This window comes from Tursiops truncatus, chromosome 10, assembly GCF_011762595.2.
Source record: "Tursiops truncatus isolate mTurTru1 chromosome 10, mTurTru1.mat.Y, whole genome shotgun sequence".
NCBI classification, from domain to species: Eukaryota; Metazoa; Chordata; class Mammalia; order Artiodactyla; family Delphinidae; genus Tursiops; species Tursiops truncatus.
Window position 1 is genome coordinate 39,040,509 of NC_047043.1, and position 126,466 is coordinate 39,166,974.

The window sequence follows — 126,466 nt, forward strand, 5'->3', positions numbered from 1 at the left end:
GCTTTCTTTCTTTTTTTTAAATTAGAGACATATGGCAGAGAAGGCTAGAAAGACAAGCAAAATGACCAAGATTTTTGGAATTCTGTCGCATGAAGATTGACTAAAACTAACTGAAATTCCATATCTTATGTGTCAAGGGCTTAGTGAAATGTCAATAACATTACAGGCATACCTTGAAGATATTGCTGGTTCAGTTCCAGACCATGCAATAAAGCAAATATTGCAATAAAGCAGGTCACAGGAATTTTTGGTTTCCTATGGCATGTGTTTATACTATACTGTAATCTATTAAGTGTGCGATAGCATTATGTCTAAAAAAAATGTATATATCAATTTTAAAATACTTCATTACTAAAAAATGCTAACCATCTTCTGAGCCTTCAGCAAGTTGTGGTAGTAACTTCAAAGATCACTGCTCATAGGATAATGAAAAAGTTTGAAATATTTCAAGAATTACCAAAATGTGACACAGAGACAAGAAGTGAGCAAATACTGTTGGAAAAATTGCAATTGGATAAAAGTTGCTCAGTGCAGGGTTGCCACAGACCGTCAATTTGTAAAAAACAAAGCAAAGCACAATAAATTGAGGTATGCTTTTAGTTACAATGTATCGAGTGAGTACTATGTGCCAGGTGCAAAGTGAGTTTATTATCTCTATTTTACAGGGGTAAATAAATTATGTAAATGAGATTCCAACCTAGGTTTGTTTGGTTTCAAATCCTGATCTTTTCTGACTATGCTAAATATAAGCAAATTCAAAAAAGGATAATAAGCAATTCACAGACAAATCCTGCACTTGATTTTCAGCATGTCCAGGACATCGGCATGGTACTAGGTTTGGTCTGGGCTGCTGAGAACTTTCACAAGTCATACTCCCTTTTCCTTGCTGGAGGGCATCTGGCTGTATATCCTTCCCTGGAGAATCTGTTTGACACCACAATATATCCTCCTCCTTTACTGCCCAAAATGATGATGCCTTATGATTTGCATTGTGTGTACACACACATACTCTCTCACTCTTTTCTGGCCCTCCTGTATACCTAAAGAGGAAGCATTTGCTTTTTTGCACCAATAAAGGAATGCAGGATAAACATCTGTTCTTTCAATGTACAACATGCCCCAGCCCATAAGACGTCCAGAGCTTCTGGATGTCAATGCACACACACACACACCCCCGCCCCGTTTCCCTGCAGTGCTTAATCCAGGCATCTCAGGTTGCGCTCTCCGTTGCGTTTAACTGCATCCCACCTTTACCTCTAGACCTTCCCCCTCACCCGCTCCCAAATGGATGGGCAAAGCCAAGGCCCGGGCGCCGTGACCCTGGGCAAATCCTCGCTTCCCCCTCCTCAGCGGAGCTGGGCGGCCCTGTACCCACATCCCTTTTCCCCCGGCTGTCTTCAAGCGCGCCTCACCGTCCCCACCTCTACGCTATTGGCGTAAAAGCCACCTCCAATCGCGCGGCCCCCTCATTCCATACGCTCGTTTACGCTGCGCGGAATGGGAGGGCGCGATTCCCGAACGCGGCCTGCGCTGCGAGCGCGCGGCCGTCCGGCAGGGCGGCGCGGCTTTACGCCCCTGACGTAGCGCGCCCAAGATGGCGACGCAGTCGTCGTCCGGGGTGGCGGCGGCAGAGGGGGCGGCGGCCGTGGCGGCAACGGCGACGGCAGCCGTGACAGCGGCTACGGCGCGGGGCCTGGGCTGGGGGAAATGAGGCGGCTGCGGCGGGCCAGCGGCGGAGCCGTGTAGCTGAGAAGCGGCACCCCTTCCCTGCTTCCCTTGGCCGAGCCGGGGGCGCGCGCGCGCGCGGCCGTCTGGAGCGGACTCCCCACCCTCGACTCCAGCGACCCGCACCTCACCCCCACCGGGCCCGGAGGATGATGAAGCTCAAGTCGAACCAGACCCGCACCTATGACGGCGACGGCTACAAGAAGCGGGCCGCGTGCCTATGTTTCCGTAGCGAGAGTGAGGAGGAGGTGAGGCGCCGGGCCGGGCGGGCCTGGGGTCCCCGGGGTCGGTGGCCGCCCCGGGCCGAGGCGCGGGGGGCGCGGCCGCTGGAGAGGGTTTGCCCGGGCCCCGGGTTGGGCCGCTCCTCTCGGCCCCAATGAAGTTCCGACGGAATTTCCTGAGGCGAGGAAGAGGAAGAAGGAAAGAGGACGGTGGGCGGAGGGGAAGTGTGTCTGATCGTGGCCATGCGGCACGGGCCGGGCGGGCGGGCGGCTGGGGCACTTCGGAGCGGGCCGCCTGTCACTGGGGAGAGTGGCGGCGGGTAGAAGGCAGTGGGTGGGAAGAGCGTGTGGCTTTCGGTCCAGGCCTGCAGCTTTGGATCCAGAAAGGGCAGCTCCGCACTTGTCAGACCAGCACATGTGTGTAGAGGCCTCCGTGCACGAGGCGCGGGCCGGCCCTTTGTGACAGAGAAAGAGTCCACTTCATTGGCAGGTTGGGGGTTTGCCGAGGGATTATGTGCGTCTGTGAGCCGGAGTGGGGGGTGTCTTAGGATTTAGGGCGTTGTGCAAAAGCCAAAGCCAGTTGTTTATTTTACACTGCTCTGGGTAGCCCTTAGGGTGTAGCCTGAGAAGAAAGGACATTTGATTAGATAATCTTTGTGTGTTGAAAATTTTTCATTTTAATTGGGAAGGCCAAAAGCGGTATTTAAGATCTTTGCCCTGACATTCCTCCACTGCCCTATAGGAAGGCCTTTAGGATTAAATTTGCTTGCAGAAGAGAAATGCTTAAAATCAGTTTCTTTTTGCATAGGGTACTTAAAAAAATCTCAGCTCCTCACAGCCGTTTCTGTGGTGATAAAGGGAATTCAGAGAAGGCAAATGTTTTGTAAATCCTCACAGAATAGCTGCTTCGGAAATTCATAAGATGCCTGTGGGAACGCGTTTCTCTCGTGTGTATGGTGGTAAAATGGCAGTTAAACTGGAAACAATAAAGGACAGTGAAATTCAATATGCTGTATTCCGGCATTCAGCAGTGGGCTATCGTGGCAGGGCTGCAAGTACAGTACATCGTGTTGAAATGGGGAGAAAAGAACTTGACCCGTTAGTTATGAAAAGAAGTTGTGATGAAAGACACAGATGGGTTGCCAGAAGTTGCTGTCCAAAGATATTTAGGAGGAAGTGGGAATTTATTGCCTGAAAAAAAAAACTTAAAAGCACTGTAATTGTGCTGTTGAGAGATTTTGTGTGTTCCCTTTCAGCAAAACAGTAGGAAACTGCATTTGGAAATGTATACTTGTGTCCTAGAATATATTGTAAAAGTCCTCAAAACAGATGCATTGTAATAGCCTGTTAAGCAGGGCCTTGCTGTAAATTATGTACTTGTTTTGGAATATATGCTTGAGTTAAGTAGAATTATTGGCGATGTTTACTGCTCCAGAGGCTTTGTTCTCTTCATTGTCATATCATATTATGGGAAATCAGATGAGATGACAGGCTGTTAACTAGAGGGAAAACTAATTAGCATAATAGCATGTCTTACTATAACACTATGGTTAAATCTGTGAGCACCCCAATTATAGGTAGAAGGGTGTATAATTTACTTGTATGAATGATGCAAGACTTTGTTAAAAAATCATACTAGAAATTGAGAACACATGAGTATTTTGGGTAAGTTGGAAACCCTTTATAGATCATAAGCAAAGTAATGAAGACTTGATTTTCCATTTTCTGTTAAAGTTTTATGTACTGGTACAAGCAGCATCATTGTTAAAACACTTGACTGATCATGGAGTTTGCTGAATTTCTTTTTGAACATTGGTTAATGAGCAGAAGATTGATGCAGATCTTTCATTCAAATTCAGTAGATGTTACAGCTAAAGCCTAGGAAGAATAAGAAAATAATGAAATGGAACCTATTTTAGATTTGTTCAGTTAAGCAAATATGTATTAAGAGCCTACTGTACAGGCTCGTTTGTGTGTTCCTATACAGAATGCTGTATAGGTGCAGCATTCTGTAATGTGGGATTTAAAGATTTACATCCCTCCCTGCCCCCAAAAGTTGAGTAGTTATCGATTGGAACCCTTAATTGGGAGGGATTTTGGACCACAAAATAATCTCTAGGGTGCCATTCAACTCTCAGATTATATAATTGTGTTGGAAGGGAAGTAATTTGTTAGTTCCCGGAGAACTTTTATGTTCTCAATAGTAGTGCTAGAAACTGGAAGTATTAGCTGCCACACATTGTGGGAATGTGAAATTCAAACTCAATAGGACATTCAACCCAATTTTATTTTTTAATGAGCACTAATGGCTTTAATCAAGATAGAATAGGTTACAGAATACTATTAGCATTAATACAACAATAATGTAAGTATGAATAGGACCCTGATTTATAAATTTAGTTAACCAATGTCAGGAAACGTACTTACAATGTAAAGAAAAAGAGATGGAAAGTATTAGCAGATAACAGACCATGAGTCAAACCTTCTAACATTCCATTTTTCCAGCCCCAGAAAATTTTATTTATAGGCCAGCAGTGATAGCAGCTATAATACTGATCCAGGTTAGGGTGTGTGAACATATCCAGCAAGTTTACTGAGCAAGTTTATTGAGCACTCACCAAGTGTCAGGTTCTGTGATACAGTTAAAAGGAGACAGACAGTGAGGGAGCTTAGAGGCTAGTGGGACAGACTAAACAACATGATGAAAATGAGTTCCCTTTCCTTCAAACCTCTGGCTGCTTTTCCTGTTGATAAGCAAGCATCAACTGCAGGAAAATCCCCCTCCTTAGACGTTTTACTAATTATGGTGACACATTTTGATAAATTAATATCTTTAGGTTGGGGCAATCCTGATAACATTTCTTTTTTTTGTTGTTAAATAAGTTTATTTATTTATTTATGGCTGTGTTGGGTCTTTGTTGCACGGGCTTTCTCTAGTTGTGGCGAGTGGGGGCTACTCTTCGTTGTGGTACATGGGCTTCTCATTGCGGTGGCTTCTCTTGTTGCGGAGCACGGGCTCTAGGCGCGCACGCTTCAGTAGTTGTGGCTCGCGGGCTCTAGAGCGCAGGCTCAGTAGTTGTGGTGCACGGGCTTAGTTGCTCCGCAGCGTGTGGGATCTTCCTGGGCCAGGGCTCGAACCCGTGTCCCCTGCATTGGCAGGTGGGTTCTTAACCACTACGCCACCAGGGAAGTCCAACTAACATTTCTTACAGTGCTTTGAACCTGATGTACTGTGGACAGTCTCTTGCCCAGCCTCTGTTTTAACCACTTGGTGCCCTGAACACTTGCTTTTACTCTGTAAGCTGCTGGGCCTGACAGGCCCCGGAGCATGTGGCCTGCCAGCCAATCATGTGCTTACAAAGACTCAGTTATATTTATCCCTATATCTGTTTATGTTCGTTGTACTTGTTATTGTAGTTATGCAGTGTAATTAAATATGACGTCAGCTGGTGAAATTTGAGTTCAAAAAGAATGGTTTTGTGAGAAGTGTTTCAAATGCTTTGGAATGGTTTTGTGAAAAGTATTTCAAATGTTTTGGAATAATTTCAAGTCACTAAAAAAATTGCTGCTCAATTAATATGGATTAGTATACTGAAAAAGATGGAGAGGGAAGGAGTCTTAAAAGTCTAGAAGGACTCTGCACATAGATAACTTCATGAATGTTTTCAGGTTTTTCTTTTTTAAAAAATATTTATTTATTTATTTGGTTGCGTTGGGTCTTAGTTGCGGCACGTGGGCTCCTTAGTTGTGGCATGTGAATTCTTAGTCGTGGCATGCATGTGGGATGCAGTTCCTGGACCAGGGATTGAACCTGGGTCCCCTGCATTGGGAGCGCGGAGTCTTAACCACTGTACCACGAGGGAAGTCCCAGGTTTTTTTTTTTCTTCATAGAAACTAAGTTGGGTGATACGACATTCATCTTTGTCATGTTATTCACCTTGGGCCTTCCTAAAGCACTTCCAGTGAAATTTTCCCTCTTCCTCCATTCCTTTCCTTTGGAGCCTCCGTGCTTACAGAAAGTGAGAGATACTAGGGGTGGGATTGCTTGTACTCTGTGTGCCCTCCCTGGACTGGGGGTAGGGGAGGTAACACAGGCATTTTTGACAGTTGGAGTATCTAGCAATGTGCAGTACTCTTAGAAAGTCTGGTGGTACTGACTGTACATTGGATGGCATCACAGTGCCTGGGAAAGTTGAAGTTGCTCCTAAGGGGTCTGTGTTTACTGAGGGAGAAAAGTGAGTACTGATAGGATCATCTCAGTTAGATTTCCCTGTGCATTACAACTGTTTCTAAAAGGAGAGGACAAGTGTCCTTAAAGGTCTTAGTTTTGCTTGTTGAGCTTTTCCATCAGGAGCCCTGCATCTCTTGGCATGGGGCTCCTGGTTCTCATTTTCTCAGATCCTTGAGCTCACTAGGTTGGATGAGAAGATGATTGACATTGAAGATCCTCAGTGAGTGGAGTCTCTAGTGGCCTGAGTGTCAGTAAAAATGCCCAGAGGAGCAGGTGGAAGGACGTCTCTGCTGAGTATACCTTCCCCTGGGCTCTAGAGTGGGGAGTAAGGCTCAGGTGGCAATCCCAGGGGCGAAAACCATGACGAAGGGCTTCTAGTGGATCCCAGGCTGGTTGGGGAGTCATTTTTCAGCATATCTTGGTCGTGTACAGTATTACATTGTTCTAGGATCACCATGTGTGCATGGATCCAGTCATCTGACTGGACACTTCTGATCCTCATTTCTTTAAATCTTTTCTGAGGCTTTGTGTGCGTGCGTGCACACGCGTGCACACACACACACGCCCTTTCCCTTGTGTCTGCCTAATAAATATGGGTTAGTCAGATGTTTTTCCCATTACCTCCTTTTCTACCTACTTCCCAAGATGTGAATTCTGGTCTGAAATTGTACTGCAGTCTTCATTCTTCTTTTCCACTCCTTGCCCCAATCTTTTGCTTTTGGGTGATTCTCATTTCTCAATAAACAGAGTGTTATGTATATACTGGGTGTGAAGCAGTCTATATTCTTTTTCATAAAATAGTACAAAAAGGAAGGGCTCTTGTTCAAGAATGCATTTGTTTATTCATTCCTTCAGCACACTTTTTTTTCTTTTTTGGCTGCACAGCTTCCGGGGTCTTAGTTCCCCAACCAGCGATGGAACTCGTGCCGCCTGCAGTGGAAGCGTGGCGTCCTAACCACTGGACTGCCAGGGAAGTCCCTCCACTGTACTATTTTAGCCTAACCCATTATTGCCTCTTTCCTGGATTATTGCTTTATCTTCCTAACTTGTCTCCCTGCTTCTGCCCTTACCCCTCTAGTCTTCACTACTACAGCTGGTGGAGTGATTCTTCTGACACAGAAGTCAGGTCATGTCACTCCTCTGCTCCAGTGGTGTTCTGTCTCAGTAAATCCAAAGTCTTAACCATGATCTTCAGCACTCTGGATGGTCTGGTCCCCTGCCATAGCTCTGACCTCATCTCTCACCACTCTCCCTCTTACTCATCCTTCTCTTCCAGCCCACTGGCTTCTGTGCTGTTTCTCCCCCATATTATCTGCATGGCTCGCTCCTTCACTTTAGGTCTTTGTTTAATTTTCATCTTATCAGACAGGTCTTTAATGATCACCACATATAAGATAACACCAGTCCACTGTGCATCTCTTATGCTTTTTTTCTTGGCATCACATGTCACCATCAAGACATGCTATGTATTCAGCTATATATTGTCTGTTTCCTTTCAAGTGAATGCAAGCTAGTCCCTGAGGATAGGAATTTTTGTCTCTTTTGTCTGTTTTATTCACTTCCGTGTCCTCAGTGGTTAGAACAGTAGTAGATGCTCAATATTATTTGTTGACTGTGTGAATGAATGAATGAACACATAGTCCCTACTTTGAAGAAGCTTGCAGTCTAGTGGAGGAACTGAAAATAACCAAAATATACCGAATGCTAGTGTCTACCAATAATGTGTTGGTATGTAGGTTTCAGAGAAGTCTCCCAGTTCTTTTCTTATTTCCAGTCTTAGTGACAGGGTGTCTGATAATCTTGAGTATCAGCGCATCGAACGTATGTGTGTATTTGGTTGTAAATACTTTCAGAATCTTATTGGATCATCCCATCATAGGGCATTTAGGATTTCTTTCAGATGCTGAACTTGAGAGTCTGTGCCATCTCACAGGATTTGTGTTGGCTAACTGATATAATGTGCTGATCCCCAGCCCTAGTGGTGCAGTACCTGAGGGAAAAGGATTTTCATTTTGCTCATAGCCTGGAACCCTTTATTAATAAGTAAATAAATGCACCAACAGACTACAATCAAGTAGTGGATACTGTTTTAATGACTTGTTGGTAGTGGTTCATAGTCAACAATGTATGTCAAATCGGTATTCTAAAGTTTAGTTAATATTAACGTAATTAATTTGAAGATGAAGGTTGATAGGGATGCCCATTAAATTTTCCTGTCATTATTGCTTTGTTCTTTATGTAGGTCAGAGTAAGAGAAACACAATGTAAAGTTTATGGGTGCTGAGTCTAAAGCATTTGATTGATGGTGGTTAACGTGAAACAGAACAAAGAAACCATCATAGGCAAAAAAGATAATAAGATGTTATGCGGTTAAAAGAAGAATAAAGAATTGAATTTGGAAATAAGGTTCAAACTTAAAATTTAGTAATAAAACATATGCACCTGAGTTTCTGAGTAAAATCCTCGTAACACCCAAGAAAACTTCTTGAATCCAGTTTGAGAATTTCTGCCTTAAAGTAACATGGGTGCTCGAGTGTTCACAATGTTTTTCCAAGCCTTCTTGAAGCCTTTGCTTCCTCACCCTTTGAATAGGGAAAAGTGTTTATTCTTATATTCATTCATTCATTTACTCATTTGTTCTACAGACTTTTACTGAGTGCCTACTTCCAGGTTTGACACTGTTCTGGGGACACAGTGATGAACAAGGTGGAATGGAAGTCATTGCTTTTGTGAAGCATCTGATATAAATGCCAGGAGACAGTAAATGAGCAAAAATATCAGTGAACTTGATGATTTTAGGCAGTGGCGGGTGCTGAGCAGAAAGTAAGTGTAGGATGTGGCTGAGATTGGTGTGTGTGGGGGGGAATTGGCAAATTTTGATAGGGTGGTCCCTGAAAGGCAAGGTAGATGGAAGAGCAATTACAGAGGCCCCAAGTGGAGAATGAGCTTGGGAAGGAGGAAGAACTGGAAGCCAGCCAGTATAGCTGGAGATGTTAGAGAGGTGGGAGAGAACCAGATCCTGTGGGGCCTTTGTCACCTTTCCACTTTTCCTGGCTCTCCTTTACCCCGTTCTGCAAAGCCAGCCAGCAAACAAACCAGTAACATCCCGTGAAACCACCTTCCTTCCTTTGAATATGAGGTGTAAAGTGAATAGCATGGTAAAAGAGTTTATGAGAAAAAGCTGTATTTAAGTAATATCCAGGTGGAGATAAAATAAAGTACTGTAATCTTTTCAAGAGATAAGTCTGAAAGGACACGAAGTAGAGACCCTAAAGTTTCTTTACACTCTTTTCAGGGTAGTTTACTCAGAAAGACTATCTTGAATAGGTAATATATATGCACACACTACAAAATTCAGAAGGTACAAAGGATATGGAGTGAAAGGTAAATCTTCCCACCCGTCTTCTCTAGCCACACCGTTTCTCACCCTCAGTTCTTCTTTCAGAGGTTGTGTGTGTGTGTGTGTGTAGTAGGCAGTTGCACACAAGTCAGGTAGTTAGCTTATAAAAGTTAGTACTGCAATGCATTGCTAATAAAAGGTTGGAGGACATTTTTTGTTTAATAGAACAAAGGCTTGCCAGTTTTTCCTAGAAATGTATTTGAACCCAGGCCACTCGAGTATGTATGACTTTTCAACACTTACCTAGTCTTATTGAGGGTTTGGTTACCTTAAGTGCCAGGGATTCTTCTAGAGTGGGGAACTGCTGGGAATGGAGTGGTGTGTGTGTGTGTGTGTGTGTGTGTGTGTGTGTGTGTGTGTGTGTGTGTGTGTGTGTGTGTGTAGGTTCAGTTCTTGCGAGGCTGGGGATGTGTTTACTGATTTCTGAACTCTCATCGTTTAGACTACTCAGAGTTGATTAAGCCATAGTACCTTCCTTCTCAAGGTAATGTATGAGCCTAAATATAGGGTGCTGTTCGCTTTAGCCATGTGCCTTTGTCCCCAACTGTGGAATGGGGAGCAAGTAGAATTCTGAATGGAATTGTGGCTTTTCAGCTCTTCTTGAGACAGGCTGTGAGATAACAGAAAATATATATTGATCTCTGTCCCCGGTTCCTGGCATAGAGCTCCTTAAACCCTTGTAATTTCCTAAGTGACAAGAACAGTTAGGAGTGTCTCTTAATCTAATATTAGTCTTTGACCTCTGTTCCTGACACAGGGCTCCTGAAACTCTTGTAATTTCCTGGGTGATAGGAGTGTCTTTTGTTCTGACGAGGCAACTCTGGGTGGGCACCTGGATGGCTCCTGGATGAGGACTGGTCACTGGAAAGACCAAGCCATGATTAGAAGCTTGGAATTTTCAGCCCTACCCCCCATTCTCTTGAGAAGGGAGATAAGCTGAAAATGGAGTTAATGATTGATCATGCCTATGTAATGAAGCCTCTGTGGGGTTCGGTGAACTTCCAGTGGGCAAACACATCCACACTGGGAGGGTGGTGTACCCAAACTCCATGGGAACAGAAGCTCCTGCACTTCAGGGTCCTTCCTGACCTCACCCTATGTATCTCTTCATCTAGCTGTTCATCTGTATCCTTTAATAAACTGGTAAATGTAAGCAAGTGTTCCCTGAGTTCTGTGAGCCGCTCTGGCAAATTAATGGAACCCAAGGAGTGGGGGTGATTGGAACTTTCGAGCTATAGCTGGTTGGTCAGAAGCACCTGGGCTTGTGACTGGCGTCTGAAGGGGGAGAGGGACAGTCCTGTAGGACTGAGCCCTTAATCTGTGGGATCTTCAGGTAGACACTTCCTCTGGGTAGATAGTGACAAAATTGAGTTAAATTGTAGGACACCCAGCTGGTGTTGCAGAGACTTGCTTGGTGTGGAAAACCCCACACGTATTTGGTAATCAGAAGTCTTAGAAGTCAAGCATTCTTTTTTTTTTTTTTTTGGCTGTGTTGGGTCTTTGTTGCTGCGCGCGGGCTTTCTTTAGTTGCCGCGAGCAGGGGCTACTCTTCACTGTGGTGCACAGGCTTCTCATTGCAGTGGCTTCTCTTGTTGTGGAGCGCGGGCTGAGCAGTTCTGGCTCGTGGGCTCTAGAGCACAGGCTCAGTAGTTGTGGCTCATGGGCTTAATTGCTCCGCGGCATGTGGGATCTTCCTGGACCAGGGCTTGAACCCATGTCCCCTGCATTGGCAGGCGGATTCTTAACCTCTGTGCCACCAAGGAAGTCCCAGAAGTGAAGCATTCTGTGTGAGTAGTAAAGGAGACTCACAGGGAAGAAATACACAGCAGGGAAGAACTAGGTTCTTCCCTACTCAAGAAGGAAGAAAACTGGATTTTTTTCCTTCTCATAGACCATGCCTTAAACTTCTTTTCTCTCTCTTCCTAACACTCCCCACAAAGTGCCAACCCAGAGCTGGGTATGGGAGGACTTGACAGAAAAAGGTCATCACAGTGCAACCTCCTGATTTAATTGGAAGTAAAAACAAATTACTGAATGATACACCTATATTCAAATGTAAGCACCAAAAGTATTTCAGAGCAAACATGAGTGGGTTTTTTCCTTTTTTTTTTTGGACATCTTATCGTTTATTTATTTTATTATTTTTTAAAATTTATATTTTTGTTTATTTTTTTTTTTTGGCTGTGTTGGGTCTTCGTGTTGCACGCAGGCTTTCTCTAGTTGCAGAGAGCGGGGACCACTCTTTGTTGCAGTGCACAGGCTGCTCATAGCGGTGGCTTCTCTTGTTGCGGAGCACGGGCTGTAGGCGTGCAGACTTCAGTAGTTGTGGCTTACTGGCTCTAGAGCGCAGGCTCAGTAGTTGTGGCGCATGGGCTTAGCTGCTCTGCGGCATGTGGGATCTTCCCGGACCAGGGCTCATACCGGTGTCCCCTGCATTGGCAGGCGGATTCTTAACCACTGCGCCACCAGGGAAGCCCTGACATCTTATTTTTAAATTGTGTTCTGCTGCTGCTTTCTTAGTGTAACCAGATTCGTAGAAACAGTCCACTTTTGGTTAGGTATCTGAGGCAGGGTAAGAGCATGGTTTTTGTGTGCTTTGTCCAAATATACTTTAAAAAATTGGTAAGCAGTGTAGGATGCTTTTTAACTCCTTTTAAAGTGGAAAATTAGTAACTCAAGTGTCATAAAGCATTATCTTATGGGGAGGGTGGGAGGAAGGGTGATGCAGGAGGGAGGAGATGTGGGGACATATGTATATGTATAACTGATTCACTTTGTTGTAAAGCAGAAACTGACACACCATTGTAAAGCAATTATACTCTAATAAAGATGTTAAAGAAAGCATTATCTTATGTTGTGGTAAGTATTTTGTGAGCACTTCCAAAAGGAGATAAAGACAGTGAATTTCTACTCCATATTAAAAAATTATTACAAAAAGAATAAAAATTTAAAGCAAGTAGAAACAAAATGTTATAAAGAGAAGAAGAGTAACATAAACAAAAAAGAAATGATCCCTTAGGTAGACTTTCTTTGTATACAGTTAGTTGATGTCTTTGTTCATAAAAGGGTAAAGTCCTTTTAAAGAACTGCCTGGAGGGCTTCCCTGGTGGTGCAGTGGTTGAGAGTCCGCCTGCCAGTGCAGGGGACACGGGTTCGTGCCCTGGTCCAGGAAGATCCTACATGCCGCGGAGCGGCTGGGCCCGTGAGCCATGGCCGCTGAGCCTGCGCGTCCGGAGCCTGCGCTGCGCAATGGGAGAGGCCACAACAGTGAGAGGCCCGTGTACCGCAAAAAAAAAAAAAAAAGAACTGCCTGGAAAATCTTTTTTGAGTCTGTTATTTAACACTTCTCTCATTTGCTTTATGAGAGCAGCTTAGCAATGATGAACAGAAATGGATGTGAACTTAGACATACAGTGCTTCTACTTCTATAAGAAGGAGGAAGGATGGTGATGTTTCTTTGAATATTTAAGAATCCTAGTAAAATATGCTAAAAGAAAAGTTATATGCTTTTATAAAACACTTTTTATAGTGAGTAGTATGAACTAATATATTTTAAGTAATGGGAACTTTTGATTATTTAATTTTTCATTTTCTTCTTTGCAGAAATGACTCATTTACTAGACTTATATTCAGTCATCATTTACTGAGTGTGTGGAGCCCTGACTCAGGGTTTTTATACCTATCACTGCAATGCTTATTTCTTCCCAGTAGGTTTTGTAGTTTGAGTAGACTGCCTTTAATAATTATAAGACGAGGGACTTCCCTGGTGGTCCAGTGGCTAAGACTCCATGCTCCCAATGCAGGGGGCACGGGTTTGATCCTTGGTCAGGAAGTTAGATCCCGAATGCCACAACGAAGATCCCGAGTGCTGCAATTAAGAGCCGGCGCAGCCAATCAATCAATCAATAAATAAAATTAAATAAATAAATAAAATAATAAGACGGAACCTTTATATATATATATTTTTTATTTTTATTTTTTTTGCGGTATGCAGGCCTCTCACTGTTGTGGCCTCTCCCGTTGCGGAGCAACAGGCTCCGGATGCGCAGCCTCAGCGGCCATGGCTCACAGGCCCAGCCGCTCCGCGGCATGTGGGATCTTCCCTGACCAGGGCGCAAACCTGTGTCCCCTGCATCGGCAGGCGGACTCTCAACCACTGTGCCACCAGGGAAGCCCAAGACGGAACCTTTAGATTTCATTGGTAAAATGAGTTAGGAGGTCTCTGTATGTAATAACTATATTTCTGTGGTATTGTCATGGTGTTGACACTGTTTAATAAGGAGCAAGCTTAGTATCATCCTTCAGCCAGGCACTCTGAGTGACTTTTTCTTTCAAAAAGGAATTTTTTTGTTTAGTACAAAAGTAATTGTATCTATAAAGAATACTTCAAACTGAGGGGTTTAAGATGTGTAGAATACAGAATCCGAGCTCTTGAGGAGCTTTAAACTTTTGCAAGATGCAGTTTAGATTATAAAATGTAAAATACAAAAGTGATGGAGAGGAATTTGAAGGAGTCTGTGAAGATGAGATGGAATATTAGGGACAATTTTATGGGGTGTGTGGCACCACACCTAAATGTCTTGGTTGGATTTGAGTAGCTGACAAAGAATATTCCAGGTGGGAGACATGGGGCCAGGTAGGCCATGGAAAGTCAGAGGCCTGGATATATAGCCCTTGAAAGCCTGTTTGTCCTAAAGTGTTGTGAGGACCACAGATTGTTGGCTTGTGGCTGTGTTTGGGCTGCAAGATGATTAAAGAATTTTTTTTTTTTTTTTTGGCAGTACACGGGCCTCTCACTGTTGTGGCCTCTCCCGTTGCGGAGCACAGGCTCCGGACGCGCAGCCTCGGCGGCCATGGCTCACGGGCCCAGCCGCTCCGCGGCATGTGGGATCCTCCTGGACCAGGGCACGAACCCGTGTCCCCTGCATCGGCAGGCATACTCTCAACCACTGCGCCACCAGGGAAGCCCAAGAATTTTAAAAAATTAGTAGCCAACGTACTAATATTGAAAAATTTCAAATAAGAAATCTGGTCTTTAGGGTTTTCTTGAAAAATCAGAAGATCCAGCAGCACTGGGCTAGCATTCCTATGTGAGGACTATGGCCAGAGCTGAGTGGTGGCTGCTCTTTGGACTCTCCGCCCCCTTCAGTTGGCCAACAGCCCTTATCCCATTCCCTGTGGTCTCTGTGATACCAGGGCCCAGGGTCAGCTGCCATTTATTGTGGTGGCTGAGATGTTCTTGCCTTCTGAAGGTAGAGTTCAGAGGAAGGTCAAATATTTCTCGTACCCTTGTAAATTTCTCTCAAAAGTGGGAAGATGGAAGATAAAAAAGGCTACATGTTTCAAGAAAAATGGGAGAGTGCTGATTTCTTTGTGGAGGTGAAAATATTCTTCTTACCTCTTTACTTTGGAAACATGATGTGTCTCTGTCAGAATAATCTGATGGACTTCACACACTTATACCCTGCCCAGGCCCCATATGGTGGCATTTGAGTTTTGGTGTCTGTGGTGGTGAAGAGCTTGGGCCCTGGAGTCAGTCAGGGAGGGAGCCCTGGCTCTTACACTCACTAGTCTGTGATCTTGAGCCAATTACTTTACATCTCTACATGTCATTTCCTCCCGTGTAATAATAGTACCTTCCTATTTCATTGTAGTGTGGGAAAATGAAGTGAAATTATTTATTATATAGAACACTTAGTCCAGGGGCTGGCACAAGTTAATATTCAGTGTTAGCTATGTAAATATAAAACCAAGAAAAAGGCAATTTCTACTTCTAACTTGGGGTTGTAGTAAATTGTGATAAGAAAATGGTTTGGGGAGTTTCTGAACCTCAGTTGTTTGTATTTGTTTGTTAATTTAGCTAGTGCTTCTTGAGCTGTAGGCACTGTTCTGTGTTCAGTGAACAAGGCCCCAACCTTCACATTGTTTACAATCTGACAGTGGAGATAGATAAGCCAGCAATCGCAATATAGTGCGGTATTTGGAGTAGAAGATCTTACAGTAAGTTCAGTGATCCTCTGGTTTCATCTTTTGTGGCAATTTTAGTGTTAGAAAAGGTACCAGACAGGGCAGACAGAGTACTTGGTGATGGTGAGCCCTGTTCATAGGAGCATGGCACTGCAAGTGGTCCACCATCTTTCCTTCTTCACTTAGATCATCATTTATGGAGCAGCTACCATTGATAAGGCAGAAAAAAGGGAAAGAGAGCCTTTCTCTGGATAAAGAAAGCTCTTATCCTCTGCCTGCCTCCCTGCTCTACCCCCAGTCTGTGCTGGGAGAGAGAGAAGTTAAGAGGGACCAACCCAACCAATATCTGGGGTGGGGGGAAAGATACTTTTCCTCCTCATCCCCACGGACTTGAAAACAAAAAGCTCAGCAGAGAACCCTACCAGTTTTGAACTTTGGAGCCGCTGCTGGAACCAGGAAAATCTTTCAAAATTTAACTTATTTTTATTTCATGATGTTAATACGATGTACCATTAAAAATTAGTACTTTGTTGCATGTCTAAGAAATAATTTTAAATGCATGAAAGAAAACCAATGTGACAACTTATATTTATTTAAAATAATTCCTGTGGATTGCTTTGCTTTTATAATTAAACTTTTTTTTTTTTTAAGTAGAAATACAGTGCTGTGGGAGAAAGAAGAAGGGAGATGAATTCTTCTTGGGTTTGAGAAGGTGTGTGGCTTGGAAGGACTTGGCAGAGAACTTGATCAGGAGACTTGGGGGAGAGTATGCTGTGGTCAGACTGAGCAGAAGAGGCCAAGGGCAGTTGAGGCAATGGCATACACTGGAGAGCCTCTGGAGAAGAGTTTGGGGCTATGGTGCAGGGATTTGGAGTGTACTGAATGATTGATTTTTCTGGCAGAAAATCAGAGAGCATAGAATAATGTTTCTGGAGTCGTTCTGTGAATAACTTTGGAAGTGGGTGCGTCTCTGGAGAGAGGGGTAAGTGTTTATTATTTCTAGGGTCTCTGGCCCACTCTTCCTTCCTCAGAGCATTCTCTGCTTTTTGGAGAAAGCCCCTCTTGGAGAGGAAGAAGAGCCCACTTACCACCCCAGAAACCAAATGGGCCGGTGTGCTAGCTCCCTTCTCTGATGGGCCTGTGTGGGTATAGGATTCAGGCTCCACTAGTTGGCTGCTCAGTGCTTGGAGGCTGGGTTCTGAGGAGGCTACTGGAGGGCGAGTGGAGGGCAATGGCTGTATGCTGACCAGATGTCTGTGTTGTAGACCCAGGCTGTGCCTCTTGCTGCCAGCCCTGGAGTGCCCGTGGTATGGGCCCATCTTCCAAACCTGGCCCTATAGTCCCTGCCACTCCAGTTTTCTGAGCCTTTGATGTTTCTTCCACTACATTCCTTTTGGCTACAGACAGCCAGACTTGGTTTCTGTTCTAGCAACCCAAGAACCCTGTCTAATATACCCCCTGGGTCGTTTTTTAAGGTAACCTCCTTACTAATCCAGTGTACCAGACAGATGTCTGTGTCTTGAGTCAGAATTTTCATTTATTTATTTTTCTGGGAGAGCTTTTCCGTTTTATTTATGGAGCAGACTTTAACATCCCCCCTCCCTTTTTTGTGGTAAAAATTTTTTCATGCTAAAGTTTGTAAAATTTAAATGGCCAAAAAATAATCCAGTCAAATTAGAGCAAATGTAACTAACACTGACCTGAACTGATATTTTTATGAAACGCTTACCAGCATCATACCCTCCTACCCTTGATGCTTATGGTTTCTCTTTTTAGAGTTGACCTATAGAATATTCGGGAATGTGTGATTTTTTTTTTTTTTTTTTTGCGGTACGCGGGCCTCTCACTGTTGTGGCCTCTCCCGCTGCAGAGCACAGGCTCCAGACGCGCAGACTCAGTGGCCATGGCTCACGGGCCCAGCCGCTCCGCGGCATGTGGGATCTTCCCGGACCGGGGCACAAACCCGTGTCCAGTCGGCAGGCAGACTCTCAACCACTGTGCCACCAGGGAAGCCCCATGAGAATGTGTGAATTTTTAATATTTTAAAACTTATGGGTGTCAAGGTTCAGATAAAAAATGAATTTTAAAAATGCAAGCTTATGAAAACTGTAGGATGCTTCTTTTTTATTTTTTAATAAATTTATTTATTTGCAGCTGCGTTGGGTCTTCATTGCTGCGCACGGGCTTTCTCTAGCTGCAGTGAGCTGGGGCTATTCTTTGTTGTGGTATGCGGGCTTCTCATTGCCATGGCTTCTCTTGTGGAGCACGGGCTCTAGGGCGCGTGGGCTTCAGTAGTTGTGGGTCGTGGGCTCTAGAGTGCAGGCTCAGTAGTTGTGGCACACGGGTCCAGTTGCTTTGCAGCATGTGGGATCTTCCCAGACCAGGGCTCAAACCTGTGTCCCCTGCATTGGCAGGAGGATTCTTAACCACTGCGCCACCAGGGAAGCCCTGTAGGATGCTTCTTAAAATGCACATCGTAACCAAGTTCTATATTGGTTAACAAGAATTTATTGAGTCCTTACTTTATACAAAGCACTATTCTAGGTGCAGTGATGATTTTTAAAACTGTGGACATGTTCCCTAGTCTCCAGGAAGATACTTTTCTAAACTGATGAATTAAATTTCCTTTAGCCATTTCAGTACAGTTGAACATGTGGCTACTGTGGGTCTTGTGTGGGGTCAGATAGAAAAATTGAAAAGGCAAAACTTAACAGTACTTGGAGCAAATAGAAAAATATGTAGGAAATTCCCTGGTGGTCTAGTGGTTAGGACTTGGCGCTTTCACTGCTGGGGCCCAGGTTCAATCCCTGGTTGGGGAACTAAGATCCCACAAGCTGCGAGGTACCTCCAAAAAAAAAAAGAGCTGTGTTTTGGAGGTACATCAGGTTGGAGGCAAAATACTGAAAGAGTCAATCTTGGGCTTTAAGAAATGGATGGAATTTAGATAGATAGGAAGGAGGGGAAAGGGTATGTTAGGAGAAGGGGGCTCACTATGATTGGGGTTGGGAATGAGCTTGTTGCATGCTCGAGACTGAGCTCCTGAGCCTGGGGTGGGGCTAGTGGTGTGGCAGGGTGAAGGGGGAGGTTTATGGTGTAGAACCTTGATTTCAGAGGATGAGGACTTTGGTTTGATCCCACAGTGGGGAACCATAATTGTCCTTCAAAGGGTTGTTGTGGAAAGGCTTGAGATTGGAATGTAGGATAAACGCTGGGCTTTTCACCACAAGGAACTGTTGGGAGAATGCTACTCTGTGCTAGAATTGAGAGCCATAGCAGCAGGGGAATGAAGTGAAGGACTGAAGTAGGAGGAGTTGCAATCAAAGGAATGGACAGATTTAGTGAAGGATGGTATGTTAAAGATGAAGGGGGGTTTGTTTTTGTTTTTAATATTTATTTATTATTGGCTGTGTCAGGTCCTAGCTGCGGCATGCGGGATCCTTCGCTGTGGTGTGCGGGCTCCAGAGCGTACAGGCTCTCTGGTTGTGGCGCACGGTCTTAGTAGTTGAGGCAAGTGGGCTTAGTTGCCCCGTGGCATGTGGGATCCTAGTTCCCCGATCAGGGATCGAACCTGTGTGCCCTGCATTGGAAGGCAGATTCTCAACCACTGGGCCACCAGGGAAATCCCTGAAGGGGGTTTTGGTTAAAGATGACTTTAAAATTTTGATCCTGGGTGACAGGAAAAATGGAAATTTAGAAGAGAGGTTGGTTTTGGAGAGAAGATGAGACTTTGGTTTTTGTCATGTCAAATTGGAAGTAATGCAGTGAACTGATGTTGTGGGATTAGAGGAGTGAGAAGTCAAGACTATGGGTAGAGAGTTGAGTGTCAGGGACTTAGGTGGGGAGAATGGAGAGTTAACATAAGAGAAAATGCACAAGGAGAAAAGCTGAGGGCAGGGCCTGAGCTTGGGGCCCCATAGCAGCCAGAGAGGGAGGAGAACATTTCAGAAGGGAATGGTGGACGATAGTGTCAGACCTAGAGCAGTCAAATAGTGTGAACGTGAGATGGAGTAATGGAATGAACGATGGCTCTCGAAAGCTGTTCCAGTAAAATGGTAAGATGGACTCATAGATTTGGGTTGATTAGGACAGGTTTTAGGAAAGAAATGCACTTTCTACTGAGACTGGAGGGTGGATAAAAGAAAAAAAACCTAGGGACCTCCCTGGTGGTCCAGTGGCTAAGACTCTGGACTCCCAATGCAGGGGGCCTGGGCTTGATCCCTGGTCAGGGAACTAGATCCCGCGTGCTGCAATTAAGAGTTTGCATGCTGCAAGTAAAGATCCCGCATGCCGCAGCTAAAGATCCTCCACTCAGCAACAAAGATCCCATGTGCCTCAACTAAAAAGACCCAGTGCGGCCAAATAAATAAAGGAAAAGAAAAAGAAAAGAAAAAAGGAAACAAACCTAGAGCCTGAATTATACTGATGCGAATTTGAGAAAACTCCTTCCAGATGACCCCATCCTTCTGAGAAAGAGAAGTGAAGTATATTTACTGGAAGTGGTCTGGTGATAGGAATTTGAGAGGCAAGAAGTCTGGCAGAGTTGCAGTGGTTTGGTTGGGATTGAAATGATAGTTTCTAAGGTTGGGGGTTGAATGGTATGTATCCTTAGAAACAGTTGTGGGCCTACTGTGTATAGAGCACCATGGAGGGTAAACTATGAGCAGGAGAGACACTTGTAGAACTCTGGTAACTTATAATCTATTGGGCTCAAAAGAGGATAGAGTTGATGGTGTTTAACTTTTGTATGTTTCCTTATCCCTTTTCACATAGGAGCTGGAGAGGGGAAGGGGAACAGTGGAGATGTTCCAAGGTCTGGGACTGATTTGGGAGTATCGTGTAAGATCAGAAGAGTGGGAGGCTTAGAGTCAGTTTTTTCATCTGTGAAATGGGAATAAGTCGTGCCTAATTCCTATAGTTGCTATGAAACCCGAGTGAAGAAAGATAGATAAAGTGCCTCCCGGTCCATCTTGAGCACTCAGGAATTGTTAGCCATTGTTACTAAGGCCTGAATCACAATGGTCAACAGATAGTTGTAAGTATTGTAAGAAAACCCTTTCCCGAAGGCTTTAGGCTACAGAGGAGTGACTAGTGCTGAATTGGGAAGTTGGAAACAGCGGGAAAGAAGTAAATCTGGGTATTGAAGGGTGAGTAGAATTTTGTTGTCATTACATTAATGCAAATTGTGCAGGCATAAAAAAAGTCAGATCCTGATCATGACAGCCTAACACAGCTGCACAAAGATAGACTTCGGTGTGGACTGTGATCCAAACATATAGGAACTGGGAAAGAAAGGACTTAATGCATAAATGGAGCTGTGTGGGTTTACTTTGAAAGGGCTTTATATGGAAGGAGGTAGGACCTAAGTTTATAGAATCTTTAAATTTGTAGAAGTAAACTAAGACATGGTCTTTCTAGTCACTTCAGGGAGATAAGGGACCTGAAACCAGAAGGGTGTTCATACCCGTCTACTGTGATATTTCTGGTAAAATAATGTACAGAGGTAGAAAGAATATAAATTTCTTTTGACAGATCCACAAAAGGAGTTAAATGAGTGGAATGGAGAAATTTGAATAAAGATATGTTTCTAAAACTGACTCCCCACACTAGCATTCAAAACAAAACACAACAAAGCAGGTGGAATGAGAGGCTGTGATACAATTATAGGAGCATAATCTGTACCAACTTCAGCAGCATCTGTTGCTCATTGTCACCCTTAGCTGCAGCTGATCATGCATCCAGAGGTAGCATGTGTGTATTGTGGGAAGAAGTTGAATTTATCAGAAACATGGATTTTTTGGGCATATTTTGAATACTAAAGCGAAATATTTTTGAAGGCAGTTTTATTAGTTTTCTTCCATTATAAAGATATTTCACACTCACTGTAGCAAATGTGGGAAAAACACCCCCTCTTTTGAGCCCACTAGATTATAAATTACCAGAGTTCTAATGTGTCTCTCATAGTTTATTCTCCATGGTGCTCTTCACATAGTAGGCCCACAGTTGTTGTGCGGATAAATACCATTCAACCTCCAAATAATTTCTTCTAAAACATAAGGAGGAAATTCTTTTCTTTAATCATTATGGTTTTTTAGTTTTTATAACTTTGTGATTTATTTAAATACAATTTTATAATCTGTTTTTTCCTGTATAATAAACATTTTTTATAATCTGAACTCTGCATACACATTTTAATGTTTATGTACCCATTGAGTGGATGAAAAATTTACTTAAATGTTCCACTCTTGTTGTAAATGACATTGTTAAATCACAAAAGAAGATAATATTTGGCAACTTTAATAATTATTGGCTTATCTTTCTCCAGTCTCATGAAGTACACATTTTTTTGGAATATGGCAACCAACCATCTTAAAGAATTACCACCCTCCGTTTACCACCCTCTTCCCCTAGTGCTCATTAATAAGAAGCAAATGTGAGATTAGTGAAAAGAGTGGTGGTATTTTACAGGTTTTACAAATCTCTTTAATGTCTGAATTAATTGAAGATAGCTGGGTTTTCATTACTGCATTCAGAATCTTTCAATATAAGTATCTGAAGAAAATTGAGTCTCACACAGAGTATGTAGTGAGTTATTTTGCAGAATGTTCCTTAACTTGTGTCTAATGGTGGTTTCTCATGATTAGATTGAGGTCATGCATTTTTGGCAATAATATCACAGAAGTGATGTGCCCTTGTCATTGCATCATATCAAAGGGTACATGATGGGGACTTCCCTGATGGCACAGTGGTTAAGAATCCACCTGCCAATGCGGGGGACATGGGTTCGATCCCTGGTCTGGGAAGATCCCACATGCTGCAGAGCAACTAAGCCAGTGTGCCACAACTACTGAGCCCACAGGCCACAACTACTGAAGCCCGCGCGCCTAGAGCCCATGCTCTGCAACAAGAGAGGCCACTGCAAGGAAAAGCCCGTGCACCGCAGCGAAGAGTAGCCCCCGCTCGCTGCAACTAGAGAAAGTCTGTGCGCAGCAATGAAGACCCAACACAGCCAAAAATAAATAAATAAATAAAAATAAATCAATAAAAGACAAAACCACCATAAAAAAAAAGGGTACATGATGTCAGTGTGTCTTACTACTGGTGATATTAACCTTGATTGCTTGGTTAAGGTGAAGTCTTTCTGGTTTCTGCACTGTAACATGTTTTTTCTTGTGATGAGCACTTTTAAGATTTACTCTCTTAGAAACTTTCAAATATATAATACAATATTGTTAACTGTAGTCACCATCCTGTACATTACATCCCTAGAACTTATTGATATTTCTCTTAAAACTGAAAGTTTGGGGAGTTCCCTGTTGCCTACTGGTTAGCCACGTAGTTCCCTGGTAGCTTTCACTGCTGTGGTCTGGGTTCAATCCCTGGTCGGTGAACCGAGATCCCACAAGCCATGCAGCGTGGCAAAAAAAACCCCCCAAAATCCGAAAGTTTGTACCTTTTGACCATGGGCACACCACCCCACCCCCACCTTTGTCAGCCACCAATCTGTTCTCTGTTTTTATGAGTTCAGTTTTTTTAGATTTCACCTATAATCGAGATCATACAGTATTTGTCTCTCTCTGTCTTATTTCACAAAGCATAATTCCCTGAGGTTCCATCAGTGTTACAAAGAGCAGGGTTTCCTTTTAATGGCTGAATAATATTGCATTGTGTGTGGGGGTGTGTATCACATTTTTTTTTCTCGTTCATCCATTCATGGACTCTTAGTTTGTTTCTATGTCTTGGCCATTGTAAATAATGCTGCATTGAACACGGGTGTGCAGGTATCTCTCAAGATAGTGATTTTGTTTGCGTGGGAGATATACCCAGAAATGGGATTGTTGGGTCATATGGTAGTTCTATCTTTAATTTTTTGAGGAACCTCCATACTGTTTTCCATAGTGGTTAAACCAATTTACATTCCCACCAGCAGTGCACAAAGTTCCCTTTTCTCCATATCCAGTACTTGTTATCTCTTGTCTTTTTAATGACAGCCATTCTGACAGGTCTGAACTGATATCTCATTGTGGTTTTGACTTGCATTTCCCTGATAATTAGTGATTAGTGATGTTTTCTTGATGATTAGCACCTTTTCACGTACCTGTTGGCCATTTGGATGTCACCTTGAAAAAAATGTTTATTTAGTTCCTCTTCTTGTTTTTAAAATCAGATCTTTTATTGCTGTTGAGTTGTATGACTTCTTTATATATTTTGGATATTACCCCTTATCAGATATATGATTTTTTAAAAATATTTATTTGGCTGCACTGGGTCTTAGTTGTAGCATGGGGGACCTAGTTCCCTGACCAGGGATTGAACCTGGGCCCGCTGCATTGGGAGCGTGGAGTCTTAACCATTGGACCACCAGGGAAGTCCCCAGATACATGATTTACAAGTATTTTCTCCCATTGAATAGATCACCTTTTCATTTTGTTGATGATTTCTTTTGCTGTGCAGAAGCTTTTTAGTTTGATATAGTCCCATTTGTTTATTTTTGCATTTGTTGCCTTTATTTTTGGTATCTAATCTAAAAAATCATCACTAAGATTGATGCGAAGGAGCTACCCCCTATGTTTTCTTCTAGGAGTTTTATGGTTTCAGATCTTATGTTCAAATCTTTAATCCATTTTGAGTTGATTTTTGTGTATGGGGTAAGATGGTAGCCCAGTTTTATTCTTTTGCATGTGGCTGTCCAGTTTTCTCAACACCATTTATTGAAGAGACTATCCTTACCCCATTGTATATTCTTGGCTCCTTTGTCATTAATTGGCCATAAATGCAGGGGTTTATTTCTGTACTTTGTATTCTTTCCTGTTGATCTGTGTCTGTTTTGATGCCAGTACCATATTCTTTTGATTACTATAGCTTTGTAATATAGTTTGAAACTGGAAGCATGATGCCTCCAGCTTTGTTCTTCTTTCTCAAGATTGCTTTGGCTATTTGGAGTCTTTTGTGGTTTCATACACATTTTAGGATTGTTGTTTTCTATTGCTGTGAAAAGTGCCATTGGAATTTTAATAGGCATTGCATTGAATCTGTAGATTGCTTTGGGTAATATGGACATTTTAACAATATTCTTCTAATCCTTGAGCATGGAATAACTGTCCATTTATTTGGGTCTTCTTCAGTTTCTTTCTTTTTTTTTTTTTGGCTGCATTGGTTCTTCATTGCTGCACTCAGGCTTTCTCTAGTTGTGGTGAATGGGGGCTAGTCTTTATTGTGGTGTACAGCCTTCTCATTGCAGTGGCTTCTCTTGTTGCAGAGCATGGGTTCTAGGTGTGTGGGCTTCAGTAGTTGTGGCACACAGACTCAGTAGTTGTGGCTCACAGGCTCTAGAGCGCAGGTTCAGTAGTTGTGCACAGGCTTAGTTGCTCCGTGGCATGTGGGATCTTCCTGGACTAGGGCTTGAACCCATATTCCCTGCATCAGCAGGCGGATTCTTAACCACTGTGCCACCAGAGAAGCCCTTCTTCAGTTTCTTATAGTTTTTATCTCCTTAGTTAAATTATTCCTAGGTATTTTATTCTTTTTGATGCAGTCATAAATGGGATTTTTTTCTTAATTTCTCTTTCTGATAGTTCATTGTTAGTGTATAGAAATGCAACTGATTTTTATATATTGATTTTGGACCCTACAACTTTACTGAATTTGTTTAACTTTGGTGGATAGAGTGTTCTGTAAGGTCATGTCATCTGCAAATAGTGACAGTTTTTCTTCTTCCTTTCCGACTTGGATGCTTTTTATTTCTTTTTCTTGCCTAATTGCTCTGGCTAGGATTCCCAGTACTATGTTGAAAATAAGTGGTGAGAGTAGGCATCCTTGTCTTGTTTCTGATCTTAAAATAAAAGCTTTCAGTTTTTTGGCCTTCAGTATGATGTTACCTGTGAGTTTGTCATATGTGTCCTTTATTATGTTGAGGTATGTTTCCTCTATACCCACTAAGTTGAGCTTTTTTTTTTTTTTTTTTTTTTTTGCGGTATGCAGGCCTCTCACTGTTGTGGCCTCTCACGTTGCAGAGCACAGGCTCCGGATGCACAGGCTCAGCAGCCATGGCTCACGGGCCCAGCTGCTCCACGGCACGTGGAATCTTCCCGGACCGGGGCACGAAGCTGTGTCCCCTGCCTCAGCAGGTGGACTCTCAACCACTGCGCCACCAGGGAAGCCCCTCATTGAGCGTTTTTATCATAAATGATGTTGAATTTTGTCAGAAGCTTTTTCTGCATCTATTGAGATGATTATATAAATTTTTATCCTTCATTTTGTTAATGTGATGTATTGCATTTATCGATATGCAGACGTTGAACTATCCTTGCATCCTTGGAATAAATCCTGCTTAATCACTGTGTATAAAATATTATTTTTTAAAAAACTTTGAGGGACTTCCCTGGCAGTCCAGTGGTTAAGACTCTGCCTTCCAGTGTAGGGGGTGCAGGTTCAATCCCTGGTCAGAGAGCTAAGGTCCCACATGCCTTGGGGCCAAAAAACCAAAAAACATAAAACAGTAGCAATATTGTAACAAATTCAATAAAGACTTTTAAAGTGGTCCACATCAAAAAATCTAAAATAAATAAATAGCAGTAAAACAAACAAACAAAACAAAAAAAACTTTGAAATGATTAGCCTCAGAATGGTACCTCAGTAATAATATTAGAAAATGTCATTGCGTAAGACACAATAAGGTAAATAATTAACATCATCAAGCCATCATATTTTTGTTTCTTATTTCAGTTTCATCCAGTTTTCTTGGCATAGACTCCTCTTTCATGAATCAGACAACTCCCTGCTATGGTCAGTTTCATCTTTTTCATCATCTTTTGACGTGGATGGTACAGCTGTGGTTTGAGAAATCATGTCTTCTAACCTTCCTTTTTTAAGGAAACAATTCATTTTTAAATCTAAAAAAGTTATTATAGACACATTTTCTTTTATTTGGGAATAAAATGTTGTTACAGGCATAAAATGTTAAAATAGCAGTTTTAGATAAAATTTTAAAATTTAGAAAAGTTTAAAAAATTTAAAAACATTGCAAAATAAAACAAAATGTACTGCTTGTGTTTTTGTGTAGGCATAAGCAAAGCTTCAGAATTGAAGTTATCGATATGTATATTAGACAATATTCAGTTTATAGGAATAGCATGTGTAAGTGATGATAGCTGGTAAGAGTGCAGAACTGAGATGAAACTGAGTTAATCTCTGAAAAACGTATTTGTACCCTAAACCTGTTATCTTAGAAAATTCCAGATAACACAAGACTATACAAGCACACATTCCATTAGTTGTCAGAGTGATGGCATGTAGCCTCTGGAAAACTCCACTGTATACACCTGAGAGAATAAGAGTGGAAAAGGCAGATAACATCTTAGTATTAATATGAAAATAGTACCGGCCCCTCAGAGGCCTGTGGCCCTTCAGGAGTCTTTGAGAACTGCTGCACTAAGTGACTATAACTGCAGCCGGATGTGAAACTCTGATGGGAGGAAGGGCATTGTTATTAGTCAAGTGCTTTTTTGCCTGGTACTGTGTTAGGAGCTTTACAAGATATAATCTCATTTAATCAGAGTCTTTGTAAGGACTTTGGCAGTGAAATATGAGGATGTGGATCTGGAGTGAGATGGGGAGTCATTAGAGGGTTTTGAGCAGAAGAAGGATATGATCTGAGTTTTTTTTTTTTTTTTTTTTTTTTTTGTGGTACACGGGCCTCTCACTGTTGTGGCCTCTCCCGTCGCGGAGCACAGGCTTCGGACACGCAGGCTCAGCGGCCATGGCTCACGGGCCCAGCCGCTCCGCGGCATGTGGGATCTTCCCGGACCGGGGCACGAACCCGTGTCCCCTGCATCGGCAGGCGGACTCTCAACCACTGCGCCACCAGGGAAGCCCATGATCTGAGTTTAAAAGGGGTTTCCCTTCTTTCTGTGTTGAGAATAGCCTATGTCAGCAAAGGGGCAATGATGGGAGCAGAGAGACCAGTTAGGGAGCTGCTACTTTAATCAAAGTAAGAGCTAAGGATTGCTTAGATCAGGATGCTGGCAGAGGAGGTGGTATGAGGTCACAATTGGATTATATTTGAAGGTGAGATTTTGTTAATTGGTTGAGTGTGAAATGGGAGTTGGGTCAAGGATGGCCCTAAGGTTTTTGACCAAAGTAACTGGAAGGGTGGAGCTGCCATTTCCTGGGATGGAGAAGACTACTGAAGGAGCAGGTTTGGGATGGGGAGAAATAGCTGTACATAGAAATTGGTGTTCAGGGGAGAAGTATGGGTTAGAGATATAAATTTGGAAGTTGTCAGCCTGTCAGTGGTATTTTAAGTCACAAGCCTGGACAAGATCACAAAGAGAGTGTAGGTATAGAAGAGAAGACAACTTGAGGACCAAGTCCCTCAGCACTGCATGATTTAGAGGCAAGGAGTTAAAGAAAGAGTAGCACGCAAGGGGGCAACAAAACCAGAAGAGTATGTGTCTTGGAAGCCAAGGAAAGATTGATTCAACGCAGAGTGAATGTCACCATGACAAGGCTACTGATGCGTCAAGTGGGATGAAGATTGAGAGTTGACCATTGGAGGTCATTAATTGGTGACCTTGATAAGGGAATGAAATTCTGTTTGTGGTGGGTTCAGGAGAGAATGGGTAAAGGAGAATATACATCGGTTATTGTAGACAATTTTATTGAATAACTTTGCTATAAAGAGGAGCAGTAGATAGACGGGGGATGTAGAGTCGAGAGGGTTTTGTTTTTTCTTAAGGGAGAAATTAAAGCATGTTTTATGATGATGGAAATGATTTGATCTGGGAGAAAGGTAAAATGTTATGGTGCAGAAGAGGGGGGGAGAATTGTTGGAGCAATGTCCTTAAGTAGGGCAGAGAGAAGATCTAATGCACAGGTGGAGGGTTTGATTTTCACCTGGAGCACAGATAGTGCCTCTGTAGTACCAGAAGGAGAGGCAGGGTATGTGGGCGTGGATGTAGGTGGGTAGGTGAATGTAGAGATGGAAACATGTGGGTGTTCTATATTCTCAGCAAAACAAAAACCAAGAGATTGAGGGTGGGGCAATTAAGGGTAATACACAATGTCAAATACAGCTGTGAAAATGGCAAAGAAGCTGCAAAAGGACAGTCTGGGGTAATGTAATATAGCAACAAATTAGCCTACTTGTGAGTTTCACATCTGGTTATCTCAAGTGAATTCTAGGATTAACCATTACAGAACTTCCCATTTTGGTTCAAGGTTCTCACTAAATGAGGTATACTTAAATTTATTTTTTTTTTAATTTATTTTATTTTTGGCTGCGTTGGGTCTTCATCGTGGTGCGCAGGCTTCTCATTGCAGTGGCTTCTCTTGTTGCGGAGCACAGGCTCTAGGCGCACAGGCTTCAGTAGTTGTGGCTCGCGGGCTCTAGATTGCAGGCTCAATAGTTGTGGCTCTCAGGCTCTAGAGTGCAGGCTCAGTAGTTGTGGTGCACGGGGCTTAGTTGCTCCGCAGCATGTGGGATCTTTCCGGACCAGGGCTTGAACCCATGTCCCCTGCATTGGCAGGCGGATTCTTATCCACTGTGCTACATGGGAAGCCCTTAAATTTCTTTAAGTTTATTTAAATTTATAACATCTTATCCTCCGTGTCAAGGAATATTTTTAAGTGTACTGTCTGATTAGGGTGCAATGTTTTATATGTGCTCCAATGATTAGCTTTCACAGTCAGGTTTTACCCTAGAATTATCCTTGTTTTAATGGTCATATTATAACTTACAGGTTTTTTTATAGGTAATGTATAAAAATGTTAGAAAAATTTATTAATAGGAAATCAAAAGGGTAAAAACAGTTGATTAATCAGGTCTGTTTTATATGCTAATAACAGTAATGAACACAACCATCAGTTATATAAAATATGTTTATTAACTTTTTAAAAAATATTTAAATATGTATTTGGCTGCGCTGGGTCTTAGTTGCTGCTTGCAGGATCTTCGTTGCTGTGTGCAAGATCTTCGTTGGTGGCACGCGGGATCTTTAGTTGCAGGATGCAGGATCTAGTTCCCTGACCAGGGATGGAACCCGGGCTCCCGGTGCACGGAGTCTTAATCACTGGACCACCAGGGAAGTCCATAAATGTGTTTATTAACTTTGATATAAAACGCAGATCTGTAAAACCAGTGGCCAAATGATTTCTTTTTTTTTTTTTTGGCCATGCCCCGCAGTTTGTGGGATCTCAGTTCCTGACCAGGGATCGAACCCAGGACACGGCAGTGAAAGCGCCGAATACTAACCACTAGACCACCGGGAACTCCCCCAAATGATTCCTAATGAAGGAAGAAATGCAAACAGATTCATAACTCACATTTTTGTCAAGTCATCCATTCCTAGAACTGTTTAAGGACTTCGCCTAATCAATGATTTTTTATGCATTTGAAAGTATGTTGCTTAATATTTACTCTTTTGAATGAAATCCAAATTTAGGTTCATTATTAAAGTGTATAATCAAAGTCAAAGCCTTTAAACAGTTAACTTTAGGAGAAGCAGCAAAATAAACAAAAACCAGTGCTGCCTCTTCCATGCTTTTGCAGTTCTTTCTTTGCTCTTGATCCTTAGCATGTCATATATTTCACGGTTTTTTTGTGTTTAAAAATGATGTTGTAGACTGGTGTTATTTCATATGTAAGTTTGAAAAGACAATACATAGATGATTACCCCTTTTTTCTTTTTTTTTTTTTTTTTTTTTTGCGGTACGCGGACCTCTCACTCCTGTGGCCTCTCCCGTTGCAAGCACAGGCTCCGGATGCGCAGGCTCAGCGGCCATGGCTCACGGGCCGAGCCGCTCCGCGGCATGTGGGATCTTCCCGGACCGGGGCACGAACCCGTGTCCCCTGTATCGGCAGGCGGACTCTCAACCACTGCGCCACCAGGGAAGCCCCCTTTTTTCTTATTTGGAGAGAATTTTACTGTCTGGCTGAGACCAGGATTTATGGATCTCGTCTTGGTTGGTGTCACCTCTTAAAGGTAGCACAGTGACCATGCTAGGAAAGAGCTGGCTATCCCTGCTGAAGTGATCAGGCTGATCAGCTTACTGTTGCAGTTGTTTCCCTGCCTGCCCCAGCTGTTACATTGTTGTAGGTTGAGTTCTAGTGTCCTTATTAACCTGTTTCTTTTGCATTCTGGATTGATGATCTAGGAGCTTCTTGATAATGATAATTGTCTTGGTTGTGCTCAGGAAGATCACAGCCCTTTCTGCAGAATTGGCACTATATTTTGGACTGAGTAATTCTGAAGCTGGCTGGGGTTAAAGCTCAGACTTCACAGAAAGAGAAAAACAAATATTGTATATTAACGCATATATGTGGAATCTGAAAAAATTGGTGTAGACGATCTTATTTACAAAGCAGAAATAGAGACACAGACCTAGACGCAGACGTACTAGGTATAAAATAGATAACTAATGAGAACTACTGTATACCACAGGGAAGTCTACTCAGTGCTCTGTAGTGAACTAAATGAGAGGGAAATCCAAAAAAGAGGGGATATAGGGACTTCTCTGGTGGTGCAGTGGTTAAGAATCCACCTGCCAATGCAGGGGTCATGGGTTCGAGCCCTGGTCCAGGAAGATCCCACATGCCGCGGAGCAACTAAGCCCATGCGCCACAACTACTGACCCTGTGCGCTAGAGCCCGTGAGCCACAACTACTGAAGCCCACGTGCCTAGAGCCTGTGCTCTGCAACAAGAGAAGCCACTGCAATGAGAAGCCCGTGTACTGTAACAAAGAGTAGCCCCTGCTCACCGCAACTAGAGAAAGCCCGCATGCAGCAACAAAGACCCAACGCAGCCAAAAATAAATAAAATAAAATAATTTAAAAAAACAAGAGGGGATATATGTATACGTATAGCTGATTCACTTTGCTGTACAGTGTAAACTAACACAATATTGTAAAGCAACTATACTCCAATAAAAAAAAAAAAGCTCAAACTTTACCAGAAGAATCATGTGTACAGGCAAAGCTTTTCCCTGGTTCCCTGGGAGTTCAGAACTGGAAGCTGTCATCTAATTCCACCCATAGGCATTATGCTGACAGACAAAGAAATAGAAGACTGATTAAAAAAAAATGTCTATACACATTTTAAGATATGGCAGGCAAATTGTATTGATACAATGAATTTGACACCAAGTTCTCTACTAAAGAAGTTAGCTCTGTGGAGTGATAGACATGAACAGCCTTCTCAAGGGCTCTGATACTTGAGGCTGGTGTAGACACACTGAATGGCTTACTTAAACATTTGGTCAGTGCCACCATGCATACAATTAATTGGCAGTACAGGATACCTAAGTCTTCTAGTAACTACCAGAGGAAGAGCCACAGAAGAGGGATTACTTAATAAGTGGTCTGGTATATGTAAGCAGGTTACTCAACATCCAGTAAACACCAGAATGGGACTAATGATAGCAGGGGGAGTTAGTTAAATACAAGGGCAAACATCTGACACCAGTGACAATCAGCAAATAAACACTGTAATAGGCTATTAAGTCTTTCCTTAAAGATGGGCTCCATCTGTCTAAAATTGAAATGCAGCCTTACCTGCAGGAAGAGAATGATCTAGTTTTCAGAAGGTTTCTCCTCTAGCACTGGTTTTATAATTAGCAAATGATAAAGCAGTCTTAACTCTCCTTTCTAGATAAACAGATAATTTCTGTTAAACTTTTTTTATTTACTGAACTTGGCAAAAAAGTTTTTAAAAATGCATGAAGGTCTTTAAGTACCCTTATTCAGCTTTTGAGTAGACAGTCTTATTCTTATAATTTTAGTAATTATTTATTTAGCTGTGCCGTGCAGCATGCAGGATCTTAGTCCCCTGACCAGGGATTGAACCCATGCCCCCTGTAGTGGAAGCGCGGAGTCTTAACCACTGGACCTCCAGGGATGTCCTGGTAATTACTTAATTTATGAAGAATGGTTGCCTCAAAGAAATTCCTTAAGAGGAATTCTAAAATTTGCTTACTTTCCTGCTCTGGTGTTAGAAGCCAATTTTGTGTTCAAAAATATGATTTAAAAGTATAATGGGACCTCTTTTTTTTTTTTTAAAGAACCTTCTTAATTCAGATTTATCTACCAGTAATAATGCCAGTTAGCAGTTTGAACAACATATTGTGGAGCTTTCTTGATTCACAGATACATATTTACATAGCATTAGAGTGTTCCCTGTCAGCGGGGTGGGAGGGGGGGTCCTCCCTGTTTAGCCTTACCTGACAAGAGTGATTTGTAGTTAACACGGATTATTTTCATATGAACAAGTACTTGAGGATGTTCACATTTTTTTTTTTGACTCTACTGTTGATTTACTTCATAGGTCATAGATAGACTAAAGTTAAATTTTTACTTGGTTCCTCAATTATAAATTTGGATTAATGATGTCTGAATTAATTCATGAAGCCTGTGCCAGATGCTTCATGTGCTTTTTTGTCTAGAAGATATTTTGATAAATTTAGTCTCCTTGCTGGCCATTTATTTCTTAGGGTCTTAATGGCCCTGTAGTTCTAAGAAATATTGAATTAATGTTCAGGATGTCACTCTCTAGTTACATGAATTGTTACACTGAATGTTAACATGATAAAATAAAATCATTTAAATCAGATTTAGTTTCTAGCTTCTGTTTTATGCCTGTCTCCTAGAAGTTTTGATAAAATGAAAAGATAAGCCCTTTTAATGTCAATTTACCACATGATACAAAGTAAATGGCCCTGTGATGATGCCTGGAATATATTGCAGAAGGAGTGTTAGTGGTAATCACAAGGGAAGCAGAACGGAGCGAAGTCCTGGGGCCTCTGCTGAAGCATCCCTAAGGGATATCTGCTTGCCAGCCATCTGGAGCAGGAACTGAAAGGAAGTTTCTGGGGTCTGTTAGGGAATTTATCTGCAAGTGTCTTCTAGTCCTTTGATGTTGATTTGGGTGAGGGAGGAGGAGAAGCAACTATGAAGAAGAGTGAGACAAGACCAGGGTGTGGATTTGTGTGGTTATTTTTGGTTGGTAATCATGATACTTCCATCACAGGAATGTTGAGTACTCCAATATCTCAAAGGAAAGACTCTCCAAAGGGAATAAATAAGAACGATTTCTCTGTAGCAACTTGAGGGAAACTGAGACCAAAATAACAAATAATTTTTTATAAATTTAGAATGTGTTTTGTTATAAAAATTTGAAAGCGATTCCCTTGGTAGTCTTAGATAGTAATCATTCAACAACCACTTTTAAAGTGCTGGCTCTCTTCCAGGTCCTGTGCTAAATGCTTAGTATTCACTGATAAGCAAAAATACAGACTCTGCTCTTATGAAGTTTACAGTTAACCACATTCAGAAATATTTGCTCACAAACTGAGGTGACATTGTCTAGGAAAAAGGAACATCAATTAATAGCACCATTTGACAAAAGACCTTGATATGGACATAGTGGGCAGGGGTGTCTCAGGGAGGCTGCCCTGATCTCTGAGTAGGAGTTAATGAAAGCGTTCCAGATAGAGGGAACAGCATGTGCAAACACTCTGTAGTAAGAAGGAGCTTAGAGCAGTTGAAGAATGAAATTAGGCCAGTGCTGCAGAGGTGCAGAGTACAAGCATGAAGTGAGGTAGGTGGGACCAGACCATGGAATCCTTGTCAGCCATGGTCTTTCTTTGTTTTTTTGGTTGTTCATTATTTTTAAACTTTTTATTGTGGAAAATTTCAAACATACACAGAAGAGAGACACTCAGCGTACTTATCATCTAGCTTTCATCAGTACTTGGTCAATCTTGTTTCATCTGATTATAGTTGTGATTTTAAAAGTAATGGAAGGCATTTGAAGGGTTTTAATAAGAGCAGGAGTAGGTGGGAAACTTGATTTTTGTTTTGAAAGATAATTTGGACTGCAGAGAGTGAGTAGACTGGAGCGGGGAGAGTACATATATTGGGAGACGAGTTAGGCAGTCACTATAGTAATTCTGTTCAGGTAAATGCCTTGAATCAGGTTAGTGGCAGAGGAGCTGAGAGAAGTGGACAGATTTCAGAGATGTAGAGAGGAAGATCCCAGAATTGGTAACAGGTCGGATATGAGAGGTCAAGGAGAGGGAGAAGTTGACTCTGGTGACTCCTAGGTTTCTGACTTGAATCTAGGATGGCTGAAGGATCCTGAACTTGAAGGATGGTTGGTGGTATCACAGTGTGAAGACCAAGCACAGGAAGAAGGAAGGCAGCCAGTTTCACCATCTTACCAACTCCTTAAACTTCAAATTCTGTACCTTTCTCCAGGTTACGTGACAGCATGGTTTCTCACACTGAGGCCAAAGAACTAAGCTGAATTGGAACTGTGCTCTCTTAACCCTCTTCAGAGCAAAGGATATGGTCATGTTTGGGTTCAGAGAACATCCCGAAGATGTCTTGTAGAATGGGGCCAGGAAGGCAGCAAAGCAAAGTCTGTCCTTATGGACAGGTGCAAGTAGTCAGAAACATTTTCTTTGGACTTTGAGTAACACTTGCCATGTTCTTTGAGGAGTCATCAATTCTTTAAAATAAACCAGAAAAAAATGTAACACTTTCTAAATATTGTTTCAGGGTCTTATTCAACAATTTCCTTTCTTTTTAATCTTTCAGGTAATAGACTTATAATAAACTGCCTCTAGGAAATCTTGGCTTTGTCTCCAAGATTATGAGTATTACATGTCTTAGCAGAGGCACTTGTGTTAGTCCTTTTAGGGAGAAGTCAGGATTAGTCTCCTGTCTCTGGAGTCTCTACCAGCTAGCTGCTTGTGCTGCTTACGGTTCCTGAGAAGACCCTCTTGGCCCCTGCTCAGCTCATGGCTAGCTGTAATCGTCTGTAGAAATTTTTAAAAAATCTCTTCACCATCCTGGGGTGGCATGTGATAAACAAATGATTTTAAGTAAAAGATGAATCACTTTAGATCAATTTATTGGTTTTTCTCAGAGAGGTCTTCCCTGGCTCTCTTTAACATAGCTCTCCAAGTCACACACTGTCACATCATGCTCTTTCATCTTCTTCCTAGCACCTATCACTGTCTAATATTACCATATTTCCCCTTTACATGGCTCCCTCCCTTAACACTGAGTCCGCGACAGCAGCAGTCTCCTCTGTCTTGCTTACCAGTGTAGCCCAGTGCCTAGACAAGACAAATACACATTCCCAAGAGATAGTTTTTGAATGAATCAGTGAATGTCAATATATATTTCTACCTTTCTCATTCACATAGTTTAAAATAATCACATAAGAGAAGTGATTTGTCAACAGGTAAATTGTTTAGTACTTAATGCATATTAAAACGCACAGTGAGATGTAGCTGTGCATTATGGTTTACAAAACAGACAAAAGTTGCTAACATGAAGTTTGGAATTTTTACCATTAAATTAAACTACTAGTTTATTTCATTATTTTAGAATAATTTTATTTCTAACTGATGAAAAATGAGAGATTTCAGGATGCTTTTTGCAAGTACAGTATCTTTCAGTATATAACATTGAAGGTGTGAGTAACCTTTAATTCCCACTAGTAAAAAGTCAAGATGGAGATATTACTCATCATTATATTTTTTCTTTTGCTATTAGCTTTTGAAGTATGGGGACATATTCATGTCACATACAGATTTTGATCCGTTGAATGCAACTTACAGATCTCGTAGAAATAATTTTGAAAGAAATTTACATAAATATATTTATGTTCCTTGTAAACTTACATTTTTATACTAGTGTTTCTTCTCTATCCTGTATTCAACTATAATAGATTCAATGATCTATTATAGGTTGTGACATGATAATCATTTGTTTTGATAGTATCTCAAAGGATGGGTAGGATTTACATATTGATTTTTTTGTTGTTTAGATTTAGGTGCTGTCATCAATTTCAAAATTGTTGTTAGTAAAAATACATATTTAAAAATATAAGCATTTTTAAAAAAGCTTCTCCAGAAGGGAAACAACAGGTTAAACTCTTGTTGGAAACATTGAAAATGATGCAGGAGTCTTTTCAGTGCTAGAGAACAAAAGGCTTGAGCTTCTATGTGAGAGCAAAACCTTAGTTCATTTAAATTTAGTTATATTTGCAGTGACTGACAATAAGGACAACTTAAGAGCTATTACAATTTCCTATGCCAGTCTTGTTTTCTGACTTTTTACAATCATCTAAACATGTTTCTTGATGTCCAACAGAGGTAGATAAAAACAGTCTTCGTAATATTGTAATTTGACAGCAGTAGAAAATACCAGCAGAGAAATTTGTGACCTGAAACAAAGTGTGGTCAAGTTTGAGAACTTAACTCAATCTGGTTAGTTAGCAAATGGATTCCTTGTGTAGCTTCCCAAGGATGAAGCTGGGAACAGATATTGGGAGACAACCAGGAGTCTCTGCCACATTTATCTTCTTCCTGCTTTCCCTAGGCTGCCACACCATCACCCCCACCCACAAATCAAGCATGGAGGGTAGAGGAAGTTCCTTTTGACTGGAGGCAGGGGTGCAGGGTGAGTAAAGGTGAATGGTGGGAGTGACAGTTGTAACTGTCAAGATGGGTTACAAGGTTCCATCCAGCGCAGCGGCAGAATCAGTGCTGGGCTTTGACTACATGATTTTTTCCTTTGTGAGGATGCCTGTGGAGTAGGAATCATTTTTCTGGCATTTCAAGAGACTGATAGCTAGACTAATTTTGAACTGGACATGTGAAAGTTATACATGTGCAATTACTAAAAATATGTGCTGATCGGAACTCTCACCTAGTGGTGTTTAATACGTCTATTTTGGGCCCACTTCCCACTGCCAAGACTCCCTAATCTCCCACAGCTGCTGAGTTTGCTACCTACCCTTAAATGAGAAGCCTGCTTCCCTCCCTCCTTTTAATGGGCTAGGATAAAAATTCAGTTATTTATCAATGCTGCAGGTGAATGAGGAGTTAAGTCTGCCCTTTGTGTTTTTATTTCCCTTGTTTGTCACTTCTGCTAATATATTTTGCATAGCTACCTTCCTCTAGTGGAAGTGACTAAAAGCCAGTACTTGTTAACTTGCAAAGGGACCTAAGTAACCCCTTATCCTTCTTGAGGTGAGTGTGTGAATCTGGAGGACTCCCAAGCTCTGCTGGCTTGGAACCGAAGGAACCTTGGCACGCCTGCTAGTGTATAATACAGCCTCACAGATCATAAACCAGTTATAAACATCTGTTGGCTTTTGGTTACCCAGAAAAGTGGAGAGGAAGATGATATTCTTGCTAGCTTTGAGTGTTGTGATTGTTACTGTATATGCTGAGCATGTTTTGCAAATTTAAACCACTTGCTGTAGAACTGAAGCTGCAACAAGTGTTATTTGCCCTTTATTCAGCTGCAGACTCCCAGGACTCTCACGAGTGTTAGCTAATGGATAGTGCTACAGCCGTCAAATGGAGTCGGGTGTGGAGGAAAGAACATGTTTTTTGTTTGTTTTTTTAATTTTTAATTTTTTTAATTGGAGTAAAATTGCTTTACAATGTTGTGTTAGTTTCTGCTGTACAATGAAGTGAATCAGCTATATGTATACCTATATCCCCTCCCTCTTGGACCTCCCCCGCTCCGCCGCCATCTAGGTCATAACATAGCACTGAGCTGAGCTCCCTGTGCTATACAGCAGGTTCCCACTAGCTATGTATTTTACACATGGCAGTGTATTTATGTCAAACCTAATCTCCCAATTCGGCCCACCCTCCCCTTCCCCCGCCGTGTCCACATGTCTGTTCTCTACGTCTGCGTTTCTATTCCTGCCCCACAAATAGGTTCATCTGTACCATTTTTCTAGATTCCACATATATGAGTTAATAGACGATATTTGCTTTTCTCTTTCTGGCTTACTTCACTCTGTATGACAGACTCTGGGTCCATCCACATCTCTACAAATGACCCAATTTCGTTCCTTTTTATGGCTGAGTAATATTCCATTGTATATATGTATCACATCTTCTTTATCCATTCATCTGTCATTGGACATTTAAGTTGTTTCCATGTCCTGACTATTGTGAATAGTGCTGCAATGAACACTGGGGTACGTGTCCTTTTTTTTTTTTTTTGGCCGTATGCGGGCCTCTTACTGCTGTGGCCTCTCCCGTTGCGGAGCACAGGCTCCGGACACACAGGCTCAGCGGCCATGGCTCACGGGCCCAGCCGCTCCGCGGCATGTGGGATCTTCCCGGACCGGGGTACAAACCCATGTCCCCTGCATCAGCAGGCGGACTCTCAACCACTGTGCCACCAGGGAAGCCCACATGTGTCCTTTTGAATTATGGTTTTCTCAGGGTATATGCCCAGTTGTGGCATATACTATGGTCATATGGTAGTTCTATTTTTAGTTTATTAAGGAACCCCCATAGTGGCTGTATCAATTTACATTCCCACTAACAGTGCAGAAGGGTTCCCTTTTCTCCACACCCTCTCCAGCACTTATTGTTTGTAGATTTTTTGATGATGGCCATTCTGCCCTGTATGAGGTGATACCTCATTGTAGTTTTGATTTGCATTTCTCTAATAATTAGTGATGTTGAGCATCTTTTCATGTGCCTCTTGACCATCTGTATATCTTCTTTGGTGAAATGTCTATTTAGTTCTTCCGCCCATTTTTTAGTTGAATTGTTTGTTTTTTTGATGTTGAGCTCCATGAGCTGTTTGTATATTTTGGAGTTTTATCCTTTGTCAGTTGCTTCATTTGCAAATATTTTCTCCCATTCTGAGGGCTGTCTTTTCATCCTGTTTATGGTTTTCTTTGCTGTGCAAAAGCTTGTAAGTTTCATTAGGTCCCATTTGTTTATTTTTGGTTTTATTTTCATTACTCTAGGAGGTGGGTCAAAAAAGATCTTGCTGTAGTTTGTGTCAAAGAGTGTTTTTCCTCTAAGAGTTCTATAGTATCTGGTCTTACATTTAGGTCTTTAATCCATCTGGAGTTTATTTTTGTGTATGGTGTTAGATAGTGTTCTGATTTCATTCTTTTACATGTAGCTGTCCAGTTTTCCCAGCACCATTTATTGAAGAGGCTTCCTTTTCTCCATTGTATATTCTTGCCTCCTTTGTCAAAGGTAAGGTGACCATATATTCGTGGGTTTATCTCTGGGCTTTCTATCCTGTTACATTGATCTGTATTTCTGTTTTTGTGCCAGTACCACACCGTCTTGATTACTGTAGTCATGTGTGTACTTCAGGTTTGTACCCTCTTGAAACCACAGTTTCTTCAAGTGTAAAATAGAAATATGTCCACTAACATCATCTCATTCCTAGGGTCATTGTGAGAATTAAGTTAGATTATATTTACATGCATAGCACTTGGGACATTCTAAATTGCTATAAAAATGTTAGTTACAACTGTTACTAATAATCCTGTGAGTTCAGATTGAGCCTTTACTAGTCCTTTAAAGGAATCCAGCAATAACTTTTAAAAATATATTCAATACCTTTAAAAAAAATATTTTAATACTTTTTTTTTTTTGGCCACACCGCACAGCATGTGGGGTCTTGGTTCCCCAACCAGGGATCACACCCGTGCCCCCTGCAGTGGAAGCACAGAGTCTTAACCACTGGACCACCAGGGAAGTCCCTAATACTTTTTTTTTTAATAGACTTTATTTTCTAGAGCAATTTTAGGTTCACAGCAAAACTGAGTGGAAAGTACAGAGTACTCATATATGTCCTCTGCCCCCACGCACTTATAACCTTCCCCACTATCAACATCACCCACCAGAGTGATGCGTGTGTTATGATCAGTGATTCCACATTGATATGTCATTATCACCCAAAGTTCATAGTTTATATTAGGATTCACTTTTGGTGTTGTATGTACATCCTGTGGATTTTGACAAATGTGTAATGACATGTGTCTGTCATTAGAGTATCATACAGAATAGTTTCACTGCCCTAAAAATGTTCCATGCTCTGCCTATTCATCTCTCCCTTCCTGTAGTCCCTGGTAGCCACTGATCTTTTTTACCGTCTCCATAGTTTTGCCTTTTCTAAAATGTCATAGTTGGAATCATACAGTATGTAGCTTTTTCAGATTGGCTTCTTTCCTTTAGTAGTATGCATTTAAGGTTCCTCCATGTCTTTTCATGGCTTAATAGTTAGCGCTGAATAATATTCCGTTGTCTGGATATTTATCCATTAACCTGCTGAAGGACACCTGGTTGCTTCCAAGTTTTGGTAATCATGAATAAAGCTGCTATAAATGTTTGTGTATAGGTTTTTGTATGGACACAAGTTTTCAACTCCTTTGGGTAAACACAAAGGAGCATGATTGCTGAACCCTTTGGTAAGAGTATGTTTAGTTTTGTAAGAAACCACCAAACTGTCTTCCAAAGTAGCTGTACAATTTACATTCCCACCAGCAGTGAATGAGAATTCCTGTTGCTCTGCATTCTTACCAGCCTTTGGTGTTTTCGTGTTCTGGATTTTGGCCATTCTAATAGGTGTGTAACGGTATCGCCTTTTTTTTTTTTTTTTTTTTTTAATTTGCAATTCCCTAATGCCAAATGAGGTTGAGCATCTTTTCATATGTTTATTTACCATCTGTATATCTTCTTTGGTGAGGTGACTGTTCAGGTCTTTTACCTGTTTTTTAATTAGGTTGGTCATTTTCTTATTGTGAGGTTTTTTGGTTTTTGGTGTTTTTTTTTTGCTGTACGTGGGCCTCTCACTGTTGTGACCTCTCCCGTTGCGGAGCACAGGCTCCCGACGCGCAGGCTCAGCGGCCACGGCTCACGGGCCCAGCCGCTCCGCTGCATGTGGGATCTTCCCCGACCAGGGCATTCGCGCATCCCCTGCATCGGCAGGCGGACTCTCAACCACTGCGCCACCAGGGAAGACCTCTTATTGTGAGTTTTAAGAGTTCTTTGTATATTTTGGATAAGTTCTTTATTGGATATGTCTTTTGCAAGTGTTATCTCCCAGTCTGTGCCTTGTCTTCTCATTCTCCTGATATCCGGTAAATTTTTACTTTCTGGGAGAAAGAGTCTAGTTAGTTGAGGTTTTTCTTGGGGTTAAGGGGGGAATAAGAGTTTACTATTTACCATTCTTACTGGTCAGGCATTCTACCTTCCTTCAGAAGTTAAGTAATTATTAGGACATTCTTTTTTTTTTTTTTTTTTTTTTGCGGTAGGCGGGCCTCTCACTGTTGTGGCCTCTCCCGTTGCGGAGCACAGGCTCCGGACGCACAGGCTCAGCGGCCATGGCTCATGGGCCCAGCCGCTCTGCGGTATGTGGGATCTTCCCGGACCGGGACACGAACCTGTGTCCCCTGCATCAGCAGGCGGACTCTCAACCACTGCGCCACCAGGGAAGCCCTAGGACATTCTTAAAACTAATTTTACCACCTCACACCCACTTTAAGAAAGTGGAAAATAACAAGTCTTAGGATGTGGAGAAATTGGATACCTGTATGCTGTTGATGTGAAAGTAAAACGGTTCAGTCGCTATGGAAATAGTTTGGTGGTTCTTGAAAGTTAAACAGAATTATGTTTGATCCTGCAATTCCACTCCTGGATATATATGGAAAACAATTGAAAACAGGTATTCAAATATTTGTATACAGTGTTCAACACTATTCATGATAGCCAAAGGTAGAAACAACCAAATGTCCATCAATAAATGAATAGATAAAACAATTGTAATATATGCATAAAATGGACTGTTATTAGCCATAAAAAGGAATGAAGTACTGATACATGCTACATTGTGGATGAACCTCAGAAACATGCTGAGTAAATGAAGCCAGACCCTTTGATCACATGTTGTATGATTCCATTTATATGAAATATGCAAAATAGGCAAATCCATACGTGCAGAAAACAGATTGATGGTTACCAGGGGCTGGAGGTCTGGGGTCTGGAATGAGGAGTAACTAACTGTTTAATGGTTATGAGGTTTTATTTTGGGGTGACAAGAGTGTTTTGGAGCTAGAGGTGGTGGTTTCACAGCATTGTAAATGTACTAAATTCCACCTAATTATTCACTTTAAAATGGTTAATTTTGTTATATGTACTTCACCTCAATTTTTTTAAAAAGCTGTTTTTTTAAAAGCAATTTTTTTAAGACTGTAGTAACTTAAAAGTATTCTCTTAAAAATTTTCCTTTTAGAGTGGTCTGTTTTAAATAACAGTTTATAATTCATTATAATTTCATGGGTAAAAAGGCTTTGTTTTCTGCATACTTCATTGGGTGGGTGTTGTGAGGCCATTTCATTCTCCAAATGCTTTGAAGTATAATTGAGAGACGAATTTAGCATCAAATTGTTAAAGTTTTAGAGGCACTGCAAAAATATGTTCAGAAGTGATGCTTTTCCAGAGTAGGGTAGAGTAATTATTGACTTGGCCTTTTGGTGGTTGAAAAAAAGACTGTCAAGGTTAATTTATTTATTTATTTATTTTTTATTTTTTTGTGGTATGTGGGCCTCTCACTGTTGTGGCCTCTCCCGTTGCGGAGCCCAGGCTCCGGATGCGCAGGCTCAGCAGCCATGGCTCCCGGGCCCAGCCTCTCCGCGGCATGTGGAATCTTCCTGGACCAGGGCACGAACCCGTGTCCCCTGCATCGGCAGGTGGACTCTCAACCACTGCGCCACCAGGGAAGCCCTAATTTATAATTTTGATATTCTTTACTTTAAGAAAAAGATTTGAGAGAGCTTGCATTAAAAATATATGAAACAGGGACTTCCCCGGCAGTCCAGCGGTTAAGACTCTGCGCTTCCGCTGCAGAGGGCGTGGGTTTGATCCCTGGTTGGGGAACTAAGATCCTGCATGCCCTGTGGTGTGGCCAAAAAAATTAAAAAAATAATAAATAAAAAATATATGAAACAGATCAGCTAAAAATTAAGAAAGATCTGTGGAAGAGATGTTCCAAGAATGAACAGTTGTCTGCTAAATCTAGTTCTCCCATGCATTAGCTAAAAAGAAAGAAGAAAAGATGATAGGAGTAATGGCTTTTTAATGTCTGATAAAAGAACACATACAAGTTAATATAGAAATAGACTTTTCCTGACATTACATTTTAAGATGCATTATAGAGCAAATTATCATATGTAGGGAATTTGAACATATGATAATGCCTTTAAATGTGGTTTGTACCACAATGAGGTATCACCTCACACCAGTCAGAATGGCCATCATCAAAAAATCTACAAACAATAAATGCTGGAGAGGGTTGTGGAGGAAAGGGAACCCTCCTGCACTGTTGGTGGGAATGTAAATTGATACAGCCACTATGGAGAACAGTATGGACGTTCCTTAAAAAACTAAAAATAGAGCTACCATATGACCCAGCAATCCCACTACTGGGCGTATACCCTGAGAAAACCATAATTCAAAAAGAATCATGTACCACAGTGTTCACTGCAGCACTATTTACAATAGCCAGGACATGGAAGCAACCCAAATGTCTATCAACAGATGAATGGATAAAGAAGATGTGGTACCTATATACAATGGAATATTACTCGGCCATAAAATGGAATGAAATTGAGTTATTTGTAGTGAGGTGGTTGGACCCAGAGTCTGTCATACCGAGTGAAGTAAGTCAGGAAGAGAAAAACAAATACCATATGCTAACGCATATATATGGAATTATAAAAAGCGGTACTGATGAACCTAGTAGCAGGGCAGGAATAAAGACGCAGATGTAGAGAATGGACTTGAGGGCACGGGGTTGGGGGGCGGTGGGGAGAAGAAGCTGGGATGAAGTGAGAGAGAGCACTGACATATATACACTACCAAATGTAAAATGGATGGCTAGTGGGAAGCTGCTGCATAGCACAGGGAGATCAGCTCCGTGTTTTGTGACAACCTAGAGGGATGGGATAGGGAGGGTGGGAGGGAGGGGATATGGGGATATATGTATACATATAGCTGATTCACTTTGTTATACAGCAGAAACTAACACAACGTTGTAAAGCATTTATACTCCAATAAAGATGTGAAAAAAAAATGTGGTTCGTAGAAGATTCAGAATTGTTCTTCATTTGGTCATTTATAATGTTTAATGAGCTCTTAAGTTAAATTTACTTTTGAATAGGCAGTACATTTACATGGTTCAAAATTTAAAAGGCACAAGTGGGATACAGTGAAAATTCTCCCTTCCATACTATTCCCCCAGTTACCCAGTTTCTTTCCGCATAAGACAACCTGTGTTATCAGTTTCTTGTGACTCTTACAGTAGTTGTTTAATTATATAAGATTTATTTAGGGCTTTCCTGGTGGCGCAGTGGTTGAGCGTCCGCCTGCCGATGCAGGGGACACGGGTTTGTGCCCCGGTCTGGGAAGATCCCACATGCCGAGGAGCGGCTGGGCCTGTGAGCCATGGCCGCTGAGCCTATGCGACCGGAGCCTGTGCTCCGCAACGGGAGAGGCCACAACAGTGAGAGGCCTGCGCACTGCAAAAAAAAAGATTTATTAATACTCATTTTCTATGGATTTGGAGTAATTAAAACATCTTGGGTCTGTAATAAACCCCCTCTTCCTACATTTACTTCTGTCTATTCTGAGTCTTAGAGCACTGGATTGTCTTCAAGTAAAGAACTCTTAGCCAAGAATTCTCAATCTTAATGCAGTTGCTACCTAGTTTTCTTCTGTGATTTCTAGTGATACTCCCCCATCTTCCTTTCTATGTTGTTGTTCTTATTTTATTTACTTAGTTTTTTATAGATCTTTATTGGAGTATAATTGCTTCACAATACCGTGTTAGTTTCTGTTGTACAACAAAGTGAATCAGCCATATGCATACATATATCCCCATGTCCCCTCCTTTTTGAGCCTCCCGCATCTTCCTAAATAGAGTAAATAAAGTGTAATTTGAGGTAAAATGAAAGTTTGACAGTTAAATTTAGTTCAGTTAGGAACACAAAAATTTGTGAAATATAGTACTTGAAATTACATAAAACTGTTTTCCTTTTTAAAACTATCTTTCTATCTTAACTCTTGTATAGTTAAATGTTTGTTTTGTTCCTGGTGCACATGTATATCTGGCCCAGTTTTTGTTCTTATTTTTTGTAAGAACGGTAAGCTGGAGTTCACACACATGTGGTCAGAATTGCAAAAGAACAGTTGTTTATGACCTGCCTGCCCCTGCTTATTGCTCTTCTGGCCCCACCATTAGGCCTGCCTTTCCTGTACATCTGGTTGTGTCTATCTATATCTGATCAATATAGTTTAGCTGGGCAAACTATAGCCATGAAATAAACCGTCATGGTTTAGAATACACTGGTGTAAAGTAAAAATTTCTTTTTTGCTTTTAAAAATAATTTCTCTTAGTCCTGTGATTGTGCTTATGTATGGAATTAAGATTATTTTAATAGTAACCTGTAAAAATTTGTTATGACTTCTTTTAAATAATAAGCAATAGGATAGAGTTATATCAGTAACAAAAAACAGTAAACTTAAGAAATGGGCGAGATCTGTGCAAAGGAAACTTTAAAAATGTTATTGAGAGGACTTGAACATAAAGGTAGTTTATGGATGTCAGGAATGCTGTTCCTGTGGCATTGTTTTAATGACCTGAAGAAACTTGAGCATTCTGAATATTTCATTCACTCCGTTTGGCTTTCAGAAATTTCCTAGGGAATAATGCTTGGCATTCTTCTTGCTCAATTATAAAAGTCCGAAATGCTTGTTCTAAAATATTCAAGCTATACACAAGGTTTTAAAGTGAAATGCCTCCTCCTCCTCAGTGCCACCAATTGCACTGTACAGAGGCAACCACTGTTTCTTGGGTGAATGCTTTCAAATGGACGTTTAAATTGAGATTTTAGAAGTTCCCATAATATACGGAAAGTGTAGGAAACTTAAGTTTTCCTGTAGTATCTCAAACTGTTTTTTCCTTTCCCACCTGCTTCTCTCCTGTATTTCTCTCTTGAGAAATGGATATCTCTGTCCACCTACTGACCCCAGTTAGAAGCCATAGCCTCTGCATCCCTTTCACGGCGCCCTAATTTCTGTTTAATTACCAGTTCCTATCATTGCTGTCTCCTAAATATGACTTGAATCCACTTGCTGCTCCCCTTCTCCAGGGACGCGGATTACATCCAGCTCCCTTATCCTCTCTAACTGAACTCTGTCCTACCTCCCACCCATCACTCATTCAGCCTCCAGATTCAAGCTTCTGAAACACAGGTGAGATAGCCTTCTTCCTCCTCAGAAACCAAGGAGGATTCCCAGTTGCCTTCAGTTGCCATAACTCTTTGATGTACTTATATGAACTTTTTATACTGGTCTCAGTTAATTTATCAGCTCCTCTGTTGCCCTCTTCTTCCTTCCCATCATGTACCCTTCACCATATCAAACTACTTGAGTTTCTCAGCATTCTCTGGATGTAATATACTGTTTCCTGCATCTGTGGCTTTGTGTTTGCAGTGCCTCTTGCCTGAACACCTCTCCTTTCTGGGCTCAGTAAATTTCTCCTCTAGGCCCAACTCAAATGTTCCCTCTTGAGAGGTATTCTGGGACCCTCTCAGAATCTTCTTTCCTTCATAATAGTCCTTATCAACATGATGTTGTGGCTGCTTGGGCCCTTCATTAGATCAAGGGTTGGCAAACTTTTTCCATAAAGGATTAGATAGTAAATATTTTTGATCTCTGTGAGGACTACTCAGCTTTGCCATTGTAGCTTGAAAGTAGCCGTAGACTGTTGGTAAATGAATGAGCATGGATGTGTTTTAATAAACTTTATCTATGGACACTGAAACTTGAATTTCATATCAGGTCACATGTCACAATATTCTTCTTATGATTTTTTTCAACCTTTTGAAAATGTAAAAACCATTCTTAAGTCATGGGCCATACAGAAACAGGTGGTAGGCTAGATTTGACCCAGGGGCCATAGTTTGCATTAGGGGGTGGGCCGTTCAAGGGTAGGCTTTGTATATTTTTGTACATCACCCCCACCCCAACCCCCCATGCCTCAATTCATTTCTAAGCAAGTAATGACTGAATAGCATTTTTTTGTGGAATAAATGCTTAAGTAAAGAATCACTTGAGATATGTAGTTTCTTTTTTTTCCAATATTTTTTAACTTGAAGTATAGTTGATTTACAATGTTGTGCCAGTCTCTGCTGTGCAGCAAAGTTACTCAGTTATACACATATATATATTCTTTTTTTATGTAGTTTCTAAACAAATGTGAAGATTAATGGAACTTCACATTGAGAATTACTAGTCATTTTTTATATTTATTAATAAACATTTTCAGAAAAGAAAGTGTTAAAAAGTTGCATAATATAGAGGAGCTCGTAGTGCCTCTCTATGTAGAAGACAGCTCTGGCCAGGAAAGATATAATAAGTAAGCAAATAGTCTCTGTTCACAGAAGAGAATAGTGGAAAGTGCTCCAAATTCTTGATTTGAATCAGAGATTAGATTAAAATACCTTCTCCATCCTTTCCTTGTACCTGGCCTGGAGAAAATCATGTCATGGCTTTTACCCAGTGGTGGCTAAGTTTTCAGAAGGTTTTTCATATGCTGCTAGCTACATCATGGATGTAACAGGCTCTCAGTCGTCTGGCTGTCAGTCAGGCCTATAGCCTGTGGTTTGAATCCTGGCTCAGTGCTATCCTTTCTATGTCCTTCACCACATCACCAAATCATCTAAGGCATGGTTTCCTCATCAGTATAATGGCAAGAATTACATAATGCCTGGTTTGTATGATTGTTTGAAAATTAGGGATAGTATATTAAAAACACATGTAAAACGGCAGCACCTAGCACAAAGTAGGCACTGAATAAATACTACCTGCTGTTGTTTTTGTTTGTTTCCCCCAGTATTAGTCTTTTTTTTGTTGTTGTCTTTTTTTTTTTGGTCTTTTTTTCATTATTTACAAGAGTTGTGGGAGGGAGTTAAGGTTTACAGGAACAACTCAATCATTCCAGTAAGTTATGTTCAGACAGTGTGATCCAGCAACTTTAAGTCTTTGTTTTTATTTTTATATAACCTGCAAATACAGCCAAGTTTACTGGGTTTCTTTTCTTTTTCAAGATTTTTTTTTGATATGGACCATTTTTAAAGTCTTTATTGAATTTATTATAATATTGCTTCTGTTTCATGTTTTGGTTTTTTGGCCGTGAGGCATGTGGGATCTTAGCTCCCCGACCAGGGATTGAACCCTCACCCCCTGCACTGGAAGGTGAAGTCCTAACCACTGGACTGCCAGGGAAGTCCCTTTACTGGGTTTCTTTAGTCGTCTTTTTAGAAATTAAAAAAGTCATTGAATACCAGGTAATATAAAGTGCTGTGTGTGGTTATCTTAACATTTGGACGTTCATTTGGAAAGACAGGGCAGGACACTCAATCACATAGACCTCTAGCAGTTTACGCCATACCCTGGGATATCTGTTCTTAAAATACCTTGTTCCTCCCAAAGTGAAAACTGTGCAGAATATCTGGTCATATCACAGTCTGTGTACTAGGCAGAGAATTTCCTCTTTTGTTAAATAAACAACCTGATTAGCTAGATAAAATGAAGGGATTTTGTAAACTGTTTATGTCTACTTGTTCCTCCTTTTTAGCAGTATTCTGAGCTCCTGTGTAGGGAAAAAAAATAGCTAAAGGGTAAAATGGCTTTAAAACTCTAAGAACTGAAACTGCTATTGGTTGGCCCTGTGATAATTTATTGATTTAATTTGAACAAGTTATTTCACCTCATACTCAGCATTATTCATCTTTTAGACATTTTATAGGGTCCTTGTGTCCAAGAACTTGTGGCAGCTGTTCTTTAAAACATTCTGTAAAAAATGGTAAATTTGGGGAATTCCCTGGCAGTCCAGTGGTTAGGACTCCACGCTTCCACTGCAAGGGACACGGGTTCGATCCCTGGTTGGAGAGCTAAGATCCCACGAGCCAGAGAACGCAGCCAAAAAAAAAGGTAAATTTATCTGGAATCCAAACAAGTGCAGATAATTATTCACTATTATGGATCTGTTTTTTTAAAGTAATTAATTAATTAATTAATTTTTTGGCTGTGTTGGGTCTTCATTGCTGAGCGTGGGCTTTCTCTAGTTGCGGCAAGCGGGGGCTACTCTTCGTTGCAGTGCGTGAGCTTCTCTTGTTGTGGAGCACGGGCTCTAGGCACGCGGGCTCAGTAGTTGTGGTGCACGGGCTTAGTTGCTCCGCAACATGTAGGATCTTCCCGGACCAGGGCTCGAACCCGTGGCCCCTGCATTGGCAGGAGGATTCTTAACCACTGAGCCACCAGGGAAGTCTTCTTGTTTTTAAGAAGGGACACATAAACGGTTAGAATGGGCTTAACTGTAAAAGCAGTTTGCAGAGCATGTCACAGATCTGATAGGGTGCAGCCCTTGTGCCATCTGGGCTACCAGCAGAGCTATCTGGCAGTAATGGCATTGTTAAGGGGCTGTCGAATGCCAGGGCATTGCGTTGTTGGAAATGAGATTATGTTAGGTGCGTTACTGCCTGCAATTTTCTGGAAATTAGTAATGTGTCTAAGATATATAGCTTGCTAATCAGGATTTTCCATGTTGTAGATTATCACCATAGATAATTGATTTTTTAAGAAAAATATTTCCAGAACTTTAACTTGGAATACCTAGAATATATCTACCCCTACTATACTGTTGGCAGTTGAGATTGGAAACTTGCTGGACACCACGGGGAGTGGAGGGTAAGTAGGGGGAATGGGGATAACTCCTCCAGCTAGAGCTTTGCAAATGCACATTTTCTCCCTTGTGTTTGTCTCTTCCCCTCTTTTTAGTGCCTGTCCAACATTTATATGATTATCTACTAGAAATATCCGTTAGACATCTTATTGAACTCTCAAATTCATATGTTCAGAGGACAGCTTCCCTGTGGTTCCTTCCTCCCCCCACCCTTCCACATTCTTCTTGGAGGGCAGCTTCACCATTGACCTGGCCTACATCCTGTCAGTCACCTGGTCCTGTGGACTTTTCCCTTCTGTATATCTGGAAATCTGTCCCTTCCTTCCAACTCCCACTTTTGTCCTCGTTCTTTCTCTGAATCAACTGCAGAAATGTATTTCTGCAGGTCTGCCCATATCCATCCCAAGTCAGAGTGACCTTTCTAAAACCCAAATTGGGTTATGTCATTTCTTCTGACAACCTCAGTGACTTACCCATTGCCTTCAGGTTTCGATCCAAACTCTTTATAATTGGACCTCTGCCTTTTTGTTCAACTTCCCTCATTAACCTTGTCTATTTGCTCTCTGCATTCCTTTTTTAAAATAGTTTGTTCCCTCAGTCAATGGTCCATTCTTTCATTTGCTCATCAAACATTTATTGGCCACCTATATGGGTCAGGCACTAAGCTTAAGTATGAGGCAATCAACGGAACCAATCCTTAGACCTTTCACTGATCTTTCACACTCTTAATCAGGATCAACTAGGTTATATTGCCGTGACATTTATCCTGAAATCTCACTGTTTTAACACAACAGAGTTTTATTATTTGTGATGATGCTTATCAGTCATGGGTTTTCAGAGGCTCTGCTCCACACAGGAACTCTCTTCCATTCAAGGGGTTCAGGCTTGTAGCTACACCAGCTGGAACTCACAATGTTCTTGGGCACTGTAACAGAGGAGGAAGGAGACTGGATGGGCTTCTCCCTGTCTCAGCCCAAAAGTGACACGTGTCCCTTCTGCTCATATTTCATTACGCAAAACTAGTCAAATGGTCCCACCTAACAGCAAGGGGAGGCTGGGTACCGTAGGCAAGAGCATGCAATATCTAGTGAGCATTGTGGTCTGTAGCACAGTCACTGAAATATAATTGGTCACCTGACTTATTGTCAATCTCATCCATTGAACTTTATTTATTGGCTGAGTTGGGTCTTCATTGCTGCATGCAGGCTTTCTCTAGTTGCAGCGAGCAGGGGCTATTCTTTGTTGTGGTGCGCGGGCTTCTCATTGCAGTGGCTTCTCTTGGGGAGCACGGGCTCTAGGCACGCGGGCTTCAGTAGTTGCAGCATGCGGGCTCAGTAGTTGTGGCTCGCGGGCTCTAGAGCGCAGCCTCAGTAGTTGTGGTGCTTGGGCTTAGTTGCTCCACGGCATGTGGATCTTCCTGGACCAGGGATCGAACCCACGTCCCCTGCATTGGCAGGCAGATTCTTAACCACTGTGCCACCAGGGAAGTCCCTCATCCGTTGAACTTTAAGTTTCTCAAGAGCTGAGGCTGTATCTGCCTTGCTTTGTATCCTAAGCACAGGGTCATACAGTAGGCTTCTGATGATTTTTTTGTTGAATGAGTGTCCTTGAACTTGGATTCAACTCACGTCACTTCCTTTAAGAAACCTTCCCTTACCATCCCCCCTGCCAACCTGGGTTAGGTGTCTCTTCCCATTGTCATTGTGGTATCCTGTGCATACCTCAGCCATAGCACTCCTCACCCTGTATTAGTACTTTTTTTTTTTTTTTCTCCTCTGTCCACTAGATAATCAGTTTCTCTAGGTCAGGGACTATGGCTTTCTTTTAGAAATTCATATTTCTAAAAGAAATATGAATTTTATATTCTTTTGAAAATTCGTATTAAACAATTTTAAAGCAATTTTTTAAAACCTAAAAAATAAAACATTGGGCTTCCCTAGTGGTGGGAAGTGGTGGAATCTGGGAAGATTCCACATGCCACAGAGCAGCTAAGCCTGTGCGCCACAACTACTGAGCCTGCGCTCTAGAGCCCGTGAGCCACAACCACTGAGCCCACTGCCACAACTACTGAAGCCCGTGAGCCTAGAGCCTGTGCTCTGCAACAAGAGAAGCCACCGCAACGAGACGCCCACGCACTGCAACGAAGAGTAGCCCCTGCTCGCTGCAACTAGAGAAAAGCCCGTGCACAGCAACAAAGGCCCAACGCAGCCTAATTAATTAATTAATTAATTAATTAATTAAAAAATTACTGAGAATTCCCTGGCGGTCCAGTGGTTATGACTCGGTGCTTTCACTGCAGTGGCCTGGGTTCAATCCCTGGTCGGGGGACTAAGATCTGGCAAGCTGCGTGGTGCAGGCAAAAAAAAGAAAAAGAAAAAAGAAATAAAATATTACTGTTTTAGCTGAAGCCCTTTATGTAAATCTCCCCACATTTCTTTATTTTTTCACTACACCCTTGTCCCTAATCAATATAATGATTTTTCTGTGTCCATGAGGATATTAAGTTGTCCGAGGAGGACCACCTAATGTCATGAATCCAAGAGTTCATATATGAATGGGTGTGTTCTGTGGGTTCGTTTCTCCATCTCTGCAGGGATATCACCTATCTTGATGAAAAGAGCTTCACAAGAGGTCTGATACACTTGGTTGGCTAGTCCCCCAGTTTGATCTGCCTCAAAATTGCAGAGGTTCTAACCTCTGCATCTCCTGTTCCTGGCTCATTGTAATGCCTAATGAATATTTGTTGAATAAATGACAAAATTTTTTTTCTTAGTGTGTCATTTTCAGAATCTCTTAGGAGCTTTGCCATTTATTTCTTTTTAGATAATTTGTATTTAAAAATCAAGCTTCAGAATAAGAATTTACTGACCAGAACACCACTTACTGTTTTGTAAGGTAGGAGGGAGTAAACCCTCTGGCTAAAATAAAGAATATTTTGTTTTGGTTTTTGCAGTAAATTTTCAATGGGTTGTCAAGGAAACTTACTGAGGAGAAGAACTATTTGCTGGTAATAGTGTTTGCTTTGAAGTATGACTACAAAGTAATGCAGCTCTCTTCCTCCAGCTGCAGTGTTATATGTAGTCTTACCTCATATAGTCATGCTTTGAATGTACAAAGCAATAACACTGGCTAGATTTACTCATTAATATTGCACATTTACTGATATTTAGAAATTAAATTATACTCTGTGGTACAAGTTTGCTTTTCTTTGCTTTAGCTTTGAAATGTCCCTTTAAAGGTCTTTCATTTGGACTATAACCTAATTGGATGGCCCTAGTCAGGCTTTGAAGCAAATGCTTAGGTTTAGAATGGCTGGTAAACACTTTGCCAAGAAGTGGGAAATCTCTAGGAAGAAAGACTACATGTTGTTATTTATATAACAAATCAGTGAAGGATTAACCCATTTTTCTACTTTTTCTTCTTGAATCTCCCTTACAGATTAGATAGATATGACTTAAATGCCATTGTCTAGAGAGTCTTTGGAGGACTTTTTAAAAACTTTTTGGCTTGAATTAACAAAGATGGTTATATTTGGGTTTATTTTTCTTTTGATAAGGAATTTTTGAAAATGTAAAATTGGCCACAGTTATCGAGGAGAATGGATATGGCAGTGATCCCCTTTTTCCTTTATGGAAATGATTTAATATAGTAAAACTAAGGGTAACCTGAGAGGCCACTCCTCTGGAGTGTAGACTCTGAAGAAGATAGTGATGACACTGACTACTTTAGCTTTTAAAAAATTACTGTGATCTTAAAACTAGTTTTATTTTATTGAGCTGAAGTTCACATAACATTAACCATTTTAAAGTAAGTCCGTGGCATTTAGCAACCACCACTTATGTCTAGTTTCAAAACACTTTTCATCATTCCAAAATAAAACCTGTATCCATTAAGCAGTTACTCCCTATTCTTCCCTTCCTCCAGTCCCTGGCAACCACCAATCTCCTTTCTGTCTCTATGGATTTACCTATTCTGCATATTTTATATAAGTGGAATTATACAACATGTGACTTTTTGAGTCTGGCTTTCACTTACCGTAATGTTCTCAAGCGTAACATTTATGTTCCTTTTTATGGCTGAAAACTAATCCTTGTATGTATATGCCATGTTTTGTTTATCCATTCATCCATTGTTGGACATTTGAATTATTTCTGCTTTTTGGTTATTGTGAATAATACTTCTAGGAGCATTTGTGTCCAAGTGTTAGAGTACCCGTTTTCAATTCTTTGGGGTATGGCGTATACCTGGGAGTGGAATTGCTAGATCATATGGTAATTTTATGTTTAACTTTTTGAGGAACAGCCTAACTTCCACAGTGCCTAAACTATTTTACATTCCTACCAGCAGTGTATGAAGGTTCCTGTTTCTCTACATTCTTGTAAGTACTTATTATTTAAAAAATTGTAACCATTCTAGTGGGTGTTAAGTGGTATCTCGTGGTGGTTTTACTTTATACTTCTCTAGTGACTAATGGTGTTGATCATCTTTTCATGTGCCTGTTGGCTATTTGTATATCTTGTTTGGAGAAATGCTGTTTGTCATTTTGTCCTTGAGTTGTATGAGTTCTTTATATATTTTGGATACTGGACCCTTATCAGATGATTTGCAAATATTTTCTCCCATTCTGTAGGTTGTCTTTTCACATCCTTGATAATGCCCTTCGATGCACAGAAGATTTTAATTTTGATGAAGTCTAATTTATCAAAAATTTTTTGGTTTTGTTTCTCAGGCTTTTGTTGTCATGTCTAAGAATTTGGCCTATGTTACCAAATCCAGGGTCATTAAGATTTACCCCTGTTTATTGTTTTAGCTCTTACGTTTAGGTTGTTGGTCCACTATGAGTTAATTTTTGTATATGGCATGAAGTAGGAGTCCAACAAAGACTCTTATTTAAAAGCATAATTTCATGAAACCTCCACATTGTACTTTTTAAAAATTAATTATTTGGCCGCACCCTGTGGCTTGCGGGCTCTTAGTTCCTCAGCCAGGGATTGAACCCAGGCCATTGCAGTGAAAGTGCCGAGTCCTAACCACTGGACCGCCAGGGAATTCCCTCACATGGTACTTTTAATATCCCTTGATTAAATATATATATACACCAACCTAAAACTACTGTGGATTTTATATTATTTTAAGCTATTCCATGTTCTATTAATCAAAGCAGAGTTTATATATATTTTTTAAAAATAGTGCTTGTAAGTTTAAGACATTATTTTCTCAGTCCATGGGCTATATATTGGTGACTGTATATGGATTCATGGATTTCCTTCTTATATCTTTTTTTTTTTTTCGGTACGCGGGCCTCTCACTGTTGTGGCCTCTCCTGTTGCGGAGCACAGGCTCCGGACGCGCAGGCTCAGCGGCCATGGCTCACGGGCACAGCCGCTCTGTGGCGTGTGGGATCCTCCCAGACCGGGGCACGAACCCGTGTCCCCTGCATCGGCAGGCGGACTCTCAACCACTGCGCCACCAGGATGGCCCACCTTCTTATATGTTGTGGTCCCCTCTAAGTCTGCAGATCATAGATTTTGTAGAAGAGCATCAGGAGAATCTATCATGGCAAGAAGAAAAGGGATTAAAGATGAAGAAAAAGGTAGAATTTCCAAGGGCTCATAGTTGCAGAGACCTTAAGTGGGAGAGAGAATACTGGAAGGTAGGTAACTGGAAGTTAGTGGTGGGATCTGTGAGTGCCAGAGAGGAAGGAGTGATTTCTTTCAGGCAACAAAGATGACTGCAGAGTAGAAGTTAAGTGCTGGGGAGTGGAGGGGTGGGTGGGGAATACGGTTTGGAATAGGGCCTGAAGCCCAAAAGACATCATCAGAAAGTGATTGTTTAGGGAGCAATTGAGGATTCCTTTAGTTTTGGAAATAATGCCAACCCAATGCTACCTCCGAATTAGGAGTAAAGCTAACTTTATTTAACATCTGTCCTAGGGAGGGTTAAGGAAAAGAAACTAAGGAAATTCTAGATTTTATTTCAACCATGACTCCAGTACTGGTTAAGTTTGAATTAGTAACCTATATTCTGTATCAATATTTTGTGTTTGTTTGGTTTCTTTTCATTTCTTTTTTTAAAATTAATTTTATTGCAGTATAGTTGGTTTACAATGTTGTGTTAATTTCTGCTGTACAGCAAAGTGACTCAGTTATATATACTTTTTCATATTCTTTTTCATTATGGTTTATCACATGATATTGAATATGGTTCTCTGTGCTATACAGTAGGACCTTGTTGTTTATCCATCCTATATATACTAGTTTTCATCTGCTAGTCCCAAACTCCCAATCCTTCCCTCTGCCACTGCTCCCCCCGACCCTGCCCTTGGCAACCACAAGTCTGTTCTCTGTGTCTGTGAGTCTGTTTCTGTTTCATAGATATGTTCAGTTGTGTCATATTTTAGATTCCACATATAGGTGATATCATACGGTATTTGTCTTTCTTTCTGACTTACTTCGCTAAGTATGATAATCTCTAGGTCCATCCATGTTGCTGCAAATAGCATTATTTCATTCTTTTTTATGGCTGAGTAGTATTCCATTGTATATATATGTACCACCTCTTCTTTATCCATTCATCTGTTGATGGACATTTAGATTGTTTCCTTGTTTTGGCTATTGCAAATAGTGCTGCTGTGAACATAGGGGTGCATGTATCCTTTTGGTTTTGTCTGGGTATATGTCCAGGAGTGGGATTGCTGGATCATATGGCAACAGTATTTTTAGTTTTTTGAGGAACCTCCATACTGTTTTCCATAGTGGCTGCACCAATTTACATTCCCACCAACAGTTTAAGAGGGTTCCCTTCTCTCCACATCCTCTCCAGCATTATTATTTGTAGACATTTTAATCATGGCCATTAAATGTCATTTCTTGATAAAGTTTCCTAGTAAAGGAATTCCAGTTTTATCTCAGCTGAAAGAATGACGAAAAGAAATCTTTCTAGTCTTCATGTCAGTGAGAGAGTTAGGTTCTCAGCACATACTTAGAGCTTAGGGTGATGTGTAGTATCGGCCTATGGCCATCTAATGGAGCAGGAACTGGGGCACACAGGAGTGAGAACCTTGGAGGGAAAGTTGGGACTGTGGTGCCAACTAGGGCCAAGGCCAGCTCTTCATAGCACTCACAGGCTCATCAGTGACAATCTTTGTTTTTTGTGTTTTTTTGAGTGTCTTTGTCAGCTGTGTGTTCAAAGGGCTTTAGAGAAACGAACAAAGGAGAGGATAGATTGGACAACTGTGTGAGAGTCCGAGGGGGGAACACATAATGGCCACTGGTTCAGATGCCCTTCTGCTTTTACTAGGCAGATTGTCTGCTTTTTCATACAGAAATGAAAGCTACTTTTCAAGAAGTGATTTGGAGAGGTATCAACAAAGAATGGATCTTAGGTATTTTTTTGTGGTGTTTAAACTCTGAATTTGTATGAATGTGTCTTTTTGAGTTTTTAACTACCCATGTGACCTCTGTGACTTTCAGGTGCTACTCGTGAGCAGTAGTCGCCATCCAGACCGATGGATTGTCCCTGGAGGAGGCATGGAGCCCGAGGAGGAGCCAAGTGTGGCAGCAGTCCGTGAAGTCTGTGAGGAGGTGTGCACTGCAAACAAAGGGCATGGCTGTACCTTGTCATCATGAACCTGTCATGTCTGTGTAGTTCATTAATTTATCACCACTCACTGAATGAACAGACTCATGATCACAGAAAGAAAGCACTTAACAGTTACCACATGCCTCCTTGATTAAAGGGGCAGTCAGGTTGTGACATGGTGATGTTTATCAGGCACTCTGTGCAAGGGGAGGGCTCATAGTAGTGACCGTATGTGATAATACCAGACAGGCCTTTGTGATTTCCTATGGATCTCTTCCCACACTGTCTCTGTTACCTGTGGCAGAAGATCAAGAATCAAATAGTTCATCAGCCCATAGAAATAAGAGGAGTAAGCAGTATTGGTATTAATGGCTTATTCTCATTAACCTTTGGGTGAGGAGGAGGCAGCCCTTGTTCTCCTGTGCTCCTTGGGTCCTGGCAATAGAGCAGTGGCTAAAGCAATACTTCTGTTAGCCAGAAGTTGTTAATGGTGCACCTTGAGAGACAATAGTATCTTCTTTTTTATTTGGTCACATGATATTCAACATATATATATTGAGTTCTTGGGCCATGCCCAGTATATCTTACTAGATACTCTAGAATAAACAGTCAGAAGTCAAATCTCTTGGTTCCCTTACTTCAAGGGCTTACAATTTCGTTGGGGAAACTGAGAAACAAATTGCAATTCAAAACCAGGAGGAAGGAACTAATGTTTCTCCATAGCCTCTTGTGGCAATACCACGCTCTGCTCTGCTTATGCTAATCTCCTTTAGGAGTCCTAACTCAGTGGTGTGAGTTTTACCACCTCCATTTACTTGCCTTGACTACATAGTGCTTTTTAGATCCATTTCCTTGTTCCAGAAGGGACTTAAGACTGATTCTAAGGACATAAAGTAGAGTTTAGAAAAAGTCTAAATTCTGCATTTCTTTTGGGTCAAGCCCTTGCTGAAGTCTTCTTCGACTAATTTTACTTTGGAATACCCAAGGAATTCTTTCCTTGCTCTGAAGTCCTGCAAACTTGTGTTGACTTGTGCCACTCTCATTTTATCATATATCTGTGTATCTATAACTAGATTGTAACCTCTAAGGGCAAAGATTATATTGCCCATTTTAAATCCTCCCTTCTTGTGCCTAGTACACAGCTGGGTGAATAGAAAGTAATTAATACATGCTTCTATGACAGATGGAACATAAAAGTCCTGAAGAAATACCCCAATTGGAAATTATCAGAGTTCTATCTGGAGGATCTCAAAGGTTTGACTATTCAAATAAGTGTGGTAGGGCCAATTGGTGGACCTAAGCTACATAATTTTGATTTCAATCCAGTTGGCTTCTGTGAGTTCTGAGGCACCTAAGGCAAAAGTGATGTTTGACAGAGTTATTGCGGCTCTGTGGATTCAGACAGGTTGTTGGAAGACCTGAAATAGACTGATGGTTCTAGAATAGAGAGGAAGGAAAAAATTCAGAGACCTTTGGGCAAAACTTGCTGCCTGGTTTAGAAGTTTTGGGTGAAGTGTGACAGCTTTACCTCTGCAGAGCACATTTGGATTTGGCATCTGTCTCAGGAAAACTTATACCCGTTGTTGTTACTATTGTTTCGTTGAGTGCTACAGTCGAATTGTCCTTGGGTTATATAAGTGCAACTAAGATGTAGAAAACTAGATGATTGCAATAGGAAGTACGTGAGGGAGTTGAAAAGGATATAGGGTTACCCTTTTGTTTCCTGGAAATTACATACCATCCTTCAGTAGGTAAAAGGGGGAATAAAGTGGAGAATAAAGTGGAGTTGGGACATGAGAAGGTGAACAATGCAGCACAAATAATTAAAGTATGCTTTTCATATGGTCAGTATCTTACCTACCTCCTGTCTTAAAGGGAATCCCAAGCTTGAAATTAAATGCTGCCTGCCATTCTCAGCCCTGAAGAATCCTGCCTGACTTTGAGCAGATTTTTTACTCTCCAGTCAAGAGTCATATCATACCCTGTTCTTTATTCCAGCATTATTGAGAGGATAAAGAATAAGGTACCAAATAAACCAAATATTCGTACAAACACTATAAATTAGAGAAATGTGTCATTATAAAGACAGACATTTCCATGGCTTACATCAAAATAAAATGGAGGGGGTGGCTTTTCTAATTCCACGTCTATCAACGGAGAATAAGACTTGAATCAGAGAGGATGTAGGTAGATGTTTTTTATTACCCTTGAAGGGTAGCTTTTGTAAGCAGAAACCACTGTTCAGGGGTTTATTTAGTTTTCAAAATGTTATGACTTTTTAAAAGCACACATTCAAAAACTTTGTTCTTTCCTAATGCTTGCAGATCTGATTGCTATATTTATAAGCATAGGAGATTTTTAAGGGGCCTTTGGATAATGTCATTTTTAAGGGGCCTTTGGATAATGCTTAGGCCAGTTCATTGAAGACTTTTAGATGTTTCAAATTACATTTATAAATTTAATTAATTTGATTGCTTTTTAAAGAACGTCAGTTGTCTGACTTTAAAAAAATGAAAACCTTATGAGGCTCTTCAGCAAAAAGTCCTGTGAATGTCATGTATTAAACTTATAAATCAGATGAATCTTAAATATTCCCATAGTGTATATAAACTTACTGAGATTTTCAACTTAAAATCACAAGTCAGAAATAAGTTATTCAGTTATACTTTCAAAGTTGAGGTTACCGTCTAATAGGCCAAATTCTTTTAAACATTAGAAAATCATAAAATATGTCTGGTCTCCTTCATCTTTCCTGTTAAATGAGGCCAGGACTCAGGGGTGGCCTGTTAGGAAAGGTCGATCCAGTTCACTGCAGCTCAGTCAAGACTATAACTTCACAAGGCTGACTAGCGGTCATGGAATCCACGTGGGTGGTGATGGGTACTGAGTGAGCCGTCTGTAGTATCTGGCATACTAGGCTAACTTTGTGCTTCACCCTGAAGGTCTCTTCCTCCATGCAGTCTTCATGATTCCTCCCTGTAGTCTTCATGATTCCTCCCTGCAGACTTGTTCTCCGTATGTGTTTCCATTGCAGTCTGTACTTCTAGCATCGTATTTATCATGTTTTATTCATATCGCTTGTCTAGTCTTCTGTGCTAGACTTTACACTCTGTGTAGCCAGGTACCATTCTTTCTTGCTCACTGTTGAATCCCCAATGCTTAACTCATAACAAGTGCTGAACAAAATAAGTGCTGCAGTTTTTGGCGTGACCGCTAGAGCGGCCACATAAATGCAATTGAGGTAGGCCCTTTTGGGTTGTCAGGAGTAGACATAACATCTACAGGCCCCTCAGTTAATTGAGGGAGAAGAATATGGCAGTATCACAGCAGCTGTCCAGCCAGGCTGTGCAGAACTGGAAACTTAGGTCACAGAGCACAGGCAGGCCTTGCTCGCAGTGGGTGGATGGATGTGGGAACGCACTGTAGCTCAAGAGCCTGGTCACCATACCAGAGGCCCAGCGCCTCTCTTCCACTGTGGAGCGCTGCCTTTCTAATGTCTTCTTAGCCTCCCAGCTTCTGCTTACCACTTTTTTTTTTTTAATTTATATTATTTATTTATTTTTGGCTGCGTTGGGTCTTCATTGCTGCAAGCGGGGTTTCTCTAGTTGCAGTGAGTGGGGGCTACTCTTCGTGGCGGTGCGCGGGCTTCGCATTGCGGTGGCTTCTCTTGTTGCAGAGCACGGGCTCTAGGTGCGAGGGCCCAGTAGTTGTAGCACGTGGGCTCGGTAGTTGTGGCTCGCGGTCTCTAGAGCGCAGGCTCAGTAGTTGTGGCGCACGGACTTAGTTGCTCCGCGGCATGTGGGGTCTTCCCGGCCAGGGCTCAAACCCATGTCCCCTGCATTGGCAGGCGGATTCTCAACCACTGCGCCACCAGGGAAGTCCCAGCTTACTACTTTTTGTTTGGTGTTTTTCATCCCTTGTGCATCACTAACCTGTCTGTTGACTCACTCTGTCTGTGTATCTCACATTCAGCCTTCCTGAGAGAGGACTTGATCGGTTTTGCCTACTTACAACCTTCAGAGCTGCCAGGCCACATCAGTTTCTAGCCATTTTGAAGATGTCTGCTTTACCTTTGCATCAGTTGCTGATTTCTTATTCCTCTAACTGAGCTCAGAGTGGTAAGGTCATGTGCTATAAAACATGACAGCCTGGGGCTTCCCTGGTGGCTCAGTGGTTGAGAGTCTGCCAGCCCACGCAGGGGACACGGGTTCGTGCCCCAGTCTGGGAAGATCCGACATGCCGCGGAGCGGCTGGGCCCGTGAACCATGACCGCTGAGCCTGTGCGTCCGGAGCCTGTGCTCCGCAACGGGAGAGGCCACAACAGTGAGAGGCCCATGTACCGCAAAAAAAAACACAAAAAAACCATGACAGCCTGTGCTTAAGTACTGCCTGCAGCAGCTGTACCAATGGTATGTAGTAAAAAGATATTTAATAACACAGGGAAATATTTGTAGCACATTCCTAAGTGATCAAAGCAGGTTATGAAACAATATTTATGATAGAAAACCATTTAGTGGGGAAGAAGTATGTGTGTCTATTTGTACAGAAAGAATAGATAACACTACTTGTACACTTACTATGTGCCAAGCTGTGTTTAAGGGTTTTACATATGTCGCCTCATTTCCTCACCAGATCCAATAAGGTAGGAACTGTTATTATCTACATTTTACAGGTTGAGATTCAATGAGATCAAGTAATTTGTCCTGGCACACCAGGACAAATTGTGCCCAGCTAAATGTGCTCAAGTGCTCAAGGTAAGATTTGAATCCAGAACATCTAGTCTTAGCACCCACACTCCTAATGCCTTGAAAGAATGCCCATCAGATGTTCACAGTGGTTATCTTTGGGTTAGCTCTTAGATTATCAAGTTTTCTACATTGAACATATATTTGTTACTATAAAAATTTTCTGTATAAACGTGAATGGAATGAGGTTATTAAGTAGTTTATCATGGCATTATCAGTCCTAGATACCATAAAACTCAACCTGTTCTGAAGCTTTGTTCAACCCAGCTTAAAACTTTTAGCATATTGGCTGAATCTCAGAAACAGATAAATCTGTAGCACTTGAAACATTACCAGTCACATTTAAAGGGCTGAACTTCCGTGGCAGTCCAGTGGTTAAGACTTCACCTTCCAATGCAGGGAGTGCAGTTCTTCCCTAGTCAGGGAGCTAAGATCCCACGTGCCTCTCAGCCAAAAAACCAAAACATAAAACAGAAACAATATTGTAACAAATTCAGTAAAGACTTTAAAAAAGGTCCACATTAAAGAAAAAAAAAACCAAAATCTTTAAAGGGCTGAAATATTCCCTTTTGGAAACTAGCTTCCATTTTTTAGCTGCTTCTAGTTAAAGTCCTATTGTAGTGACCCCTCAAAGGGATGAGGCTTTCTCCCAGGACTGACCATGGGCCTTGGTAACAGTGCATCTCTAGCAAAGGCTAGTATGAGCCAGCCATGTGATGCTCTCTCTGTAATAAAAAAGAAAAGCACTTCTTTGTGAGGTTTTCAGAGCTATTCTTTCTTGCTAATTCAATGGGAAAGGTAAAACTGCTGGCTGACAGGGAAGAAGAGACGCTGGATCTGAAACTGTTCTGTCCTCTGTTCAGCTGTTATGTTTCCATTTCTTTCATCCATTCTGACCTCAGCCAAACCAGGAATGTTATCACAAAGATACAGTACATCTGAAAACAGAAACGGGAAAATATTATGTGCAAACTTCAGCTGCATTCTCTTCAAGGGTGACAAAGATGGGTACCTTCTGCCTTTAGAGAAATGTAGCCAGTGATAACTGAGAGTGTGGCCAAATGCCAGTTCCTTTTATCTGCTGCCTCATGTCTGGACAAGGTCCATATCCATATCCATTTCTAGCATATAAATTATAAAGATTTTGTAGGCAGACTGATAATTAACCTGTGACATAGGCCTAGCTTTAAAAAAAAAAAAAAAAAGGAACTTGTTCTCTGACTTCCTCACTTGTGTCCTAATATCACACTTCTCTGCTGCTCCTTTGTCTCCTACCACCTGTTGCTTTGCCACATAAATTCACCATCATGGAAATTTTTTCAAGTCAGTGATGTCGCCTTAAACTTCCCTGTACCTTGCTGCCCTCCCTCAAGTTTTTGGGTTTTTTTGTTTTGTTTTGGCCTCACCGCACAGCTCATGGCTTATATTTCCTCGACCAGGGATCGAACCTGCACTGCCTGCAGTGGAAGCATGGTGTCTTAACCATTGGACCGCCAGGGGAGAATTCCGTTAAGTTTTTGATACACTGTCTTATGTAAACATTTCACAGCATGTTTGACTGAATTCACCTTCATTTAAGATAGTTTTTTGAACATCTAGATGCTTTAATATAGTATCAAGGATCTGGTTGCCTTGAGCCCAGAGCTGCTTCCTGATTATCTCTAGCCTTACTAATCTTATTTATGTCAGCCTATCAAGAATTTATTGTAACCCTTCTTGATCTCATTTGTATTTTCAGATAAGACCAGGGAAAATGCCATAGTGAACTTTATTTTTAAAATCTATATCTTCTTATCCCAATTCCTGTACTATGTGTTCCCTGTCCCTGCAAAAAAAAAAGGTTGTACTCTCTTTTTTATGTAACATAGCAACCAGAAGGCTCCCGTTGGTATCTCAGAACTGTCTCTGACAGGGAAGCAGTGTTTCATGTCTCTTGTTATATGCAAGTAGAACATTTGAAAAGCCTGTGACTACTGGGGAATAATTTGAAATACAGTTTTGTCAGCCTTTTTCTTAGCTCATAGTGTTAGACTCTGTTTGGAGTGGAGAAAAAAGTGAAGGCTCTGGGGCTTCCCTGGTGGCGCAGTGGTTAAGAGTCCGCCTGCCGATGCAGGGGACACAGGTTCGTGCCCCGGTCTGGGAAGATCCCACATGCCGCGGAGCGGCTGGGCCCGTGAGCCATGGCCGCTGAGCCTGCGCGTCCGGAGCCTGTGCTCCGCAATGGGAGAGGCCACAACAGTGAGAGGCCCGCGTACTGCCAAAAAAAAAAAAAAAAAAAGTGAAGGCTCTGTGTGACTGTGTTGTATTTTCATCTTTACTTTTTGGCCCAGCCTAAACAGTTATGAATGGAAGATGGGGATAGTGTATCACAGAATTTATTAGGGAAATAAGTTAATTTTTTTTTATTTAGAACTTTAACCACAAAATATATATCATAATATATTAAGAATAATTTCAGTCATTTCAACATGATAAATAAAACAGGGGGAAGTAATGTAGACCAGGGGTCTCCAGCTCATAAGCTTGTAGGGAAGCAGTCAGGCAGTTGACGGTGGGTGTAGCTCTGGTAAAGTGGGGAGAGCCTACCCTAGACCAGAGACGGTCCTCTTCAGGCCCAGCCGGTAGTTTTCATGTGGCAGTTAAGACGCAGTGTGACTCTGCTGTTTTAAGAGAAGCATGAAAGCTGGATTTATTTTTTAATATATATATATATTTATAAATTTATTTTATTTTTGGCTGCATTGGGTCTTCGTTGCTACACGCGGGCTTTCTCTACTTGCGGCGAGCGGGGGCCACTCTTTGTTGCAGTGAGCGGGCTTCTCACTGCGGTGGCTTCTCGTTGCGGAGCACAGGGTCTAGGCCCGTGGGCTTCAGTAGCTGTGGCTCGTGGGCTGTAGAGCGCAGACTCAGTAGTTGTGGCACACGGGCTTAGTTGCTCCGCGGCATGTGGGATCTTCCCAGACCAGGGCTCGAACCCGTGTGCCCTGCATTGGCAGGGGGATTCTTAACCACTGCACCACCAGGGAAGCCCCAAAAACTGGATTCTTATGTGAGATCTCCTGATCTTTCAACATAAGCAACTAATTTTTTAAAATTCATTTTTAAAATGTCAATCAAATAATATACACATAGTAGATTAAAACAACAGCAGTAGTAGTACTAAAAGGCTCATAATGGAAAACAACCAAAAGATGTGTTCTTAATTAGGTGGATGATCTGTTTTGCAGATTTTTACTTTATTTTGAACTGTAAACTGAGAAGCTCCAAGCTCTTGGAAGAAGGTAGTTTTATTTTTTAGTCTCCTAAATGATAAATGAAGGCAAATAAAGGTTTTTAACCTTGGGAATACTGCATTGTTTAATAGAAATGTTAATATGAGAAAATATATCCAGATGTAAATTACTGTAAATCAAGAGAGATCACAAACCAACCCCATTTGTTTGTTGAAAAGCAGGCTTTATTTAGGTAGCATTTTCTGAATTTCTGTTATTTAATTTTAAAAACCACATGAAAATGAATTATTAATAATGATGTACATGTATGTTATATGCACCTATAGATTTATCTTTAAAATTGATTTAAGGGAATTCCCTGGTGGTCCAGTGATTTGAATTCTGTGCTTCCACTGCAGGGGACCCAGGTTCGATACCAGCCAGGGAACTAGAACCCCACAAGCCACGTGCCAAAAAATTAATAATAATAAATTTAAAAAATTTTTTTCAAAAGTAGGCAAAGGATTTTTCTATGGTTGAAATTTTTCAAAATAAAAAGTTCGGAAGAAAATAAGCTTAAACACTTATCATTTGCCACCTACACTCAAAGTCTTCAGGTGGAAACCACGAAATACAACAATGATGGATGCTACTTTCCCCAAGAAAAATTGTGTTTTTATAAGTACTACCATGTCTTTATTTTTACTTGGTAAAAAGATAGATATTTTTAGCTTCTTTGGTCAAAGCATTATAAAATGTAAGAGTCATGTCTCTTAATGCATTATATTTAATTATCTTATCCTGGTAATTTATTCTTTTTTAAGAATTTAATGGGAAATGTGCCTCAGTGGTAAAACATTTCAGGAAAACCTTTGTTCACCTAACATGGGGATATATGTTTGTGTGTGGCAACATGTTTATTCCGTGGTCCTAGAAAAGCATATACACAGAAATATAGCAAAAGAAGTTAAGAGCTTTTCCTTAGAAAAAGTCATTTTGAATATATAAAATGATCAGGGAAAACATACCATGTCTTAGGTGGAAAACCGTTGGTGTGAGGCCGTTTTATGTTAGAGTACAGATTGAATCCCGCGGATCTCTGGCAAAGGCCCTTAAGTAAATCCGTATTGAATCTCCTGTTTCTGGCAGCTGAGAACTTAGAAAGGGCCTTTCCTCTCAGTTACAGTTCAGGGATGAAAGGAGACCTTGGCATAGACACTGCCTCCAGTGAAGGGCTTGGCTGAGGCAGCTGTGATAATCCCTGTGCTCAGTTTTTGCTCTGTGCTCACATGACCGAGAATGTAATTCAACTCTGGCCCCAGAGCAAGGGAGGCCTCTTTCTCCTTTCAGAGGAGGACTCCTCTCTGCTCCTAGGCTGCCTCGAAATGGTAAATGGCTACTCCTAGGTTACTTCCACGATGACTTCTGGAGTCAACCTTAAAATGATTGAGAATTTTTAGTGACTGTCATTTTGGCTTTTGTAAAAATACTTAATGGATACTCTTGGCTTTATGAAAAGTGTTATTCAAAATGTTATTACATATTTGTGTTACTGACCTTGTTTAAATACACAGGTGCTTTTTTTTTAAAGTTTATTATTTATTTATTTTATTTTTGGCTGTGTTGGGTCTTCGTTGCTGCGCACGGGGTTTCCTTAGTTGCGGTGAGAGGGGGCTACCCTTCGTTGCAGTACGTGGGCTTCTCATTACAGTGGCCTCTCTTGTTGCGGAGCACAGGCTCTAGGCGCGTGGGCTTCAGTAGTTGTGGCGTGTGGGCTCAGTTGTTGTGGTGCATGGGCTTAGTTGCTCCGCGGCATGTGGGATCTTCCTGGACCAGGGATTGAACCCGTGTCCCCTGCATTGGCAGGTGGCACTGCACCACCAGGGAAGTCCTACACAGCTGTTTTTGACTAGGAATTTCCATTAGAGCTATTTGTAAAAATTTTAATATTAAGAATAGAAACAATATAATCTGAACAGGACTGTTATTCTGAGGGCTTTTAAGTGCTCACTCTAGCATTTAGTGATGCAATTAGTGTAGCCAGTTTGATTACTTAAGTAATTAAGCTGGTGACTACTTCAGCTCACCATTTTTCTGGTTATAAAAGTAATACATGCTCCTAGCAGAATGAAAAGCCAGACAGTGCAAAGATGATGGTATGTTACCATAGTTCCTTGGCTGATTAGTTTTTCTCCAACTGTTTAATTAAGAAATTTTACAAACACGTAAGTAATATTTTAAAAGAGTGAAACAAACACTGTATATCTTCTTCTAGGTATAATATCTGTTGACTTGTTGTATATTTGCTTTATCTCTCTGTGTTTATATCCATACCCTTTTTTTGGCCATTCCGTTTGAAAATAAGTTGTAGCTATCATGGCACATTACCTCTAAGTTCTGTTCTTTATTTAGCATGCATCTCTTTAGAATAAGGCCAGTCCCCTACATAACTATATACCATTGTCACACCTAAGAAAATTCATAATAATTCCATAACATCATCTAATATTTACTCCGTATTCAAATGTCCCCAACTATCATGAAATGTCTATTATATCTGTTTGTTTCCTCACACATTACAATTGGAGGTATGTCGTTTCAGGCTAAATGATATAGATATATTTATACAATAAATAGAACCATAACCTCAGCCTTTTCACACCCTGCTCACTATGATGCTGACTTTTTAAAAGAGTCCAGGATCATTGTCTGATAGAATGTCTCATATTATGGTTTTGTTTGATTGTTTCTACCAGGTGTCTTTTAACTTATTTCCTTATCCTCTGTACTTCCAGCAACTTAGTCTAGAGCAGTGTTGTCCAGTGGAATATTCTGAAATGATGGAAGTGTTCTATATCTGCGGTGTTCAGTGTGGTAGCCACTAGCCATATATGCCTATTTAAATGAATGAAAATTAAATAAAATTTAAAATTCAGTTCCTTAGTCACACTAGGCATATTTTAAGTTCAGTAGCTACATTTTGAATAGCACACGTCTAGAGGCTTGATTAGATTTAGGGTAAGCATTTTTGACAAGTTGCTGCATAGGTGATGTCAAGTACTTCCTAATACTTAATGTCATGAGGCACATAATGTCAGGTTGCCTTGCCATTCGTGATAAAACGTTTGATCAGGTTATAACTGACAGTCTCTCCATTGTAGAAGTACATTTCTCCTTATGTAGCAAAATTGGTAAGTAATCTGTTGAACAGTTCTTCCAGGCTATATGAATCTCTTGTCTCCCAACAACCCAACATTTTTTTTTTAATTTATTTATTTTTGGCTGTGTTGAGTCTTTGTTGCTACACGTGCGGGCTCTCTCTAGTTGCAGAGAGCAGGGGCTACTCTTCATGGCGGTGCACCAGCTTCTCATCTCAGAAGCTTCTCTTGTTGCGGAGCACGGGCTCTAGGCACGCGGGCTTCAGTAGTTGTGGCACGCAGGCTCAGTAGTTGTGGCTTGCGGGCTCTAGAGCGCAGGCTTAGTAGTGGCACACGGGCTTATGTGGCACATGTTGCTCCGCGGCATGTGGGATCTTCCCGGACCAGAGCTTGAACCCGTGTCCCCTGCATTGGCAGGCGGATTCTTAACCACTGAACCACCAGGGAAGCCCCCAGCAGTCTTTCAACTAACAGTTTTAGCATCTACTGCTGAACCTTACCAAATCAGATAAAAGAGCAGACTGAAGAACAGTGACTTTCTAATTCTTTTTTTTTTTTAAGCTGAAATTCTTCTTTAAAAGAAAGCCCTCTTCCTCCTCCCTCCCCACCCCCCTTTTTCCTTATTTTAAATAACCCCACTGGAGTAATGGATTGGTTGGTTAGGACTCCACACTTCCACTGCAGGGACACGCGTTCAGTCCCTGGTCGGGGAACTGAAATCCCATGTGCTGTGTGGCACGGCCAAAAATATATAAATAAATAAAGTCATTGGAGAGAGAGTGATCATATAAGTAAATAAATAAGTAAATAAATAGCCTTGGGGGAACGAAGTTGGACTGGAAGGAAGCCCCTGGGAAATTTTATCTAAATTTTTTTTAGTTTTTTACAACCCCAGAGTCTGGGCAGAAACGTGAAGAGATCAAGCAGTTGAAAAAGTCAGTATTTAAAGTGCTTAATGGCATAGCCATAATCCCCCAAGGAATTCTAAGGGGATATATTTGGGTTCGGAAAGATCAAAATTAGCATTGCTGAAATTTTGTTCTGTGTTGTCTTCTTGGGTGCAAGGAAATGAAAGCAAAGCCATCGCTGGGGGCAGATGACAAAGCTTCAGTTACATTTTTTGTTTTTATTTTTGCTTTTTTTTTAGGCTTGAGACTTGATCTTGTTCTTCAAAGAATTTTTTTTTTTAATTTAAGTTAGAATGATTGATGAAGATAATGTTATTGGGGCAAGGGATGGTTCACATGGAGATCATCAAGACAGTTTACTGTTTCCAGATGACTAGATTAATCCTTAAAGGAGTATGAATAGAAGTAATCCATGAAGAATCGTCAAATGTGCTAATCTCCCTGAGAACTAAAGAGTATTGCAGTTGGATAGATTTATGTGAACTCTTTTATTGGTGATGCTGACACAGTTGTGTATTTAGAAACAGTTATTGCTGCCTCACAAAACCTAAAACAAGAATAATCATGTTATCTCATAGTTTCTGTGAGACATGAATTCAGACAGCATGCAGCAGGGATGGCTTGTCCATGATGTCTGGCGCCTCAGCGGGAAGAATCAAAGACTGGGAACAGAATACTGTTGAGAAAAAAGCTTGAATAACTTTTTCTACTAGGCTTCCAGGACTCAACACTTTTCTGATTTTTCCCCTCCATCTGAGTTGTCTGCTGATTCCTCCCTGAAGGCTGAATGTCCTGAAGTTCAGTTCTTTGTCTTTTCTTTCCTTGTCTCTCATCTGCTCCTTGGTGGTCTCATCCAATCTCAAGGATTTAAATATAGTAGGTGGGTAGTTGGGTTAGTGGGTAGGTAGGTTGGTGGATGGGTGGATGGATGACCCATCCATCCCCAACCACAGCTCTCCTTAACCTGCCTATTTGGTATTTCCATTGGGATGTCCAGTAGGCATCTGAAACTTAAGATGTATAAAACTAAACTTGTGATCCCATTATCTTCTCCCAAGACTGCTGCTCCTCCAGCAGTCTTCTCCATCTCAGTAAATGTCACCTCCATCCTTCCAGTTGCTTAACTCAAAAAACTAAGAGTCATCCCTGATTTCTTTCTTTTCTCACACCTAGTATTTAGTTCATCAGCCAATTCTGTTGGGTCTGCCTTCAAAATACATATATGCAGAATCTAACCACTTCTCACTATCTCTGTCCTTACCACCTTGGTCCAAGCCACTATCACCTCTCACCTCAATTCCTCTGCTCCCCCCTGTACTCTTACCCCTTTAGGTTTATTTTCAGCACAGCAGGCAGAATGATCCTATTTTAAAAACCTGGTCAGATGATGTCACTCGAAGGCCTTCTAAGCGTTAGAGTGGCCTGTGATCTGGCTTCCTCTGGCACCTCATCTCTCACTCCTCTCTCTTGATCACTGTGCTTCACCCACCATGGTAGCACCCTTGCTGCTCCTCCAGCAACAGATTTGCTGTTCCTTCTGCCTGTAATCTCCGTGGTATATACAGTCTTAGACATTGAATCTAGAGTAGAGAGCCTCCATCCTGCTGGTTTTTCCAAATGGTTTATATAGTAATTGCCCTTTATTGGTGAAGAAATACCATAGTATTGAAGATGGGAAATAAACAGTTTCAAAAAACAGATATAATGTGTTTGTACTATACCCAGCAGGTCTACACATTTACACCTGTGCCAAATGAAATACCTTTTCCACCTATCTACCTGCCATTCTTGCTCATTTAGAGCTCTTCCATACTAAACAATCCAGATGAGGTGGCAGTTGTTCATTTCATTTGGCTTGATTTTTCTTTCTCTTTACTCCCTTTTGTGGTTGAGGAGTGACTTGAGGACATAAATGGGCTGTCTAGGATGCCATCTGAACAGCCAGTTTTATCAGTTTAGAGATTTGGTAGGGTTCCATGTCAGGCCCTAGAACAGATATGGTTTTGGTTTCAAAGTAAGTCATAAAAACACTAAAAAGGGCTGAGCTTTTGAAGTAGATTTTTAGAGTGGAGAGGGAGGCAGTTAAAGAAGGGAAGAGTATCATTTTCAACCAAGAGCTCCTCCATGACATGGTTTCACTGAGATTTATGAGAGCTGAAAGAAAGACGATCAACTATTTATGCCTGTATGACCAGCAAAGTTCTGGGTGCGAAACTGAATGAGGACCTTGCTGAGAAGATCTGTAGACAGCGGGTGTGCCTGTCTATGTAAGGACTATGATGTTAAGTGGAATTTATTTTTATAGGGTTATGGAAGCACGTTGTTGAAAAGGACATCAAGAGGTTATCTGGTTTAAATCTACACTTTTAGTCAAGCATAGCTAACATTCAAGCCTTCATTTTTTTCTTTTGAATATGTATGTTTGAAATATACTAACTCTTGTACATTATCTTAATGAGTTAACCTTTAATGCCATCCAGCAATGAAACAACCACTACACACCTATTAGAATGGCTAAAATTTTTAAATGCATGCCATTCAACAGCAGATGGAGAGTAAGAAATGCAATTGTAGTTTCTTGCTGCTTTCAAATAAACTGTTCATCCCTGTTGAGTGAATTAAATATATGCAGTTTTAAATGTTTCAGAAATAGCAAGATCACCTTTACAGTGATACTTGGCAACATGAAGTTTTTTGTCATTTCAAACTGAAATTGCCAGTTCTGCCTTTAAAATAAAACCTAGATTATTGGTAAGAAAATTGAAGGGCCTATCAGGTAAAGAACACCAGAATCACTTAAAATTGCTAGACCAGCTTCTCTTAAGCCCCTCCTTTTTAAAATTGATCCTCATGCTATTTTTTCAGATTCTCAGGTAGTCTAGAGGGCAGATTTATGTAATACACCCTCAGTTATTGCAAACTCAAAAAATTTAAGATTTCCGTTTATATAACGGAAGATTTAAGATTCCGTTTTTAAGATTTAAAATTCCGTTTAAGATTCCGTTTATATAAGATAACGTTTATATAATCTTGCCTGCCCTCCAGAAGGTGTCCTAATTTATTCTCTCAGCAGCAGAGATGAGGAGGGCATTGGTATGGTTGGTAGGTACACGGACTGTGGAATCAAAAGACCCCTACGTCCAAATCCTGGTGCTGCCGCGTAACTGCGTGGCATTGGCAAATTATTTATCATCTCTAAGCATCGATTTTCTTTTCTGGAACATAGGAATCATGATAATACCTGCTTCATAGGTAGACATTTAGTAAGAACTCAAATACTAGTTGTTATTATTATTGGAAAAGATGAATGATTTGACCTGAATCACACAGCAAAGCATGACTTGACCACTCAGGTGTATTTGATTCCAAAGCCTGTACACATACCAACCATATTAAAGCCCTCATCTCCCCCACTCCCATTCCCGATACCCTCATCAGGAGGATGCTAGTGAGATTATTGAACTATATGAGCATTTTAGGTTGCTTTGAATATATATTTAGGAAAGAAAATTGATTTATATTTTTGGCATTGGGTTTATTTAAATTGTTTTATTGTTGCATTTTTTAAAATGCTCATATGACTGGCAAAAATGCTGCCACCACCACCTTTTAGAGTTTTCTGTAGCATATTTTGTGAAGTGTCAAAAAGATTGAAGTGCAAAGGGGGATACTTTATTTTTCGATTTTAAAATGATTTTTTGTCCTGTAATTTTTCAAGATTGAAAATTTTTCCAGTATTTTATTATAAAAATTTTCAGACATATTGCCACACAGAAAAAATTTTATTGTAAACGTCCATATAACTCACTACCTAGATTCTATCTACCATTAGCACTTTACTGTACTTGCTTTATCACTTAACTTACATCTGTTATTGAAACCTTAAGAAATAACCAATACACAACAACAAAAAGTCATTTATATTTCCATCACCTAAAGACAACCTTTGTTAACATTTTAGTAATTTCATACATGCTTACACATCTAAAAATATGTGTATTTCTTTTTAAAAATAATACGGGAATTTAGCCATTTCATTAGCTCATTATATTGTGGACATCCTTTTGTGGTAATAGGCTTACATGTGAATGATTATTTTGAAAGACTATATAATAGTCCATGTTTAAATATACCATAGTTTGCTTGATCATTTTTTGTTGAGCATTTAGTTTGATTGTAATTTTTCATTATTCTAGACTTTATCCTAGTACTTCCAATAAAATGTTGAAGAGGAATCATGGGAGGGGACATCCTTGCCTTGTTCTTGATCTCAGTGGGAAAGCTTTTTTAGATTCTCACCATTCATTTTGATGTTAACTGTAGATTTTTTTTTTTAGATGTTCTTTACCAAGTTTTATCAAGTTCTAGTCTTTGTTTACTGAGAGGTTTTTTTAATCATAAATAGGTGAACTTTTTCATGTGGTTTTTCTGCAACTATTCATATGATCATGTGATTTTTCTTCCTTAGCCTGTTGATGTGATGGATTACATTAATTGATTTTTATATGGAACCAGCCTTGCATACATGGGATAAATCCCACTTGCTTGTGGTGTATACTTTTTTTAATATCAGTACATTGTTGGATTCAACTTGCTAACATTTAGTTGAGGATTTTTACATCTGTGTTCATGAGAGACATTACCTATAGTTTTCTTTTCTTGTAATGTCTTTGTCTGGTTTTGGTATTAGGGTAATGATGGCTTCATAGAATGAGTTTGGAAGTATTTTCTCTGCTTCTATCTTCTGGAAGAGATTATAGAGAATTGGTATGATTTCTTCCTTAAATGTTTGGTAGAATTCATCAGTGTACCCATCTGGGCCTGATGCTTTCTGTTTTGGAAGATTATTAATTATTGATTCAATTTCTTTAATAGACATAGGCCTATTTAGGTTGTCCTTTGTGTGAGTTTTGGCAGATTGTATCTTTCAAGGGCTTGGTCTGTTTCATCTAGGTTATTGAATTGTGGATATAGTATTCCTTGGTTTATTTTATTCCTTTATTATCCTTTTGATGTCCATGGGATTTGTAGTGATGTCCTCTCTTTAATTTCTGATATTAGTAATTTGTGTCTTCTTTTTTCCTTGGTTTGCCCTGTTAGAAACTTGGTTGTATTGATCTTTCCAAAGAATCAGCTTTTAGTTTTTTTGTTTTTTCTCTGTTGATCTTCTGTTTTGAAATTCATTGATTTCTACCGAATTTTATTGCTTATTTTCTTTTGCTTTCTTTGGATTTAATTTGCTCTTCATTTTCTAAAGTGGAAGCTTAGATTATTGGTTTTAGATTTTTTTTTTTACCTAATATATGCATTCAGTGCTATAAATTTACCTTTAAGCACTGTTACTTGTTGCCTCCCACAAATTTTGGTAAGCTGTGTGTTTATGTTCATTTAATTCAGAGTGTTTTAAAATTTCCCTGCAATTTCTTCTTTGACCTATGTGTTTTTTAGAATTGTGTCGTTTAATTTCCAAGTATTTTGGATTTTCCAGCTACCTTTCCTGTTAAAGATTTCTCACATAATCCCATTGTGACCTGAAAACATATATTGTATGATTTCCATACTTTTTAATTTGTTAAGGTGTCATTTATGGCCCATAATGCTGTCTATCTTGGTGACTGTGCCATGTGAAATTGAGAAGAATGTGTATTCTGCTGTTATTGGATTAAGTAGTCTATAAATACCAATTATATCTGATTGCCTGTCTGCCTGCTGATCTGTCCATTTCTGGTAGAGGAGTGTTGAAGTCACCCAACAGTACTAGTGGATTCATCTGCTTCTCCTTGCAGTTCTGTCAGTTTTTGCCTCACATATTTTGATGCTCTGTTGTTAGATGCATGTACTTTTAAGGATCATTATGCTCTCTTGCTGGAGAATCGACCCCTTATGTAACACTCTTATGAAGCATTATGTAAATACTCTTTATCCTTGATAATTTTCTTTGCTCTGAAATCTGCTCTCTCTGAAATTAATATACTTATGTTTTCCTTAGATTTGTGTTAGCATGGTATATCTTTCTCCATCCCTTTACTTTTAATCTATATGTGTTTTTATATTTAAAGTGGGTTTCTTGGAGACAACAGATTATTTTTTTGTCCCCCCTGACAATCTGTCTTTTAATTGATATATTTAGGTCATTGATGCTTAAAGTGATTATTGATATACTTGAATTAATAGCTACCATGTTTGATACTGTTTTCTATTTGTTACCCTTATTTTTTGTTTCTGTTTTTGTCTTCCACCCTTTTCTGCCTTTTGTGTGTATTATAAAGTTGAGTACTTTAGAATAAATTATTCCATTTTCTCACCTTTCTTAACATAACAGTTATGCTTCTTTTTTAGTGATTGCCCTAGAGCTTGCAATATACATTTACAACTGATCCAAGTCCACTTTCAAATAACACTATACCACTTTACAGGTTATGCAAGTACCTTATAATACAAAATAGTCCTAATGTTTCCCTCCCCTCCCTTCTGTCGTTGCTGTCATTCATTTCACTTATCCTCATGCATATGTCTGTGCATACATAGTTGAATACAGTGTTGCTGTTATTTTTTTTAATTATTTATTTTTTGACTGTGTCAGGTCTTAGTTGCAACACATGGGATCTTTCGTTGCAGCATTGCCGGCTCTTTGTTGCAATGTGTGGGCTTCTCTCTAGTTGTGTCGCCCGTGGGCTCTGTAACTGTGGCACGCTTGCTCTCTAGTTGTGGCATGCTTGCTCTCTAGTTGTGGCACACAGGCTTAGTTGCCCTGCGGCATATGGGATCTTAGTTCCCCAACCAGAGATCGAACCGGCGTCCCCTGAATTGCAAGATGGATTCTTAACCACTGGACCACCAGGGAAGTCCCGCTGTTATTATTTTTAACAAACGATTGTCTGTTAGCACAATTAAGAGTAAGAAAAATAAAGATTTTATTTTACTTTCTTATTCCATCTCTAATGCTTTTCCTTTCTTTGTGTACATCTGAGTCTCTAATCTCTGTCGTTTTCCTTCTCGCTAAAGAACTTTTAACACTTCTTTCAAGACAGGTCTGTTGGCAACAAGTTCTCTCGACTTTGGTTTGTCTGAGAAAGTCTTTATTTTGTCTTCACTTTAAAGAGTACCTAGGTTGATGGTTTTTTCTTTTCAACATGTTAAAATATTTCACTCCATTCTCTTCTTGTTTGGATGGTTTCTGAGGAGAAGTTGGATATAATTATAAGCTTTGTTCCTCTATAGGTAAGCTGTTTCCCACCCTCCTCTGGCTTCTTTTGAGATTTTTTTTCTTTATGTTTGATTTTCTGCAATTTGAATATAGTATGTCCAGCTAGATATAACTTTTTGTGTATTTATCCTGATTGAGTTTTCTAGATCTGTGGTTTTGTGTCTGACATTGATTTGGGGAAATTCTTAGTCGTTATTGCTTCAGATATTGCTTCTGTTCCTTTGTCTTCTTCTGGTATTGCCATTATACAGTGTTATACTTTTTATAGTTGTCCCACGGTGCTTGGACATTCTGTTCTGTGTGCTTTTTTTCCCCAGTATTTTTTCTCTTTGCATTTCAGTTTTGAAAGTTTCTCTTGACATATCCTCAAGTTCAAGGTTTCTTTTCTCAGCCATGTCTAGTCTGCTAATGAGCCCATCAACGATATTCTTCCTTTCTGTTGACAGTGTGTGTTTGATCTGTAGCATTACTTTTTTATTCGTTCTTAGAATTTCTCTCTGCTTGTGTTAGCCATTATTTCTTACTTTTTCCTTTAGAATCCTTAGCATATTAATCATGGTTCTTTTTCATGGCCTGTTAATTTTAGCATCCCTGTCATATCTAAGTCTGCTTCTGATGCTTTTCTGTGTCTTCAAAATGTGTTTTTTCCTTTTAGTAAGAGTAATTTTTTGTTGAAAGCTGAACGTGATGACTGGATGTAAGGAGCTGTGGTAATAGGCCTTTAGTAGTATAGTGGTAAGTTGTGCATTCTGTAGTCCTGTGATGATTAGGTCTCCGTCTTTCAGTGAGCCTGTGTCCTTGGGCTATGAACTTCAGAAGTGCTTCGTAGTAGTTCCAGCTCCTCGCCCTCCCACCCCCACTTAAGATGGGACAGGATGGATGGTGGGGCTATAATTGGGTATTTCCCTTCTCCCAAGTTGGCTAGACTCTGATAAAACCCCAATAGATTAGGCTCTGGTAAAATAGTTTCTCTTGAAGTCAGCCTTTGTTAAGAGCAAAATGTTACGGAGTATTTAAAAATGGCTATTTTTCTCCTCTCCAGAAGCAGGAGGGGATTTTTGTCCAGTATTCACTATGAAAACCTGATTAGAGCTCCTGGAGGTAAAACACACAAAAAGCATGGTGGCCCCCCTTGAAGATTTTAGGCTTGTCCTTGAACCTCCAGTGATTGATCAGTTACAGTTTAGGTTTTCTTCCACCCCGCCCCTCACTCCCTTCCCTTGGTGGTTTCTGCTCTGGTAAATTGAGATTCTCTGATTTGGCTGTCTCTCCAATTTGAGGGCAGTGGTTTGCCCTTTGGCTTCACTTTTCTGATAAATCTAAGAATAGTTGTTATTTTTTCAGTTTGTTCAGCTTTTTATTTGTTGTTGTGACAGTGTGGGACCTTCTAAGCTCCTTACATGCTGGACCAGAAACTAGAAGTCTCCTTTACATTTAAATAACACATTTGAACAGGTATTTATTTTTCCAACCAGATAAAACAGTCTACTCACACACACACATAACTAGTATCCTTTTATTGCCCAGCTCTCATTTGTTTCAGTTTGTAACTTTGGGTATAGATTATCATTATTAATAAGATATTATTCTTGAAAATACAAAAAGTTATTTGTTACATTGATAACAACCATAACAATAATTATTTAAATTTAAGACCAATAATTTTTATTGCTTTCATTAATCACAGCTTTTTCTTGCTTTGCCTCCAATATATTCTTCTTTCTTGTGTGCTTTTTTTCTCATGCATTATTGGTTGACTAATGACTTATTGGCCAATGATTATGCTCCAGAGCATGCTTTGAGACCTGGTTTCTTGTCTACGTTTGCCCTTGCAATAGATCAAGGAAGCAAACTTGGAATTTCAAAAAATAAAAGTATTGGACTTCCCTGGTGATGCAGTGATTAAGAATCCGCCTGCCAATGCAGGGGACACGGGTCCAAGCCCTGGTCCGGGAAGATCCCACATGCCACGGAGCAACTAAGCTCGTGCGCCACAACAACTGAGCCTGTGCTCTAGAGCCCGCGAGCCATAACTACTGAGCCCATGCTCTGCAACAAGAGGAGCCACCGCAATGAGAAGCCCAAGCACCGCAATAAAGAGTAGCCCCTCCTCAACGCAACCAGAGAAAACCCGCACACAGCAACGAAGACCCAACGCAGCCAAAAATAAATAAATAAATTTATTTAAAAATAATAATAGATAAAAGTATTATCTGTTACTGTAACACCGACCAGGTGGTTCAGTTCAATTGTTTACCTTTGGTGGTGAGTTATAATGAGGACTATAGTCAACCAGTTGGTAATTCTTTTTTTTAATAAATTTATTTATTTTATTATTTTTGGCTGTGTTGGGTCTTCGTTGCTGCTCACGGGCTTTCTCTAGTTGAGGAGAACGGGGGCTATTCTTTTTTTGGGGGGGTGCTATTCTTCATTGCAGTGTGCGGGCTTCTCATTGCGGTAACTTCTCTTGTTGCAGAGCAGGGGCTCTGTGCACACGGGCTTCAGTAGTTGCAGCATGCGGGCTCAATAGTTGCGGCTCGCAGGCTCTAGAGCATAAGGTCAGTAGTTGTGGCACACGGGCTTATTTGCTCCGTGGCATGTGGGATCTTCCCAGACCAGGGCTCGAACCTGTGTCCCCTGCATTAGCAGGTGGATTCTGAACCACTGTGCCACCAGGGAAGCCCCAGTTGGTAATTATTTATAAGAAAAATATGAGAGTCATTAAATGTTTGATAAAAAATTTTTTTCTTCACACATGAATTGTTTGCCTAATTATTAGACTCCTTGCATAATCTTTTTCCTCAGGACTCTTGACTTCAGGCATTGGGTGTTATAGAGGAAAAGTCTGGTATCAAAAAAATTTTCACCTATGTAAACACATGAAAACTTTTCTTCTTATTCTTGGCGCAGAGATGTCACTGGAGTATGCCTCCTATTTGGCAAGCCCTTTTGGTATGGAGATTCATATCTTTTCTTCTTCAATTATTACCCCATCTTCATCAGTTTCATTTTTTTCTGCTGAAACTCCTATGACATTATATTCCCTTATCTTTTTTTAAATTTATTTTTTATTTTTATTTATTTATTTTTGGCTGCATTGGGTCTTCATTGCTGAGCACAAGCTTTCTCTAGTTGTGGCGAGCGGGGGCTACTTTTCTTTGCAATGTGCAGGCTTCTCATTGCAGTAGCTTCTCTTGTTGTGGAGCATGGCCTCTGGGTGTGTGGGCTTCAGTAGTTGTGGCATGTGGGCTCGGTAGTTGTGGTGCGCGGCTTAGTTGCTCTGTGGCACGTGGGATCTTCCCAGACCAGGGATCAAACCCATCTCCCCTGCGCTGGCAGGCGGATTCTTAACCACTGCACCACCAGGGAAGTCCCCCATATCTTTTGTGATAATTTTGATCTCTGCGTTTTTACTCTGTGTGCTGGGAGAATTCTTCAAATTTTGGCCTTCTATATCTCTAGTTTTCTGCTGTATCCGGTTAACCGTTGATTGCCTTTTTAGGGTTATTAGTTTGTTAATAATAATGGTGATGTTATTTAAGAACTGTTTTCTGATTTCACATTGCTCTGTATTTGTGACAGCTTGCCTTTTTTTTTTTTTCTAATTGTAACATCTTGAATCTTACTGAATAAGAATTAGTTTTTTCTTGGAATAACCTTGTTTCTTAAATCATCAGATTGGTTCCCTTTTTTTGAACTAGTATCTTTCCATACGTTTAACTTTTCTCTGAGTACTCATTTTTAGAGTGAAGTCTGAGTTTGTTTGGTAGTTAATAACTGAAATAAATGCTTCTGATGATTATGAATCTTCTCCTTAGAAACAGTCTCTTCTTCATGACAATAGCTTCTCCAGCTCATCTGCCTCAGGAGTGACCCATGCTAAACCAGCCTGCCAAGCTCGCTCCTTATAAACTGATTCATCTTACAGGACCCCTGTTCCCCATACCCTACAAGGTTAGAGTTCTGCTGAATGTTTAACCTCTGCTTCATGCATGCAGAGTTTAGTAGGACTGTGTATGTGTGTGTCAGGGGCATTTACAGGGAGTGTGTCAGGGGCCTGGGCAGAGATTCCTTTACTTTCCTCACAGGTTTCACTTCCTCTTGTTGATGCTTTTCCATTCACTCCACTCTTATCTGCCCAGTAGTTTGCTAAGATTCAGTGTTTCCTTATGTGTTGGTTATTACAGAAGGAAATTAAGACTGAGGGAGTCAAGCATAATAAATACACCTATCCATCTATTAATAGAATGTCTTAAAAGATATTTTTCCCCCTTGAGTTCTAAAATTGTATCAAAATAATATTTGTTCATGGTACATGGCTCAAAAATAAAATAGGGCTGGAAGACTTTGAATGAAAAGAAATATTCCTTAAGTAATTCCCTAAGGAAAAACACCCAGTAGGTAATATCTTATTTCTTGCTTCACACTTTCACTGTCTCACTGTAGGTTTTGCTAAATAGAATTTTTTTATTGAAAATCACTGTTGTGGGCTTCCCTGGTGGCGCAGTGGTTGAGAGTCCGCCTGCCGATGCAGGGGACACGGGTTTGTGCCCCGGTCCGGGAAGATCCCACATGCCGTGGAACGGCTGGGCCCGTGAGCCATGGCCGCTGAGCCTGCACGTCCGGAGCCTGTGCTCCGCAACGGGAGAGGCCACAACAGTGAGAGGCCCACGTACCAAAAAAAAAAAAGAAAGAAAGAAAGAAAGAAAATCACTGTTGCTTAAAATTAAGAGTATTATTATCAATATTATGGATATAAGTCTGATACCAGTTTGGTTCTTATTCCTCTGGAGATAACCTATTTTTCTCTCTCTCTTTACCCCTGAGGTTTTGAAGTATCTCATTGATTTGTCTGTAATTTCTATTAATTAAATATTAGAACCTCTAGACTGAGCCTTTACTCTTATTCTTTTTTGGTCATATTTTTCATCTCCTTGTTTCTTCTATATGTTTTGGGAAGTTTCGTGGACTTATCTTCTAACTCTTCTAATCAGTGTTTTATTTCAGCAGTCATATTTTTAAGGTCTAAGATATCATTTTTATTCTTGTTTGCTTTTACATACATTTTGTGCTTGTTTAGCATGCCATAGCTTCTCTAATTTCTTTAAAGGATAACTAATATTCCCCAAGTTTTCTTCTGTTTCTTGAATTTTTCTTTTGACCAGAGCCAATTTTCATTAACTTATTTTGATCTTTCTTTTGGCAACTTTCCTTGTATGTCTCGTGACCCATGGTTGTCTCATCACAGTTAGGGTTGAGGCAGTAGCAGCGCTGAGTGGGAGCTCTGTGTAAATGGGTGGGCATATAGAGTGACCTGGAGGGAAGTGGAGCAGTTGTGCCAGGACCTTTCTAAAAGAGTGCCACAATAGGAGGGATTTATTCTGGGGATGTGTATAGACATATAAGCTACAGTAGTTCTTTCCAGTTTTTCTGTTTTTCTGCTTCGATTAGAGCCCTCAGAGTTGTCTGGGTGATAGATGCCTGGGTCCAGACCATTCTCCATGTATGGGCATAGTTGTTTGGTATTTAGACCTTTGGCTTTCAGGACCCCTTCTCATTCTCTGTGTTCCTGCCATATCCTATCCTTGAATCTCTCCAGAGTCTGGAAGCTAAGCTGGCTTCTTTTGCTTTTCTTCATCTTTCAACCCTCATTCATCACTTTGCACATTCTTGGAATTTTTTTTGAAATCTCCTTTCTTCCAGTACCTGCTTTCCAGTCGTATTCCTCTACTTCCATTTTAATGAGGTCTTAGGAGAAAGAAGAGATACTATGCTTAGTCAGTATACCACTACAGGCACACCTCGGAGATGTTGTGGATTTGATTCTGGACCATGCAGTAAAGCAAATAGCACAGTAGAGCGAGTCACACAAATTTTTGGTTTCCCAGTGCATGTAAAAGTTATATTTATACTATACTGTAGTCTGTTAAGTGTACAGTGGCATTGTGCCTAAAACAATGTACACGCCTTAAGTATTTTATTGCTAAAAGATGCTAACATCTGAGCCTTCAGCGAGTTGCAGAAGTAACATCAAAGATCACAGATCACCATAACAAATATAATAATAATGAAAAAGTTTGTAATATTTTGAGAATTACCAAAATGTGACACAGAGACACAAAGTGAGCAAATGCTCTTGAAAAATGGTACTGATAGTCTTGCTTGACGCAGGGTTGCCAACAAACCTTCAGTTTGTAAAGAAAACACATCTGCAAAGCACAATAAAACAAGGTGTGCCTGCACGTTAACAAGTTTTAAAATTATTTTTAGGGGGCTTCCCTGGTGGCGCGGTGGTTGAGAGTCCGCCTGCCGATGCAGGGGACACAGGTTCGTGCCCCGGTCCGGGAGGATCCCACATGCAGCAGAGCGGCTGGCCCCGTGAGCCATGGCCACTGGGCCTGCGCGTCCGGAGCCTGTGCTCCGCAACGGGAGAGACCACGGCAGTGAGAGGCCCGTGTATCGAAAAAAAAAAAATTTTTTTTAGAATTATATCTCCTCTTTGCCTTTGACTCTGAAGTAATGCTATAAATATTTTTATTTGTTTAAGCTAATCATCTAAGATACTAAATAGGAGTATCTTTCTTTCAATAGATATATCCCCCATCAAAAATAACGCAGGTAGGGCTTCCCTGGTGGTGCAGTGGTTGGGAGTCCGCCTGCCGATGCAGGGGACACGGGTTCGTGCCCTGGTCCGGGGGGATCCCACGTGCCGCGGAGCGGCTGGGCCCGTGAGCCATGGCTGCAGAGCCTGCGCGTCCGGAGCCTGTGCTCCGTGACGGGAGAGGCCACAACAGTGAGAGGCCCGCGTACCGCAAGAAAAAATAAAAAAATAACACAGGTAGGTCATGTGTTTATAAATTGAATCATTTTTATTTCTGATTTATCTTAAACACTAGCAGCTTTTTAAAAGAATCACTTTTTAAATCAAGGAATTGATATTTTATTTATTTTAAGCTTATTAGGAGAACCGAATTTAAAGGTTAGTTCTCTTACTGCAAGTAACTACTCCTAAATTATCTTTCAGCTGTTGTTTTTAAACATTGGAATTTAAAGAAGATATCTTTTTACTCAATTTATCTGTCTACATTATCACACATAATTGAATGCTACACATTGATGAATAGTTAATTCAGTGGTCTAATGTGGAGATTAGAATCTGCCCAGTTAGAGACTATAGTACTGTATTTGAGCTGGTTTCTATTGGAAACCTGAGTAGAGACTGAATTACTGGGATAGGAGCCAGTTCCCTTCTGCTAAATGAATTGATTCCAGATGACTCTTCCAAAACAGATGTATTTGCTTTCCCATCCAGCTCCACATTCCAGGAAAGGATTTTTAGTCATCAGGAAGTATATTCCGTTGACTCCAATACAATTCACAGTGGCTTCAGCAAATACTAAGTGCAATCCTTGCCTCTAGAGACTCCTCAGTCTTTAAACTACTAACAGCCACAGGACCTGGACAGGTCTAACTTATCTGGCTAAAGTGCCACTTAACAGCTTCCTCTTAATTCAGTGAACTTACAAACGCAAACTGCCTAGTGCAGAGCTTGCTACACAGGAAGTAAATTCAAGGATTCTCATTCTAACTTATCTCCAAGGGACCCCATGTGGCTCAGTATTAAAGCTAAGTTTCCAGGTTAAATCACAATAAATGTAACTTGATTATATTTAGTTACACTGACTAATTAATAGACACGTACTTAGACTTAAAAAAAAATAAAACTTGCCATATGCTGTTTTCAAACACAGTAATACTGAATGACTAAGAATGAACGGCTGGTAAAAGATATATCAGGCAAATACTAACCATAAGAAAACTGAGATAGTAATTATAATATCAGGCAAAACAGAGTTTAGGTGAAAAACATTAAAGGGACAAGAGGAACATTTAATATTGATAAAAGGAACAATCTGCCAGGACAAGATAGCAGTCACGAACTTGTGTGTACCTGGCAAGCTCTTCATCGGCATAAAGCAAAACTGACAGAGTTATGGGGAAAAGCTGACAAATCTCCAGCCATATTGAAGACTAAAACATCTCATTTAGAAACTGATAGGAAAAGCAGCAAAAAAAGAAAGGATTGAGTAACAATTAATAGGGTTGATCAAATAGCTATATTGAGGAATAATCTTGCATCCAAGAAAGAATATGTAAATTTTTAAGCACACATGAAAGAATTATAAAAAAGTAACCCTATGTTAAGCCATAAAAGAGGTATTAAAAATCCCAGAGGGCTTCCCTGGTGGCGCAGCGGTTGAGAGTCCGCCTGCCGATGCAGGGGACACGGGTTCGTGCCCCGGTCCGGGAGGATCCCGCATGCCGCGGAGCGGCTGGGCCCGTGAGCCATGGCTGCTGAGCCTGCGCGTCCGGAGCCTGTGCTCCGCAACGGAAGAGGCCACGACAGTGAGAGGCCCGCATACCAAAAAAAAAAAAAAAAAAATCCCAGAGCATCCATAATATAGACTATACATACTGTGATATAGTGCAGTAAAATTAGAAATCAATAATAGAGCCAGCTTGATGGAGAAACATACTTGGAAACAGAAGAAAATGTTCTAAATAATCCTTGAGTTAAAGCACAAATCACAAAAACTAGTAAGCAAATAGAGCTGAACAATTATGAAAGTTCATATCATGAAACTTCATATCATGACCTATGGATGCAGCTCATTCACTTTGAGCCCTAGATGATTTTATTAGAAAGCAAAATAGACATTAAATAAACTAAGCAGTCAATTCAAGAAACTAGCATAAAAACAACAGGATACTCTCAAAGGAAGTAAAAGGATGAAAATAACAAGGAAAAGAGCATGAATTAATGGGGGAAAACAGAAATGATCAGCAAAACCAAAAGTGGGTTATTTTTATTTGTCTAATAAAATACACAAACCTCTCACTGAATCCATAAAGGAAACAAGAGAGAAGGCAACAAATAAGCAATAAAAAAGGAAATAACCACAGATATAATAGAGATTTTTAAATTAAGAGAATGCTATGAAAAGCTGCAAACAAAAAAATTTGAAAACTTCGATAAAAATTTTCTAGGAGAAACTACCCAAATTTACTTAAGAAAAATTAGAAAGCCTATATGTAGATCATTAATCCTTACAGAAATTAAGTGGTAATCGCCAATCTCCCCAGCAAAAAGATTCCAAGATCAGACGAGGTGAATTTTACCAAAACTTCCAAAAATATATATTCTTACCTTAAAGAACTATTCCAGAGAAGGATAACTACACACCTCTTGTAAGGCAAGTATGATCTTGATTCAGCAAGCGGCATACTTTTTCTATAAAGGGCCAGATAATAAATACTTGAGATATAGAAGCCATATGGTCTCTGTCACAAATGTTCAACTCTGCTGTTGTAATGCGAACACCCTCATAGACAATACTTAAATGAATTACTGTGGCTATGTTCCAATAAAACTTCATTTACAAAAACCGATGGAAGGGCAGATTTGGCCTGTGGGCCATAGTTTGCTGACCCCTGATCTTGATACTTAAAAGTAGAAAGAACAGTAAATTCTGAACTATGAACATGGATATGAAAATCCTAAGTAAAATAACAGCAAATAGAATCTAATGCTTTGTCAAAATATCATACAACTGGGTTATCCCAAGGGTACAAGGATAGTTCAGTCTTGGAAAATATGTTTATGTAATTTACTTCAGTAAGAGTTTAAAACAGATAAAATTATCATCTCAGTAAATGAAGAAAAATTATTTATTAAAATTCAGTACCCTTTCATCTTAAAAACTGTCAGCAAACATAAAATAAAAGGAAATTCCTTAACTTGATAGAGTAATAAAACCTACAGCAAACATTATATTTTTGAAATTTTCAAAGCATTCCTATGGCAGACAGGAATAAGACAGTTATGATTGCTATCATGCTGCCATTTGTTATTGAACTGGGGTCCTAGCCACTGCAGTAAGACAAAAATAAAGATTCAAAAGGAAGAAGCAAATTGTCATTATTTGCAGATGGTGTGACCATTAATTATAAAAAACCAAAGAAACACAACAGAAACTAGTAGAACTAGTAAAAGCATTTAAAAAGGTTACAAGATAAAGGATCAGTATGCAGAAACCAGCAATGTTTCTTTAAACAAGTGACAATCAACTAGAAAATATGCAACTTTAAAAAATATACATTATTCACAATAGCAACAAAACTATACTAAAACTGAAATACCTTGCTGTAGACTAACAGAATGCAGAATCTTTACAATAAAAATAATAAAACTTCATTAAAGGAATTTAAAAAGACCTGAATAAATGGAGAGAGTCTATTCTTGAATGAAAAAACTATTGTAAAGATGTGAGTTTTTCTCGAATTAACACCAAAATTCAAAAATAAAAGTAAACATCCCCGAAGGATTTTTCAAGAGATCTGAAAAACTGATTTTTGAAATTCGCATAGAAGAATAAAGGTGCAAAAATGGCTTTGAAATTTTTGAAAAAGAACAGAGGCAGAGACTACTCTTCCAGGTATTAAGATAAAGCTATATTAGTACACAAATTAACAACTATATTAGTAAAACAAAGTAATATCCATGGGACTCTTCTGGCTACTTGGGAATAAATTCCCAAATTTATTTTGCTGGATCATAGAAAACATACGGGAGACCAACTTTATGCCATGGGGACGGGGACATGTTTCTTAAAAAGACATTAAGCACACACACAAAGGAAAAAAGAAGTAAAATCAGCAATGTCTGGTAAAAACATGTTTAGCAAAGGACATTCAAAAGTAACGATAAAAGACAAATGCCAGATTGGGAGAAAATATTTACCACAGAGGATAAGATATAAATAATTTCTGAAGATCATTAAGATGGTCAATGAACACATAAGAAAAATGGATAAAGAGTATGAAATCCCAGACGAAGAAATCTGAATGTTCATTAAACATAGGAAAAGTGCACGATTTCAATTTTAAAATTATGCATTATAATTTTACACTCACTATATTGACCCACAATTTAAAAAAAGCTGATAACAAGCACCAGTGTTAAAGAGGAACAAGAGGTACAAGGTACAAGAACTTGTATACTGCCTCTAAACTGGGAGAATATGTCAGTTAGTTGTTGCTGTAAAACAAACTATCCCAAAATTCATTGGCTTAAAAAGTAAGTATTGGCTTCCCTGGTGGCGCAATGGTTAAGAATCCACCTACCAATGCAGGGGACATGGGTTTGAGCCCTGGTCCGGGAAGATCCCACATGCCACGGAACAACTAAGACCATGTGCCACAACTACTGAGACTGTGCTCTAGAGCCCATGAGCCACAACTACTGAGCCCGTGTGCCACAACTACTGAGCCTTGCTCTAGAGCCCGTGCTCCGCCACAAGAGAAGCCACCGCAGTGAGAAACCCATGCACCACAATGAAGAGTAGCCCCCACCCTCCGCAACTAGAGAAAGCCCGCGCACAGCAGCGAAGACCCAATACAGCCAAAAATAAATAAAATAAATTAAATTTTTTTTTAAAAAAGCAAGTATTGCTCACAAGCCCATGGGTCAGCTTCTCGTGTCAGCTGGACTACTCAGTTATCTATAGCCAGCTCTGCGTTGAGTTGGCAGCTGTGCTGATCTTGGCTAGGCTATCTCACTTTGGAGGTCAGCTGGCTGTAGGCTGCTTTGTGATATCCTCAGCTGAGACTGGTCTTTCATCCTTTAGGAGACTAGCTCACATGGCAGTGGCAGAGTTCCAAGAGAAAAAGTGGAAACTGTAAGGCCTCTTGAGGCCAAGACTTGGAACTGGTATACCATCCTTCTGCATTTTGTTGGCCAAAGCAAGTCACAAGGCCAGGGGTGGGAAAATAGATTCTATCTCTTGATAGGAAGAACTGCAAAATTACACTTCAAAGGATATGGGTACAGGGAGTTAGTTCCCTAGTGGTCCAGTGGTTAGGACTCTGCACTTTCACTGCTGAGGGCAGTGAAACTAAGATCCCACAAGCTGCGCGGCACAGCCGGAAAAAAAAAGGACATGGATACAGGGAGAGAATTGCAGCCATTTCTGCAGCTGATCTACTGCAGAGAGCAACGTGATAATAAGTGGGAAAATTGGAGGTACTTTTACCCTGTGATTCAGAAATTTGACATTTAGTTATAGATCTTGGAGAAACTCCCACACATGGTAAGTAACAAGGATATCTGTAAGAGAAGTTCTTTTTTTGGCAATTTTTTTTTTTTCGTGGTACACGGGCCTCTCACTGCTGTGGCCTCTCCCGTTGCGGAGCACAGGCTCCAGACGCGCAGGCTCAGCGGCCGTGGCTCACGGGCCTAGCCGCTTTGCAGCATATGGGATCTTCCCGGACCGGGGCACAAACCCGTGTCCCCTGCATCGGCAGGCAGGCTCTCAACCACTGCACCACCAGGGAAGCCCGGCGATGTTTTTTATAATAGCATGACTAAATGTCTACCAACAAGTGAACAGATTAATAAATTGTGATAAATTCTTAAAATTATTGATCAAGAGTTAGAATGAATTAACTAAAACCACATGTATTAATATAGCTAAAAGTCAGAAACATGATATTGAAGAGGAAAACGTTGCAGACTTTATAATCCTTTTTTTTAATCAAGTAGAGAAACATGCAGGAAATACTATATACCATTACTAGTGGATATATACCTAAGTAGTAGAAGTGTAAAAACATACAGTCGAATGATAAAAACCAAATTTAGGTGAGTAGTAGTTAGTTACTTCTGGCAGGAGGTGGGGAATACACAAGAGGCTTCTGTTGTACTAGTAGTTTTATTTCTTAAGAAAAAAAATGACATAGAATGATACACTACTATTTGACAAAGCTGGTTAGTGACTACCTGACTACCTGAATGTTTATTTTATTATTTTCTTTACTTTTTTGATATTTGAAATGTTTCATTTAAAAAGCAAAACAAAAAACCTTGGGATGGGATTTCAGTGGACTTAAACTGTCTTCTCATCTACTTCCATCTGTCTTCACTGTGATTCTTTCCTTCTATAATTGACAAGTTTGGTGGATACCAGAAAGTTATGTGTATTGAAGACCATATATTTTTGTTCATAGGTTTCCTCATATAGACACTTGCATTAGAGTTGTTCCCCTGAGCTCCTTTTGCACCTGGGCTTACTGCTTTAATAGAGGAAGATTTTATACTACAGCTCCCTGAATGTACAGAATTTTTCTTTTGGGATATGCAGTCTTCCTCAGAGAGCTGCCGTTTAAATCAAGGGAAGTAGCAGGAAGCTTTCAGATACAGGTGCCAGCGTATCTGACTAAAAGTGGCTTTAACATCACTAATTATTTTTCTCACATAAGAGGTCCAGGGGTTGGCCATTACCCTGTTGCTTCAGCAGCTCAGCCGTCAGGACTTTGGTTCACTTCTTATTGATTTTCTAGGCCTTACCCTTATGATCACAAGATGACTGTTGCAGTTCCAAGTTTCAGGTCCCCACCTGACAAGCAAGGAGGTATAGGGTTTCTTTTTGTACAGCTCTTTTATCATGATGGGAAATCTTTTTTAGAAGCCTCCAAGAAACGTCCTCTCAGGAACCACTGACCCAGAATTGGGTCATACACAGCACCCCTAAACCTGTCACTGCAGAGGGCAGCAGAACTCCCTATGCGGTTCCAAGTGTGCCATAGCTCTCACCTGAACAGAATCTGAGTCTTACTGGTAGCAAGGAGGAAGGGAGAATTCTTGTGGACTAGACAGCCATCTGTGTCTGCCACCATATCCACCTGAGAGTGAAAAAATTGGTTTCAGAAGGTGATGGTCCACTTTATGCCCATCCAAACTAAGCAGCAAAGCCAGGGATCTTTGTGGTAGGAGGTCATTTTAGGGGCAGGTTCAAAGGCCCATCACATCAGTGCCTCTGCCTAGACCTCAACTACACACCCCGGGAGACTGCTAGAGGGAAAGAGGGGGTACTGGAGTGTCCCTGATCAGTCCAGCCCTTTACAGATAAATATAGGTTTGGCCAAAAAGTTCGGTTTTTTCTGTAAGATGACTGTAGTAGCACTTAGTTATCTTTAACTTCATTCAAAACAATTTTGTTGGGATTTCCCTGGTGGTCCAGTGGTAAAGAATCTGCCTTGCAATGCAGGGGATGCAGGTTCAATCCCTGGTCAGGGACTTAAGATCCCACATGTCACGGGGCAACTAAGCTCGCGTGCCACAACTACTGAGCTCACGTGCCTCAACTAGAGCCTGTGTGCTGCAAACTACAGAGCCTACATGCTCTGGAACCCGTGTGCCACAACTATAGAGCCCACATGCCCTGGAGCCTGTACGCCATAACTAGAGAAGAGAAAACCCGCACACCACAACTAGAGAGAAGCCCACGCACCACAATGAAGATCCCGCATGCCTCAACAAAGATGCCATGTGCCGCAACTAAGACCCAGCACAGCCAAAAATAAATAAATAAAAAATAAATTGTTTAAAAAAAATTTGTTAGATTGTATTCTGACAGCTGTCATATCAGCGTGCATTTAAAAAAAAAACATCGAAATTGGTGAATTTTGTGTAGCCATTTTAATATTGAAGATGGAAGAAAAAAAGCAACATTTCTGGCATATTATGCATTATTATTTCAAGAAAGGTAAAAACACAACTGAAACACAAAAAAAGATTTGTGCAGTGTATGGAGAAGGTGCTGTGACTGATTGAACGTGTCAAAAGTGGTTTGCGAAGTTTCATGCTGGAGATTTCTCGCTGGACGATGCTCCGCAGTCGGGTAGACCAGTTGAAGTTGGTAGTGATCAAATCGAGACATTAACTGAGAACAATCAACGTTATACCATGGGGGAGATAGCCGACATACTCAAAATGCCCAAATCAAGCGTTGAAAATCATTTGCACCAGTTTGGTTATGTTAATTGCTTTGATGTTTGGGTTCCACATAAGCTAACCGAAAAAAACCTTCTTGACCATATTTCCACATGCTTCTCTACCTAAACATAACGAAAACACTCTGTTTTTAAACAAACAAATTTTGATGGGCTTTGAAAAGTGGATACTGTACAATAATGTGGAATGGAAGAGATCTTGGGGCAAGTGAAATGAACCACCAGCAACCACACCAAAAGCCAGTCTTCATCCAAAGAAGGTGATGTGTATATGGTGGGATTGGAAGGGAGTCCTCTATTATAAGCTCCTTCCGGAAAACCAAACGATTAATTTCAACAAGTACTGCTCCCAGTTAGACCAACTGAAAGCGGCACTCAATGAAAAGCATCCGGAATTAGTCAACAGAAAACGCATAATCTTCCATCAGGATAACGCAAGACTGCGTGTTTCTTTGACGACCAGGCAAAAACTGTTACAGCTTGGCTGGGAAGTTCTGATTCATCCACCATATTCACCAGACATTGCACGTTCAGGTTTCTGTTTATTTCGGTCTTTACATAATTCTCTTAATGGAAAAAAATTCAATTCCCTGAAAGACTGTAAAAGGCACGTAGAACAGTTCTTTGCTCAAAAAGATAAAAAGTTTTGGGAAACCCCAATAAAGATGTTAAAAAAAAAAAAGTTTTGGGAAGATAGAATTACAAAGTTGCCTGAAAAATGGCAGAAGGTAGTGAAACAACATGGTGAGTACATTATTCAATAAAGTTCTTGGTGAGAATGAAAAATGTGTCTTTTATTTTTACTTAAAAACCGAAGGAACTTTTTGGCCAACCCAATACTTCCAATCTCAGTAAAACACCCCGAAAGGAAAAAAGACGTTTGTGTTTTTTCCTTTTTAAAAAGTAGCCAGTTACTCAGGTAATTTTTGTCAACTAGACCTCAAGTATTAGAATTGATACTGTATACTTTGAAGTTCAAGAAAGCACTCATCTGCATATGGTTGAATAATGAAGGGTAGTAGATATTTTATTTGGAATTCTTACTACTAGCTAAGATGGGCTTTTAAATAAAGACTTCTCTGGATTAGGGGCTTTTGACAATACAGACAGAAATTGTAACTGCTTTCATATGATTTTTAGAAAAACAGGTCTATACCAGTAACCTGACGGGACCACACTTACATATACCCTGAATCAAATCTTATCCCCAAATGTCTGAGCCAAATATCTGTCAGATGTGACCCTGACACCTACCCCATCCTGCGTGCAAGAATCATATGAGAGGTAAAAATATCTCTCTCCAGTTGCTTGTGGCAGCATTTGAGAGAGAGCTAGGATATGAAAGTTGGACTGTGGAAGATTGTGAAAAAGTAAAATGGTTACAGTGAACTCTGTCTCAGAGAAACTTTGCCTATGAGGAATCTTCCTCTTATCGGCACTATGGCTTTAAAGAACTGAAATCCATTTTCTTACAAAAGAGGAGCCTCCTCCTAAGAAAACTGCTAAAGCCCAGTTTTAAAAACTGGTAAATATAGGAATATTTCTTTGCTTTTTACCATAGATAATCATTGGTAGAATCACCTTTGATAGAATTCTCCCAAGTAGATCTTTCAAGATAAAACTTGAAAGAAACATTTAAGAAATAAAACTAGTGTTGAGTTCGTGCCCCGGTCTGGGAAGATCCCACATGCCGCGGAGCGGCTGGGCCTGTGAGCCATGGTTGCTGGGCCTGTGAGCCATGGTTGCTGAGCCTGCGCGTCCGGAGCCCGTGCTCCGCAACGGGAGAGGCCACAACAGTGAGAGGCCCGCGTACTGCAAAACAGAAAAAAACAAAAACAAACAAAAAACACTAGTGTTGATTAGAAGTGATTAATTAGATTAATTAGAAGTGAAAAGGCCAGTGTATTTCAGTGTACGGATGACAGCATTATTTGATTTACTCTAGACTATAAAAATGCATCTATTTCATTAAGAAAAATGTTTTTATACTTTGCCCAACTGCCTCTGACACAGAGTAAATCATAGATACATGTTGGTGTTGAATGCAGAAATTACTATAATTAAAAGTTTTAAGTAAATTGTATTGTCATAATATTAAGTTGATTTATGCCTTTAAAATTTGGAGATTATTTCCTTTTCTGCATTTCTGTTTTCTTTTAAGAAAAGTAAATAATTGAACAGTAACTGCTGAAGATAACTTTCTCCACTTTGCAGAAGAGAAATGTGAATGATGTCTTCTGTGAACCTCTATGAATCTTTCCTTGTGCCGCCTCCCCTCTGCCAACCCACCGCGGGCCTCCTTCCCCCAAAGCCTGACGGCTCTATTCCCAGGCCCTGTCAGTGGAGGCCTGTGGCAAGAGCACAGGTGACACATCTCAGGAGCTGATCTGAGCATGTTTGGGCTGCCTAGGATCAGAGTACAGCATTGGCTTTCCAGATGAGGACAGCCTGCCAGCTCGTCCCACTTGTTCAGGCAGCTTCATTGGTTAATTCATGAAGTACAGTCTAGCTAGTGTTAGCTGGCTGTGGAGTGCAATTATTTCTAAAAACATAGAAAAGCAATTTAAATAAGGAAAGGTACACACTTCCATTGAAGTAGACCAAAAGCCACATGGGGAAAAGAATAGATGGGAAAAGAATAGGAAAAGAAATAGGCATGTTGGCAAGAGAAAGGAAAGTAATTCCTTGACAGATAATTAGCAAAAATTAATTTCAAAATAGAGCTCATTTAGGAATCTAGGCCTTTAAATTGGCTTCTGTTGTTTCTATTATTGAATATCTCTAAGGAACTTTTGGAGTACTTATTTTAAATTTTTATTCATTCTGTACAAACTTATTGAGCACCTACTGTCTTTAGAAAGTATATATATATATATATATATATATTTTTTTTTTTTTTGCAGTACGCGGGCCTCTCACTGTTGTGGCTTCTCCCCTTGCGGAGCACAGGCTCCGGATGCGCAGGCTCAGCGACCATGGCTCACGGGCCCAGCCGCTCCGCGGCATGTGGGATCTTCGTGGACCGGGGCACGAACCCGTGTCCCCTGCATCGGCAGGCGGACTCTCAACCACTGCGCCACCAGGGAAGCCCAGAAAGTATATTTGCCTTGATTTTTAATGTATTGTACAAAATAACATGGCAGTTGTAATAGAAAAGAAGTTACTGCATCCCCCAGGCATTTCCAGGGAAATCTTTCCCTCACTTCTCACCCCGTCTACTCCTAGCAGAGACAGATATAAAAGGCAAAAGCTAAAAAGACTGCCTGACTCAAAGCAAAGTGGATACCTCCGTAGATCAGTAACAGAGCAGAATTGCAGAACAGCAGAGGAAAGTTTCAGCCTCCATGGCCTTGCATGGCTGGTGGTTGGAGCCCTTGGAGTAAGGGGGAGGCCAAGTACCCAATGGAAAGGACACCAGGAGCTGAGACTTTTAGAAAGATATGGGCCAACAAGAGGCACATGAAAAGCTGCTCAACATCAATAATTATTAGAGAAATGCAAATCAAAACTACAATGAGGTATCACCTCACACTGGTTAGAATGGGCGTCATCAGAAAATCTGCAAACCACAAATGCTGGAGAGGGTGTGGAGAAAAGGGAACCCTCTTGCACTGTTGGTGGGAATGTAAATTGATACAGTCACTATGGAGAACAGTATGGAGGTTCCTTGAGAAACTAAAAATAGAATTACCATATGACCCAGCAATCCCACTACTGGGCATATACCCTGAGAAAACCATAATTCAAAAAGACACATGTACCCCAGTGTTCATTACACCACTGTTTACAATAGCCAGGACATGGAAGCAACCTAAATGCCCATCGACAGACAAATAGATAAAGATGTGGTACATATATACCAATGGAATAGTACTCAGCCATAAAAAGGAACGAAATTGGGTCATTTGCAGAGACCTGGATGGACGTAGAGACTGTCATACAGAGTGAAGTAAGAGAGAGAAATATCATATATTAATGCATATATGTGGAATCTAGAAAAATGGTACAGCTGAACCCGTTTGCAAGGCAGAAATAGAGACGCAGATATAGAGAACAAATGTATGGACACCAAGGGGGGAAAGCGGGGTGGGGGGGTGATGGTGGGATGAACTGGGAGATTGAGATTGACATATATACACTAATATGTATAAAATAGATAACTAATAAGAATCTGCTGTATAAAAAAAAGATATGGGCCTAGGTAGGGAGAGGATGCAGATGCAGTGCACAGTAAAGGATGGGGCTCTATCTACAGTATTCACTATATGACCTTGAAGCAGGACCCCTAAATTTTCACTTTAAGACCTGGCTCTGGAGAGCCTGGTGAAAGCAGCGTCACAAGTAAGCCCTTCACCAGTTGGAACGTGAATTTACTTCAGGTAAAATGAATTTTATAGCATGACCTGACAAAGAAGTTAAATATTTTCAGAATGTTCAAAACGTAAATAAAGGAATAACTTTTATTTTAAAAGAACAACAACAACAAAAATCATGGAAGGGCTTCCCTGGTGGTGCAGTGGTTAAGAATACACCTGCCAATGCAGGGGACACGGGTTCAAGCCCTGGTCCGGGAAGATCCCATATGTCACGGAGCAGCTAAGCCTGTGTGCCACAACTACTGAGCCTGTGCTCTAGAGCCCGCAAGCCACAACTACTGAGCCCACATGCCACAACTACTGAAGCCCGCACACCTAGAGCCCATGCTCTGCAACGAGAGAAGCCACCACAATGAGAAGCCCGCTTGCTGCAACTAGAGAAAGCCTGCGCGCAGCAACAAAGACCCAACGCAGAAATGAATGAATGAATAAATAAATAAATAAATAAATATTTTTTAAATCATGGAAACAGAGCTGTATGTAATGGAAGCAGGTAGATATGTAAAGAACAAGTAAAGATGAAAAAATCAAATAAAAAGTGGACCAGAAATGGATAACTCTAACCAGGATATGGCTGAAAAGAAAATTAGTAAGTTGGAATAGAGTGAAAAAGTCACCTATAATGCCTCAGAAAGACACAGATCTAAAAAAAAATACTAAAGGGCTGATGGGATAAACAGAGTATATACTACAAAGTCCTAATCACTGTGTAAAGTTGCCCCTCTCGCCTAATTCTCTGTCCATCACATGCTCTGTGCATTCCTGTCATAAAACCTATCATTTAGCAGAATTACCAGATCTTTTTTTTTTTTTTAAATTTTTGTCTGTGTTGGGTCTTAGTTGCAGCACACAGGATCTTCGTTGTGGCGCGTGGGCTTCTCTCTAGTTGCAATGTGCAGGCTCTAGAGCGCATGGGCTCTCCAGTTGAGGCATGCGGGCTCAGTTGCCCCTCAGCATGTGGGATCTTAGTTCTGTGACCAGGGATCGAACCTGCATCTCCTGCACTGGAAGGCAGACTCCTAACCACTGGACCACCAGGGAAGTCCCACCAGGTCTATGTTTTTATTGACTTATTCTTTATAAAGCTCCTGCCAGGTGCTGAGCTCTTTTCTAGTCATGCTGGGTACAGACAGCCAAGGACGAGTCAGATAGGGGTCTTGCTCTCATGGACTTTGTGTTCTAGCCTATTCATCACTATACCTCTGGCATCTACACCATTGTCTGGCTCAGATTAGGCATTCAGGGTATATTGGTTCAATCAGTGGGTAAATGAAAGAAGTAATTCATACCTCAAAATATCTTTTGTATGGCTATGGCCTTGATTATCTTTCTCTGTTTGGCCAGTTTTGCATTGGTGAGAGAGACAGGGAAGAGATGAGAGGAATTTCTCTCCCTAGAGCATACCCTGCTGTTATCAGTCTGTGACACAGACAACACTCTGGTATGACCCCCACAGACCTGGAGTCCACCTGAGCTGTGTCCTCTCGTTTTTTTACTTCTGTTTTACAAATTGGTCAAGAAGATTCAGAATGAGGGTTTCCCTGGTGGTGCAGTGCTTAAGAATCCTCCTGCCAATGCAGGGGACACGGGTTCGAGCCCTGGTCTGGGAAAATCTCACATGCCGCGGAGCAGCTAAGCCTGTGCGCCACAACTACTGAGCCTGTGCTATAGAGCCCGCAAGCCACAACTACTGAAGCCTGTGCGCCTAGAGCCCACGCACCTCAAGGAAGAGTAGCCCCCGCTCGCTGCAACTAGAGAAAGCCCGCACACAGCAACGAAGACCCAACGCAGCCAAAAATAATAAATAAATTTATTTTAAAAAAAAAGAAAAAGAAGATTCAGAATGAGACCAGCCAGCAATGTAAGCAATGTCAATGTATGAGTCTTTCCTTTTTATTTTTCAGGCTGGAGTGAAAGGGACATTGGGAAGATTAGTCGGAATTTTTGAGGTAAGTCTGTTAAAATCTTTGGTGCAATTGGTATCATATTAATAACCACGTATATCTTCACCATGGGCCATTCAGGCTTCCGTAACAAAATACCAGAAATTGAGTGGCTTATAAACAATAGAAATTGATTTCTCATAGTTCTAGAAGCTAGGAAGTCCAAGATCAAGATGCCAGCAGATTCAGTGTCTGGTGAGGACCCACTTCCTGGTTCATAGACAGCGGTTTCTCTCTGTGTTCTCACATGGCAGAAGAGGGAATGTCTCTGGGGTCTCTTTTATAAGAGCACTAATTCTATTCATGAGGGTCTTCTGTCATAACCCAGTCACCTCCCACTGTCCCCTACCTGCTAATACTATTACCTTGGTGGTTAGGATTTCAACATATGAATTGGGGGGGGGCGGGGGAGGACATAAACATTGTCCATTGCAGTCTTAATCTAGGAAAGATGCCATCTTTGTTTCACCAAGTTTTCACAACAGTGCAGCACCAGCAGAGAATAACATGCGTTCTTTTTAAAATCCCATAATCTCCTCCAATTAACTAGAATTATTTGTTAGAATTGTTTTTCCCGTGTCTACCTCTCTTCCTCTCCTCCCAAGATGTGAGGAGGGATAGATAAGTGTAAAGGAGACAGAGGAGAAGTGGAAGATAAGTAGCTATAGCACAAGAGACAAACAAGGACATAGTCTGGACTAGAGATTTGGAGAAAGTAGGAAATCAGGGAATAAAGATGAGCAGGGTTAGTAGGAGGAGGGGAGATGTGTGAGATAATCAGCTTGCTCACATTGATGGGACCCCTGCCCACCACAGTCTCTTCTCTTTCTGGTGTTCTAGCTAGTTAAATTTACCTGGTGCCTTTTTCTCAAGAGGTCCCAAATCCTTTTCTCAGTATTGAGAAGTTGCGCAGAAAAAAGAGGGTAAAGCCTTGGCTTTGGAAGCGCAGGCAAAGAGCTCACCCTCAGATTCAAGTGTGGCATGTTTTAAATAGGCCAGTTGGTGCTATTCCATATCTGATTGTAGGACGATAAAAAGTGAAAGGAATCCTTGGGTCTAAGCTCTCTGGACGTTTACATAATCTCAGCTCTCTAAGGAAAAACTCTCTCTGTCCCTCTTTGCCCTTCAGAACCAGGAGAGGAAGCACAGAACGTATGTCTATGTGCTCATTGTCACAGAAGTGCTGGAAGACTGGGAAGACTCAGTTAACATTGGTAAGTTATCCCCAGATGGCCTCCAAAGAGCTCCCCACAACCGGCCCTGGCCGTGCCGTAGGTCATTACCCACAACCACAAATGAGAGCCTGATAAAGAAAAGAAATAACAGAAGGATGTCCATTTCTGAACTTGTGAAAGGTACTATTTTGCAATGTTTAAGAGGAAGCCAGAGTTGGGTACATAGTCAACATTTAGAAATGCGGCCCATAAAAATAAGACCTGTTGATTCTAAAACCAAATTGGATCCTCCCAAGCAGGTATTGATCAAGGCCTCCGCAATGCTAGGCCCGCTGCTGGCCATGAACCTTAGGCGGGAGCACGGCTGTGGCTGTTCCTTGCAGTGCTTATTCATACTGTTAGAGAAAACTGTCGGTTTGGTTGTGTGAGCCCCTCCCTCCAGAGCTGTATAGTAGGTGTAGAGTGATGGGAGTAGTTTCCAGTTATATTCATGTTACCCTTCAGGTGCACGTGACTTTCTCCTAAGGAGCCATTTTCTTTGATCTCAGATCACTATTGCATGTATATGTCCTTTTTTTTTGTTTTGGCTGTGTTGGGTCTTTGTTGCTGCACATGGGCTTTCTCTAGTTGAGGCAAGTGGAGGCTACTCTTTGTTGCAGTGTGCGGGCTTCTCATTGCTGTGGCTTCTCTTGTTGCGGAGCACAGGCTCTAGGCGTGTGGGCTCAGTAGTTGTGGTGCGTGGACTTAGTTACTCTGTGGCATGTGGGATCTTCCTGGACCAGGGATCGAACCCATCCATGTACCCCGCATTGGCAGGCGGATTCTTAACCACTGCGCCACCAGGGAAGTCTGTATATATGTCTTTTGACCTAAAAATTGAGGTGATTTTAATGGTTGGCTCATGGTTTAATCTTTTAGCTCTGAAAGAAAGTATATTCTAGAAAAGTATAATATTATTATCTTCTGTTGTAAATTGGCAAACAGATATAATTCATTTACCAAAGCCTCTCCCTTTATTGTTAGTATATGCTTTGCCATCATGCCTCTCACATTGTTGATCTGGGCATTTCATAGCTCTTCAGCTTTTAATGGCTTTGTGTTTGGTAAGAATGCAATAAACTTAAGTATAAATAAATTCAGTGTGGGGGGTATTAAAAATAGACTCCTTGACAGCCGGTGCTGGGGCCTGAAAAAGAAACAGAGGTGAGTGGTGTGGCTGGCCCTGTCCTCAGAGTACTCTGTCTGGTGGGAGTCACACACTTGTGATAACTAATTTTTAAGGTACCATTGCTCTATTAATATCCAAACAAGCCTTTCACCTGTACTCCCACTGCTGAGAATTGACTCTAATGAAACAATCTGAATATGGGAATAAGCCTATGAGCCTTCCTTCAGATGAGCCTTTTTCAGATGAAAAATTGGGTCTTAAAATGTACAGGTCAGCAAATGTTAAGTGATCTAAGGTCCATTCATCTGATGGAACGTTAGGCAGTTAAACGCATACTTATGAAAGCTCTACACCATGGGAAAGTGCTTATGAGATCGTGTTGGTGACTGAAAACAGGATACAGAATTGTATATACACTCATTAGAACTACATTAAAATATGAATTTGAAGTGAAAACAAAGATGAGGTACTGGTTTTCACCTAAAGAATTGGCAATGCCAAACAAAAGTTAACAGTGCTGGCAGGAGTGTGGTAAGACTGACATTCCAACACACAAAAGCAGGATTGGGGATCAGTACATCCTTCTGGAAAGCTGTTTGACAGTATCACAAGCCCTATAGTGTTCAAATTTTTTTTAAGTGTAGCATTATTTATAATAACTAAAATTGCAGACTGTTGATGTCCAATGATAGGGAAATGGTTAAGTGAATGACATTATATCCATGCTAGATATTATGATGTAATGCAGCCATTAAATATCATACTTTTACAACAGAGAAGAATGCTTAAGAAACAATGTGAAGTGGAAAAGAAGCAATAACAACAGTAATAGTAAAGCAAACTCTTACAGCATGTACTCTGTCCCAGGTATTGTTCAAATGCTTTACATATTAGCCCTCACAACAGACTTGTGAGATAGGCATTATTTATTATCTCTATTTTATAGATGAAGAAAGTGGGGCCCAGAGAGGTTCAGTAACTTGCCCAAAGCTGTGCAGCTCATTAGAGCCATTGATGTGATTGGAGCCCAGCATATTAGCTTCAGTGTCCATGTTCCTAACAACAGCACTCCATCAGGGCCTCTGAGGATTCCGAGCACCTTAAAGCATGATCCCAATTATAGTTGCTCAAATAACTGTGTCTTTTTCAAATAAGATGAAAGAAAAGCAAATGCACTAAGGTATTAAGAGTAGTTACTTCTGGTTTATAAGATTACAGGTAATTATCTTATTTATGCTTTCTTCTGTTTTCCCAATTTTAACCAATGATCTTTTGTTATTTTTGTAAGAGAAAAAATAATGGAGGATTTTAAAACATGCATTTGAAAAAAATGTAAATACACTGAAAAGTTAATAATGATTGTGTTGAGATTATATTTTCCTCTTTTTGAGAAAATATTTTCTTTTTTGTAGATATATCACTCTTATACAAAAATTTTAAAATAAATAACTGATTACAAGTCAGCCATCCTGGTAATTCTGGAAGCTGATGCTCATGTCTGTTTCTGCAGGAGATGGGGTTGCTGGCGGGCTTCAGGCACTTATGTACAAGCCGAGGAAGCCAGAGGCCCCGGAGCTCAAGAGGAAACCACTAGCAGTGGTTCTCTTTAGAGGGCAGGTTTCACACAATGACTTTCAGCTCTTCAGTTTCCAGATTTCTTACCTGTTTTCTGCATTAGACATTTGTGTAATATTTGAAGCATATAAAGTGCTTGCATCACCCTTGTAGGAAAAGAAAATAAGGAAAAATAAACTTACATGTTTTTTAAATGTTGATAACCATCGTGGTCATTTTGTAATGTATAGAAATATCAAATCACTATGTTGTACGCCTGGAACTAACATAGTGTTGTAGGTCAGTTATACTTCAATGTGAAAAAGAAAAGAAAAACACTGATAACCATTGCTTCCATGTTTTTTTCTACATTTTCTCAAAAGTTTTAGGGTCAGAAACCTGCTGCTTTCCTTTTGTACTGATTTCTTTTTCTCTCTGCCTCGACAGGAAGGAAGCGGGAATGGTTTAAAATAGAAGATGCCATAAAAGTGCTGCAGTATCACAAACCGGTGCAAGCATCGTATTTTGAAACGTTGAGGCAAGGCTACTCAGCCAACAATGGCACCCCGCTCGTGGCCACCACTTACTCAGTTTCTGCTCAGAGCTCGATGCCAGGCATCAGATGACTGAAGATTTCCTGTAAGAGAAATGGAAATTGGAAACTAGACTGAAGTGCAGGTCTTCCCTCTCACCCTTGCTCTTTCACCTCTCCTCACAGGCCTCCTCTTTCAACTAAGGCATGATGGGCAGCAGAGAAAGGGTTTATTGATAATGTTGCTGTTTGGTGTTAAGTGATGGGGCTTTTTCTTCTCTTTTTATTGAGGGGGTGGGGGGTGGGTGTGTAATTTGTCAGTACTTTTGTGCATGATCTGTCTCTCCCTTTTCACACCCCTACAATTCTCTAAAGAGGCAAACAGCCTTCCCTCTGCCTTGGATTCTGAAGTGTTCCTGTCTGTTTCATCCCAGCCCTGGCCAGATTTTTTTTTTAATTTTTTTTTTTTTTATTAAAAGATACCAATATGAGATGAAATCTTTCAAGAATTTGTCCTGTAATGTGCTGTTAAGTCTGGTAGGCTGGTCACTTTCACTGCAAGATACATTTATCTACACATTATATACTGGGCATATAATATGTAAATAAATGACTTTTAGAAGAGGGATTTAACTGTTTAATTTTTCAAAGTTTTGTTTTTTAAATTCAGGGTGTTTCTGAAGTGGAGAGCCTCACAATTAATTTACTTTTTGTTTCTGATGCTAGTGGCTAGGTAAAGTTCCCTGTCCTCTCTCTTTTCCCAGTCATCGACTGTAGTTATGTAGGGTATGGGAAGAGTTTAGCTACCTTCATAGTGCTCCCAGGACTCATGGCCTTCTCTTCTCAAAGCTGTGTTTCCATGCCAAGAAAGAAACAGGAAGAAACCTATTTTCTTTTTTATTACCAAGCCAGGAGCAAATGGCCTCAGCTCAGATCTGGAGAAACAATGCTAGAAATTGAATTCCTCCCTACATGTTGACAATAGGGATTTGAACTGGATTCTTGGGATTACTATCTAAAAAACTGGAGCGTCGAGCACTGTTTCTATCCTGCTGGTTTGGAGTTTTTTCCATAATGCTACTTATCGCCGACAAAGGCCTCTCTCCCTGTGCATCCATGCCTTACACCGTGCTGAACTGGATATTGTCCTTGTGCTCTGAAGCATCCAACTATACTTGGCAAGTGCAGCTGTACAGTCCTGTCCCTGTTCTGGGTAACCATGTTACGTTCCTGAAAAGTACACAGGAGGAAAATTCAGATGTTTGCTTGTCTTTGTAATGTTATAGCACTTGTAATTGCACCATGGAGCATGCTCAGAAATATTAAATATGTCTCCCACTGGGATGTGAAAGGTCCATCGTCCGCTGAGAAGTGGTATGGGAGAATGCTTAATCAGTTATTAGAACAGCAACATAATGCATTGGCTCCCTGCAAACTGTCTTGTTGGGTTTTGATACAGGTTTGATGCTGGCTTCATTTGCCAATTGTGTTGTTTAGTCGAGAAGTAGGCAGAAAAGGGTCTTGAGACCGGGACTGGGGGTGGGGGGCACTGATCAATCCCTGGCTTGGGACAGGAGTTTGTTGCTATACTCTTGGTGGCATCTCCTTTGTCAAAACATAGCCAAGATGTGAAATTAAAATCGTAGTTCTCTTTATTTAAAAATTCTAATAAATACTCAAACTTTGAAAAGCTTTTGCTCTTCCCTCCCACTAAAAGAAATATAGTATCTGGTAGGCCTGTGTCATTTAATGTTCAGTGTTTTAGGGGACATCAGTTGATGAACTTAAATTTTTGCTATCTATTCTCGGTTTGCATCTTCTCTCCCAGTCTTAAAACACGGAACCAAAAAGCAGTGCCGGCAGTTTCCTTAGGAGACCGCTCTACCTCTGGGAAAGGAATCCTGTCCCTAAGTAAGGGTCCCAGTGGATAGAAAGCACCATGGGATTTGAATCTAAATGCCAACTCACTGTTCATGTGTCCTACTTAAAAACGAACACACTGCTGCTTATTACCTGATTTAGAGCATTCTGAGGTTCTGTGCAAATAAATAAAGGGGACAATAAAATAAGTTCAGCTCAGCACTAAATGGAGTCCCCAAAACAATCTTCAAAATAAATTCTACCTTTATGATACAGATTGAAAGAGCTTTGCAGGAAAACGATTAGTACTCTTGAAACAGGAACTGCATTTGTTAATAGTATTTGTGCAGTTTTTAGTGACCTGAAGATGTTTTCACTGGGTTGGTATAATAATACACTACCCTACAAAGTCCTGTTTGGATGGTTGTTGGCGTCTTTGGGTCAGGAAAGTGAACTGTGCCAAGAAGTATTTGTCAGTGACATGAATGGATCCCATTAATGCAGTTAACTGGCGAGGTTGTGCTGATGCTTCCTTAACTGACAAAAGGAGGCTTTGTCCAACACTAGAATTGTTGAAATTGATGCGGTTATCTGTTGCACTGGGATTCTGGTGAGCAGGGGTCGGTGTTTTTCCCTCCCTGGCATCATAAACACCATGGCTATCTCCTGACGTGTAGTCACAGCCCTTTTGTGATACATTACTTAGACACATGGTTGCAGTAACCTTTCTATCTCCCCCAAAGAAAGCAAGGAAAAACAGAGGAAAGCTCAAAGTTTACCCTGCTTGCAGAATATTTAGACAACACTGATTTGCCATTAATTCTGCAAGTACTCGCCTTATTCAGGCTTGGCAGAAACAGGTTCCTGTGTTCAGGGCAGATATCGAGTCTCTCTCACAGTGAACGGGCACATCTTAGATTCTGATTATTACCAGAGTGCCCATCAGAGTCCACCATACTCAGGATGGAGAAAGATAGCAATGGCTTTTTTTAAATTAAAATTTGTTTTTGGTTTATAAATTGCAGCCCTTGGGGAAACAACAGTGAGATCATGCCGTTTTTTTGGACCAGGACTGTGTGTGAGTGAGTGAGTGAGTGTGTGTGTGTGTTTGTGTGTGTGTGTGTGTGTGTGTGAGAGAGAGAGAGAGAGAGAGAGAGAGAGAGAGAGAGAAGACTACCAGGAGTCGGCCACGTTAGGTTTTCTGGTCGCCTCTCAGAACAGTGCAGCCCATGAAAGAGGAGTCTTGATTTTTCTCATGGTAAACAAAACAGGAACTGACCGTTTTATTTTTACAAGTGTCTGCTGCCCCATCTGCCCTGTGAGGAGAGGGTTTCCTCACTGCTGAGTCTGAGCTGAGGCCATCTGGAGGGATCAGAGAGTGTGGGAGTATCACCCTGCTAAGGCTGAGCGAGGCCTAGAAGGTGGCTTCGCCACAGGATTTCCGCCCTCTGCATTGCGTTGCCAGTGCTGTGGAAAGTGAGGCACTGGAGGCCTTGCTTCCCGCAGCCTCTGGGGAGCAGAGTGGGTCACTGCCCTCTGAGAGCGTTTGCAGTTTTTTGTACACTGTTGCTACATAGTCAAGTTCCTTCATGGCAGAGAAATATTTTCTGTTTCAGTGTTAGGAGTCAGCCCATGTAAAGTCTCTTAGACTTGCTTAGAAGAAAAAAAAAGTCACCTTTTGTTTTGAGAATTCTAGGGGGAAGAAGTTCCCCATAGAGCCATGCTTCCTCCTTCTCCTTCCCCTTTCTCTTCTCCACGTACAGTGCTTATTGGGGGCTTCTTCTAAACCTCTTCAACAGAGGGGAGTGATCGGTCTTCTGATGGACATGGATGTGCGTTTCATACCTTGTACTTAACATATTTGTCATTTCCATCTAGTGCTGTGTTAATATCTTTGTTGATCTCCCCACCTGATCTTTTTTTTTAAACAGCTTAGCCTGAGCCATATTTTTGTTCATTTACAAAAAGGATTTAATAACCACAATGTGATTTTTGCCACAACTGTATAATTTTTAATATTTCTGAAGTGTTCTCTAAGCCCATCCTAGTTGAGAGTGGATTTAGCATTAGAAGAAATACCTGGAGAAATCTCCACAGTGGGATGAATTTTTGCTTAAAGAGAAATGAGGGTTGATAATATAACTCTATATCCTGGTCCCACCTGCATCTCACATCTACATCTTTACAAAAAATAGGAGACATGCAGGATAGTCAACTCAAGCATTTCTAGGGAGAGGAGATTGTTTAATGGTGATTAAATAATGCAGATGGCTCTTTGAGTTCTTATTCTTGAAGACTCTAAAAGAAGTCAGACCTGAGGCTGTGCAGTTTATACTGCCCAGTTGGGGTGGCAGTCGTTTCTTCTGAGCACTGCTGGGATGGAACCTATTTCCCCAAGGCTCTGCAGCTGTCAACCTTAGTGGCGTCAGCCTTGCTCCATCAGGGCACCCCCCCCCCCTCACTTGGGGTAGGTGGGAAAGCACCCGAGTCAGCCTCTGCACTCTGGGGTGAGCTTGCAACAGAGACCACACCATCCAGAAGAGCTGTGTATTCCACGTCACCTGACATGTCACCTAAAGCAGTAAGACATTTGAGATTTTCAAGTAAATTGTGAATTGCTAAATACTGCAATCTATAGAATATACTACATCAGGTTGACTTGAGGTCATCACAGGCCCTGGGAACCTCCTTTTAGGCAGACTCTCCTTTGGAAGCCAGGAGCCTTCCACTCCTGTCTCTGAAAAGGCGGCTTCACACTTCGACAATGTTTTTGCATTAGCTTGATAACCTTTCAGGGATGGGTGAAGCCTAATCAGGACATTTAAAAAATGATATCTCTCACCTTCAGAGTAATCCAATAGTTTGTCCTCCTAATCCCCTTAAAAATTAATAAATAAAAAGAGAAATAAAGAATCCCATTTGGTGTTGATTATAACAGACTCCTTGAGCTGAGGCTGGCAGTCACGTGATTTGATTTTGTGTGTCTGCTACGTGAAGCTTTTGAAGTGAAAAGGGCATGTCTCTCCCCTAAATCTTTGTTGATAGTAATGATCTGTGAGCCTGAGCTTGTCCTAGAAAATGAGACTGTCCACCTGGCAAGGGGAGCGCAAAGAAAAGCCTCCTTAACTCAGAATTGAGCACAGCAGGAGGGCCTCTGCGGAAGAAGGAAGTGCTTTTGGCTGAAAAAGCAAGATTAATATCTAGAAGGTGGCGAGTCATTGCTTCTGTTCCTCCAGCAATTAGGTTGTTGAATTAAATAGGTTTCCTTCAGTTTACATTCTGAGTTCTTAACCCCAAACAGGGGCCACTAGAACAGCAAAAAAAGGCATTTAACCCCCTGGAGATAGGCTTTAAAAGATACAAAAGCAGCAGCCTTGTCATTTTCCAGGTTCATCACCATTTTGATGTGCTACCCGCCCTTCCACCCCCACTGCAGCCAGGCCAGATGTGAAGATTCTATAAATATTTGAGTTGGGGAACATAAATTCTGGTTCTGGAACAATTACCTACTAAATTGCTCACCATCTGTGGACGTTATCCATGGGATGCGCCTTTCAGGGAACCTTTCACCAATACAGTAAAATCACTCTTCTGGGCTTGAGGCCCTAATCAGGCATTAAGATCAAAATCTTAAGTCTTTGGAACTTCTCAGGAAGAAAGCAAGATACCCATTCCCGATGCTGGGCCTTGAGACTGGACTCCCTGTCTGTACAGTGGGGTGGAGTGGCTCACCTTCAGGAAGTCATTTCTCCAGTAATACTGGAAGTAATACTGATACGAGCCTGGCTTTCTGAACACTTTTGTGCTGAATTGAAAATGTTAACCTAAAGCAATAGATCCATGTAGCCTCTTCTACCTCATTACTGTCCCATTGGAAAAAAACAGCATTTCAGTGTTAAGGCTTGGTCTTAACATAATAGATATGACTTATGCCAGGGAAGGTAGAGGCTGATTATGGAGACACCCACAACCGGAATAGATAGGCCTGCTCCACGTAAGGCGTCCACGGGGGCAGGTTGAAGTTAGGTCTTGGAGAGCTTCCAAAGCACTGGGGGGAGGGGAGGACTTCAAGGGCCTTCGCCCAGCCAGCAACTGGCCTGTGCTCCTCCTGAGGACATGAAGGATTCGAGGGAGCTGCAGGCACCTAAGCCACGGTGCGCAGACACAAACCTGCCCTTTTGCCTCCTCCCACGTGACTGAGAGCATTTTTTGCTCAGAATCCAAAGGGATTCTGTCCTCCAAAATCCAGTTTGCTTCAGGTGTTTTGTTCTGCCTCTGAGAACCTCACCCTTGCACTCACCCATTCATGGCCATAGAAGTGCTGCTCAGGGCACAGATTCACGAGGGAGTCCAGGGCCCAGCAGTTGCACAGTGTTGCATTTTGTAGTTAGAAAAACAGTTGGTCCACTCTATTATAAAAGAGACACAGTGTGGGGTGCAGTTTTATAAATGTCAGGTCCGTTTTTATTGTCTCATGGTCTGAAAACATTCAAACTGATTTATAATTGAAGAAAAAGTTGGTGGTTAAAATGAATAAAATGTCAGTTAGTGCATCTATCTTAAAGATAACTACCAGTGTACACCATGTGTTTAAGGAAGTAGGAGCATTTGAGGATGTTGTAAAAGTAAAGCAGGTATCTCTGGCCTACCCAAGTGTTTCAGAGGGAGGATGTGGAAGCCTGTTAGTAGCATCTTTATATTTGATTTTGTATAAAGAGGCCAGTCTTTATTTCAAGGACCTTTTTCCCACCTACTCAATCACCTTGGTAGGGGATGGGCTCTAAGGAAGAAGCAGTGAGACCCCAGCTCTATTTGCTGAGCTACAGGGTATGATCTCCAAACAGCATGAGGCGTATTTGAGGGGTTTCCCAACTCTGCTCACCTCCACTCCACTCATCTACCATCAGCACCAGAAGGGTTAAACTCCCTGGGACCATTCCAGTTCTGAAACAGATGAACTAGAGGTGCTTCTGAACCCTGTCTTCTCAAGTGTATCGCACAGGTGCAGTCTCCCTTTGGCCAAGTTCAACAGGTGTTTCCAGGGAACCCTTTGGATGGAGATAAAGTAGCCAAGATGTATTGAGTTTAACTTTTTCTGAAGGACAAAGTCTTTGTCCCTTTCCCTTCATGTTTTAGCTGAGGCCTAAATGACAAAGTCTCCAGAACTGAGACAGAGCCAGGGGCCCATGTACCCAGGGACCAGTCCCCTGGGGATCACACAGACTCAAACCAGACTATTCAGATTCCACCAGAACTCCACTGCTGTCCGCTTCCATCAGGACCACCCAGAAAAGCAAACAACTTAGCCTTTCCACCCCTAGGTCACCTGGTTCCTTGGTGACCATTCTGCAGAGTGAGAATGGATCACCTGTTTAGGCAGTGTGCTGTATATTTCTAGAAAGGGTAAAAAGTGGAGTGGCCAATGGGCTGAGTACTCATCCTTGGAGAGGGTAGCAGAATAACCCCAGATGAGCTCAACAAAACCCCAGGGAATCCAAGGAAAGGCGCTTGTGTGGGAGGAGGGGTTGGTTATGGTCCCTTAGCCTCTTGCGACCTTTCACAACTGGGGTTTGGAATAACGTCACCCTTACCCCTATCCAAATGTGCTCCAGGACGCAGGAGCTCCTGACCCAGGGGTGCATGGTCTTGTTTTCCATTTTTTCGTTTGCAAAACAACCTTGCTTGGTATTGTATGGAAAAGCGAGTTTTCCTCCCTGCCCACTTGGAGCCGCCTGCCCAGGCCTGGCTTCTTCCCCAGTCTCTCAGTGCTCTTAGGAGCTGAGGGGAGCAGAATGGGTCCAGAGGAGGTGGAAGGAAACTGAGTTTTCCTGCACCCTTTCTCTAGGAGGCTGGTCTTAGGCTTCCTTCATACCTCTCTTTCCCGTGGGGGCAGGCGGGTTGTGGGGGAGGGCTGAAAAGAAAGTTCAGGTTTGGGTCTGAGACAGGTGCACAGCAGATGCAAGTCCCCCTTTTCCCCCTTTAATAGCCAGCCAGCCGTGTGTAACTGTCCCCTTACTAAAGCATCCCCTCATGTGTGCCGGCAGCAGAGGACAGCAAAGCCCTCCCCCATAGTCTAGCTGGAGCTCTGGTACTATCCCTAAAATCCCACCACCCCTATATCTGACTCCTTTTTGTAAAAACAAATGCTTAAACCTGTGAGTGTGCTGTTCCTTTCTGTGTGTTAATCAGTTTCTTTCCACTTGAACTGTGTGGGAGGGAAGGGCATTGGAACTGTAGGTTGTAATATTGTGCCAACCAATAAAAACCAGTATTTCACACACATCCCTGCTTAGTCTCTGGTTTCTTTCTAAAAGTTTTCTTCGAGTCCTTCTGATCAGTCTTCTTTTGATTTTACCACCACCCTCTGCTGGACTCTTGAGAGTTGCCCCAGAGGTCAGAGGTGGCCGCATGGAAGATTTGCTGTTCAGGGAGTTCAAGTAAGGAATGAAGTGAAGCCCAGGAAGGTAGTGAGAGTCAGTGCCAGGGACCCCCCGGCAGACACCCAGTGCTTCACTAGGAGCCCAGAGGGGCATGAGGGGACAGAGGTGAGCCACATCCAGGACAACAAGGGAGCACAGCAAGGGGTGCTCTCCTGTGTGGAAGCAGAAGTTGGGCCTGGTGGAGTCAGGATGGGCTGGAGCGGCGTTTTGAAGATGCATGCTGGTAGGACTTGCAGGCAGAGAACAGGCAGGGCACCGCCAGGGGGAGAGCAACATGAAGTTAGCTGTGCCCCTCCGGCTGAAGACAGATGACAAGCATTATGGGCTGAAAAATAAAGCATGATGAGGCCAATTTAGGGAAAGCCGCAAAAGCCAGGCCAAGGAGTTTGGCTGCGTACGTGTGAAGTGCTCTTGAGCAGGGCAGTCGTGTAGAATCAGCCATGTTTGAAGAGGAGGCAGGAGAGGTTGGAAAGGAGCCACCTGGAAACTTGTGATGCCAGGCCTTACAGACTCAAGGAGTGGACCTGGGGATGGAGAGAGGGCTGGAGAAGCAAGAATAAAGAGCGTATCACAATCAGATAAACGCGTTCATCCACTGAGGGCCCCTGGCCTCTCTGGGACTCTGGTGGCATCACCACTTCGTTCAGCCCCAGGGCAAATTCCCAGTCAACTGGTCAGAGCACCCTTTCCTCCTAAAATTCTGATTCTGCAGGCCTCCTTTATCCCATGATGATCACCGTCCCTTCCTCTATCAAAGAATTCTTTTGCCAGATTTAGTGTGTGTGATGAGGCTGTGAGCTTATGAACGCCGATGCAAGTGCTACATGCAGGAAACCACCAAATGGCCACCTCTAATTGGGATCTGGGGTTCCGGAAACTCTCCGCTCGCCCACATCAGATCATGATGGGCCATTCTAAAGGTGACCCATCCCCATCACATTCGCTACATGTTGATTGTTCTTCATTCTCAGGGTAAATGCAAACTTTGGGATTACCTTGCTGCAGCCCAGTCTCCTAATAGTCTGCAGGACTTGTGGCAGGAGGGAGGGCGAGTGGGAGAGAAATCTCAAAAGGCCCCAAAACTTTGAGCATGAGTGACCAGAGGAAATCAGCCCAAAGAACACGAATGCCACCCTGACATTGCTGAAACCAGCACTGGGGACAGTGCTGCGACACGCATTGCACTTCCTACGCCCTTTGTTATTCTGAGGTTGCAGCTTTGACCAACTCAAGCCAGACTGAGTTGGCAGAATTCCTGCCCAAACCCCAGTCAGGCTGGCTCCCATCCTCTCTGGAGACCTGATAACCATGCTGAAGAAACCCTGTTGTTATAAACCATGGACTTGTTTGCTTTGTGGTTTCAAACACATTTGAGGTGTGAAAGGTTTCTTTTATCTCCTTGGTCTTGTGACACCCAGCTAACATCTCAGCATCTGCGATGCAGCCATGAGGCTCCATGTTCTATGGCCTGAATTCCAGCAATGTGCTCAAGCCAGGACATGCAGTCCTCACAGAGGCACCTGCTGGGGTGCCTGGAGGTGGGGTGAGGGGCCGATGGAGAGAGCTTGGGCAGGGGGACCATGGAAGGGTAGGATGAGTAAGGGATTCGGAAAAGGGAGGGAGGATAGGGCAGGCTGCCTGCTACAATAGAAGGTGTGAGCTTTGGAATTAGACCAGGGTTCAGGTCTCCGCTGAGCCGTTGACAAGCTCTGTGATCTTGGGCAAGTTACCGTCTGTGTTCCTTCCTATTCACTGGGGGAGAAGTCTACTTTGTGGGGTCGTCGTGAGCGTTAAGTAAGTGAAGGAGTGTATGTGATGCCAGAGTTGGTGTGTGATCATTAAATAGTGGCTGTGAGTGAACACCTGTTTGGAAAATGCCAAGGACTGTGCTGAGTTCACTAAATAAGACAAGTCACAACAGACACAATCACAATGCAAAGTGACAAATGCAATAAAAAGAAGGCAGAGAGAGTGACTGACTCCATCCCAGTGGAGCCACCGTCTGAGAGGATTCATGAAGGGTAAAGGAATTCTCGACCAAGGGGACAGCATGTGCAAGGGTGCTGTGCTCGGTTAACAGCGAGTTTGCGGGGGCTGGAACATGATAGCCGTGATGGGGAGGGAGGAGGGAGAGCCAGGAGGTGCCACGGGAAAGGTCAGCTGGGGTCAGGTGGCTTGGCTGGCTGTTTGAACTTTACTCCGCATGACTGGGAAGCCAACAAAGGTTTTAAAACAGCAGTGACTACATCGGGTTGGGCATTTGTGGACGATGATACTACTCTCTCCTGAGTGCTCCTGGGTTGTTGTTCCAGGCCTTTATACCAGGTGGTGTGTTCTCTGCTTTACAATTTCATCTTTGCCATCCTTGTGACACATAGGACCTTTGGTCATCACCTTCGTGATGGTAAAGGAAATGGCAGCCTAGGGAAGCAAACTACTTTTTAAAAGAATTGGAGAAACCAATTCTAAAAATCACAAGGTAGAGTGCCAAGGATGTCTAAGACAGTTTTGAAAAACTACAAGGAAAAACACAGGACTACAGGGAAGTCCTGTGTTCTATCAGTATCAAGACTTTAAAGATAAAGTAACTGAAGCAATGTGATAAATGGGAATAGCTAGATAGAGAAGTGAATTAGGAAACTGAATAGAACAGGGGACCGAGAAACAGACCTATGCGTATGTGGGAATATGGTAAGAGCCAGAGGAGACATACACCCGAGGGAGGAAAGGATTGGTCCTTCAGTAAATGGTGTTGGAACAATTGGCTAGACAAATGAAAAAAAATAAATTTAGATCCCTACCTCACACCATACAATGAAAATAAACTTGCAAATGTGTAAAATGAGTCATAAAGCTTTTAGAAGAAAATACAGAGGTTAAGTAATACATCCAAGGTCACACAGGTAATAAATGGAAGAACTGTAGTCAAACCCAGGGGGTCTGACTCCAGAACCTGCCTTCTCACCCACTTAGTAGTACTCTCTCCTGGTCACTTCAGAGTGCAAGATGGACCAGAGCAAGCAGAAACTGAAATCAGGGAGGTGGTGAATGAATTTGCATCTGGTCCCCAAACACCTGACATGAAAGGTTGCTGAGGAGGCAGAGGGAGAGACTTCCTCATGTCCTCATGTAATCACCATCACTCAGACAACAGGCTGGGCACTGCTGAGGGGCCGGCACGCTGCCAGGTGTCTGTGAGGGAGATCATCAGGAACTCCACGAATAGGTATTGAGAGTGTATGGGTAGCCATGACACTTAAGTAGGTGTGAAGAGGATAAAAATAAGGGAACAGTGGTGAATCGTTATGTGGTTAGGCCTGGAAGGATTTTAGGGATCATCTAATCCTCTCATTTTACAGATTGGGAGATAGGCACAGTGAGAAGGGACTTTTCACCAGTATTCGAGTTTGGAACCCTGAGCAAAGAATACATATCTCTGGCCATGCTGTAAATAGGCAGCTCTTCTGGCTCTGTGGACATGAAAGTATATCTTTTAATGGTTATCCCATTCTTGGCCACCAAACTCTATCTAAGCCGGTGCCAAGTCTAAACCCACATCCATCACTTCATCACTCACTCACCATTATCTACTTGGTATTTCTTGTCCCCATCTCCTCCCCCTGCAGCCCCCCAATCCTGAATTCACCCCTCCTATGCAAGAGCTGAGCCTGCCCAGAGAAAACCATGTCCTGTGGGGTCACTACAGGTTTATGCGTCCCCTCTAGTGAGCCTCCAGTGCCGCCCATCAATGGCTACTGACTGGCACACTGACAAATCCAAAGGCCACTTATCTTCTCCCTGACTTCACTGACCCCTCCCTGCCACCTGCCCCCACCACCACCACAGTGTCCTGGCTACACTTCTGGTTCTCCTCCTACCCATAGCTTTCAGAGTAAAGTTCTAATACCCTAGAGTAGTACCCAATATCTTTTGTGATTTGGCCCCTGCCCACCTCTGCAGACTCATTTCTTGCCACCCACCTTGCCCTTCTTTTTCCCTGGCCTCATAGAACATTTTGCAGTTCTTCAAAGGTACCATGTACCATTGCACTGCTTCACAATTCACATGTGCTGTGCTATTCTTTGAGAAAGATGTCCAAGATTCTCTCCCCTAGGAGGAGCTTAGTGACTCCTGTGCATGCCCCCATTCTGAAGGCCGGGAAATATCTCTGTTCTTTGCATCCAGCTGAGTGGTTCAGAGCAGGTACCTAGGAAATGCAGGTTGGAAGAAGCAAAGAGCCATGGCATTTGGGGATGTCCACAGCACAAAGAATGTCTGCCTAGTGTCACTCTGTTCTCTCAACAACACACACACACACACACACACACACACACACACACACACACACACACACACACACACACACCCTTCACTTCCCCCCCCCCCCCACACACACACCCTTCACTTCCCCCCCCCCCCACACACACACACCCTTCACTTCCCCCCCCCCCCACACACACACCCTTCACTTTCCCCCAGACCTGGAAGCAAATGTAGAACTGCCCTCAGGGATGGGGAGAGAGAAGTTTGGAACAGGTGGAGGTGGGGGTAGTTAAGGGTGATATTCAACCAGCGTGGTGCCCACCAGCAAATCAGAACAAACACCCTATTGAACCCTGTCCTCTGAGACCCCTTCCCCAGCTTCCTCTTCTTGCCTTGAACTTGGGAGTTAGAGGGAAAGCGGGGAGGAAACCCCCAGTTCCTGCTACTCCGCTTACCTCTCAGCCCAGGATCCTGTGAACTTTCCCAGGTGGAGGGCAGGAGCTAAATGGAAGGCTGGTCACTTTCAGCACAGCCTGTGTCTGAAACAGGCAAGGAAAGCCAAGTTAGGATTCAGACTGGAGAAGGGAGGGGTGGTTATGGGGATTTGCAGTTTGGGGGGTGGAGTCGAGGGAAATTTGTTTTATTTGGAGGGAACTTGGATCTGAGGAAATTGAGTGGACCGATTATAACAGCTAATATTTGACTGTGTTTTCCAGTTTACCAAGTACTTTCCCATCAGTTCAGACAATTCCTTGAACACTTACTGCCTGTACAAGACTAAGGGCTAAGGGCCAGGACACTGACCTTCACATCTACCCTGAGAGGCAGGTACTTTGATCCCCAGCTCACTGTCGATGGAGCTGGAGCCTGGAGGAGACTGAAGGACAAGGGAAAGTAGATTGGGTGTGGGTAAGATTTAGAAGGTGAAGGAAAGCTGCGGGGAAGCAAATACCTTGAAGTCAGGCCTCTGGTGCTGTCAGGGGCTGGCCAGTAGGGACCCCGAAGTGGAGGGAGCCCCAAACCTCCACTCCTCAGGCTGCCAGTGATGTCACAATGGCAGGTGCGGGAACTGTGGGGTCCCTCTCCACCTCAACCCCACTGATCTTTATCCCGGAATGGGGTGAGGGCCGGCTCCACTAGGCAGCGTCTCAGAAGCTCGTTTTCCACTCCTTCCGGGGCAGCCCTCTGCTCCGCCCTCCAGAAAGAGGCCAATGGGCTTCTGGAAGGTGGAGAAGAACAGCGGAAGTAAAGGTATGGAGGTGGGAAAATGGGATGCATGCAGAAAACCAGGTAACTGCACAAAAATAAATGAGCCAATGTAAGAAAGAGCCAGGAAGAAAATACCCTCTGAAAGTGGGATTATGAGTCATTTAATTTTCTTCTTTGTGACTTTGTATATTTTCCAACTCTTGGTAGTAATTTGTTTTTGCAATCAAAAACAATCAGATTGTTTTGTAATCCCTTACGTTTATGGAGCATGTTATTATTTACCTAATGCTTAAGCCCATAAATTTTTTTTTGGCCACGCCATGCACAGCTTGCAGGATCTTAGTTCCCCGACCAGGGATTGAACCCAGCCCTTGGTAGTGAAAGTGCGGAGTCCTAACCACTGGATCTCCAGAGAATCCCCCATAAATGTAATTTCTTTCAATCAACAATAATCTTATTTATGAGGTGGGCATTATTAGTTACGTTTTGGAGTCAGGGACTCAGGTTCCAAGGTGTTGAGTGACTTAGTTGAAGCCACAAGGATAGCCAGTAGTGCGGGCAGGGCACTTTGGGCCAGCCTGGCAAGGTTGAGCCTGGGCAATGTGATGGTGGCCAACAAGATTCTGCTACAGTCTTGGTTCCTTTTTCTTTGTATGTCTCCCCCTTCCCAATCCCTGGGCATTGGCCTATTGACTCACCTGTCATTAACTCCATTAACTCATTTATAAAATAAATATGCATTGATCCATATTTATTGAGTCATTCTTTACTCATCATATTTTTAAAAACTGTATTGAGGGGCTTCCCTGGTGGTGCAGTGGTTAAGCATCTGCCTGCCAATGCAGGGGACACGGGTTTGAGCCCTGGTTCAGGAAGATCCCACATGCTGCAGAGCAACTAAGCCCGTGCGCCACAAATACTGAGCCTGTGCTCTAGAGTCCGTGAGCCACAACTACTGAGCCCACGTGCCACGGCTTCTGAAGCCCGCGTGCCTAGAGCCTGTGCTCTGCAACAAGAGAAGCCACTGCAACGAGAAGCCTGCACACTGCAACGAAGAGTAGCCCCCCACTCACCGCAACTAGAGAAAGCCCACATGCAGCAATGAAGACCCAATTCAGCCAAAAATAAATAAAAATAAATTAATTTTTAAAAACTGTATTGAGCTACAATTAACATAAGCTGCACACATTTAGAGTGTACAATTTAATACATCTTGACATATGTGTTCAAATGAAACTATCATAACCAAGGTAATAGACCTATCCCTCACCCCCAAAAGTTCCTTTGTGCCTCTTTGTGACCCCTCTCACCTGACCCTCACACATCCTTCTTCAAGTAAACACTAATCTGCTTTCTGTCACTATAGTTTAGTCTGCATTTTCTAGAGTTTCATATAATAGAATCATACATTAGAATTTGTATATATTGCAAGGTATGGATTCAAGGTGATAATTTTTGCATCTAGATAACCAGTTGTTCCAGTACCATTTCCTAAAAAGTCTATCCTATTCTTAGTTTGTTGTGTTTTTGGTTTTGGTTTTGGTTTTTTGTTTTCTTTTGTTTTGGCCACGCCGTGTGGCATGTGGGATCTTAGTCCCCCAACCAGGGATCGAAACCATGTTCCCTGCACTGGGAGCACGGATTCTTTTTTTTTTTTTTTTTTAGTCATGAAAATGTCATTTAATGCAAGTTTCTATCAATATATACCTCCCATGCTTGATTTCCTAATAGTGTATTTTTTTTTAATAAATTTATTTAGGCTGTGTTGGGTCTCCATTTCTGTGTGAGGGCTTTCTCTAGTTGCGGCGAGTGGGGGCCACTCTTCATCGCGGTGCGCGGGCCTCTCATTGTCGCGGCCTCTCCTGTTGCGGAGCACAAGCTGCAGACGCACAGGCCCAGTAGCTGTGGCTCACGGGCCCAGTTGCTCCCCGGCATGTAGGATCTTCCCAGACCAGGGCTCGAACCCGTGTCCCCTGCATTGGCAGGCAGATTCTGAACCATTGCGCCACCAGGGAAGCCCTATAGTGTATTTTTGTTTGTTTTATGAATGTTTGAAGATGTCTTTATCTTCATTCTTTTTTTTAATCGTGAAAATATCATTTAATTCAAGTTTCTATCAATATGTACCTGCCATGCTTGACTTCCTAATAGTGTATTTTTGTTTGTTTTTTGAATGTTTGAAGATGTCTTTATTTTATCTTTTTTTTTTTTACATCTTTATTGGAGTATACTTCCTTTACAATGGTGTGTTAGTTTCTGCTTTATAACAAAGTGAATCAGCTAGACATATACATATGTTCCCATATCTCTTTCCCCCTGTGTCTCCCTCCCTCCCCCACTCCCTATACCACCCCTCTAGGTGGTCACAAAGCACCGAGCTGGTCTCCCTGTGCTATGTGACTGCTTCCCACTAGCTATCGGTTCTACATTTGGTAGTGTATATATGTCCATGCCACTCTCTCACTTTGTCCCAGCTTACCCTTCCCACTCCCTGTGTCCTCAAGTCCATTCTCTAGGTCTACGTCTTTATTCCTGTCCTGCCCCTAGGTTCTTCAGAACCTTTTTTTTTTTTTTTACATTCCATATATATGTGTTAGCATATGGTATTTGTTTTTCTCTTTCTGACTTACTTCACTCTTCACTCTAGGTCCATCCACCTCACTACAAATAACTCAATTTCATTTCTTTTTATGGCTTAGTAATATTGCATTGTATATATGTGCCACATCTTCTTTATCCATTCATCTGTCGATGGACACTTAGGTTGCGTCCATCTCCTGGCTATTGTAAATAGAGCTGCAATGAACATTGTGGTACATTACCTTTTTGAATTATGGTTTACTCAGGGTATATGCCCAGTAGTGGGATTGCTGGGTCGTATGGTAGTTCTATTTTTAGTTTTATAAGGAACCTCCATACTGTTTTCCATAGTGGCTGTATCAATTTACATTCCCACCAACAGTGCAAGAGGGTTCCCCTTTCTCCACACCCTCTCCAGAATTTATTGTTTGTAGATTTTTTGATGATGGCCATTCTGACTGGTGGGAGGTGATACCTCATTGTAGTTTTGATTTGCATTTCTCTAATGATTAGTGATGTTGAGCATTCCTTCATGTGTTTGTTGGCAATCTGTATATCTTCTTTAGAGAAATGTCTATTTTGGTCTTCTGCCCATTTTTGGATTGAGTTGTTTGTTTTTTTGATATTGAGCTGCTTGTAAATTTTGGAGATTAATCCTTTGTCTGTTGCTTCATTTGCAAATATTTTCTCCCATTCTGGGGGTTGTCTTTTCATATTGTTTATGTTTTCCTTTGCTGTGCAAAAGATTTTAAGTTTCATTAGGTCCCATTTGTTTATTTTTGTTTTTATTTCCATTTCTCTAGGAGGTGGGTCAGAAAGGATCTTGTTGTGATTTATGTCATAGAGTGTTCTGCCTATGTTTTCCTCTAAGAGTTTTATAGTGTCTGGCCTTACTTTTAGGTCTTTAATCCATTTTGAGTTTATTTTTGTGTATGGTGTTAGGGAGTGTTCTAATTTCATTCTTTTACATGTAGCTGTCCAGTTTTCCCAGCACCACTTATTGAAGGGGCTGTCTTTTCTCCACTGTATATTCTTGCCTCCTTTATCAAAAATAAGGTGACCATATGTGCATGGGTTTATCTGGGCTTTCTATCCTGTTCCATTGATCTATATTTCTGTTTTTGTGCCAGTACCATACTGTCTTGATTACTGTAGCTTTGTGGTCTAGTCTGAATTCCGGGAGCCTGATTCCTCCAGCTCCGTTTTTCTTTCTCAAGGTTGCTTTGGCTCTTCGGGGTCTTTTGTGTTTCCATACAAATTGTGAAATTCTTTGTTCTAGTTCTATGAAAAATGCCATTGGTAGTTTGATAGAGATTGCACTGAATCTGTAGATTGCTTTGGGTAATATAGTCATTTTCACGATGTTGATTCTTCCAATCCAAAAACATGGTATATCTTTCCATCTGTTTGTATCATCTTTCATTTCTTTCATCAGTGTCTTATAGTTTTCTGCATACAGGTCTTTTGTCTCCTTAGGTAGGTTTATTCCTAGGTATTTTATTCTTTTTGTTGCAATGGTAAATGGGAGTGTTTCCTTAATTTCTCTTTCAGATTTTTCATCATTAGTGTATAGGAATGCCAGAGATTTCTGTGCATTAATTTTGTATCCTGCTACTTTACCAAATTCATTGATTAGCTCTAGTAGTTTTCTGGTAGCATCTTTAGGATTCTTTATGTATAGTATCATGTCATCTGCAAACAGTGACAGCTTTACTTCTTCTTTTCCCATTTGGATTCCTTTTATTTCTTTTTCTTCTCTGATTGCTGTGGCTAAAACTTCCAAAACTATATTGAATAATAGTGGTGAGAGTGGACAATCTTGTCTTGTTCCTGATTTTAGAGGTAACGGTTTCAGTTTTTCACCATTGAGAACGATGTTGACTGAGGGTTTGTCATATATGGCCTTTATCATGTTGAGGTAAGTTCCCTCTATGCCTACTTTCTGGAGGGTTTTTATCATAAGTCGCTGTTGAATTTTGTCAAAAGCTTTTTCTGCATCTATTGAGATGATGATGTGGTTTTTCTCCTTCAATTTGTTAATATGGTCTATCACATTGATTGATTTGCGTATATTGAAGAATCCTTGCATTCCTGGGATAAACCCCACTTGATCATGGTGTATGATTCTTTTAATGTGCTGTTGGATTCTGTTTGTTAGTATTTTGTTGAGGATTTTTGCATCTATGTTCATTAGTGATATTAGCCTGTAGTTTTCTTTCTTTGTGACATCTTTGTCTGGTTTCGGTATCAGGGTGATGGTGGCCTCGTAGAATGAGTTTGGTAGTGTTCTTCCCTCTGCTATATTTTGGAAGAGTTTGAGAAGGATGGGTGTTAGCTCTTCTCTAAATGTTTGATAGAATTCACCTGTGAAGCCATCTGGTCCTGGGCTTTTGTTTGTTGGAAGATTTTTAATCACAGTCTCAATTTCAGTGCTTGTGCTTGGTCTGTTTATATTTTCTATTTCTTCCTTGTTCAGTCTTGGCAGGTTGTGCATTTCTAAGAATTTGTCCATTTCTTCTAGGTTGTCCGTTTTATTGGCATATAGTTTCTTGTAGTAATCTCTCATGATCCTTTGTATTTCTGCAGTATCAGTTGTTACTTCTCTTTTTTCATTTATAATTATATAGATTTGAGTCTTCTCCCTTTTTTTCTTGATGAGTCTGGCTAATGGTTTATCAATTTTGTTTATCTTCTCAAAGAACCAGCTTTTAGTTTTATTGATCTTTTGTTTATCTTCTCAAAGAACCAGCTTTTAGTTTTATTGATCTTTTATTGATCTTTGCTATTTTTTTCCTTCATTTATTTCTGATCTTATCTTTATGATTTATTTCCTTCTGCTAACTTTGGGGGTTTTTTTGTTCTTCTTTCTCTAATTGCTTTAGGTGTAAGGTTAGGTTATTTATTTGAGATGTTTCTTGTTTCTTGAGGTAGGATTGTATTGCTGTAAATTCCCCTCTTAGAACTGCTTTTGCTGCATCCCATAGGTTTTGGGTCATCGTGTTTTCATTGTCATTTGTTTCTAGGTATTTTTTGATTTCCTCTTTGATTTCTTCAGTGAGCTCTTGGTTATTTAGTAGTGTATTGTTTAGCCTCCATGTGTTTGTATTTTTTTACAGATTTTTTTCCTGTAATTGATATCTAGTCTGATGGCATTGTGGTCGGAAAAGATACTTGATATGATTTCAATTTTCTTAAATTTACCAAGGCTTGATTTGTGACCCAATATATGATCTATCCTGGAGAATGTTCCATGAGCACTTGAGAAGAAAGTGTATTCTGTTGTTTTTGGATGAATGTCCTGTAAATATCAATTAAGTCCATCTTGTTTAATGTATCATTTAAAGCTTGTGTTTCCTTATTTATTTTCATTTTGGATGATCTGTCCATTGGTGAACGTGGGGTGTTAAAGTCCCCTACTATGATTGTGTTACTGTCAATTTCCCCTTTTCTTGCTGTTAGCATTTGCCTTATGTATTGAGGTGCTCCTATGTTGGGTGCATAAATATTTACAATTGTTATATCTTCTTCTTGGATTGATCCCTTGATCATTATGTAGTGTCCTTCTTTGTCTCTTGTAATAATCTTTATTTTAAAGTCTATCTTGTCTGATATGAGAATTGCTACTCCAGCTTTCTTTTGATTTACATTTGCACGGAATATCTTTTTCCATCCCCTCACTTTTAGTCTGTATGTGTCCCTAGGTCTGAAGTGGGTCTCTTGTAGACAGCATATATATGGGTCTTGTTTTTGTATCCATTCAGCCAGTCTGTGTCTTTTGTTTGGAGCATTTAATCCATTTACATTTAAGGTAGTTATCGATATGTATGTTCCTATTACCATTTTCTTAATTGTTTTGGGTTTGTTATTTTAGGTCTCTTCCTTCTCTTGTGTTTCCTGCCTAGAGAAGTTCCTTTAGCATTTGTTGTACAGTTGATTTGGTGGTGCTGAATTCACTTAGATTTTGCTTGTCTGTAAAGTTTTGAATTTCTCTGTCGAATCTGAATGAGATCCTTGCTGGGTAGAGTAATCTTGGTTGTAGGTTTTTCCCTTTCATCACTTTAAATATGTCCTGCCACACCCTTCTGGCTGCAGAATTTGTGCTGAAAGATCAGCTGTTAGCCTTATAGGGATTCCCTTGTATGTTATTTGTTGTTTTTCCCTTGCTGCTTTTAATATTTTTTCTTTGTATTTAAGTTTTGATAGTTTGATTAATATGTGTCTTGGTGTGTTTCTCCTTGGATTTATCCTGTATGGGACTCTCTGTGCTTCCTGTACTTGATTATTTCCTTTCCCATATTAGGAAAGTTTTCAACTGTAATCTCGTCAAATATTTTCTCAGCCCCTTTCTTTTTCTCTTCTTCTTCTGGGACCCCTATAATTTGAATGTTGGTGTGTTTAATGTTGTCCCAGAGGTCTCAATGAGACTGTCCTCAATTCTTTTCATTCTTTTTTATTTGTTCTGCTCTTTGGTAGTTATTTCTACTGTTTTCTCTTCCAGGTCACTTATCTGTTCTTCTGCCTCAGTTATTCTGCTATTGATTCCTTCTAGAGAATTTTAAATTTCATTTATTGTGTTCTTCATCATTGTTTGTTTGCTCTTTAATTCTTCTAGGTACTTGTTAAACATTTCTTGTATTTTCTCCATTCCATTTCTAAGATTTTGGATCATCTTTACTATCATTACTCTGAATTCTTTTTCAGGTAGACTGCCTATTTCCTCTTCATTTGTTTGGTCTGGTGGGTTTTTACCTTGCTTCTTCATCTGCTGTGTGTTTCTCTGTCTCCTCATTTGGCTTAACTTACTGTGTTTGGGGTCTCCTTTTTGCAGGATTCAGGTTCGTAGTTCCCGTTATTTTTGGTTTCTGCCCCTAGTGGCTAACGTTGGTTCAGTAGGTTGTGTAGGCTTCCTGGTGGAGTGGACTGTTGCGCGTTCTGGTGGATGAGGCTGGATCTTGTCTTTCTGGTGGGCAGGACCACGTCCAGTAGTGTGTTTTGGGGTGTCTGTGACCTTATTATGATTTTAGACAGCCTCTCTGCTAATGTGTGGGGTTCTGTTCCTGTCTTGCTAGTTTTTTGGCACAGGGTCTCCAGCAGTGTAGCTTGCTGGTCGTTGAGTGGAGTTGGGTTTTAGTGATAAGATGGAGATCTCTGGGAGAGATTTTGCCATTTGATATTACATGGAGCCATGAGGTCTCTGGGGGACCAATGTCCTGAACTCTGGGAGCACGGATTCTTAACCACTGTGCCACCAGGGAAGCCCTCAGCTGTGTTTTTATCATGAAAGGATGTTGAATTTTTATCAGATGCTTTTCTGCATCTATTGAGTTATGTGGTTGTTTTCCTTTGTCCTGTTAGGGCTGTATGACATTGATTTTCCTATAGTTGAAACACCCCTTCCATTCCTAGGGTAAATCCCATTTGGTCATTGTGTATAATCCTTTTTCATGTGCTATTGGATTTGGTCTGCTAGTATATTATTGAAGATTTTTGTCTATGTTTATAAGGAATATTGATCTATACTTTTCTTATGGAATCTTTCTCTGGCTTTGGTATCAGGATAAAGTTGGCCTCAAGGAATGTGTTAGAAAGTGTTCCCCTCCTCTAATTTTTGGTAGAGTTGATGTTAGGATTGATGAATTGGATTGATGTTAATTCTTCTTTAAATGTTTGGTAGAATTGGCCAGTGAAGACATCTAGTCCTGACTCTTCTTTCTTGGGAGGTTATTGACTCCTGATGTAATCTTCTTGCTTATTACAGGTCTGTTGAGAACTTCTATTTCCTCTTGAATAAGTTTTAATAATTTGCATGTCTTTAGGAATTTGTTGATTCATCCAGATTATCTTGTTTGCATATAATAGTTCATAGTGTTCTCTTATAATCCTTTTAATTTCTGTTTTCATTTCCGGTTTTAGTTATTTTCATCTTCCATTTTTTTAGTCAGTCTAACTAAAGTTTTGCTATCTTTTCAAAGAACCAACTTTTGATTTTGTTGATTCTATTGTTCCCCCCCCATTTAATTTATTTGTGCTCTATATTATTTCCTTCCTTCCTTTAGTTTGCCCTACTTTTTCTAGTTCCTTAGGGTTTTTTTTTTTAAGCTACTGAACTATTTTATTTTTCTTTATTTTTTTGGCTGCATCGGGTCTTAGTTGCAGCATGCATGATCTTTGTTGAGGCATGTGGGATCTTTTTGTTGTGGCATGCAGGCTTCTCTCTAATTGTGGCATGTGGGATCTCTCTCTAGTTGCAGCGTGCAGGCTCCAGGGTGCATGGGCTCTGTAGTTTACCACATGTGGGCCCTCTCACTGAGGCACACGAGGTCAGTAGTTGTGGCACACAGGCTTAGTTTCCCAGTGGCATGTGGGATCTTACTTCCCTGATCAGGGATCAAACCCATGTCCCCTGCACTGGAAGGTGGATTATTTACCACTGGACCACCAGGGAAGTCCCTCTAATTCCTTAAGGTTTAAAGTTTGGTTGTTTATCTGAGATCTTCTATTAATGTAGGCATTTACAACTGTAAATTTCCCACTGAGTACTGCTTTTACTATATCCCATAAGTTTTTGGTATGTCTCAAAGTATTTTCTATTTCCCTAGTGGTCTTCTTTAATCCACTGTTTTTTTAAGAGTGTGTTGTTTACTTTCTGCATATTTGCTAATTTTCCAGTTTTCCTTCTGCTACTGATTTCTAGATTAATTCCATTGTGGTCAGGGAAGATGCTTTGTATGATTTTAATCCTTTTTAATTTATTGAGAGTTCTTTTATTACCTTACATTTATATTAATAAGAGATATTGATCTGTAGTTTCCTTTTGTGTGTTTGTCTGGCTTTGGTATGAGGGCAATGCTGAGTTAGAATGAGTTAGGAAGTGTTCCTTTTCTTTCAATTTTTTGGAAGAATTTGAGAAGCATTGGTATTAATTCTCCTTTAGATTTTTGGTAGAATTAATCAGTGAAGCCATCTGGTCCTGGTCTTTTCTTTGTTAGGAGGTTTTAAAATGTATTAAAATTTGTTTTGTGGCCTAATATATGATCTGTCCTGGAGAATGCTCCACGTGTACTTGAGAACAATGTATATTCTTTAGGACGAGTGTTCTTTATGTCTTTTAGGTCTAGTTGGTTTATAGTGTTTTTCAAGTACTCTATTTCCTTATTGATCTTCTGTATAGGATATTCTTTCCATTATTGAAAGTAAGGTATTGAAGTCTCCAACTATTAGTGTAGAACTGTCAATTTCTCCCTTCAGTTTTGTCAATATTTGCTTCATATATCTTGGGACTGTGTTGTTTGGTGCATATATAATTGTCATAACTTCTTCATGATTTTCCCTTTTTATCAATATAAAATGTCCTCCTTTGTCTCTTGTAAGAGTTTTTGACTTAAAATCTATTTTGTCCAATATTAATATAGCCACCCTAGTCTCTTTTGGTTATTCTTTACATAGAATATCTTTTCCATCCTTTCACTTTCAACTTATTTGTGTCTTTGGGTCTAAAGTGAGTCTCTTGCCAGCAGCATATACTTGGATTGGATCTCTCTCTCTCTCTCTCTTTTTTTTTTTAACATTTTAAAC

At 41.1% G+C, this 126,466-nt stretch overlaps 1 protein-coding gene and 1 long non-coding RNA gene across 4 annotated transcripts; one reads left to right on the forward strand and one right to left on the reverse strand.

Annotated features, from left to right (window-relative positions):
- The first annotated feature begins 1,585 nt into the window (after window positions 1–1,585).
- NUDT3 (nudix hydrolase 3) lies at window positions 1,586–103,165 on the forward strand. 3 transcript variants are annotated; one of them, XM_019944058.3, is made up of 6 exons: window positions 1,586–1,973; window positions 36,928–37,008; window positions 57,603–57,713; window positions 98,072–98,116; window positions 99,240–99,324; window positions 102,455–103,165. In XM_019944058.3, exons 1-6 carry the CDS (start codon window positions 1,875–1,877, stop codon window positions 102,631–102,633), a joined length of 600 nt encoding a protein of 199 aa, XP_019799617.1. In that variant the 5' UTR covers window positions 1,586–1,874; the 3' UTR covers window positions 102,634–103,165. The 3 variants fall into 3 exon arrangements, with proteins under 3 accessions (XP_019799617.1, XP_019799618.1, XP_073666941.1); XM_019944059.3 differs by lacking the exon at window positions 36,928–37,008 and having other exon boundaries at window positions 1,591–1,973; XM_073810840.1 differs by lacking the exons at window positions 1,586–1,973; window positions 36,928–37,008 and adding an exon at window positions 26,305–26,326.
- A 7,405-nt stretch (window positions 103,166–110,570) lies between these two features.
- On the reverse strand, window positions 110,571–115,899 carry LOC141279745 (uncharacterized). Its single transcript, XR_012334506.1, has 2 exons — window positions 115,558–115,899; window positions 110,571–115,046 (listed from the first exon to the last, which is right to left on the reverse strand). It is a non-coding gene; the product is annotated as an uncharacterized lncRNA (long non-coding RNA).
- Between the last annotated feature and the right edge of the window lie 10,567 nt (window positions 115,900–126,466).

Bases quoted from the DNA above. Each gene is read 5' to 3' on its own strand.
- NUDT3 (XM_019944058.3), top strand. From the start codon at position 1,875: ATGATGAAGCTCAAGTCGAACCAGACCCGCACCTATGACGGCGACGGC. The intron at 57,714-98,071 runs GTGTGCACTGCA...TTTATTTTTCAG, and splicing joins TCCGTGAAGTCTGTGAGGAG to GCTGGAGTGAAAGGGACATT. The intron at 99,325-102,454 runs GTAAGTTATCCC...CTGCCTCGACAG, and splicing joins GGAAGACTCAGTTAACATTG to GAAGGAAGCGGGAATGGTTT.